The 121896-nt window shown below is 44.6% G+C and overlaps 2 protein-coding genes and 2 long non-coding RNA genes across 5 annotated transcripts; 2 read left to right on the forward strand and 2 right to left on the reverse strand.

Annotated features, from left to right (window-relative positions):
- Window positions 1-27093: 27093 nt before the first annotated feature.
- LOC148686871 (uncharacterized) lies at window positions 27094-31671 on the reverse strand. The gene is made up of 2 exons (XR_015948152.1): window positions 31547-31671; window positions 27094-27264 (listed from the first exon to the last, which is right to left on the reverse strand). It is a non-coding gene; the product is annotated as an uncharacterized LOC148686871 (long non-coding RNA).
- Window positions 31672-57194: 25523 nt separating this feature from the next.
- VDAC1 (voltage dependent anion channel 1) lies at window positions 57195-78400 on the reverse strand. 2 transcript variants are annotated; one of them, XM_035105434.3, is made up of 9 exons: window positions 78263-78400; window positions 68537-68606; window positions 67091-67140; window positions 66765-66917; window positions 66616-66668; window positions 62500-62727; window positions 61752-61902; window positions 59167-59224; window positions 57195-58156 (listed from the first exon to the last, which is right to left on the reverse strand). In XM_035105434.3, the coding sequence occupies exons 1-9, from the start codon at window positions 78368-78370 to the stop codon at window positions 58065-58067; spliced, it is 963 nt and encodes a 320-aa protein (XP_034961325.1). In that variant the 5' UTR covers window positions 78371-78400; the 3' UTR covers window positions 57195-58064. The 2 variants fall into 2 exon arrangements, with proteins under 2 accessions (XP_034961325.1, XP_060127660.1); XM_060271677.2 differs by lacking the exon at window positions 78263-78400 and adding an exon at window positions 75692-75823.
- Window positions 78401-78459: 59 nt separating this feature from the next.
- On the forward strand, window positions 78460-94000 carry LOC148686872 (uncharacterized). The gene is made up of 2 exons (XR_015948153.1): window positions 78460-79011; window positions 93812-94000. It is a non-coding gene; the product is annotated as an uncharacterized LOC148686872 (long non-coding RNA).
- A 4521-nt stretch (window positions 94001-98521) lies between these two features.
- On the forward strand, window positions 98522-103711 carry LOC148686873 (uncharacterized). Its single transcript, XM_088661185.1, has 2 exons — window positions 98522-98734; window positions 102648-103711. The coding sequence occupies exons 1-2, from the start codon at window positions 98522-98524 to the stop codon at window positions 103689-103691; spliced, it is 1257 nt and encodes a 418-aa protein (XP_088517311.1). The 3' UTR covers window positions 103692-103711.
- The last annotated feature ends 18185 nt before the right edge of the window (window positions 103712-121896 follow it).

Consider the following 121896-nt stretch of genomic DNA (forward strand, 5'->3'; position numbering starts at 1 on the left):
TAATGTGTTTTTAATCTTTTGTTGGAAGCTGCCCAGAGTGGCTGGGGAAACCTAGCCAGATGGGTGGGGTATAAAATATTATATTATTATTATTATTATTATTATTATTATTATTATTATTATTATTATGCAGTCTACTCAAACTGCTTTGAAATCACAAAGCAAGTTTACCCAAATAAAACCAGCTTCATTGCATTCTATTCCATAAGCAGAATTTGGTTGTAGGTCTTCTTTGATGAGAGAAAAATAGTGGAGCTGTGGAGGCTATGAATTATTCTTGCTTAGATGGTGGTCATGTCCTTATATGCAAAAGCAGCTGGATGTCAAGTTCTTTGGACTGATTTATTACCTTTCTTAGCAGTAAAGCCAGTTTTCCTACCAGCTAGAAAATTGCATTTAGCTCATCGGAATCGTTCTAACTTTTTTTGGCCTGTGTGCCAAGCCAAGCCCCTTGTAGCTGGAAGAGACTGGAAGTTGGTTGCATGCACAAGTCCCATATTTCCTGCAGGAATAATTGTACTCTGACAATCCCTGCTACATGGCAGAGGTTTTGACACATACTGGACTCTTTCACCGGAAGCAAGACCTGTTTCTTGTGAGGGCAAGGAATGCGGCAGCTAGACTGGTGACTGGGAGCGACCGCCGAGACCACATAACACCAGTCCTGAAAGACCTTCATTGGCTCCCAGTACGTTTCCGAGCACAATTCAAAGTGTTGGTGCTGACCTTTAAAGCCCTAAACGGCCTCGGTCCAGTATACCTGAAGGAGCGTCTCCTCCCCCATCGTTCTGCCCGGACACTGAGGTCCTTCTGGCGGTTCCCTCGCTATGAGAAGCCAAGTTACAGGGAACCAGGCAGAGGGCCTTCTCGGTAGTGGCGCCCACCCTGTGGAATGCCCTCCCACCAGATGTCAAAGAGAATAACAATTACCAGACCTTTAGAAGGCATCTTAAGGCAGCCCTGTTTAGGGAAGCTTTTAATGTTTGATGGACTTCTGTATTTTAATGTTTTGTTGGAAGCCGCCCAGAGTGGCTGGGGGAACCCGGCCAGATGGGCGGGGTATAAATAATAAATTATTATTATTATTATTATTATTATTATTATTATTATTATTATTTGCAGCAGAGAAAGCAACTGAACACTTTCCTGCACAGCAGATGAAGACTGAACTGGCCCTGGAGTTGTGACTCACCACCATGCGCTAGTCAACCACAATGATGCAATGGTGCAGCAGTGCCCATTGGGGTGACAACAGGAAGGCAGGAGGACAATAGTAGGTGGAGCCAGAGCCACCCATTGACTGGTTTTAAGTAAGACAACAGGTGGGTGGAGGCAAGACCAAGGTTGGTGGGGCGGTGCCCCATCCACCCTGATGGACCAGCCCCCCACTGGTCAATGGATCTGAGAAAACCATTGCTAGTCAGTGGAGCAATGGGTGGCAGTTTCTGATGCAGAAGATGGGGAACAACTCCAAAAGGCAGAGCCGGACAATGACAAAAGCAAAACACTTGATTTTATTATAACAAGGCTGTCACAAATCCCTAAAGGCCATCTTCTTCCAGGCATTGTGCACACACAAGAGCCTCGACTCTCATACGCAATGGTTGCCACTCGAAGAATATTCATCAAACAGAAAATTCCGCATTTGTATGCTGGGAACCAAGCCACCTGCTCTCCCAGCACCCTTCCCCGACTCTATGCATTATTAATGAGCAACATTAATTTCCAGTTTTCAGTTAGCTAATTTGTCCCCACAATCATAATTTCAAATACCACATGAATAATTCAGCAAGTTATTTTAACTGCCGTTAGATAAGTCTGTTAGCCCTCATACATTTCAATAAATTATCGAACGGTGAAAGATGCCAGAGCTGAACACCTTGGCAGGTGGGATTTTTCTCTCACATGATGTATGTCACATGAATAGGAAAAGATGCCCAGGAAATCCCCAGGAAGGAAAATGTAGAGGGTTGTTTTTTTCACTTGCAAAAATAAAAAAAATGTTATGACCCAGATGTGATTGTGGGGCAATGAGTTGTACCCAACTAAATTTTACACGGAGGAGTGAAATTAATGGGCTTAAGTTAGCCATGTCTATTCATTTCAATGGGGCTACTCAGGGTAGAACCAACATTGGACACAACCCTATATGTCAGGCATGGGGGACCTTTGGCCCTGCAGATGTTGCTGAACTAAGCTCCCATCAGCCCCAGCAAGAATAGCCAATAGCCAGGGATTTGGCGCATTGCAGTGCAGCAACATCTGGAGGGCCAAAGGCTCCCCACACCTGATAGAATGATACCCAGTATGCAGAGAGGGCATGTATGTACATAAGTTATTTGGCAATATTTATATGCTGCTGAATAATAATTTTAAAAACCCTCTAAACAGTCCACATAAAAAATATAAAATATTTGTTAAAATTGCAACAAAATAGACTTTAAAAACAGCAGATGGGAAAATTATCAAAATATAGATAAAACCAACAGTTTTAAAAATTATATTTGTGCATTTTTCTAGGCGAAAGCTCCACTGAACTCTGTTGGGTTCTGTTCTCTTGTTTTTCCATGTAAGCATGCACAGACTTTCTGGCTTGAGTCCAGATCTGTCACTCACACCCTATCGAGAACCTAACCAACGATCAAATTACAAATCTAAATTATGATACTGTGGAGATTAACTTGAACCAGCAGAATTCGCCCTTTGTCATACTCACTCCCCTAGATTCATGCAGCAAGTAAAATGAAATGAATCAGGAAAATCACATCTTGGCTTCTCTTTAATTTGTTTGTTTACTGCTTTTCTGCTGAAGTACCCAAAGCAGTTTTTAGTAGGGAAAAGAACAGGAAAAGAAGTAATGGCTTACCATGTACCAGATGGGAATAGAAAATGGGGGACAGGGAAGAGGACAGGGAAATAAAATAAGCAAATTCAAGTACAGACTTTCCTCCGTGACATGAACTTATATAATGACTAAGTGAAATGAATGGTCCCTGCAAGAGACCCTTCTGAGAGAGAAGAAGCCAAAAGACAACTGGTTCCCACCAAGCTGGTGGAGAGGACCTCCTTGTCTCCACTACCACCACAAAAACTCCACATTAAACTGCCATATTTTAAGTTTCTAAGTTAATTTGGTTTATTCAGAGTTGTGGAGGATCTGATCCATTAAAAACAGCTTCAGTTTGGCCTAGAAACCGTACAGGTTGCCTATCCCTTACACCCCAGAGTAGATTAAAACATTCAGGGGGAAAGTACATGGCACAATTTTCACTGGACTGTCCTTCATCAGGCTATATAGGTCAGTGAGCACAAGTGCAGGGATAATTTAACATGTGGCACTTTAAGTCCTGACATCCTTTCCTCACCCATGGACGAAATAAATATGTGAGATTCAGTTAGGAATTAGTCAATGTACTTCTTCTGAAATTTGAAACAGCTCCGTATAGGTTCTATTGTTCACGCATTAAGTATGTTAGGTATTTTTATAGCTTTGTGGAAAGATCTTTTAATTATCTGCAAGGCTGGTTTTTGCTTTGGCTGCAATAATTGTGCGTAGGAAAAGCTCAGTAAAGACACTGACCTAAGGTATCTTAACTGTTGGAGATGCAATAGAGGTAATGCTTCTCTAAAACATATGTTTTTTTCATTGTCCTATATTGAAATATTTTTGGCAGAAGGTAACTGAAACTATCAACAGAACTGTGCGGAATAACCTTACACTTACAGAACAAAATATCCCTTTGAATTATATACCCAGCACATAAAGGTAAAGTAAAGTAAAGTGACCCCTGACCATTAGGTCCAGTCGTGACCGACTCTGGGGTTGCGCGCTCATCTCGCATTATTGGCCGAGGGAGCCAGCGTATAGCTTCCAGGTCATGTGGCCAGCATGACAAAGCCGCTTCTGGCAAACCAGAGCAGCACATGGAAACGCCGTTTACCTTCCCGCTGTAGCGGTTCCTATTTATCTACTTGCACTTTGACGTGCTTTCGAACTGCTAGGTTGGCAGGAGCTGGGACCAAGCAACGGAAGCTCACCCCGTCACAGGGATTCGAACCGCCGACCTTCTGATCAGCAAGCCCTAGGCTCAGTGGTTTAACCACAGCGCCACCTGGGTCCCCATACCCAGCACATGAAACCTTACAAAAGGACAATATGAGCGGACCCTCTGCACCCTTACCACGGCAAAAACACTGATACTGATGAATTGGGGGGGGGATGCGGCTCCCTTCTACGATTGGATTGAAAACTTATACAAACTTGCAACATATGAACAAGTTGCATATCAATGCAGACTTGCCATGGACAAATTCAATGATATTCTTACAAATACTGTAATAGGTTAAGATCTGGTGAATTACAATAACAACTTTGTAAAGTATACAGTTTTGGGAGGGTTTTCCCCTCCCCCCTTTACTTTCCCTTCTACATGGGTGCAGTTTCTCTTTTTCTCTTTCTCTCTTTTAGGTATTTACATCTCACATATAATTATGTACGTTTTGACATTCAATAAAGATGTCGGGGGGGGGGGGATAAAGACACTGGCCACTTATGCCCAAAACCAAAAGGAAAACTTGAATCAACATATTCAGTTCAAAAGGAGATAGTAGAGTGATGGATCTACTAATATTGGTCTAATATGCATGGTTAGAATTCCTAGAGCAAGGGTGTCAAACTCAATACTGAAGTATCAAAGATCCTAACAAATTATACTACTTAGCTTACTGTGCATCAGATGAAATTTTATTCTTGCAACCACTCACAGAGGCATCTTCCTACAGGTGAAACTCGAAAAATTAGAATATCGTTGAAAAGTGCATTTATTTCAGTAATGCAACTTTTTAATTTTTAATTTTTCTTTTAATTTTTACAAATGCTTTCTTTTGGAAATTCCACAGTAATAAAACAAATAGTTACAATAATACAATAATAAACATCGCTATTACATTTCATTAATTACATTCCATTTATAATTGACCCGCCTAACAACAAATAATTACAATTACAACAAATAAAGGCTTGACATATCTTGCTTTGCATGTCATGCATCTATCTCATATATTGGTTTCACCTTTTAAGTTGCGTTACTGAAGTAAATGTACTTTTCGACGATATTCTAATTTTCCGAGTTTCACCTGTATATAGTGAGATACAGGAACCGTGGGGCTGAATTACAGCGGTATTTTCAAACAAATATCTAACATGCAGTTTATAGTCCTAATTTTTTGTTGTGTACTTCAAAAACAGAGTTCTGCAAGACTGCCCCTATCCTTCCCTTCCAGTCTTGCCACGGGAAGAAGAGGCAGTTAATGCAAGGCAGAAGAGGGCAATCCTTCCATTTTCCTATGCTCATGCCAGGCAAAAAGAATCAGGAGTTCATCCTAGACATGGAACAACTCCATCTCTCTGTTGCCATAGTTGCAGCCATTTCTTGATCATAGTAGATCAGCGGTCTCCAACCTGGTGCCGTCCAGAAGTTTTGAACTACAACTGCCAGCTGCCCCTGCAAGCATGGTGAGAGTTTCCTGCAGATAGCATCTTATCAGGTATTCAATCCCAATGTAAAAAAAAATGGGCTTTTGCATAGCTGCCAAGTTATCCCTTTTTTAAAGGGATTTTCCCTTATGCTGAATAGGCTTCCTCGCGAGAAAAGGGAAAACTTGGCAGCTATGGCTTTTGGTGTTGTAGCACCTACCTCTTGGAACTCCCTCCCCTTGAATATTAAACAGGCACTGTCTCTGCTGTCTTTTTGACACCACCTTCCTCTTTTAACAAGCCTTGTTTGGTAGCTATGTTTGGTAGCATGAGCCCTATCAGCGATGGGCAAGGGGGCTGTGTGGGCTGCCATTGGTTCCTCATGTTCCTCTTCCTTAAAACAAGCAAGACCTTTTTTTAAAAAAAGTCTTCTACATGCTTAAATTCCTGGATCCTGTTATGCATGCTGTGTGTGATGGTCTGTAGTTGAGAGGCCTGGCTCACTTTCTTGAGGTATCTGCTCTCTCTATAGGTAACTTCCTACTTTTCTGATTGTAACATAATTGTATTTTTAATTGTATTGATCTGTGGAGGTCTGAAATTATGTGCAAGTAGCATTGCTTGGGGCCAGGGGACTTGTAAGCACATGAAGTAGCTGTACTCTTTAAATCAAGAGTGCTATCCGTGCCTACAGGCTCCATTTCCTGATGCAGCTGTATATACCAAACTCCACCTTCTGTTTGCCAGGCTCTGCCAGGCTTATCATCATCTACCAGACTTCTCTGCTTGACACACCAGACTCCCCTAGTGGGGATGACTTCACAGGATGGATGGAACTTGTAACAGCCCCTCTATTTAGAGGAATCCGCCACCATTCCCTGTTTGCAGCATCTCCATTGACGTTTGACTCCTTCCTTCTGTGATGTTCTTTTCTGCTTTGCCTTTCATGTTGTACTTTCCACAGCTGTATTGATTAGCTTCCTTCCAGCCACAGGAGGCTGGGAGGGTATGGGGGGGGGGACCGATGAGCATCATTTGACCTTGTCATCTCACAGCATCCCCTTGTTGTTCTTTACCCCTGACTTGAGTGTGTATATTTTCATGCATGACTTGTATACTACCAGGACCCAAGGAGAGTGATCTAAGTGCTCTTTTATTTTCAGCTTTGCTTAGTGTACTGGAGCATCAAAAGACCTACCACTTGAACTGACAATTTTAACAAATTCCACTGTGACCCAGGTTTAGCTAAATCGAAATGATGTAAGCACACTAGCAGCGTAAGCACACTAGCAGCCTAAGCACAAGCAACTTGGGAGGGTTCTATCACAAGCTTATTCCTGGGTAAAAGAGGAAGAGAAGCCGCTGCTGCTTGCTCACATGTCTGAGCTTTCCCTCTGAAGACTAAGCCCAGAGGGAATGCAAGTTGTGATGGAGAAGGAGAGGGGGCACTGGAGGCACACACACACCCCAAGATCCTGGTGCCAGGACTGGCATTGTTCTGCCATTGTAGTAGGAAAACAATGTGTTACAGTAATGCCCCAGCACAAATTGCGGGTGGCAACAGTGGAATGTTGAGAGAGAATGTGGGCACCAGTCACAAAATGGCTGCCATGGTGACGTGACATGACACAAAATGACTGCTGTGAGGACATGGCATAACACAAGACAGCTGCCACATCCAAAAGAGCAGGAAAAGAGAGAAGATAACAAAATGGCGCAGGCATGCCCCCATCCGCTGACCCATTAATAGGAAAAAACCACCTACATCAGCCACTTCACTGCCACAGTCACTCACGGAAAGAAGCTCTTTTCACCTTCCTCTGTTCAGAATCAATTAAATGCAACTTGGGCTTATTAGTTCTGATAAAAGAAATGCAACGTCTGACATTTCTCTTTACAGTGGTACCTCGACTTACGAACGACTCGACAACTGAATTTTTCGACTTACGAATGGGGCAAATGGCCGCACGCTTACGAATTTCTCGACATCCGAACGGAAACCGCAGCAGTTTTAGATAGGTATTTTTCGACTTACAAATTTTTAGATGGGGTTGCTTCGACTTACGATTTTTTCCGTTTCCAATGCATTCCTATGGGAAATCGCGTTTCCAATGGCGCTTTTCGTCTTACGAAGGTGCCTTCAGAACGGATTAAATTCGTAAGTCAAGGCACCACTGTACTTCCATGCATGAAAATCTGCAAATAGATGGCAATTGCCTCTACCATTTTGGATTTTGAGTAGCCAGCTATTCCATTTATGCCTACTGAAAGCAGATATTGCTTTCTTGGAAGAATATAGCCCTCTTTACCGTGTTTCTCCTAAAATAAGACACGTCTTATATTTATTTTTCTGCCAAAAAAACACAACATGGCTTATTTTCAGGGGATGTCTTTTTTTTTAAGCTACTACCCTGGGAGGCTCGGCCCGCCGCTGCCGCAGCCGCCGTCCTCCCAGGCGGAACGCTCCGCAGCGCTTTGCCCCACAGCGAGCTCTTCAAGGCGCCGCCACCGCCGCCACCGCCATTGGCCACCAGGTGCTGCTGCGGATGCGACGTCGGCTCCTCCTTCTGATGGCCGCCGATCATTGTCCTTTTCGGCTGCCGCCGCCTCCCTCCCTCCCCGCCGGGCCGCTGCTGGGTCGGGGCTCGAGCGGGCGCCGGCAAAGACAGGCGTGCCGCCGCCGCCTCCCTCCCTCCCCGCCGGGCCGCTGCTGGGTCGGGGCACGAGCGGGAGCCGGCAATGACAGACGCGCCGCCGCCGCCTCCCTCCCTCCCCGCCGGGCCGCTGCTGGGTCGGAGCTCGAGCGGGAGCCGGCAAAGACAGGCGCACCGCCGCCGCCTCCCTCCCCGCCGGGCCGCTGCTGGATCGGGGCTCGAGTGGGAGCCGGCAAACAGGCTCCCACTCGAGCCGCGACCCAGCAGCGGCCCGGCGGGGAGGGAGGGAGGCGGCGGCGGCGCGCCTGTCATTGCCGGCTCCTGCTCGAGCTCTGACCCAGCAGCGGCCCGGCGGGGAGGGAGGGAAGCGGCAGCGGCGCGCCTGTCTTTGCCGGCTCCCGCTCGAGCTCCAACCCAGCAGCGGCCTGGCGGGGAGGGAGGGAGGCGGCGGCGGCGCGCCTGTCATTGCCGGCTCCCGCTCGAGCCCCGACCGAGCAGCGGCCCGGCGGGGAGGGAGGGAGGCGGCGGCGGAAGAGGATAATGAGCGGTGGCCGGCGGAAGGAGGAGCCGACGTCGCATCCGCAGCAGCACCTGGTGGCCAGCGGCGGCGGCGCCTTGAAGGGCTCGCTGTGGGGCAAAGCGCTGCGGAGCGACTCAGCGAGACCCAGCGGGACCCGGGAGAGACAATACCCCAACACGTCTTATTTTTGGGGGATGTCTTATTTTTTTTTCTTTCGAAAATTGTGCCATGGCTTATTTTAGAGGCACGTCTTATTTTAGGAGAAACACGGTAGTGTCAATGTATCATATAGTTCTCATTGGGAGAGCCTAGGAGTATACAGCTTGTACACACACAATCTCTGTAAAGGGAATCTAACAAATGCATGGAGATTGGAGACAGTAAATACAAGTTCACTTCTCCTTACACATCTGACTATCCCCAGATTTCACTTAACAAAGCTTTGGGGCTCAATTTCCCCAATATTTGGATACAAGATCCACAGATGCTACTAACTTTGGGTGGGAGATTAATATCTGCTGGGCACCTGCAATACACTTGCAAAGACTGAGAAAGGCCTTCTCCTTCACTTTCCATAAGAGAAATAATTCCCAAACAACCTGGATTAAAGAATGGAGACTTTAATGGAAATAACAGAATTTCCTGCTAAAATCCATCTCACAGAGATTTGAAAGAATTGTAATAAACTTGATGCCATCATAAATGTAATGCTAAACATCCCAGGCTACCTTTCCAAGTCAATGCAAGCTGACTTTAATTTGCTTAAAAGCATACAGCTACAAAGGAAAATTACACATACTTTGTTTAGCTCAATGGCTGAAATTTCACAAAGAAGGTGTTTCTTTTCACCGTGACTAAACTGTGACAAGTATCTGAAATGAGCCATTTTAATTATAACAAGCATTTATTTCATCGGCCTTATAGTACTGTTGCCAATGTCAGTTTATTTGCTTGAAACAAGTATCACTGAGACAGACCAGCTGAGAATTTTAGCAGGCTAGACTAGTCGGTTTAATAGTGTACACACACACACACACACACACACAACCAAGACTACAAATGATTCAGTGAGATGCTAAAGTTTCTACTTTAAACAGAGATTGACTAAGATATCCAACAAATAACTTTTTAAACACAACCAAAGAAGCATTAAGACCTGATTTTATAGTCGCTGGCATAGGAGGTCTAAACATTACAAATGACAAAATCTGCAAACTGACCATAAGCCCCAATGTGCTAAGTGTAATTAAACACATTGTCTGAAAAGAAATTCATTTTATCACCAAAAAGAACAGAATCCTACTTCTTTGGACTCTGGGTTAAGCGAGAAGCAACATATTCTTTAAAAAGTGTATGAAAACAGTGGCTTCCACAGAGGCTGAATGAAATAACTTCCTAGCCACATGCACTCAGGTCTGCCACCACAATAGATATGAATGCATTCATTTTCTATCAATGCATCGTGATTACTCATAAATGCCCTGGACTTAACTGTCCAGGGGTCCTTTACCTTACCTTTCTTACCTTACACAGAAATGAACCTTCCCGTATCATTTGTCCCATACCCTGCACTCTCAGTGCTGTCTGGTCGTGATGAAATACCAAATACATGTACAGTGGTACCTCTACTTACGAATTTAATGCGTTCTTGAACACACATTTGTAAGTTGAAAAAAATTGTAAGTCAAATCCCATAGGAATGCATTGGGAGAAAAAAATTGTAACCCTATCTAAAAATTCGTAAGTAGAAAAAATCCTATCTAAACCGCATCCAAGATGGCGGACGGAGCTCCATTCGTAAGTAGAAACATTCATAAGTAGAGTTATTTGTAAGTAGAGGTACCACTGTATTTTGCACCGTCAATTTCCTTTTGTCTAAGAGCTAAGTTAAGGGTGTCTTAATTGTTAACGTACAAGTATGCAGGCTGAGCAGATTGATCAAACAAGTGTGCTTGCTGGCAATACTAGGGTCTTAAAAGCTGCTTCCGCCAGCCATGATTCTCACAAGCAGCTTTTCCAAGCTGTGTTCTCCTTCTCTCAACAAATTCAAATTGCTTTTTTCAAAACTCTCCTAGCAGCCGTACATTTTAATAACAATGAACAAATTAGTTTCACAGCCTTACACACAGGTCTGGCTTCTGCAAGCCCAGGGTGCAGGGGGTTGAGGTCAGCCAGGAGCACCTCAGCTGCAGGCACATAGTCCAGTATCAGGCAGCATGACTACACTGGCATTTGGGGGAGGCTTGGGGGCTAACAGAAAACTGGCTGCCAGAGGAGGCAGGGCACATGAGTGGGCCAGAGAGAAGCCTATTTTGTCTCTGAGCTACTTATGGGCTATAAAAACTTAACCACCTACCCTTTCTGTGTTCAATAAACTGGATTTAATTCCGCTCTTAAATATTTCATTCTAATCTGTGCCCCACATTGTCACCTTGCACAGGGCTGGGAATGAATTTTGCCTGCAGGTGGATTGGCTAGGTTCTGCAGAGTTGTTGCCTTCCTGTGCTATTTAAGGTTTGCTGTATAGGTATAAAACCACTTCTCTGGCTCTTGAGTACTACCTCAGATACCTTGAAATTAAGGTGTATTTTGAAATTAAATTGGAGCAGCTCCTGAGTTATTCCACATCCTCCAATGTAACCTTACCAAGTACAACTCAAATTGTCTGAAATGCTGTGCCCATAACCTCTCCACTCTCACTGAGACCATCATTACATCTGTTTTAGCCCACTAAAACACTGAAAACCAGCTTTACCACAGCCTCACAATTCTAAGATGTGAGAGGGTATTTTTGCTGAATCGAAAAGACCAGAGATTTTAACTTCACTTGTGACAAAAAATACCCTTTGATGGGAACAAGAGATTACTTCTAATTCCCTTTTCTTTTTAATGTGTTCTTTTCTTACAGCTTTTGTATCCCTTTCATAATGGCTGTTGTTCACTTTCGTGGAGGCTTTTAAGAGATTCCTCCTTCCAATTTCACACAAAAAGCACTGTAGCTTTCATTGTGAAGGAAAGGTCAACTCTTGATTCCAAAGACTGTTTCCTTCTACTGGTTCTCAATTAACTTAACCCCTTCTTCTCAAACAAATACTGTAGAAGAATGGCTACTTCTCGTTGCTTTTCTTGGTCAGTTTAATCGATTATTCTGAGGACATGTACACATTCCTGAATTTATTTTACATATCTATTTATTTATTAAACACACTTATAGACAGCTTCACAGCATAAAGCCATCAAAACAGTGTGCATGGTGAAAACAGAATAAAACACAAAAACACAAGCTCTAAGAACAATAAAATTAATTCAACACACTTCAAAACAATAAAAACCATCTATACAAACTCATAACATAATTAAACCATTATATCAGATACCGTGGGAGGAGAGGTGAGGAGTTCACAAGTTCTATCTTTTGAACATCCCACATTTTAGACAATTCATACCTCCTATCCTTAAAACAGTGTTTTAGTTTCCAGAAAAACATCTACTTCTACTTCATTGACTATGCAAAAGCATTTGACTGTGTCGACCACAGCAAACTATGGCAAGTTCTTAAAGAAATGGGAGTGCCTGATCACCTCATCTGTCTCCTGAGAAATCTCTATGTGGGACAAGAAGCTACAGTTAGAACTGGATATGGAACAACTGATTGGTTCAAAATTGGGAAAGGAGTACGACAAGGTTGTATATTGTCTCCCTGCTTATTTAACTTATATGCAGAATTTATCATGCGAAAGGCTGGACTAAATGAATCCCAAGCCGGAATTAAGATTGCCGGAAAAAATATCAACAACCTCAGGTATGCAGATGATACAACCTTGATGGCAGAAAGTGAGGAGGAATTAAAGAACCATTTAATGAGGGTGAAAGAGGAGAGCGCAAAATATGGTCTGAAGCTCAACATCAAAAAAACCAAGATCATGGCCACTGGTCCCATCACCTCCTGGCAAATAGAAGGTGAAGAAATGGAGGCAGTGAGAGATTTTACTTTCTTGGGCTCCATGATCACAGAAGATAGTGACAGCAGTCCTGAAATTAAAAGACGCCTGCTTCTTGGGAGAAAAGCAATGACAAACCTAGACAGCATCTTAAAAAGCAGAGACATCACCTTGCTGACAAAGGTCCGTATAGTCAAAGCTATGGTTTTCCCAGCAGTGATGTATGGAAGTGAGAGCTGGACCATAAAGAAGGCTGATCACCAAAGAATTGATGCTTTTGAATTATGGTGCTGGTGGAGACTCTTGAGAATCCCATGGATTGCAAGAAGATCAAACCTATTCTGAAGGAAATCAGCCCTGAGTGCTCACTGGAAGAACAGATCCTGAAGCTGAGGCTCCAATACTTTGGCCACGTCATGAGAAGAGACGACTCCCCGGAAAAGACCCTGATGTTGGGAAAGATTGATGGCCACAAGGAGAAGGGGACAACAGAGGACGAGATGGTTGGACCAAGGACGTATCGTGGGGTGGCAAATTGCCATGCCCCCGGGGGGCGTGGCGTCACTCCGTAACGACGCAGTGGGATGCTGCACATGCATGCTACATAGAGGGGGATCACGCCCCCCGCGACTTCTAAACGATCCAGGCTCAGGCACCAATCGCGGTGCGGGGGTGTGACCCTGAGTGCCACCCCCCCTCCAGCAGGTACCCGCACAGCGATTTCGGCAGTCGCGTCTGCAGCTTTTTTTTTCAGGGTGCCGTGCAGAGGCGAGGGGGGTGCGGCCCCAAGTGACACCCCCTCCAGGGTGGTACCCGGGGCAGGCCACCCCCCACTTGCTCCGCCCCTGGGTTGGACAGTGTTCTTGAAGCTACGAACATGAGTTTGACCAAGCTGCGGGAGGCAGTGGAAGACAGGAGTGCCTGGCGTGTTCTGGTCCATGGGGTCACGAAGAGTCGGACACGACTAAACGACTAAACAACAACAATCCTTAATAACCATTGCTTGTCCATATGTGAAGGACTTAGCCCCCTCTGGCCTTTTGTCACTCAAAGTCTGACCTCTGTACTAGGTGGAATAAGCTGCTACATTCTGCCCTTCACCAAGCAAACAGCATTCAGGATTCATTCAAGAGCTAAAACTAATTTACTCCCAAAAATGATGATCAAAACTTTTCCTTTGTGAATGTAGATGTAAAAAATTAAGAGTCTCTCACTTCTGACAGTGTTTATAGCTGATATGTAACAGTGCATCGTGGTATTTTTCACATTATCTGCTTCCAGAGTTCACATAAACAGCAGAAGTCAAAGAACCTGTTGTGTCTTGCAAAGAATTCATTGCCAAGGATTCTAGGCAAATCCTAGAGAGAATACTTTGCATTCAGCTTTACCACTGAGAGCTTTGACTTGAGACTGTGTGTTCCACAATATTCCCCATTGCAAAGGAAGCAGGAGTGTACCTAGGGGTTGGTTAGGTTGGCCCCAACCAAGTACTCAGCCCCAGAGGGGTGCAAAAATCACACCTCTCCACACTCATACATCTCCTTGCCTAAGGCACAAGGGATGGGGCAGGGGCATGCCAAGGGTACAAGGAAGCCTAGGTACACCTCTGAAAGGAAGATGAGGTAAGTAAGTGTCATTGACAAACTTCTGAGAAGATTGTCAAAATTCTGCAGATTAAAAAATCGAAAACCACTTATTTATTTATTTAGCACTACATGCTAGGCACTGGTGTCTAAAGTATTTCATAGTTGATAAATAACTGAATTTTAAAATGCTCTAGCATTTGATAGCATCCAGCGGGAGAAGAATGCTCCCTTACATGAGCTGTAGGCAGTCTTTATTTTTATGCCTAATTTGTCCTCTGGAAAACAAAGTTTTACTTTAGTGAAAACTAGCACTCGTTTGTTCTCATAATCAGGGTGGTCATATATCAATAGAAGGTTAGGTTTTACCTCTCTTTCCAAATAGCATTTAGAGTCTAGTGAGTCTAGTCTCTATTTCTGACAATCAAGAATAACTATAACTGTTCTTAATCATCACCATTTTTTTGCTACTACAATACGAAGAATGGTGGGAACACTCTTGCAATCAGATCACAGGAGAAATATTTGCCAGATTCCTGGCCAGGAGAGCAAAAAGAGAGTGGGGCCGGGGGTGGGGGGGGAGGATGGAGTAACTAAACCATGTTAACTGGTAAAAGTTGCCCGAGGCTCTCCAGGAACCATCCATCAGCTTTCTACCCATGGAGCAAGTGATATCTGCCATCACCCAGTTGGACTTCTATGTGCAATCTTACTGTAGTGATTTCACATCAGTTTAGAGGGATGGAGTTTGGGGTGGGGGGGTGTGGAGTGGAGTGGCTAAGCAATGATCAAGAGTCCTATATACACGAGCTGCCCCCTCATGATACTAAATTGGCTACTTGCAATAATATCTCTACTGATGTGTGAGGTTTTTTGATAAAAAGAAACTCAAAGAAATATTGCTTTGCAGCATTCACTCTGTGCAGGCCAGAATGCAATTTGCAGTTTATTTGCAAACTGAACCTCTCCTCCCAGAGGAAATCCATCTCTCATTATGATTTCACTGTATTTTCCATATTCAATATCAACAATAGGTTATTTCCTTTCCTCTACTACAAAGAAGGATTTTTTTTTACATCTCCTTGCTTTGATTTCCATTTCCTGTTCAGCTATTAGAAGGAAACCTCATTCATCAAAACTATGGCTTCTGTGCCTGAAAACCTTCACTGTTTAAAGACTTCTGACTGAAATATAACACATTAATAGGAGCAATGATTGCAAAGCCCTCTGCTGACCTTCCCTGGGAAGAAATTGCTTATTTTGCTAACTTTATTAGCCATCCATTCATCAGTCAAAATCTAAGGTGGTTCTAAAGGTCATAAACCAAACAGCAAGTAAAATATGATGCAGAGAATATGGAAATGAATTATCAACTCATAATGTTATTCCTTGCTGTGACTTAGCAGCAGAAGCTTGGGTGAAATGCAGGAATTTGATTAACATCTTCTGTACTTGGGGACATATTGAACACCAGATGGACTCTTCATTGACTATGCAAGGTGAACTATGGGTCATAACAGGATTAAAGAAAAGCTGTGCCCTTTGTCCTTGATGACCAGTCCCCATTTACAAAGGAGACTTGGAGTGATGCCATCAACCTATAACTACCTGCTCTTTTAATTCAAAGTGATGCAGTCTCTGTGTTATAAAGACATATTACTCTTACAATGCACATTTTCCAAACTATCTTGTACTACAGGACCCAAACATGATGAATGGTGTGCTAAGCTGCTATAACTTGGCCTGAGAAATGACCAACAGGAGGCTGCTTTGTTCCTGAAGAGTTCCACCATACAAGACTGATACTAGGATTGCTCAAATTTTGTATTGTCCTTAAAACAGGTGTTTTGAATATTGAGAGTGTCTACCTCTGTCCTTATCCAGGAGATTAAACATTTGGGCTGGGCTTAGCTAACCTTGGAAACCTTTGGAGCTCATTGGATCCCAGAGTGCAGATAACTTTTGTCTTGTGCTCTGGGGGTGGTGCGATTACACAAAAATTTGAACCACCCCCGTGAGCAATCTTACCTTCTAGAGGGGATGCCAAATGGGTCTTACCCATCCCCAAGCTCTTAATGGACCATCTTGTGAAGCCTATCAGAGCACAGCAAGCAAGTCTGAGAGGTCCGCTTACCTTTTGACGGTCAGGCGGTGTTGTGGCTTGGCCCCATCCTTTGTTGAGATCTGGCACTGGTGCTGGGGTAGGAGGTGTGACTGGCGTGGCCTGGCCTGTTGGCTTTGCTTGGAAGGAATAAGCTGTTACTGTACTGGTGTTTGGCAAAAAGTGTTTTTCGTATCTGTTTTTGATTATGTGTATTCTAATATCTTTGCTAACTTATCTGTTATTTTTGTACAACAAAGCTGTGTTTTGTTGTTTGTACATCTGGGGGCAGATGTCATGTTTTTGGGTGCATAGTGTTGTGACCTAGAAGAAAAAGCAGCAAGCTGGAGAGAGAGTCAAAGAGCAATGCTTGATGTCTGAATACAAGGCTGTGGCTGTGGGAGTGTTGATGCTGTGAGTCCCTCCATTGCAGGCTCAGGTTGTATATATGGGTAAATAAACCATAGATCATAAAGACACCACAGTCTCTGCTGTCCCTCATTCCAAAGGAAACATGAACCCTAGGTAAGTGCCTGGAACTCCTGGAATCTTGCCCCGCTTGGATATTGGGGTGGCATTTAGCAATATGTATGTACAGTATGTATTCCTAAATGTAAAAGATGGCTCCTCACAAGTTCAATAGGAGAGCACAATAGTGCAATGGACAAAACAGGAGAAATTTAACAGATTAGCATATGCCTTTGCTTTAACACCAGTAAGTAAGTTATAATGCATTTGGCTCCCAGATGTATCCATCTCAGTTGCCTCATTAAAGATTTTGTACAAACTTTGGAGAATCAGCTTTAGTGCATGTTAGTGGTAATTGCCTCCCCCTTCAGATGCGCAACACTTAAGTGCATCTTCCCTTGAGTGCAACCAGGGATGACCTGGTTAGTAAGAAAAAGACTTTCTTGAAAGTCTGTTGAACAGCTAGAATTAAAATGAAGGGTTGCCAAAGACCTTTTAATTGCCATTTACAGTCAGCCTCTGTGCATTGCTTATTGAAAGGGTCACGTGGATTTTGTCTATGTCCATTTTGACTTGAGCATGGCAAAACACTTATAAAATCTGAGACAAATCCATTTATGTATGAGGGCTTGCTAGTAAAGAGCTGCTAGACTAGCCACCTATGGTGATTAAGAAATGGAACTAAGGGCCACAATCTTTACTATGGTGTCTTAAGAAGCTGCACAAAGATTTATTGACTAGCTAGCATATTTGGTTTCAGCAATGCTCAAATTTTAGAGAAGGAGAAAACTAAGGTGGTCCTTAATGAAATCCATAAGCTCAATTCCCTGATTCCTGTGAATTTTAGCCACAATATGGCCCCTGTAGCCTTCCTAAATAGCAGGATACCATTATTAAAAGGTAAGCAAGGTGAGCCACTCTCTGACAGACTGTAATTCAAGCAATGTGTTTTGGCCAGTAAGAATGTAGTGTGTAAAATGAGTAAAGAGAAACATAAGGTTGAAAATTCAACAGCATTTTTCCCAATACATGCCAGGGACATGCCCATAGGACACTAACAGTGAAAGAGAGAAAAGAAAGACAGATGGAAGGAAACAGTAAAAAGAGGCGGATGGAAAAAGCCAGCACAGAACCAGCCTCTGAGGCTACCATTTTACAAGCCCATGAATTTTCCATGGCTGTTGGGCAGTTCTGTTAATAGATATTTCTATAGCAACAAACTGCACTGGCCTGTAGTGAAGACCTGTCTTTTACAAGCATAATACCGTGTTTCCCCTTTTTTAAGCCGTAGTCATAAAGTAAGCCATGGCAGGATTTTTGAGATTTTTAAAATATAAGACATACCCCGAAAATAAGACATGCAGGCACCCAGCAGCGAAAGTGGGAACGGGGCCGAGGATGCCTTTGGCGAAAAGTTGGGGGGGGGGTCGGGAAGTTCCATTTGGTGTGGGGGGGAGTTGGAGGGAGGGAGACACCGCTGACCGGGCTCGTTGCCTCTTTTTTCTATTCACGTTGTTTGTTCCTGTAAAATGCCCGCAAGCCGGCTAAGCAGGAAAGAAAGGGGAGAGGACTTGCGCGTTTTCCCTCCCCGCCGACACCTTTTTCCTCTTTCTCTCCCCCCCCCCCGGAAGCTTCCTCAACCCGTGCTGGGCGCCGACCCGGCAGGCTGCTTCTTTGATCCGGCGGCCTGCCGGGTCGGCGCTGATCAGTGCTGCGCGGAGCACTGGATCGAGGAGCCGGTCTGCAGAGTCAGCGCCCAGCAACGCCGTGGGAGGCGATGCTCTGTGCGGCGCTGCTGGGCGCTGACTCTGCAGACCGGCTCCTCGATCTGGTGCTCCGCGCAGCACTGATCAGTGCCGACCCGGCAGGCCACTTCCTTGATCCGGTGGCCTGCCGAGTCGGCGCCCAGCTGCCGATCCGAGGAAGCCCCGCTGTCGACGCCAGTCTCCAAGCTGCGCTTCGGCTCGGGGGACTGGCGGGGAAGGCAGGCAGGCAGGCGGCAAGCAGCGCCCGCTGAGCTTCGGCTCCGGGACTGTTGTTGCCTGCCTGCCTGCCTTCCCCGAGGAAGCCCCGCTGCTGCCGCCAGTCCCCCGAGCTGCGCTTCAGCTCAGGGGACTGCCACACGCCTGACATCAGCGGGGCCGGAATCCGCTCCCCGCTGCCTCTGGTTTCAGCCCCCGCGCGCCTTCTCCCGGGGAGTCTCGGTGCGGCGCTTCGCAGGCGGCCCCCGCGGGAAGCCTGCAGCTACGGCAGGGACCTGACCTAGCAGCAGAGGTGGCGGAGGTGGCCCTCCCGGGCCATTTTCACGTGCCGCAGATGGGAGTGCATTGATTCCTGCAGGTTGCACGCACACGCCCTGCCTGCTCTCCCTGCAGCCCAGAACTGGCGGCTGCTGCAGCGCAGAGCGCTCGGAGAGCCCAGCAGCGCCGCGGAAGCAGAGAGCCTGCAAGGAGGGAGGAGGAGGAGGACTCCTCTGTGCTGCTTGGCGGTGGCACTTTAGCAGCATGATCATGGACACCCCGGGGTAGGGGCCCTTCCTGGCAGGGTGGCTGCGGCCCCTCAGCACAAGCCGAGACCCAGCGCTGACGGGATGCCCCCTCCTCAGCCCAGCCTGCTCCATCTGAACGCGGGGAGGGAAGGAAGGCATGGGCGTATGTGTGTGTGTGTGTGCACGCGCGCACGGTCTAGCCCGCCACAAATTCTGAGGGACAGTGAACTGGCCCCCCACATTAAAAGTTTGCTGACCCCTGTCCTGGACAGTGTTGCATGCTCTCCACCTGCTCTGGCTTCCCATATATTACCAAGAACAGCTGTAAGGTACTGTAATAAGAATAATAAAAAAGACATCCCCTGAAAATAAGACACCGTGTGTTTTTTTGAGGAAAAAAAGTTATAAGACGGTGTCTTAAAAAAGGGGAAACACGGTAGTGGCTTCATTCAGTTCCTGTTCCAACAAAGACTTTACTTTTCCTGTGATGGCAGAGTTGCATTTGAAAAGAAGCAGCTTCACTGCAACCTGCAATTGCAAAATATTTTCTTTAAATCGAAGCCATCCCCTCCCCCCCATGGTATTTATCCTAATCAGAAATGAAAGCACAAGTAATGATGAGCCATAGAAGTGCAAAAAGTATGAGGCTGTACAAAGAAGAAAAAATGTCATTAGGCAAAATAAAAACACCTGAGAAAGAAAGCTTGTGATGCACACATGTGTATTTTTTATTTTATTTTTTAAAAAACAGCCTTACATGGGTGTAGTATTTGCATTTCTAGAGCAAGATCCTTTCCTGTGCAAAGACACAAGGAGGAATTCCTCAATGGGACTCACTCAATACAGCATTGTTTCTCCACACACACACACCTTGGTGCAGATATATACCACTTGCAGATAGAGCACTTTAGAGCATTATGGGGAATGAGAGGTCTGTGGTGCTTCCCATAACTCCAGCCACTCCTCTCTCCACACTGTAAGTTAGAAAAGATCCATATCTTAAGTAAAATAAAAAAATTCAGGGGGAACCCACAGAAACTCAGTTCCGGCACCTCTCAGGTGGGCACCATTGCCCATGGGGGAGGTGTTCATGGTGAGTTCCAGCAGCTCTTTTACTAGAAAAATAGCGCTGTCTGTAAGCCTGTTGATCCTACTGATTTTTAAAGAGTTAAAATGAATTGACCTAGAGTGCCAATCACAACCAGAGGAAGAGAAAAGCTACACTCTAACCAGTTGCCAGGCAGCCTAGTGAGGCACACCCTTTCTCCCTTCCCACCAATGCTCAGGCCACAGTAGAGCTCTGTTTTGATGTAGGGCTTCTTAACAAATGGTTCCCCAAGCGTTGGGAAAAGGCAGGAGACAATGGATCTCCACTACATCATCCATAGCTGTCAACCCTCCCGTTTTCCCAAACTGTTATCCCAAATTGCAAAATATCCCGTAAATCCCCTGGATTTATAAGAAAGCAGCTCCTGCCGGCCAGGGAGGCTCCTCAGCTGCATAAATGTCCCAGCTCCCGTCTGGCTGCTCGCTCACTTGGCTTGCCGAGTGCTGCCAGAAATCACCTCTGTGCATGCCCAGGCATGCACAGAAGCAATTTCTGGTGCCCAGACATGCAGACACGGGCACCGGAAGTTGCTTTTGCACATGTCTGGACACGCACATGTCTGGACATGCGCAGAACTGATTTCCGGTGCCGCTCTGCCCATGTCTGGGCACTGGAAATCAGGCAGAGCCGGCACCAGAATTCGCTTCTGCGCATGTCTGGGCATGCGCAGAAGCGACTTCCGGTGCCGCGCCGCTGCTGATCCCTTATTTTCCAATCCGGAAGTTGACAGCTATGCATCATCTCCTTCTTTCCTTGACTGCAACTATTTCGCTAATTTACATTCTCTGGTAGGCTCGACCAACATCTTAGTAGAACATTACAAAGAGGTAAGAGTTTGAGCACTATGCTACTTTAAATCTTGCCACAACTTGTATCAGGAAAAGGCAATGTCTTCAGCCTGAGAAGCCAGACCCACTTCCAGGCCCATGTGTTTGAGTGCCAGACTCTCCTCCACAATGATATTACCATTGCCCCCCTGTGCCTTAGGAAGCTCTGCTTACGGTACCTACAGGCTGAAGAATCTGACAAGTACAAAGAGACTTGACACTGCAAAGGCCTCTGCAACAATACAGAAGTCTCCAGAGTATCCTTTCATTTAGTCCTTGAGGGGCACAGACAGCTGGGAGGAATGCCATGGCTGCCTTTGGCTGAGCCCAAGCAACCAGGAAGAGATGCTGGCCATAACTTGTATGGGGGGAAAGTTTGTCCAATAACAATGTTGTTTTTTTTAATGCAAATCTCTCACACAGAAGGAAGAAACATTCAGCATGCCCTTCAAGTTCTGCACTGGCACCATACCCTTCTAATGTTTCCTGGTGATTCGGATAGTTTTAACAGAAACAGGGGATGTGTGCTGAAACAAATGGAATGGGAGAACTTTTTATTTCAGCTGTGAGCTCTATAACCAATCAGCTCTATTATGTCCCAGGGCTTTCTTTTTGTTTCCCTGATCTCATTGTCATTAAGTAACCTCCTGCTAGCTTTAAATCTACTAACAGCTGCCATTTCCCTGTTTAAAATCTCATGACTTTTTATCGATTTCACTTCTCTGAAAACCCTGTATAACTAAATTGCCATTGGTGCTAATATGATAGCTAAGGTGAATCGTTCTCACATTCTCTCAATGACAGTAAGAGGGAAATCCCAAACTTTTAATTTTCTTCACACTCCCTGGGCTTAAGTGCCAAAAGAAATTGCAAGGCAGAAACAAGCAAGACTTTCAGAATAATGTCTAATGAAAGCTTTGAGGGACACAGGCAAAACATTTACGGGGGGGGGGGTGTTGTGCTAGGGTGACAGTATGCTCTAATCCACTTCAACTGTGAAAAGCTAATTGTCTGGTATGTGCTTGAATCCTCCCCACAAAATACTGACAGTTTCTGGAGATGCCCACAGAGGGTATGACACCTCTTGCATATGTGTAGGGACTGAGATATGAACCAGCTGAGCCCTCCTGTAGGCAATCCGTTCCTACACCCCGACTGACATTGCATTGAATCATGAAGCTGGGACCAGATCCAAGGGTTTTGAACTTGGAATTCCATTATTGTTCCATTAGCTCAACTCCAGGAACTTGAAAAAGACTACTGCAAACTGAGTAAATGGGAAGCACAATGGCAAATGAGATTCATTGGGCAGTATTCAAGTAAATTGTTGCACTAGAACAAGGATTCATGCCAGTGCAACAGGATTCTCTCCCCCAACCACACACCCCAGCCCCACGCTAGACATGTCTTATACCATCCCATGTCTTATACCATACCAAATGCATTCTGGAGGGTTGGGGGGGAAACCGAGAACAGATTTAGGGGGCACAGTGTGGGGGGAGAGGAGGTGAACATTCCATTTTACAGTGAGAAATCCTCGTGGAATGTTTTGGTTAGTGCTACCCTGATGCATCCCAATGTAAGTAACTTTAAAGGGATGTACATTAAGGCAAATCTATTTATCGCAAACAAAATTTTAAAAATTCCTTCCAGTAGCACCTTAGATACCAACTAAGTTTGTCATTGGTATGAGCTTTCGTGTGCATGCACGCTTCTTCAGATACTATTCATCCCAGTTTCACATACATGCTCAAGGGATCTATAGTGGCTGTTGTGTCATCATGGCAGTGAAAGTATGGCAGAAGGGAAGTTTTTTTTTAAAAAAAATGGGAATATGGGAAAACTAGGAAATAAAAATGCCAGCCAGAACGGCTAGCATGGAGGAGGAGTGGAACTATGCAAGTGGCCTCTCAGCAGCAGAGTTACTGCCTCTTAACCAGGAGGAAGAGAGGTAACAGGCAGGTTGGCACTGTGTGACTGGCTGCATCAAAAAAGCCATTCTAGTGTCCCTGATGGTGTGCCTGCAAAGCAGCAACCCCCACCACCACCACCACCACCTCTCCCTCCTGGCTGCCAGTATTGTAATGTTCTTATGTGAATACTGTGTGTAGCTCTGTTCATCTCATCTCAAAAGGAATGTTGTAAACTTGAAAAAAGCACAGGAAAGGATAATCAAAATGATCAAGGGGGGGGGAGGCTGAAAAACACCCCTGAGTACAGAGGAAAACATGATAGAGGTTTGTGGCAAGTTTTAAATTTATGGAGGACTTGGGTGTTTCAAATTTCAGCTGCGCCCTGTGCAAGGCCAAATTTCAGTGCCCCCCCCATACACACACCTCTCACTTTCCTTTCCTTTCTGTGCGTGCACTATGTCAGATTTGTGGTGGCACTCCCCCTTCCCCTTGGCTCAGTGCCCAACACAAGGAAGCCAGTTATGCTGTCCTAAATCTACCTCTGATGGATCTGTCAATGGTTATTAGCCATGACAATTAAATGGAACCACGGGGTTCAAAGGCAATGTACCTCTGAATACTCATATATGGGCATAAAAAAGACCCAACGGAAGTGTGGGCTGATGCTTTCACACCTTGTTTGTGGGCATCTGGTTAGCCAACTGTGGAAGCCTGGACACGGGGGAACTTTCAATCCAATCCAGTTGAACTCATTTTTAAAATATGTAGAAGCAAGGAAGCCCATATACTACCTGTTGCTGTTTGGACCAGCAGCATCCCTGGCACTTTTTCCCACACAGAGCCCCTCCATTTCTCCTAGTGCATCTTTCCTGCTGTGAATTATCACACAGTATCAATTTGCATTGGGCAATGTAAGAATCAGATCAGTCTCCTAGCATGACAGCTTCACTGTACTGTCTTAGCAGAGATGACAGTCTGCCAGTACACAAAATGGGTGGGGAGGAGCCTAGAGCTATAAAAAATGCAAAGAGTTACACACAAAAAAGGCAGCTGCTGCTGCAAATGCATCTCTTTGGAGCAAGAAAGAGAAATGCTAACTTAATGTTGTTTTAATGAGATGTTTTACACTCTCGCTTTGTATTTTTAGCCACACAGAGTATTTTCCTAAACAGGTTATAAATATGAAGAAATAAATATATACAAACGGTCTGAACATGAAGAACATAATCCAGAATAGTTTATTATGTAACGTCCTCTCTCTTCAGCATTTAAATTATTTCCCAATGTGTTCCTAAACTAACTACTATTCAGAGTAATTTCATTACTTTTAGAAAGAAACTTTACTTGTTCCTCTATATGTTCCTCTATGTTCCATCCTTCATCCTGCAAAACTATGCTACTGAGTCATCTCTTCCTTTGCAACGGCACGTTAATCTCTGCCCTGGCCATCCAATGGTGTACTTTGATTGTGGCTGGTGGTGAGCCACTTATAAATGCTAAGGCCATAAGAAGAGTCTGCTGGATCAGGCCATTGGCCTATGTAGTCCATTATCCTATTCTCCCAGTGGACAATCAGATGCCTGTGGGACACCCACAAGCCAGACACAGAGAGAAGAGAATTTGTCCCTCTTATGGTTTCTAGCAACTGGTATTCCGAAACGTTCTACCTCTAAACATGAAAGCAGAACATAACTATAATGGTTAGGAAAATGTATATGAACATAGAGGTTTTCCTAACCAGGCTTTTGGGGAGAGGCTCATAGGAGAAATGGCATGGAGGGAAGTTGATGCCATTCATACTGTGGGCCTGATCCAAAGTATGAGGGCTCATATACCGGTGTGTGGGGTGTGTGTGTGTGTGTGTGTGTGTGTGTGTATGAGCCCTCCTCCTTCGGATCATATATATTTGTTGTTTAGTCATTTAATCGTTTAGTCGTGTCTGACTCTTTGTGACCCCATGGACCATAGCACGCCAGGCACTCCTGTCTTCCACTGCCTCCTGCAGTTTTATATGGTATATATATATATATATATAGAGAGAGAGAGAGAGAGAGAGAGAGAGAGAGAGAGAGAGTAAAGAGATGGGAAATCCAGCCAGGGATCTTTGTTGTGGGATCAGCACAGCAATTATACTCAGTTTCTACACTAAACTATCAAGGATAAATACTACAGGCTAAGTTACAACGCAACCCTATCTACCACTTACCCGCAAGGATTCATTTCCTCGAGAGATTTAATAACATTCCTTATCTTTATATAAAAAATGTTAATTTGAAAAGAAAAGAAGCATATGCAGTAAATGCAGTAAAAAGCAATTAAGCTAGTAACAAAAACCACTTCCACTCATTTTTTATTTCACGATTCTGTACAATTGTCCAATTTGTTTGTTAGCAATAGCAGTTACACTTGTCATTCAGGCAGCATCTAATCTCATTAAATAACAAATAATAACAAATAATAATAATAATAATAATAATAATAATAATAATAATAATAGTCAGAAGAATGCAGTTATACAAGTCACCACACCATGTACACCTGGCATAGCCACAAGGGAGAAGTAGTATCTCATATTAACCAAATTTGGCTGGTTCATGGTTCAGGTGGGGATACCTACCCATGATTCATGGGCGTTCACACCACAGGTGCATGTGGAGTAGTCCCATGTTGGTCATGTAAACTGTTATGTACTGAGCTGAATCATAGAACAATAGGATCCAGAATCAGCAGTCTGATTGGTCCGCAGGAGCCACCCAATCCAACTCCAGGTGGAAGTGAATCCACAACCTGATTGGCCTGCAGGAGCAGCCAATCAGGCTGCTGGCAGAAGTCAATCCACAAACTGATTGGCCCACAGGTGTAGCCCTGAAGTAGCCAATCATGCAAAGCCCATTGTGTAAATAATGTATATAAGCAGATGGTTTGGGGAAAAGGGCATTCTTCTTCTCTTCTCTCCTTGATGACTATGAGCTGAATAAAGAGCATGAAATTCACTCTTGACTCCGAGTATATTTCATAAACACTTGCCATTCATGCTGTTCTTTCACCATTTGCAGCACATGGTATCATTTTTTGGACTTAGAAATGCTGGATCAGGCCAAAGCCTTATGATAGCCCAGCATCCTGTTCTCACAATTGCTAGCCAGATGCCTGTGGGAAGCCCCAAGCAGTAGCTGAATGCAACAGCACTCCCCTCTTGTGAATCTCAGCAACTGGCATTCAGAGGCTCCTGCCTCCAACACTGGGAGTGGAGCACTTCTCATGCATCACAACCATCATTTGCTTCTGTTTATAACTGCAGGGGAGCCTGGTTTTTAAAAGCCTGCAATATGTATGTCCATCGATACTCTGCTAATCATCTTTCCAAACTCATTATATTTTTGCAGCCCCCAAGTGGCTCCTAGGTGCTCCGAGCTCCAACCTGCCATTAATACTTTCCCTCATAGGCCCTAACACACCATCTGGATGGGGGTCAAAGGGCACATCTGACTCTGGTATCTTTTCTTCAGGCGGGAACTCTATATCAAAATGGAGAAAAACTACCCATGTGTGCCATCTGAGCAGGACAAAAGAGAGGTTCGAATTTAACTCTGTATTAGTTCTTCTTGAAGAGCAACAAGCAGATCTTCTTTGGTGGGTACCTTTGTGGCCAGGCCACGGGCCAATGTTTCCCAGTTATCAGTGCATTTTTTTTTTAGACTTGCCTTGAGAGCGTCTTGAAACCTCTTTTCTTGTCCACCGGCATTACACTTACTATAACATATGGGCTAAGAAACCATTACAGTTAGTATCTGTTAAAATTAGAGGAAATACAGTTGAACTGATACACAGGTGGTACCTAACGCCTCTGCAATGCAATCATATCAATCCATCAATCTGCTGGAGATGAAGCAACAGTATAAGTACTACCGTATGTATTATATGTGATGGACTTGTAACAGAATAGAGGAACTTTTGGACCACAATGTTTAAAGAAGTACTGTAAGTCTCATAATGCAATAAATGAAACAAAACTTGACATAATTGGCTTTATTGAACATTTTCCATGAGGACCAGAAGGACTTACACCATAAGGAACTGTTAACATTCCTGCTTGTAGCAGCCAGATAATTTATTGCACAGAGCTTGAAGAATCTGGACCATCTTCATCTCACACAGTGAAGCCAAAGAGTCTGGTTGCTGGGCCTGACAGAGAAATTGATTAAATACGTCAAGACGTTAAATAATACACAGGATTCTGACAATTTCATTGAAAAATGGCCTCCATTTCTATCCTTTTGCGTGGACAGGCGGAGTCCGCCAAACCCCAGGTGACCCCTGAGCAGAATAATGACTCAAGACAACTTGCTATGGCCTGGGATTAAAATTGGCCACAACTTTATTAAGATTCAGATGTAGGGAGACCTTGGCTCAGGCATTGAGCGTTTATCCTTCCCAGTCCCCAGCTGGGGATCTGGGAGACTTCAGGGTTATCCAGAATGTGTGGGGTTTGGGCTGGCTCTGGAGAACATATGTTCAAGCAGAGAGCCCACCCCCCGTTCGCCACTGCTGGAGGGGAGAGCAATGACAACCTCTCGGCATATGGCAAATGCCTCCCCTCAAGACCCCTTTAACAGGGAACCCTGGGATCACCGCCACAAAGTGGGCATGGGTCACCACTTCATGCCCCCCATTTAGGAAGATAGGCTAAAGGATTCCACCCAAGGCTTGAAACTGCCAAAGTTGTGACGTTTTGCTATGGGAAAGGCAAAACCTGCCAATGCAGGAAAATTCCTTTCCGGCCCTTCAACAGCAACCTTGACGTAGCAGCGCCTGCATACCTGTGGAGAAGAGGTTAACCTGCAAAAGAAGACTTAATTGAGGGAGTGGAGGGTGGGAGAAGCTCTGGAGCCGACAGCTGCTTCCCAGGTAAGTTATACCTTCTGTTGTGTGGGCAGGGCAGTCCCTCCCCTTACCTGGCCGATCCCCTGGCAATGCCTCCCCAGGATTGGGCGGTTGACTGAGGTAGGCGGAGACCTGAAGTATCCAGCCTGGGGAGGATGAAGCCAGTCCGAACTACCAGGAGCCGCACTGGGATCCAGGGGGCTGCATGCAACCATGCAAAAGTTGCCCCCCCCCATTTGATGTGGGGAGCGGTCATTCTACTGATAGCACAGAAACCTAGCATCTATCGGCTACCTCTGGAAAAATGTTTTTCCTTAACAATGAGTGGGAGAGGTGGGAGGAGAAGGGAAAGGGGTAACTTCTTCTGTTTATTCTTATTTATTATTAAACTCAATAAAAATATCTTTTTTAAAAAGAAGAAATTAACTTGAAACATTGAGGTTAATTTGCTATCCCAACAGCAGGTACAATTTAGCTGGAAGAGGGCAGTACCCTTATGTTTGGTTACACTTCAGAGATGTTTGCTCAGATGAAGGCTTTTTGAACATGGCAACCATTCTGTGCTTGTCAAATGCACAGATGTAGCAGCATAAATCCAAGTGTGTGAACCTCTGGCTAGGAATTACTGCAGTAATTACAAAGTAGGGAGAATAAGTACAGTGGAGAGCCGAGAGCAATCATCTGGAGCACTGCCAGCAGGCCACCCTCTTGCATTTGGCAGCAAAAAGAAAGTATAACACAGATAAAGCTTTTTATGATACTCCTTTCTTTTACTCTCAAGCAGGCAACGATGCGGAGGTTTGCAAAACCATACTCTTATTCTAGATCACTTAATCCAGAACAAATTGGGAGGGGTGGCTAATACCCCAGAGGACAGGATCACACTTCAAAATGACCTTAACAGATTAGACAACTGGGCCAAAGCAAACAAGATGAATTTTAACAAGGAGAAATGTAAAGTACTACACTTGGGCAAAAAAATTGAAAGGCACAAATACAGGATGGGAGACACCTGGCTTGAGAGCAGTACGTGTGAAAAGGATCTAGGAGTCCTGGTAGACCACAAACTTGACATGAGTCAACAGTGTGATGCAGCAGCTAAAAAAGCCAATGCAATTCTGGGCTGCATCAATAGGAGTATAGCGTCTAGATCAAGGGAAGTAATAGTACCACTGTATTCTGCTCTGGTCAGACCTCACCTGGAGTACTGTGTCCAGTTCTGGGCACCACAGTTCAAAAAGGATACTGACAAGCTGGAACGTGTCTAGATGAGGGCAACCAAAATGGTCAAAGGCCTGGAAACAATGCCTTATGAGGAACGGCTGAGAGAGCTGGGTATGTTTAGCCTGGAGAAGAGAAGGTTAAGGAGTGATATGATAGCCATGTTCAAATATATAAAAGGATGTCATGTAGAAGAGGGTGAAAGGTTGTTTTCTGCAGCTCCAGAGAAGCGGACATGGAGCAATGGATTCAAACTACAAGAAAGAAGATTCCACCTAAACATTAGGAAGAACTTCCTGACAGTAAGAGCTGTTCGGCAGTGGAATTTGCTGCCAAGGAGTGTGGCGGAGTCTCCTTCTTTGGAGGTCTTTAAGCAGAGGCTTGACAGCCATATGTCAAGAATGCTTTGATGGTGTTTCCTGCTTGGCAGGGGGTTGGACGGGATGGCCCTTTTGGTCTCTTCCAACTCTATGATTCTATGAAATATAATCTTCTAGTTCAGGGCCCACATCTCACTGACTCAAATGAGAACTCTGACATACTGTCAAGTGCATTCTAACACAAGCCGGTTCAGCTTTTAAATTGTGGGAAGCCTTTATTTCCACACAATCTAATGTACATTTTCTCATTCATTCTATACATGTGCAAGGAAATGCATTTAATGCATGACACTGTGTCCTTTAAAAAAAAAAAATAACTCGAACTTCTGTGACTAACCATCACTGTAATGGGTTAAAATCTCTGCTCTGCTCTTTGGAAAGATGTGAGAGGTGGGTGCGAGGAATCTACCTTTTTTCCCATGCTGAATCCTTTCGTCCAGTAGCACTTACACCCATAATTATGAAGTGCTTTGAAAAGCTGGTAAGAAATTATGTCATTGCCTGCCTACCAGAGGGATTGGACACATTCCAATTTGCCTACAAAACGAAAAGATCAACAGAGGATGCCGTGGCGATTGCCCTCCAAGCTGTCCTTGCACATTTGGAGCAGCGGGGGAGCTACGCCAGACTGCTTTTTGTAGATTTCAGCTCAGCATTCAATACCATTCTACCGCGACGTCTGATAACTTAATTTGGGAAATCTCGGGCTCCCGCTATCACTCTGTGGGTGGATACTGGACTTTCTTTCAGATCGCTCCCAGAGGGTCCGGTTGGGCCCTTATATGTCTAACATGCTTAGGACTAACACAGGAACACCACAATGATGTGTGCTTAGTCCGCTCCTTTATACTCTTTATACGTATGATTGTGTCGCTGCCCACCCTAGAAATAGGGTTGTCAAATTTGCAGATGACACAACCGTGATCGGGCTCATCTCTGATAAGGAGGGTGAAACGGACTATAGAGATGAGGTGGAGCAGCTGACAGAGTGGTGCAGAGTTAACAACTTGCTCATAAATACAAAGAAAACAAAGGAGCTTGTGGTGGACTTTAGGAGACAGAAGAACGAGGTCCAGCCACTCTTGATTGACGGAATTTGTGTGGAGAGGGTAACAACGTTTAGATTTCTAGGCATTGAGTTACAGGAGGATCTGTCCTGGAGTGTTAACACAAAGGGGCTTGTGAAGAGAAGGCGCAGCAGAGACTGTATTTTTTGAGAATTTTAAGGAAAAACCATTTTCCACAAAAGCTGCTGCTTGCCTTCTATCATTGTGCCATACAGAGCATGCTCACGTACGGTTTGTGTGTGTGGTACGGAAGCTGTACTTCTCAGGATAGAGCAGGGCTGTGTAGAATTATTAAAACAGCAGAGAGCATTATTGGCTGCTCACTCACCACCTTAGAACAAATCTACACCACCAGGTGCCATAGAAAAGCACTAGACATATCAAGAGATCCAACGCACCCTGGTCACCATTTCTTTCAGCTCCTGCCATTGGGACAGAGATATAGAACTATGCAGGCAAGAACGAGCCGTCTCAGGAACAGTTTCTTCTCTAGAGCGATTTTGGCCTTAAATGGAAAGCCTGGACTTTGAAGTCATTTTATTTTATTTGTTATTTGTATTATATTTACTGTTTTTAATTAGGTTTTTGGAATTTTGGATTATGCGGAATGCTTTATCTGAGTGGATGTAGCAACCGAGTAATTTCGTTGTTCCCGCAAGGGGACAATGACAATAAAGATATCTTATCTTATCTCTTATATTGGACTGGTGAGCAAAAAGGGTGGTTCAGCTGCATTGAGAGTCTGTAAAAATTATAAAGCATCCTTTAGTACCAAGGATTACCTTGTTATACAGCATCCCACTGTATTATGTCTTATGCTGTGGAGGACGAGCACAGGGAATGCAACACTCACTAACCATCATGCTCTGGGGGGGGGAACACAAAAGAGTAAATATTGGCAGCACTTAATCATACCTTTGCCTATAGGTAGCCTCTCTTCACAGCAGCTCAGCCCAGCATTTGGCAGCCTTGTGCATTTCTCTCAATCCCTTGCAGATAGACTGAGGCCTTAACTTGTCACTGCTCATCACTGTAGGAATATGAAAACAACAACAAAATCTGGGATTCCAGTTAGTAGAGCAAATCCCAGGGAAAGCCAGCCAGATACTGCATCTCCAAACTAAAATTTCTATAATCCTTCACAACAGGAAGACTACTGAAACATTCCCCCTTCTCACCCTTAAAAGCAAAAAAAAGTTGTTCCTCTACAGGGCTTCAGAGTCATCCAGGTCATGACCTCCAAGCACACTCCTGCTCATGCGAATAAGCTTTCCCAAACAGCGTTAAGCACTTGCAAGCCCAAAATAGCCACACATTGTTTGTGCAGGAGCTAACTGGCCAAGGCATGACTAGAATACTGATGGTGCCAATGCCCTAAAGATACATTCCCCGTTTGAAAGCCAAATGCAGCCAGCCTCTCCCTTAAGCTCATTGGCCATAGAGCAGGTGTTTTTGTACCCAAGAGCGAGCAGTAGCCACAAAGAGTCACTGGCATATTTCCCCTCCGTTTCTTTCATAGGGCTACAAAACTGAGCATTAGGGAGATCAATGGAGCCCACTAAAACCCTCATTTGTATTCTCTTCAAAAACCATTTCCAGAGCATTAAGAAGCCCCCAAAGAGTTGAGGAAATGGCGGAATAAATAAGCTGGAGCAAGGGGGAAGAAATAGAGCCAGAATGGCTACTTTAAAAAAAAAAATCACTGAATATTCAGTCATGATTTACATACAGACTATTTTCTACAGCCATGGCTTCTCTCCTCTCCTCTATCTCCTTAGGAACGGAGACCTTTGTCCTGACACAGCCCTTTCTTTGCTTCATTTTGCTACAGTTTGCTTCACAAAACTTGGGAAGAGTCCAACCAATGGAAGGCCTTCTTTATGGCTTTGTTATAATGGCAAGGAAGCATGTGTCAGCAATCGCCAGCCCAGGGTATCAAGCAGCCCGATGAGGAGCCCCACCTCCCCTTATTCCACTAACTGGCCAGCCTTGCATCTCTGTTTGCTTCCCCAAACTGAGTGGGCTGAGTGGGGAGAGACACTCAGAATTATTATTGACGTGTCTTTGGCCTGGCTCCTGTTTACCTTCCCCGGCGGGAAAGTGGAATGGAAGCCTGGCAGATTGCAGCATGCCAGTAACAGGTTGATTTCTTCTCTGCTCATCCTGCTGTCCTCCCTTTCTGTCTCCTTCTGCCTCCCTTTCACTTCAACTGAATCTATTCCTTTCACTGCGATATCTGGCTTTATAAACTGAACAACACTGGAGGGTTTTCCTCTTCTGGGATGCTGTGTTCTTTCCCTCTGTTCCTGTTCTGACCATTGTTCCAAAGAAAAAGATTCAGGTAGACCTGGAGGGAATAAAGGAACTTCAGTCTCCGCTAAGAATCCTTGAGGAATCCTGTGGTTGCAAATTCTGATATCAATGGATGTGATCAGTGCCTCCTAGACTAATGTGCATGTCTGAACTTAGTTATGCACCAGCTTTTACATTTCCCAAATGCTCTGACAGAGTTATTGGTGTGGAGGGGGGAGGGCTGTTTAACAAAATCAGTCCTCCTGGAGTTTAGGACATTCCACACCTTTCATCAGCAGTTTCTTTTTCTTTGGGGAAAATAAGTGGCTCACGTAAATGTAAACTAAGCTTTAATAGTAAAGAAAACTGCAACAAAATAGCATAATGAGAAAAACTGAATACAACATGAGGCAAGTCTGAGGCAAGAAAAAGAAGAGACAGTGTGTCCCTCAACAGAAACTTTGTGGAATACACTGAATGGAAGGGCTAATTCTGGAGCATACCATGCAAGCCAGGTGCCAATTATTCTACAGATCACATTAGGCCCCCAGTGTTTTTCTTACAGTTTTTGGCTCAAAGAACATATCAAAATATATTTTTGAAAAACTATTCTGATAAAAAGTCATTTAGAAATTTTTCTGGGGGGTACGCAGGGGTATGTATACCCTTAAACATTTTGTGAATATAAGTTTGGCCTCATTGAGAGACAGTATTTTAATATGAGTAGGGAAATGAGAGTACCCCCTAAACATATTTTTTTTTAGAAAAGAAAGCACTGGAAATGTGCAATAAATGGGTATTTGTGTGCAATCCTCATACAGATTTGTTGTGTGGTTGTTTTTATTAATTTGCAGATCAATGTGGAAATAGGACAGAATGGAACTATCAAGGGACACATGCAAAAGCAGTACAGACCAGAAATTCATCTATAGCTGGTCCTCACTTTTCATTCAATTTAGCCACAAAAACATTGTAAGAAGGGCCATTATTTATTTAAGGGGTCTAGAGATTTAGATTTAGTGTATCTAGCTTCATAGACCCTAGATTTAGAAATCGTCCAGCATATCACTCTTCCAGCTCTTTGCCATGAGAAAGGGTGCTCTATAACTGAAGCATCCATGATAAGTTATCATTCCAGGTCATCTTAATTATTATGCCACGTGGATGTTTTTCAATTTCAGCCAATACTTGGTTCCACCATTTTGGATTATATTTGGCTTCCTTGGAGATCACTGCAGCAATAAATCTTAAAGCAGCTGTTCTGGAAAGCCTGCTTATTCCACTGCTGAACCGCTCTGGTTAGAAAACGTTCCCATCCTAATGTTTAATTTACTTTACTGTTATTTAAACCCTTTACAATTCTCAGCAGAGATATGACAAGCACTTCTTATCTCTTTTCTTTTAGATATCTTATTCTCCCGAGCGTTTGCAGTCCTTCTCATTTTCTCATTATTACATACCAATCTGATAAATTTAGTGTCTAGCCTGTTCCAGCCACTGATAGAGGATGCCTGAGCAATGCTTTCTCCCATTGCATATGTTATGTACTGAGCTGAATCCTAGAACAATAGGATTCAGAATCAGCAGTCTGATTGGTCCGCAGGAGCAGCCAATCAGGTGGCTGGCAGAAGTGAATCTGCAACCTGATTGGCCTGTAGGAGCAGCCAATCAGACTGCAGGCAGAAGTCAATCCACAACCTGATTGGCCCACAGGTGTAGCCCTGAAGTAGCCAATCACGCAAGGCCCATTGTGTTAATAATGTATATAAGCAGATGGTTTGGGGCAAAGAGCCATTCTTCTCTTCTTCTCCTTGATGACTATGAGCTGAATAAAGAGCATGAAATTCACTCTCGACTCCAAGTATATTTCAGCATAGGAGACATTACAAGTCAGTTAAATCAGCTTACAGCAAATGAAGCCCATGTGATTAAGCTGCCTTTTAAGTTGGTTGCATTCACCAATCAAGTGAGCATGAGCCATTATATTAATCAGGCTCCCGTTCTGGAAACATAAGGCCACCAGCAACACACCTTACTTAGCAAATAAGGAACTTGGTCCCTTTCTAGAAAAATGTCTAAGGGTTTCTCCACACTTAGCTTTTGCCCCACACTTTCCAGGCACACTTTAAAGCTTTTTGTGCAAGTGCTCTTTTTCCCCCACGCCTGAGCTATAAAACACAGAGCATGCCCGGAAATTGTGGAGGGAAGATAAGTGTGGATAAGCCCTAAGGCAGCTCAGCTATGTGGGAGAGTTATGCAGCAGTTTCCTTCTCCAGCTGATCCACCCAGAACTTGCAATGGCTGGACTGGAAGGCACGGAGTTGCAACAATGGGTGGAGCCATCAAAAGCCTTAGGAAAGAGGTAGAGCTACAGAGGCAGACTGGTGGAAGAGAGACCTGGCCAAGCAGAAGCAATCTGAAGACAAGAGCAGCACCAACCACAGCAGCTGGGCATGCTTGGCATGTCAACAGCATTGGAAACGACCAGAAGTGGAAAGAAACCCGTGATTTCTCCTTCCTCTGGGGGTGAAACCTCCCTTGCCTGAAGGGCAGCTGTGTGAGAGAAGTGGTCTTTCATGCTCCTTCCTTCATTGTATGGCAAGAGGAAGTGAAGAGCTGAAACTTTGCCAGTCCTAGATTGACATCTAGCGGCCAGCCATGAGAAGGATGCATCTCATTGAAAGAATTGCTCTGAGAACCCAGGATGCTGAGCCTAAATCCCCCACATGCACAAGGAAGGTGTTTGAATACACTCCAGAACTTAGCCAATGGTTGCCTCCTTGAGATGTGAAGGCAAAGGGCTTCCCATTAACCCACAGCTGCCCGCAGCAGGGCCCAAGACTTGCATAGCTTTCCCTCGCACACACTTTGCAAGCTGTGACATCTAGACCATGTGCAGTCAACTCGCGTGCTGGAGAAGAAACCACCCAGATGGGTCAGTGGGTACCTGTTGCAGTCCCCGCCCCCAAGTGAACTGAAATAGGTGGTGAAATTGGGGGAGGGGGCCAAGGTCAACAGAAGAGCACATGTAGCTATGCAAAAAGTCCCGAGTTCATGTCTACCATTTCCACTTTTTTAAAAATCCAGATAAAACTTCTACCTGAGGCCATGGAGAGTTTTTGCAGGTCAGGGAGCCTAGCGGTCTGACTCAGCCTAACAGCAGTGAGTGAGCATCCTGGCTGCCTGCTTGACTCCCCCATGGGCACATCTACAGTTTGTAAGATAGGGAACATCTTACATGAAGATGCCTAGGAGTACAGTTTTGCCTCAAAACCCACCTTTCCTTCAGGACCAGCCTTAGGGGACCAAGCAGAAGGGAGAGCCTAGCTGAGCTTAGTACTGTCTGCAGTTAGCGAGGCCAAAATTGTTGAGAGGTAGTTCTGTTCATTGAGATAACTAGGAAAGACAGAGAGCAGTAGGGCCTGTAGAGCGAAGTTTTGCAGTTCTGCACAAGCCATTCAGTGCAGCAACACTGCAAACTGGGTGGGTGGCATTGAAGGCGCTCTTCAAGCTGAGCACTATTTATCATAGCTGCCAAGTTTTCCCTTTTCTCGCGAGGAAGCCTATTCAGCATAAGGGAAAATCCCTTAAAAAAAGGGATAACTTGGCAGCTATGCTATTTATCCTAGGGCCAACCCTGCTTCTCTTCTTATGACACACATTAGCTCAGTTTCACTGTGGAGCCTGTTTAATGAATGCCAGGGACCGCAGAATTTTAATGTAACTCCTTGTCCTGGAATAGCTACACAATAGCCCTTAAAAAGAGAAACCTCTCTAATGCAGGCTTTCTTGTGCTTCAGTTTCACTTTCTATACCATACAATAAGGCAGGGGTAGGCAACCTAAGGCCCGTGGGCCACAAGCGGCCCATGGGGGTCATTTAACCAGCCCACGAGCCACCCCCGAACAGTGCCACCTGTTTGGCGAGTCCCCACGCACTGCGCTAAACCGGTACAGCGCGGCGCATGGACTTGCTTCCGCGGTGCCGAAAATTGCGTCTGTGCATGCTCAGGTGCTGGAAATCATGTCTGCGCAGATGCTGGAAATTGTGTTCGCACAGACACAGTCACCGGGTGCAATGCAGCCCATGGAAGCGAGGTAAAACTTGCCGACCCCTGCAATAAGGACTTCAGGATCACATTTCACTACAGAGCCATCATACCCTCTAGTGATGGACACAGAGAGAGATGCCCTGGTGGCAGGCATTGAGTCGTCAAAAGAAGGATCAGACACCCTACAGGTCAAGAACTTTGAGGAGCAGGTAGGGGGCCCCTCAATCCAACCCTTCAAAGATCCCCTTGAAGGACCCTCTGAATTGGTACCTGGTGAGAACCCCATGGAATTCTAAGAGGAGGAGTTGGGGCGGCTCAACAGTCCTCAGCAGTGAGGCTGCCAAAAGCTTTGGGTCAAGGCTGGAGTGCGGCATCACGATGTGCACCTACAGACCCAGGCCATTGGTATACTTGTGAGTAAGGGGCCTCATGAGTAAGTTGGGCCTCATGAGTAAGGCATTCCTGATACCCCTTCACTGCCAGCAGGTGTTGTTGAGGAAACCATATTCTTCCAGCTTCTGGAAACAACACAGATCTCTGCCTTCTTGGTCCAAATTCTAGTCTTGCTGCCTGCCTCCATTGTACCTTGTCTGACCTCCTTGTTTTGTTGACTGTTTCCTAACCTTGTTTCTGGGTCACATTTGGACCTAGACTGATTCTCTGTGCTTGTCCTTGTTTTGTTTGAACTATACTGGTGAGTACTTTGGTAGAGGCTTATATTGTCTGTAAGTGAGATCCTAGCTCCATCCATGAGAGCATGGCAGGAGAATGCAATGCAACATTCTGTAGCCTCTAATCCTGAACAGTTATGATTCTGCATAATCCATCTATTACTGCCATGCTCCGAGGCAAGTCTGGGGGCAACCTGCTGATTTTTTTGCCCCATTGCTTCCATGGATTGTAGTCATAGATATCACAGGGGCACCCCTCGATTTTGCTGTAAGTGTTTTACAAGCGACATGGGGGTGAACAGCCAAGACCTGACTGCCCGCCAGCATGAATTTACAGTGGCTCCATAATTGAAAAGATCTGTTGTGTTAGCCCAGCAAATACTTTACAAACAAAAACTAACCCATTTTCAAGCAGTGGTTCAATAAAGCAGGGCAAAATAATTGATCAGTCAGTAGCTGAACAAATTAATTAGCCAGAGTAATATTAGCAAAGTCTCCCGAAATCTATATTTGCTACAGGACCCAGCAATTATTTGTACATTGCTTTGGAAAATGTTGACTGTCACCGGGCAAGATTCATCGTACTATAATCTCATTACGAGCAACATTCAATCATCCTCTGATTTGTATTCTATCATATGAGATAATAAAGACTGGTGAGAGAGAACGTCACAAGAGGCTGATTGAAATCATGTTGCTTCGATAGCAAATACAAATATGGATAGTTCAGACTAGCTTAGAGAACAGCTGGCCCTTTGTATAAAAAAGGGGGGGACAATTAAACACAAAAATATATATGAAGAGATTAATCAATTTAAGGTTGTAAAAGAAATGTGTCCAAGTCAATAAATGGTGCTGAATCACCGAAGAGAATCAAACCTGCCAATTCCAAGGCAATGGACAAACCAGGCTGCTAATTGTGTACATGGGTCACACAGATCTGATTTATTTATCTGTGTGCACTTTTGTGTATGTTTATCCCACGAGTGATTTTAATTGAACTCTATTTTAGTGTTATCTGTCCACACTAGTGGGCAGAGCTTGATGGGGTGAATTTGTACTGTTGTCCCCACCCCTTGATAAGCAATTCCCCACCCTCCCTGAGTCCTGGAATTCTGAGGTCCATTGTGGGCATGTGCACACAGGGGTGCAAACTTTAATAAAATATTGGGGGGGGTGCCAGGTAAGCCCCACCCTGCATAATCATTTGCATGATGCATGCACACCATTTGAATGGCAATACCCATCGACTTTGGGGGGAAGGCCCCCCTCAAATATTTTATTGGCTGAGGACCCCTCGGCCCCTAGGAGTTGGCTCCTATGTGCACAGTTATCAGTTTAATTGTGTGCAATGCTTTTTTTCTTATTAAAAAAAATTCCAGTGTATCAGGCTTACCTAAAAGAGCAGCTTAAGAAAAAAATGGCTGTGTCACAGCCCTCCTACCCCAAATCTGAGGTTTGTTGTGAGCCAGTATATGTTTACCCATGCAGGTGTCCAGGTTTTTGTTTTTTGTTTTTACTTTACAAAGTTTCCGGTATACGAGATTTGCACAAAACAGTGGGTTAAAAAATAAAATTTAATCATGTGCATGTTGCAAGTGGCTCCACCACCAGCCCACTGAGGAGTGCCTTGCTATTGGCAGTAGGGGGTGCAGTGATAAAATAATGCCAAACGAAACATCAACCACACACATAATGCACTTCAGAACATCCACAGTTGGATAACATGCAATCTTATGCTGGGTTTTCCCCTCCCCCTTACTGCATTATCCACAGATCATTTTTAAAAAATCCAAATTAAATGGGAGGGAATGTGTGCTTGGATGAGAAAAAAATTGTGTGGGTGGCACAAAAAACATGCCCACATGGGATGCTTAGAGTCCATTGTAAACTATCATGTATACACAGCCAAACTAGAGCTTTGCATAGGCACAGAACCCAAAACTATAGCTATGCTTGTTGTTGGCTAGTTTTGAGATGGGGTGATTCAATATTTAAGAACACACAAAATTATGCAAATATGTAGTTTCATTTGAGTCAGTTCTCTCCTATTGTTCCCTAATCTGCTGCTGCTTTTGTGCCTTTAAAAAAACAAAAACAAAACCCTGGGCTCTCTTCTTCCTCAAAAGAGTCAAATGAGTTATCCCAGCCAGTGCGCAGTGTATTATATCACAACAATGCATAGCCAATAAGAGTTGATTCTGATTTGAGATCACCAAGCACAAGTGTGGCAGCCTCCAGGATAGCTGACAGGTTTCATTTTCTTTTGATGTAATGCCTGGGGAGTGGTTGAAAGGGGAATGCTTCCCAGCGGCCAAAGATATTCACACAAAGCACCTTTTCTTTGGCTCAGCTCTAAGTTAAACACTAGTGTTTAAGTGCCTGTTACACATCTGCATAAGGAAGCTGGTCACTGCATTCTGCACTCACTTTTACCTGCAAAGAATCACCAAGGGTAATTCCACAAGGAATGCATTGGAGCAATCATTCCACAAATGCAAGAGCTGTGTGCAGGATGCTAGTGACTCTCCCAATGGCCTTGGACTCCAGCTCCCATCAGGACCAACCAACATGGCCAATGGCTAGGAAGGATGGAAGTTACAGTCCCAACAACATCTGGAAAGCCACAGGTTTCTCACCTCGTGTTAGAGGGTCTGTGGAACAGAGAAAAAAGAAGAAAAGAAATTATGGCTTAATAATCAAAAGAGGGATGGTACATGCTATTATATTCAATCATAAGCATCATCCTACAACAAGAAGGAGAACGTACATGATTTTCTGTGAACTGCCCTGAGACCTCCAGGTATAAAGCAGTATATAAATTCAATAAATAAATAAATAATATTAACTTTAAGGCAATCTATAGGTCAGTGCCTGCCATCAACACCTTCTTTTTGTGGGGTGCAACCAACCACCCTTCTTTTCATTTTGCTTACACAATGTAAGTTCCACTTCAAACAACTAGTGAACTGCACAGAAAAGTGCCCGTGTGGTTTGGTTACTGATGGCAATGTATCTATAGACACACCATCTCCAAATGGTCATTTATCATATCTCCGTAAACTACCGTGTTTCCCACATTTTAAGACACCGTCTTATATTTATTTTACTCAAGAAAATAAGCCATCCATCCGTCTTCCCCAGGATCTTGTCTGTCTTAGCACCAAATCTAGATGTTTGAACAACTCCCCAATGGCCATTAGAAGGATAGTCTTACTGCCTTAACACTTTGCACGTGCTATTGTATATCTTCACTAACTGGCACACATTGATCTCGGCATTGACAAACGCAAATCACACATTCAACGAGCCAGGGCTATTGCAGTCATAATCAATGCCTTGTAAAGGACATCTGAAACTTTGTGTTCACTTTGCCAGAACTACTCCTCGGTTACCTGGGCAAACAACCTAGAACAAAAGGGTGTGCTTTATGTTAGCACACAGACTACCGTACAATGTCAGCTTTTGTCTGAAGGGCTTTCAGTGTTTGTTTAGAAACATCCCTCTCTTTTTTCCCAGGTTCTTAAAATAGCTGTGTGCCGTGCAGTCACAGCGCCCCCTGCTGCATATTCAATGGAAATTGGACGATAACACTCCAGAAAACATTTCCAGGTGGGTGCTTACTTTAACACAGAGAGACACACCTCTCTTTCTTCTCAATAGGTATAGACGTTTCATAAGAGCAGTAAGTCATATTCTGTCACACTCTCCCAAGAAGCTGCCCAATGAATGTTACACAACTCAGATCTTTCCAAAGACTGTGGTCTTTTAAAAAGAAAGAGAGAAAGCAATAAACTTCCTGTGGTGATGGGGTAATTAATGAAGTGGACATACTGCAAGAAGAGGAAGGCTGGAAACATCTCTACACTCAGGGCCACCACAACCATTGGGCACAACTGCCTCAAGTGACAGGTACTGGTTATACGGTACCTCCTGAGTCCACAAGCTGTTTCCCTCACTTGGAATACAGAGCTGTTATTTATTAGATTTCTCTTCTGCCCCCTAAGATCATAGGGTAGGTTACAATAATGGAATACACCATTATAAAAACAGGCAAGGCCATTACAATTATAAAGCAAATATGGGTGCCACTTGGTCTATCTTGGGTTGCTTAACTAGCCTGATGCCTCAGGTGTGGTGAAGGATGCTATCCTGTTGCCAGGGTGGCAAAATGTCTTCCACTGGTCCTTACTACACTAGACTCTGCTACAACCTTAAGAAGAGTACACAGTTAACACATCCATAAGTCTCATCTAGGAACTGAGACAGATACAGTTAGAAAGGTAGTATTTATATCTTTACAATCAAATCCCAGGCCTTTTTTTTCCTGCAGAAGGATGTGTTCAGAGAACTGCTGGGGCCATGCCAAAATGGGTAGAATTAGAACAGTTTTCTGCCAACGCTTCCTTAGACGAGGTCTACGGCCACTTGGGCTTCACCCAGCTCTTTCACTAGGCAATACAAAATAGACACTTCTGCCTCAGCAGAAGGCACTTTGGCAGGAGGGTCCTTCTAAAGGTCCTGAATCAGTAAACAGAGTCCTTTTCCCCACCCTCATTGAATAAGATTTAGCACGGGTGCCTTTTCTGCAGTGACCCCAGAAAACAGTGCTGGTGCCAGACTATTTTGTACCCTAGGAACACACACCCAAAATGGCTAACCTCGATTTTCCAAAACAGATGTCTTGTAGAAATGATAAAATTATTTGAAATATAAAATAAAAGTAAAATGTTATCAGAAGGGATAAAATATGGCAAAAACTAATCTGTATAAAACTGTGCCCCTCAAAGGTCAGCACTGCACTGCTTGGGCCCTAGATGGCTGCCTAATTGGCCCAATGATAGCACCGGCCCTGCCCAGAAAGAACCATTGGTTCCTGCCTAAATCAGTATTCCTGGGGTATTCCTGCAGCAAAGGCATCAAGCCTTCGACCACACAGTGGCCCCAAACCCTTTCACAGCAACCCTTTTACAGTGGTACCTCGGTTTACAAACACAATTGGTTCTGGAAGTCTGTACTTAACCTGAAGTGTACTTAACCTGAAGCGAACTTTCCCATTGAAAGTAATGGAAAGTGGATTAATCCATTCCAGACAGCTCCGCAGAGTACTTAAACTGAAAATACTCAAACTGAGGCGTACTTAAACCGAGATATGACTGTAGTCATGTCCCTTTACATACCTCACAATAATAGCAGTCACAAGCTATAAAGGTATATTGAGATTGAGAAGTAAACTCTACTGAGTTGGGTGGGACGTACTCCCATGTAATTATGACATTTATAATATTGCAGCCTAACCAGCAAGGAGCTCAAGTCTTGTCCAAATGAGCCATGTAACCTCAGAAGCCAGCCCTGTCTGCTACTAATTGGCCCATTGCTTTCAATAAATGAAATAAAGTTCAAATTTCCTTTTTTTAAAAGCATGTTACTTTTTAAAAAAACTTTTGACTTCAAAACAATTTCTGAACATCAACACTATTGTGATTTTGTATGAAGAATCATGTCCAAATCTAGCTTCTGTTTAATCTAATAAATAAAACTCTGAGGACTCCTCAGCTTGAACAAGGGGTCTTAATCTTCCCATTTTAACAAAAGACAAAACATTGCTACTGAAGTACATTTCAGTGGTTTATAATTCAATAGGCAATAGACCTTGTAATTAAAAATAAATGTGAAGAACTGTCTATGCAAATTCAATAACTGGACCAATTATGGGGGAAATTCTTTGCTAACCAAATACAGAAAACACTGCCATTGTAAGGGCCTGAGTTTGAATACTTCTATACTACACAGAGTGATTTACAGACCATGAAACTTGTGGATCACTTGGGGGGTTGTTGTTGTTTTTTACTGCTGGTGGGTTTTTTAGGAAATATAAAATTTTGCTGTACAGGAAAATATGGTGAATTGGATCCTGTGGACGTATTTGAGTAGAACAGAACTTTACAGCTCCCTCTCTACCCTCAGTCTCTCAAAGGCACTTCTGAGAGTCAGGGACCCTTTGGAATTATGTGGGTGTGGCCCATGGGCTGCAGTTGGATGAGGAATCCATTGCCATCAGAAGAAAACACACTCCTTGCCAGAGCAGAATCAAAGCAGTCCTTTTGGACTCAAGACCTTGTTTTTCTGTAACTGGAACTGCTCCGTCATCTAATCATCTTGCAACACCATTACAATTGTGTCTCAAAGCACTTCCCTTTGCTTTTCCTCATAAGAGTGACTGTCAACCATGGGTGAAAGAGGTGCATTTGGGGACATAACCACCATGGGGACAAAACCTTCTTGCAGTTCCAACAGCTGCAGACGTTGACAGCTTCTTCTTCTTCTTCTTCTTTGGCAATCACTTGTAGCCAAGTAAGATTGTCTTCCATAAACACGGCTTTAACAATGGGTCCGTAAGGGACTGTGGAGGCCCATTCTGGATCCACAGTGGGGACATTGGTTTCCAGACGGGAGTTGATCACGGTGTGGATTTGCCAAGCGTGCCTTCCTCTTGGCACGTTTCTCCCTTGCATCCTGAGATCGAGTTTCTTCAAAGCCCATGATACCTTTGGTAAAGGCTGTTCTCCAACTGGAGCTGAGCCTACTCATATGGACACATTTCCCAGCCCCCTCTTCTCTTTAGCTACATCCAGTATTATATTGCTGAGTCGTGGAGAGACAGAACTGTTGTGCACTTTATGTGGGGCTTCTCCCAAAGACTGTCCTAAATATTCAACTGGTCCAGAATAAGACTGCTCCCTTTTTTTGGGGGGGGGGGACACAGGCCATCACGATTCTATGAACATATTTGTTTTGAAACAACTTCATTGGGTACCAGTTTGTTTTCAGACCCAGTTCAAGGTGCTGAACACTTTGGGTTCTTTTTGGGTCTTTAAGAGTGCTTCTATGTATACCATCACTGACACACCAATCAAAGGCCAATCAATCAATCAATCAATCAATCAATCAAAGAAGTGTTGGTCCCTGTACCATCACTTTTAGGCAATGAGTGAATCCAATGATATACGTGCGCAAGCAGAATGGAGTTCTGCTCATACCACACGACTTCACCTTCTTTTCCTTTACTTGCAAGCCCTCTGCATGCCCCCAAGATCTACTCTGGGGGATTAGCGGACCCTCTGAAGCAATGTAGGAGGGAGGGAGGAAAGTCCCATTGCATGAGCAGATGTGCACTTCTCTGACTTCGGATTACATTATCCACCAGGAGGCCTTATTCTTTGTGAACCCTTGAATTATGGAATTGCCCCTTTGCAGGAGGCATAAGTTGTAATTTATTTGCCTCTTTTTGGAAACAAGCTCTTTCACCATATTTGTTGAAACTGAGACTGAGACTGAAGGGTTTGAGACTGCCTTCATCTATTGTGCTGTTGGTTCTTAGTAATAATAGTAGTAATAATAATGATGATGATTTATTATTTATACCCCACCCATCTGGCTGGGTTTTCCCAGACACTCTGCTTGGTTCCCGAAAGAATAATAATAATAATAATAATAATAATAATAATAATAATAAACGAGAAAACATCAAACATTAAAAACTGCCCTAAACAGGGCTGCATTCAGATGTCTTCTAAAAGTCAGATAGTTGTTTAATTCCTTGACATATGATGGGAGGGCGTTCCACAGGACGGGTGCCACTACCGAGAAGACCCTCTGCCTGGTTCCCTATAGCTTCACTTCTCACAGTGAGGGAACCGCCAGAAGGCCCTTGATACTGGACCTCAGTGTCCGGGCAGAACGATGGGGGTGGAGACGCTCCTTCAGGTATACTGGACCGAGGCCGTTTAGGGCTTTAAAGGTCAGCACCAACACTTTGAATTGTGTTCAGAAACGTACTGGGAGCCAATGTAGGTCTTTCAGGACCGGTGTTATATGGTCTCGGCGGCCATCTCGATTTGTTTTGGTTTAATTTCTGAATTCTGAAATATTCTGTTGTACTCTTATTTTTGTCATTTACATCAACTGTTCTACTCCTGATGAAAATATTACATAATGTAAGGAAAGAAATTGACCTTTGTATGTATACCTTGCTTATATACATAACGTGTATGCTTTGCTTGGAGTTGGCTTACCTGTGGACACCTGTGTCCACTTTCAAGGTCAGTACCTGGAAGTTATATCTTAAGGACCAAAGAATGTCAAGTTCAAGCAACTTTTACTTTGATTCTCCATAACTGTAAGCTTCCAAGCACTATTTTAAAAAAAATATTGTTGCTCTACAAACAGTTACTTTTTAAATCAGGCCAGCTGCTATTTGAACCCTTCCTTCTCAGGATCTGTAAAGAGGCATGATCACTCTAAAGAAAGTTTCCTTGCAGAGCTATGCTAACTAGACATGTTCAATGACAAGTGACAGAAAAGAGACAACATTTTGCTGTTTCCACAGAATCCATCAGTCTGAGAATTTCAGCTTTCAGTTTTAAAAGGCACTTTTTAAGCTTTTAAACTACAAAGTATTCAATATTCGAGACTAGCAATGACATTCATGTGAAGGAATATGAGTCCTTTGCAGGGCTATCGTGGCACCTTAAAGACCAACACATTTATTATGCTTTAAGGTTTCATAGAGTACGGTCTACTTCATCAGCTGCAATAAGTGCAATTCTTGAATAACAGATATTTGTGCACATGGGTTTTTGTGGGGGGTGAGAATAAAAAGTGATATCAGAGGGAAATAAAATGCAGAAAACAACAGACAGTGTTAATTACATACTTTCCTATGATGAGGGACTTGAAGCCATCCTGCAACCTTGAATCTTAAACTGTACTGAGCATCATTTGCTTGCACTGTTTCATTCCTACTTTTTATATCCCACAAAAATCAAGAAAGCTTATATCAATAGTTCTCAACTTTCATCTACTGAAAACCTTGGAGAATATTTTATTCCTTTCACCAGAACACTGATGAAAGGCATACTTCACTTTCATAGGAGAAAGTTCCTCACTTCAAGAGATGAATTCATTGTTGCCTCTGGTAAGCTAAGAGATTTTTGATATTAAATTGATTTTTTTTTCCTGTTTATCGTTTCTCTCTCTCAATTTGACACATGTGATGACCTCTTACTAAAGTTTCTGCTTAAAAGGTATAATTAAGCAGAACGAAACAAAATCTTAAAATTCAATTCGGCTTACCTGGTCCCATTATGCCACATTAAAGAAAACAACCATTTTTAAAATGCAGTAAAGGCACAATCCTGTTCCGAAGATCTACTACTGCTAGCTGAGCAGCCTTAAGAATAAAGGATTGGTGAATATGTCAATCTTGGTTTCTCATGGTTCCAATCTTAAATCCAGTTCTTCACATTTCCAGCTCAGTTTTGGGAAGGAGGAATAAGTCCTCATTCTCCTAATATATGCCTTCCTGTATACATTTGATGCCTAATACACACATTTTTGCAAAGCAATTTCCCCTAATATAATGCATTCTGCATTATTTTCATTTATATATGCATTCATATCACCCTGGCATGTGCATTTTTGTACACATTACTTAGCTAGAGAACTGTACTGAAAATGTCTGTTTTGTTTCACGTATTGCTTTGAAATTAGGTGGGCTCACCTATAAATATGAACTAAGTCAAATTTCTCACCCCTTCCTACTTAGGAAGCAGCTTAAGTGTCAAACACCAGTGGAATGATAGATATAGAAATGTGGGCATATTATGAGTGTGTTGTGCTTATTCCATAGCTAACGCCCTTTAATTTCTACAGCACGGCCACAATGATGATGCAACTCTACACCACATCAAGGGCTGGTGTGTTTTCCCTCCCAGGAAAATCAACAGTTTTAAAAAGCAGTACAGTGGTACCTCGGTTTATGAACACAATTGGTTCCGGAAGTCTGTTCATAAACTGAAGCGTTCATAAACTGAAGCGAACTTTCCCATTGAAAGTAATGGAAAGTGGATTAATCCGTTCCAGACGGGTCCACGGAGTACTCAACCTGAAGCGTACTTAACCCGAAGCATGGGTGTAATTGGTTCCGGAGGTCTGTTCATAAACTGAAGCGTTCATAAACTGAAGCGAACTTTCCCATTGAAAGTAATGGAAAGTGAATTGATTCGTTCCAGATGGGTCCATGGCGTTCGTAAACCGAAAATTTGTAAACCAAGGTGTGAGGGACAGGGGATATCGCGAAGTCCCTCCCCTCCTGAGTTCAAGCCAATCCCCGAGCACAGGGGGAAGCAGAGAGAGTTCCGATTCCAGTGGGGAAGCAGGAAGTCGTGTCCGAGGCTCAGGCAAGGTAGAGGAGCCAGGGTCCCAGGTGGGACAGGAAGGGGCGAATAAGGGCGGGAGACCCATCCCCCCAACTCCGGAATTACGCAGAAAGAGGAGGGGAAAGAGGATGGGTCTGCCAAAGCTTTTGTGTTGGAGAAAGACGCGCCAAAAGCCATTAGGAGGTTCTGAAACCGACTGACCACATCACTCCGTGTAAATAGCAATGACTTAAGCACTGTAAATACGCAGCACCAATAAAAGAATAAGATGCAGAGCTGCGTAGCGTCGTTACTCTGAAGTAGTCCACTCCGGCCACTGTGACAGCAACCTCCTAATGCTTTTTGGGCTACTTTGGAGTTGCCGGGATGAGCGTGTCAGAGGCGGAGAGATGGCGGCAGATCGCGGAGCAAGCCCAGCAAGAACTGCAGCAGCTGTCGCTGCAGGCGCAGGGGGAATTGAAGGCAGCTAAAGAAGAGACTAAGAAGGTCCAGGACGACCGGCTACAACTTGCGGAACAGGTGAGAGCGCTACAGGAAAGAGAGCAGGAATTAAGGGCGGTGGCGGTAGACCTCCAAAACAAGCTGGATGCAGAGAAAAACAAGGCGGGAGGGGCACCCCAAGTCCAAGTGCTGCCAGGAAGGAGAGCCGGGACCCTAGTAAGCAAGTTCAATGGAGACCCGAGGGAATATCAGGGCTTTGAGACTGAGATTGTGTATGCTCTTGAGCTGCACCACGATGAGTTCCCTGATGATGAGCACAGGGTAGCGTTTATTGTGGAGCACCTTACCGGGGCAGCCAGGGAGTGGCTAAGACCGTTAATCGCAACAAAGAATCCTTGCATGAAGAATGTCAAACTATTTCTAGAAGGTTTGAAAATGATGTATTCGTCCGATAGTCATATGGACCAGACTAAGGAGGAACTTCACAATTTACGCCAAGGAAATATGACAGTTCGCGCGTATTGGGCGAAATTCACCATGGCGCTGGGAAGCGGAGTTTGAGGAACCAGAGGATGAGGTATGGGTGTCACCGAGATCCACCCAGTCAGAGGAAGGAGCAGATTGGCAGAACATTTTTACCCCCACCAGCTCTGACGCCACAGACTTTTTGGGATTCCCGTCCTCCCAGGCGGAAGGGGGGGGCTTGCAGGACTGGGGGGAGGTGTTCACACCAACGGGCTCGGAAAGCACTGAGTTCTTAGGCTTCCAGTCGTCACCGACACCTGGAGGGGACCTGGGGAGGGGTGAAGGAGAGCTTGGGAGGGGGGTGGATGTGAGGGACAGGGGATATCGCGAAGTCCCTCCCCTCCTGAGTTCAAGCCAATCCCCGAGCACAGGGGGAAGCAGAGAGAGTTCCGATTCCAGTGGGGAAGCAGGAAGTCGTGTCCGAGGCTCAGGCAAGGTAGAGGAGCCAGGGTCCCAGGTGGGACAGGAAGGGGCGAATAAGGGCGGGAGACCCATCCCCCCAACTCTGGAATTACGCAGAAAGAGGAGGGGAAAGAGGATGGGTCTGCCAAAGCTTTTGTGTTGGAGAAAGACGCGCCAAAAGCCATTAGGAGGTTCTGAAACCGACTGACCACATCACTCCGTGTAAATAGCAATGACTTAAGCACTGTAAATACGCAGCACCAATAAAAGAATAAGATGCAGAGCTGCGTAGCGTCGTTACTCTGAAGTAGTCCACTCCGGCCACTGTGACACAAGGTGTTCATAAACCGAGGTTCCACTGTACCAACAAAAGCAACAGAAGATTAAGAAGTTCCACAAGGTGTGGAGCTGGATTTGGCAGCATGTACCACAGCAGAGTGTTCTCGAAGCCAGGCAGTGGAAGACAGGAGTGCCTGGCGTGCTCTGGTCCATGAGGTCACGAAGAGTCAGACACGACTAAACGACTAAACAACCACCACCACCACAGCAGACACTGTGCATGAACTGTATGAAAAGGTTCTTCCAAACATTGTGGATGTTGTTCCATATTCTGGATGTTGCTCAGTAAAGGTTTGGACATTGCCAGAAGTATTCACTTAGTTGCTAGAGATTTCTCATCCACATCCTAGTTTAATTGACTCCAGGATGGGACTCCCAAGGGGAATGGGCAGGCAGCTTGATAGACTGCAGGTCAGTGTCTTTCTGCTTGATATCCTCTGCAAAGGCCTCTCAATGTGCCCATGTGGCATGGGTGCTGCCTCTGGGGTGAACGATGCAATCAGAGGAGGAGGGAGAAGGAGTTTTTGCTTGCATACTGCCTGCTAGGGGTGGCCTATGTGGCACCATGTGAACAGCGACTTGATTGCACGGGTTGCAATGGAAGGTGCTAAAACAGGCACCCCCAACCTTCAGCCCTCCAGATGTTTTGGCCTACAACTCCCATGATCCCTAGCTAACAGGACCAGTGGTCAGGGTTGATGGGAATTGTAGTCCAACAACATCTGGAGGGCCGAAGGTTGGGGATGCCTGTTAGTCCATTGTAACAGCCAGGGGTCCTTGCAGCTTGGAGCAGCTAGGAGTGCAGCATCCAGGCTTGTTACAAAGTAACAGCCAGGTACTGACAGCCAGAAGTAGCAGTAAAGGATAGCACCGAGGCTTTTACAAACGGTGGGCTTTCGTGAAGGACGACAGGCAGCTGATAGAGTCAACCAGTTGTGGGACGAGAGCCCCGAGCTCTCTCGTGACCACATATTTATTAGGTATGATAAATGCATATTCACAAGCCTCAAACCAATCATTACAATACACCTATATAGCAATAGCCAATAATATCAGCAGAACACTCTTATGCCCATATATGCTCAGATCCTATTGTTCTCCATAGTATGCATGTTTCTCATGGGAAATTGTACTCCTGGGAAATGAATAACTAAAGATGGATGAAGATGTTCTCCATGACCAACATGACCTCAATAACTAAAGATGGATGGAGATGTTCATTATGGCTAACTCATGATGAATGTGCAGATGTTCCCCATGACCAGCATGACCTTTAATAACATGTGATAAATGGAAGATTTTCCTCCTGACCAGCTTCGCCTCTGGAGGTCACACATCATATGTGGTATGTGGGGAGTACAAGCTCTATGTCCCTGGCTCGTTACGCCTAGCCGATCATGTAATGGTGCCCGCATACCACTTGGAGAGTGGAGCACGGACGCACCATTTCATGGCTTTGGGAAATGGCTGTATCATTCCCACATGTCCACTGTTTTTGTTTTTTCAAGGCTAAAGGAACTGGTCTGAGAGGTACCTTCCCATGGATCGAGAGCCAGAAGGTCCCCCACTGGGGAGGGGGGTGGAGCGATGGGGGCAATGTGTTGCTGAGCAAGGAGAAGCATTACTTGGGCAGCTGCTTTGCGTTCCGCAATCAATGACAGGCTGTTGGTAATAGTTCTCATTATGATAGGTAACAAACAGGGAAGCAAAATACATCCAATGGCTATAAAACCAATGAGGGTCACAATGGCCTGTAAACCTGGGAGCTTTGGGAACCAGGATCCAAAAACATCATGCAAACTAAACCCTTTCCAAACTTGGTCTGGGTTATGTGTCAATTGGCGAAGCTCTGTAGTGAGTGTCTGTACCACCTTACCGACCGGATTGATTTGGAGACAACAATTGGTAAGGTTAAATTTTCCACATACCCCGCCCTCTTTTGCCAATAAATAATCCAAAGCAAGAAGATTCTGATAAACTGCAGTGCGGATCTGATCGGTGGCTTTTGCTATGGTATTGAGGGCCTTATCAATGCGTTGACCGGCCAGGTCGAGGACGGCTTGCAAGCGGATAATGCGATTAAGCATATAAATGGGTGTGAGATACCCCCAAGAGCCATCCTCAGCCCATGTGGCCAAACCATATGAACACACAATGCGTTCTGATGACCAGACATCCCCTTCATATTCATCAGGGTTTTTACAGGGGAAATTCGAGAAAGCGGTATCCAATGATCAGCGGCGGCGAGGGCCTAATTGATCATAGACAGGGATGCCGAGGACCTGGCGGGTCCGCAGAGGGAGAAGGAAAAATGAGGGTTTTATCCATCCAAGGGTGCAGGAACCGGACCAATTGGCCGGGAGAATTTCATAAGCGAATTTACCACATATCCAATACATGTGTTGAGGGGCAGGCCAGGGGATGGAGGCAGAGGAATTTAGGAAGGGGAGAAGGGACACATTGTAATGGGGAGGGGCACTCAAATTACCGGGGGAGGTCCATGAGGTATAAGTATCGTCCCATATGCCTAAACAAATGAGGTCACCAACAGGGGTTGAGCCATTGCGGGTGAAGCAATTATGGCCGACCAGATTTGTTGTGAGGGACCAAATCATGTCCTGATTGGATGTGCGGGCTGTGATGTTACCCGCTATGGACATATTGTTGAAGGTCTCTGGGGAGGCTTCAAGAGCTTCCCATGGCCACTGCTCACCCATATTGGTCCCTCCACATACAAAACAATTTTTAATGCTGAGTTCTTTCGCAATGTCCTCCGCCAGTTCCAAAAACAAATTAGTAGCCTTTTGGCTAAGCTGCAATGGGTTGGAGGACAATTGTTCTAGAGAGTCATAAACGGACCAATGAAATGAGCGCTGGGAGCCTTCAAACAGTTCGGAGACCGTGACAGTGATGTATGTGATGGGGTCGGAGCCGGGGCCATCAATACCGAACCCATAGCTGGCAACTGCTGGATGGTTGCGGCTGAAAGTCAGGGAGACAATATTGGCGGGGTCCCGGCGAAAAGAAGTAACATAGGGGCAACCGGTGTAGCCACCCCCCGTATAATCACAGACACACTGCCAGCCGGTGCAGCGGGTGGAGCCAGCACAAGGGAGCCAGGCCTCGGGGGAGCCATATTGCCACTGTGGATTGTCGGCACACAGGTACTTATGATGGAATTATGCAGACAGGTGCGATGTAGGGGGCGACAGGCGCGGGGTTGCTGAGTATGGTAGACCAGCGTTGAGGTGACTGCTCCCCCTTTCCATGCCTTAGTGATGCACTGATGACAATCATCGGCACCTGCAGAGGAATCAAGAGGGGGGAGGGGTAGAAGGAGGAGGAGGAGAAGGGGAAGGTGGGGGATGATAGGGCCGGACGGCCCGAGCAGGAACCCAGATGACTTCATCTTGGAACTGGACGGCGGCATAACCTCTGGCGTGCGTGATGAGTTCCCCAGGACCTTTCCACGTTGGATCCGGTAGATGACGGAAGAGAACCAACGGTTTGACAGGGCGGGCTGCTGGGGAAGTAGAGAAATGACGGGTGGCCGCAGAGGTCGGTGGCGAACCCGTGAGATTCAAAAAATTCAAAGTGAACAGACACAGGTTGAGGCAATTTGGGAATTCTGGCAGGGTAGGGGCGCCCTTATGGGGCTCAAGGCGATCGATGGCCGTTTTAAGGGTGCGATTTGCACGTTCCACAACGGCCTGGCCTTGAGAATTGTATGGAATGCCAAATTTATGGATTATGTTCCATTGATGACAAAATTGCGCAAAGGCCGAGCTAGCATAAGCAGGGCCATTATCGGTCTTCAGTTCTTTTGGGCGGCCGAGGACCGAAAAAGAGCGAATGCAATGATTGATAACATGTTTTACAGCCTCACCTCGCTGGGGGGAGGCAACAATAAAACCAGAGAAGGTATCAACTGAGACATGGAGAAATTTCCAAGGGGAAAAGGATGGGTATTGGGTAACATCCATCTGCCAAATTTGACAGGCGGATGTGCCCTTTGGGTTCACCCCAATGGGGACAGAGGCAGCTTGGCGGCTGCAAGTGGGGCACTGTTGAATAATAGTCGCTGCCTCTGCCCCTGTGATGGCAAACTCCTTCATGAGGGCCTTTTTATTCTGATGATAGAAGGAATGGCTTTCCCACGGAGTCATGGCATGCAGCGGGAACAGGGAAGGGCCCTGAGCTGCAGCATGATCTACGCGGTCATTGCCCTCCTGCAGTGGGCCCGGAAAGGGCTGATGGCTTCTGATATGCGTAGCGAAAAAGGGAACAGGACGGCTCATTATAGACTGCTGGAGGGCAATGAAGAGGGACAGAAGATCGGGTTCAATTGAGGGGGGAAAGGTAGGCAGCATAGATGGTAAGCAGGATCTGAGTAACATACAAACTATCCAAGATAAGATTGATGGGTTGCTTTGGGAACCGCTGGAAGGCAAGGAGTTGGAACCCAGTTGGCAAAAGCCAAGCCACACAGCAACAAATCCTGGCCAGGTCTGAGTCCAGATGTGGGCATCAGCTCACAAACTCGTACAGATCTGATATTTCTGCACACTCTATGAAGTCCCTTTTTTCGAGTCACCCTATTGATCCCTGTTCTGCTGCTTGTTGCCTGTCCCGGAATTGGGCAGAAAATATTCAAAGTACAATCTCATATGTAACTTTTGTTCCTCTCCTCACTCTTCCCTCAGATAGCTTAGATGGTTAGACAGCCACCAGTTTGTTCTTTTTAATAATAATAATAATAATAATAATAATAATAATAATAATAATAATAATAGTGCAGTTCAGATTTAACAGACTTGTGCAAGATATGTAATAATAAGAACAATTGTGTGTGCCAATGATTCTGCCTTCTCCAACCATTAAACTTCAGCTTCAAGCATCCAAGGATCTGGTCACGTTGCTGAAGCAGGAGGTAAATCAATTCAGTCCTGAGCCTCCCGATGATGTTTTTTTTCCAAACCTCTCCACTACTGAAGGATTTGGGAGGTGGGGAAACAGGAGGATGCAGCAAGCAGGGTTGCTCTCTTGCCTCTTCTTTGTTTCCCCCCCCCAAACCTTTCCAAAAACCTCTTGCAGCAAACTCAGGGCTGATTTGATTCCCTTTCATCGGTCTCAGCACCACAGTTCGATTCATGCGTGCTTTATGCTGAAGTTGAAAACTAGTCTGAGAAGTCCAGAAGGTGAGGAATTACCTTAATTTGCAAGGGAAACAGCACATAAAGCAGCCCCAAACTTATTATTATTATTATTACTACTACTACTACTACACAGGTGGAAGGAGGCATGGAGCAACAGAAATGTCACCACACGTATGACAAACTGACCGCTCACCCAAAAAATGCATTAAGCAGCTTTCACATCAGCAGTAATGGCAGATGGATATGGGGTTTACTTACTGGATTTTTGAGGGAGTGTAAGGGGAAATCCAGATTAAAGGAAAATGAAATATGGGCTGAAATTTTGATGATGTTGTCATGGAGATGTCACAAAAACTTCTGAGCATGAGTGGTACAGAGTCTGAAATAAACAGCCATGTGGAAACACCTCAGCTCAGGTAGTTTGACGTGTCCCACTCCTTTTACTAGTGCCAGGTTGGCGCATGCGCGCGCACACACACACACACACACACACACAATTCAAACTAGGGTCTTCAGTAGGGGTAGGGCTTGCTGCCCATCTGTGCTTGGTTAGTGCTTGTGCTTCTCATCACATCAGCTTGGTTCATGTTGATGCTTAGATGACGTTAGCAGTTCGCACTCAGCGCATAGCAGGTAGATCAAATGTGAATTTCTCTCTGCTGTCAAACTTTAGCCTGTTGAGCTGAAAGTATCAAGCTCTGGCTCGGCCAAGATTTGGACAGAGAGAACGTGTTAATCAGATTGGCAAATGCAAAACATCGAAAAGAACAGGAACACCGTAATAAACCATAGGATCAAGAACCAATGACAGACATCTGTCAAGGTTATTCATTTGCTGATAAGGATATAAACAGACTCCAAGGAATGTACTTTTTTTTCCATCGTGTGCATTGCTTGTGATGAAAGCAACTATAATCGTAGTGCAAGGGAAAGGGTAGATCTCTCAAACAGACGTGTAATACCACAGTGCATCACTTGTGTCATCCAGGCTCTCGTTCCTTCCATTCCTTCATCTTCCACAATGCCTACCCCATACCAAAGGGTCCTCAGGAGACAAAGCTACATTTTTTGTGTATGTTAACTCCATGTACACTGGGGGAGATATCGGCATGCTTTGGGGAATCCCAAGGTTTGCATAATTCTTTTAAACAACTTAACAAGGAAAAAATACACACACACACACCCAAAAAACCTGAATCCAAATGAGGGTAGATTATCCCATGAAATGTTGAGGGTCAAACTGGAAAAGAAAACATGGAAACAGTAAGGAGTCATGAAGTGTCCTAGAGGAGAATATGACTAGTTAGCATACCTATTAGAAGGTGACTGCAACATTGGGGGGGGGGTCCTCATTTGTTTCTATAATAACCAAAAGCTTTCATACTGAGGACTTCACTGGGATAGTGACTCATCTGTTTGTTCTGTCTTTCAACAGATGGGGGGGGACACCTATAAGTTGTCAAGAGAATCATAGAATCATAGAGTTGGAAGAGTCCACAAGGACCATCCAGTTCAACCCCCTGCCAAGCAGGAAACACCATCAAAGCATTCTTGACATATGCCTGTCAAGCCTCTGCTTAAAGACCTCCAAAGAAGGAGACTCCACCACACTCCTTGGTAGCAAATTCCACTGCCGAACAGCTCTTACTGTAGGGAAGTTCTTCCTAATGTTTAGGTGGAATCTTCTTTCTTGTAGTTTGAATCCATTGCTCCGTGTCCGCTTCCCTGGAGCAGCAGAAAACAACCTTTCTCCCTCCTCTATATGACAACCTTTTATATATTGAACATGGCTATCATATCACCCCTTAACCTTCTCTTCTCCAGGCTAAACATACCCAGCTCCCTAAGCCATTCCTCATAAGGCATCGTTTCCAGGCCTTTGACCATTTTTGTTGCCCTCTTCTGGACACGTTCCAGCTTGTAAGTATCCTTCTTGAACTGTGGTGGCCAGAACTAGACACAGTACTCCAGGTGAGGTCTGACCAGAGCAGAATACAGTGGTACTATTACTTCCCTTGATCTAGATGCTATACTCCTATTGATGCAGCCCAGTATTGCATTGGCTTTTTAAGCTGCTGCATCACACTGCTGACTCATGTCAAGTTTGTGGTCTACCAAGACTCCTAGATCCTTTTCACATGTACTGCTCTCAAGCCAGGTGTCTCCCATCCTGTATTTGTGCCTTTCAATTTTTTTGCCCAAGTGTAGTACTTTACATTTCTCCTTGTTAAAATTCATCTTGTTTGCTTTGGCCCAGTTGTCTAATCTGTTAAGGTTATTTTGAAGTGTGATCCTGTCCTCTGGGGTATTAGCCACCCCTCCCAATTTGGTGTCATCTGCAAACTTGCTCAGGGTGCCCTCAAGCCCATCATCCAAGTCACTGATAAAGAGAAATGCAGCCATTGCATTTTGTAAGAACACAGATGGGGATGCTAAACTATTTAGGAAAACAGACACAATTAGAGATGAAGTTTCAATGTTTTATTCAAGTTGGGTTTGCTTGTTTGTTTCATTTTAAGTGGTGTCCAGTACAGCATTTTGGGGTCTAATGCCACACACAAAAAAAGATGGAAGACTGAAGATGTAACCATTAAACTTCTAAAAAGAGAGAGAAGAAGAGATAAAAACAAAGTCCATCTTGTTTAATGCAACGTCACTAGGTGATTACAGTTACAAAAGACTTCCCTGCTTATGGCTCTTCTTGTACAAGCTTTTCCAGAATGAGTGCAATGGAAAGAACCACAACACAGGATGTGATTTTTAAGTGGTATTGGCTGAGTCACATCAAACTTTCTACACGCCAAAGTTATACGAAGTGAACACTCTAAAGCACTCCAAGGACAAGCTGTTGGTGTAGGAAGAGAGCTGAAGGTGTAGGAGGGAGAACTAAGTAAGACTTAAACATGTATGATGCCATCTGCCTGAGCAGCCCCTTATCAGACAAATTTGAACACTCCATCACAGAATGAAAGCCGGCTAATTCAAGTGACAGGAAAAGGAGCTTCCCAAGCACTTGGATAGATTGGCATTCTCATAGCATGAATTCCAAACAAATCAGACCTTCGTATTAATAGCTGGTAAGTATGGCGTTCTAATAAGCAACATCCCCCCCCCCAAAAGCCCTGGAACTGGAGGGGGGAAAGCATCACCGGCCTTCTCTGAACACACGCACTTTGAAGCTTAGCCTTCTTTAACCAGGTTCAACATGACTGACACATGGCAATAATTGCATCCCAGACATAAAACATTGAAAAGTACACTAAATTCGGAAGGTAGCTATGCTGTATAGTATTTCAGAATTAATCACCAGAAATAATGGTGGTACAATTCCTTCTTTTATGCTTCGAATTCCAGTCCTAGACCTAGTTTGTGGCCACCTGCGTTGACATTCTTCCCATCCAACAAAGCCGACAGTGTCAATTTAATACCTGCACGGCAAAACAGTGAGAGAGAGAAGATATGAGCATTCATACTTAGGAACGTAAGGGCAATGCATACAAACTGACAGCGATTTCCTCCCGGACACAGTTTCTGACTACCGTGTTCTGGCTATGTCCGGGAAATTCTGGACATATGGGAACCCTATTTGAGAGATGTATAAGAACTAGACATACAATGGATATAAGGGGGTTAATTAATACTTTCCTAATATAGAACAGTGGTTCCATAACTTCAGTACAACTACAAAAAAAAACCTCACTTAGCTATTTGCTCGCCACTCCTTGTGATATCAGCATTAGCAACACTGTCCTTTGACTCACCCTCTTTCAGTATTTTAGATTTGATCCAAGCAAATGACTACAACAAAGCATGATCAATTACAGTGGTGCCTCGCAAGACGAATTTAATTCGTTGCACGAGTCAATTCATTTTGCGAAACATTCGTCTCGTGAATCGCGGTTTCCCATAGGAATGCATTGAAATTTCTTTTCTTTTCTTTTTTGCCCATAGGAACGCATTAAATTTCAATGCATTCCTATGGGAAACCGCGATTCGCAAGACGAATGTTTCGCAAAACGAATTCGTCTTGCGAGTCACCATCAGATCGCAAGAATCATTCGTCTTGCGAAAAATTCGTCTTGCAGGGCATTCGTCTTGCGAGGTACCACTGTATCCATAATTCTTACATAGATTGATCAGCTTGAACTGTCAATTTAGATTTAATGTTATTGGCACTGTAGTGGCAATTTATCTGAGGAAGTACAGCAAAAAATATAAAAACCAGATGGAGTAGTGTTCAGTCGCCTTCACAAGAGGCTAGGAGAATTCAAATTTAGATAAAAAATAAAGCCTGAAAGAACTGATCATTAGGGTTGAAGAATAATCAGGCTTTCCAGACGGCACAGGCATACAACAAAAGCACACATGTCATTTTCTACCATAACCATTTGGACAGAAAAGGTCAGCAGAATTGAATACAATCCTATTCCATGCGTACCTGGCTTCAGAGTCTGAGTATATCCTAAACCAATCAGACTGGAATTATTCACTTTAGCCTGAAAAACAGAAGTGAAGATATCGTTCAAACTTCTTGTTGCAGGTCATAAAAAGAATTGTGGAAAACAGAAATGACAGTTTATTTGCTCAGGGGAAGGAAATTGGGAATTAGGAAAGCATGTGGATATTTATTTGAAAATGCAGGTCTTGTTGAGTTCAATAGGTCTCCCCGCCCCCCGCCCCCACCGCCCACCCCCATCAGCTAAGTGTGCAAAAGACTACTAATGCATTTCCTAACTCTTTACTTTTGCTGAACAAAAGTTTTCTCCAGCTGCTCAGTACAACATTGTGGCTTGCAGCTCAAATGGCACAAGTAGAATGAACTTAGGGTGTTGGCTTGCTGCCAGTGTAAAAGGAAAGCAAATGGAAACTTACACCCCCACCCTCCCACCCATTGATAAATTTGAACCTAAGGCTGAGCATGATGTTTTGCTGCCAGGAATCATTTTAAAAGCTCTCTGCAAGTCGTCCAGTTACCATCCAGCCTCTATACTGCAGCCAAAATATGAAAGGCTGGTCTTGAACAAGAGAGCCCTCGCTTTCCACTCTCCAGAACAGCTACTGCAGGTGCACCATGCGGTATTCCAACCAAGGAAATAATTAATGAAAGGGGTCGTCAACTTCTACCACAGCTCTGATTGTGTATTTGATCCTGCTTTTCGCGCTGCCCTCGTGCCTCTACTGCCAACCCCCGTTGCCCTCCCCAGTGGGGCCATGTCAGGCACCTGTCCACAAGTGGAACGAGCAGCCACAGCCACCATAGTAAAGACCAGTGTTTTAGAGCATCAGTGCTACTGAGGCTACATGCAGGGCTAAAATAAACAAACAAACAAACCCCGCCCATCTGGCTGGGTTTCCCCAGCCACTCTGGGTGGCTTCCAACAGAATATTAAAAACATAATAAAACATCCCCAGGAAGGAAAAAATCCCCGGGAAGGAAAATGTAGAGGTTTCTTTTTTTCCAGGTGCAGAGATTTAAAATAAAAATTAAAAAATGTTATGACTAAGATGTGATTGTGGGGCAACGAGTTGTACCCAACAAAATTTTACATGGAGTAGTGAAATTAATGGGTTTATGTTAGCCATGTCTATTCATTTCAATGGGCTACTCAGAGTAGAACTAACATTGGACACAAGCCTATATATCAGACACGGGAGACCTTTGGCCCTATAAATAATAATAACAAGAACAAGAACAAGAACAACAACAACAACAACAACAACAACAACATATTTATTATTCATACTCCGCCCATCTGGCTGGGTTTCCCCAGCCACTCTGGGCAGCTTCCAACAAAAGATTAAAAATACATTAGAACATCAGTCATTAAAAACTTCCCTAAACAGGACTGCCTTCAGATGTCTTCTAAATGTCATATAGTTGTTTATTTCTTTGACATCTGATGGGAGGGCATTCCACAGGACAGACACTACTACCAAGAAGGCCCTCTCCTCCTCCTCCTTGCCCAGTGGCAGATTTTGGGCTTTCAGATATCAGCAGCGCCCTGTGCGACACCAAAATTCAGCGCCCCCCTTGCCTTCCATTCTAAGTCATTGTTGCGGCAACCTCTCAGCTCGGTGCCCAGTGCGGGCTAACCAGACACACTCCCCTAAATCTGCCTCTGCCTAGCCTCAGAACTTGAGTCAGCAGATGGAAGAGAGAGAGAGCCAGCAACAGCTACAGCAGCTCTTGCAGTACTGCCAGTTCAAAACACACATACGTTAGGTTTGTTAAACCTCTTGGCTCATTCTCCCTTCTATTCTTTAGCCAGTAGTTTCATGAGTCAAAGGAAACGATGAGGAAATTGTCTGTGCAACTGCCATAGCACAGCACTGAGTGAAGCTACGGCAGCTGCATACACATCTCTGCCCAGCAGCTGTGAGAAGACCTGTGGTGGTGATAGTTACTCGCTATGAGCAACTAGGCAAAGTGCTAAATCTACAAAGCCGTTTTGCTCAGATACAATCTGTTTTCTTATCAACGTCTCCACATTGTTAACACCCAATGTATATGAATACAGCTGAATAACTAGGGGAAATAAATGTAGAAAGGTGACATCAAGGGGAAAGCAAATGGAAACCATTTTTTTTAAAAAAAAAAAAATAGTGTTTATAAGAGGTGCTGGTGTCTCTTTTCTCTCAGGGCTGCTTTCCTTGCCTGGACCTAGCTTGAGAAGTGAAGCAAGAGGAAGCAGTGATTACCAGTGAGGTAGGTGACCCAGCAGATGGGTTGCTGTTGATCTCCAGGAGGGGAGGGGAGGGCAGCAGGAAGGTATGTACATTGGCAGAAGTGCAGGACTGGCTCTGCTGATGCTTTTGCACTGCACCAACCTCCCCACCACCTTGCCCTTTGCAGGGAGCAACAGAAACCCACCTGCTGGGAAGCCGGCATAGCTGTTCCACCCCACCTGCTGAGCTGCTTCTGGTGATTTCAGCTAAATGGCCTTGGAATTCCAGGAGAATTAAGCAGTCAACTTCTGTAACGGAATAAATCTCAAGGAAAATGAGTGTCTACATGTTACTCACAGAGAAAGACGCATCTGGGTCAATTTGATATTTGGCAGCTATTCCAAAGCGGGTGTTGCTATTTCCAGCTGTCCAAGCAAGATTGACGGCAGTTTCCAGTTTATTATTCACCTTCTGATAAATGGAACCTCCAAATTCTGTGCCATCATTCCTGTAAGAACATTTTTCATACCTTATTGTACAGTCATTTGTGGGAAGAGTGCAAGCCTAGGCATGGCTATGTTTATAATTTGCTGCTGAATTGTTTTAATGGTTGGATGCTGTGCTTTTACTCTTTTTTAATGTTTATATTGCATAGCTTTTACTCTTTTTTAATGTTTATATTGTTTAGCTTTTCATCATTTTTACACTGCTGTGAGATCCTGTAGGATGAAGGGCAGTCTAAATGACAATCAATTATACATAGTGCTTAATAAAACACATGAAGGAAATACATTAACAGCATCCTTTCACACTTTTTATTTCTTCTATAAATTAGTGTGAACATCAGTCCGTCATCCATTCCAGATCATTTCTAAACCCAGATCTCCAAAACCCTTCATCTGGAATTAGAAATGATCTGGAAGGTCCTATATATTTGTATAAATATAAATTTGGATAAGTGAAAATGCAATCTTCCTCTGACCAAAGCACATAGTGATGTTTAAAGCATCCAAGTTATTGATAAAGAAACAGTATCACCTTCCTTTCCATCACTTCTTCCTTTTCTTACAATACTTTCCCAGTAGGCAATCTTGCCAGTACTTACACATTGGTGTGAAGCTGAAATTCATCGGTCTTGTAACCAACAGCAAAATTGCTCTGAGTTATTCTGGACTTAGCAGTCTCAAAAGTCATTTGGTAACCAGCCAGCCAACCTTCATAGCCAAAGACAAAGGCACCACGTATTGAAGGACCAGCAATGTCAAAATCCATGTCACAGCCCAAGTTGATATGTTCCCGCTTGTATCCAGACTTGACTTTAGCATTCTTCTTCCTAAAAGGAAAACCATGCTTTATATTACTTTTTTAAAAATCATGCATTCGAAAGCTATTTCCCCCTCACTGCTATGTACCAGTTCCACGCATTTTCCACAGCTGGAGGCAGAAACGTTTCTCAATATCAGCTGCTGGAGACTACAGGAGGGAGGTGCTGATCCTGCTTGTGGTTTTTCCAGAGGCATTTTGGTTGGCCACTTTCAGAACAGACCGCTGAACTAGAGTCAGTGACATGGTCCAGCCGGCTTCTCTTATGTTCTTGCCACCACCAGAAACCTTGGTGGAGACGGCCAACACAAATTAACCTCTTTCTTTGTATGCTGAGTCGCCCTTCATGCTATAGTCACCATGCATAAGCTATCTTAAGATACTACCTCATCATGCACCATGCACCTGGTGGCTGAAACAAGTGGGCCAATTTTTTCAGCCTCTCCATTATTAGAGCTTATAAAGCAAAAACTGGATGGCCACCTATCATGCAGGCTACAGCAACAAATTTATTGCATCAGCAGGGGACTGAGCTGGATGCTTTTGAGGTCCCAATTCTATGATTCTAACCAGCAGTCAGTCCTGTTTTGAGCTGTTGAAATAGGCACTGCACTATTTCAATACAGCGGACTAATGATCAATGCAGTAAGTTAGGGAAAAAATTTGGAACATTATCTGAATATATTGACTCAAACTGATGGTTGGCAAACATTTTACTTGCAATGCCTTTATTACCAGGCACCCTTCCACATGCTGGTTAAATTAAGGACCTACTTTTTTATCTGTTATCAATCAACCACAGTCTTCCCTCTTAACTCATTCAGCGTTATTTTAACCTGGATATTCACACTGAAGCCAAATGGAACACTTAGATGACCCAAGACCGAAACCCAGGTGTAGCAGCTTGTGGTTCGACATGACATGCACCCCAGGAGGGTGACTGCTACACTAATCGGCAGACATATCCCTCTTTCACGTACCGGCGCCTCCATCTCAAGTTTGGAGAAGAGGCAAACCTCAGAGCCACCTCAAGAGATCACAGTTCAAGGCTCACTGAAGGCAGGTGCTATCAGTGAAAGCAACACTTTCACTACTTCATTTATATCAGGCATGTCCAACAGGTCTACCGATAGATCACTGGACGTCTGTGGTAGATCACCAGTAGATCAGTGGCTCCCCCCAAAGATGCTAAAAAACTTTGTCTCCCCTAAGAAAAGCTCAACATCTTAGCCCTGCACCCCTAAAATGACCTGAACCACCAAAAACAGGGCTTTCCTTCCTAAAAAAAGCTCACCGTCACTTTCCTCTTTCCTAAAGAAGCTCAACAACTTTGACCTGAACCCCCCAAATGGTGGTAGATCACTACCAGTTTTTAACTCTGTGAGTAGATCGCAGTCTCTTGGAAGTTGGCCACCACTGATTTATATAAATGGTGTCACTTAACCACATAATTAATTCAAAGGATGCTGGCCTGCCTCCATTTTCCCTGGGATTAATTGAAAGCACGTGTGTTTCTGACATTTGTGACTCCTGAACAGTGTGGTGGTTTTTTAAGGAGCCTTATATGGGCAGGAACCTGCCTAATATTAGGCTAGAATATTTGTCCATCTAACCCAGAACTGATTAGACTGACTGGCAGTGGCCCATCAGAGTCTCAGGTAGCACTTTCCTATTACCTGTTATCTGATCTAGCTGGAGATGCTGTGCATGCAAGGAACATTGGAAACTGCCTTATACTCAGACCCTTGGGCCATTAGGTTTGCGCTGGGCATTCAACTGGGTCCTTCTGCATGTGAAGCACAGGCTGTACCTCTGAACTATATTCCCTCCCTAAAGGATGCTCGTGTGGCACTGATGGAGAAAGGGACAGTCGGGAACAGTCCCAACTAGCATCTCAAGAAAGCAGCCACCTTCCATCTTCTCTTCCCATCCGCCCTGCGGTCTTGCTTGGAAGCCACAAGGGAAACTTCCTTAGCCATTCCCTATCTTTCTTTGCCAGGCATGTCACACACCCTCTCTTTCAACTCCCAAACTCCATCAGGGGACCCAGTTATAAAAGGAGAGCGGGGTCTTTCCCCACTGAAGCCCATGGATACGCTGGGGCGTTATCCCAACATGCAGAAAGCCAGTCTCCTCTGTGCAGCTTTCCATAGCTCCTCTGTGGAAATCAGGGGCAGGTTATCCCATCCCAATGTGAAAGATGGATGGGGGAGGGTCTCCTTTGACCTCATACAGGGCTTCAGGGGTGCTCCAAGGTACCAGGTCAGGGGAGAGGTGTGGCTGGTGGTGACATTTTGATTGGTTATGAACGTCAGTCAAAGTCTGCAGACACCTGCACCAAGGGAATGACAAGGCTGAGGTTCATCGCTCACTTGTGTGGTTTCTGCTGTGCCGCCAATGAGGCAGTAGGACAGCATCCACCAAAGACAGCATGGAGGACTGTGAAAAGGATTACCTGTCACTGGAGTCCAGTCCACAGAAGCATTCCTCTCAATACCCACTCACTTGGAAAGGAGATTTATGGCTCTGTGTCTTACCCACCTTTAAGATCTAGCGCTCAGTAGATCAGTAATTCAGCTGTTTTGAAAATGCAACTTCTGAAACTGGGTTGCGAAGGGCCACACTTCATGCAACACTAAGCACACAACATGCTGTGGCAACTTTTGTCCTTTCATTGCTAATGGCAAGTACAGGGAGACCAGTTTTCATCAGGACTGTGATGCTGGAGTGGGGAGGCGATTCTTTTATTTGCCACTGTGGTTCTGATGAAAATCAGTGTTCCCTGTGTCTTGGGTGAATAGCAGCTCTGCAGAGAGCAGTTTTATTTAGCACAATGGTTGAGGAAGAAGGAGTGAAACCACTCCTATCCTACATTCCGCAGTCCCCAAAGCGAATCAATACACACCCCAATTTGAAACCAAAAATATGCAACAACCAAGAGGTGCATTTAACACCATGTCTAAATTGGGCCTTAAAATGGCTAGTTCCCAAATGGACATTTTAAAATCACACCAGTAATTAAAAGGATCTATTTAATTTAATAATTTTAGTGGATCTCTTATTTAGAGCTTTGTGTCAATGCTAAGGTGGATGCCACATTAACCCCTGGTGCTTTTAGCAAAGGTGCTCTGTCATTTTACATTTTTTTATTCCCATCCAGGTAAGAACTGCTAGTAAAACCTGTGTTTGTAATGATGCTCCAAAGCCAAATGTGAAGTCTATGGAGCAGATATTCAGTTATCATTCTGAGACTGAACATCCACAACTCAGGAAAGGGACACCATGCATAATGAATGCAGCCCTGATTACTGGAAATGCAATGCACTACTTTTAGCTGTGCTACATTCTGACATCAGGAGCATTTAGAAAGGATGCTAAAAATGAAGACGCACACACACAAATATTAAGTACGTATAATCTCCCAGCTGCTTAATCCTCCTGGCCCACATAATATGCAGGAAACAGCCACAGCATCGAAACCGTTCAACCCACCAAAGGCATCTAGCATTACAGCCTGCAAGAATGGAGACCAGAATTCCAGCTGGGGCAGGGGAAGAGGAGGCATCCCAAATAGCACAACTTAGTGGTAAAGAGTGAGACAGTTATTGTTAAGTAGCACTAGACAGACCTTGCACTACAGGCTGTTGGAAGATGTATTTTGCCTTTATCTTAGGCTAAAATTAGTAGCAGTTATGACAACTGGCCCAAGCGATAACTATTTTAAATAGCACCACACTGAAGTTTGCAAAAAGAAAAGACCTTCGTGAAAAGGGAAGAGATGGTCGCACACAAAGGATAATCACTAATGCAGCCCAGATTGGAAAGATAAAGCAAATTAAGCAGGCAACTAAGAACAACAAAAAGGTTATTCTACTGTATGAATGTACCCACTCCTTACCCAGTGTTAGGAGAGAATGAGGAGTCAAAGGTCAGCTTCAGTCCATGTGCAAGCTGAACAGAAAAAGAAATTCACCAATTGCATTTATAGTTTGAAAGGATAACAGCTTAAAGAGATGAAAAACTGCCATCTTTCAATGTAACACTCACCTGATCTTCTAAAGTTATCTCGGTGCCTAGTGTGTTGTCTGTGTTCCACTTCTCTGTGAATGTCAAGCCATATTCTGTCCACCTGTACTTGGTTTCCAAACTTCCAGAAACTTTGGTTGTTTCTGTATTTGCTGAACCTGAGCTTGTAAATTCCTAAGGACAAAATGCAGGGTTTTCACAAAGCCACCTTAGAGTTACAAAAATATACAGGCCCCTGTCCCAAGTAGACAGGTGGCAGCTTGCTGTATTGGAAGTCAATCTTGCTTTATTGGAAATGTCAATTAAAATGACATGAAAAAAATCATGTTTGGACTTTCTCTACTCACCAGTCCATTTTCAGATTTTGTTTTCAAATCCAACTTTACTAAGCCAAATCCTAAGAAAATATAAATAAGCCAGAATGAAGTCAGTAACCATCTGGGGCAGAGGGAAGCAGTGTTTCTGATTGAACTTTCATAAAATGTAAGTCTTCTATGCAGGAAGAAAAGCATTTAAGAAGCTACACTAATTTCTACAGCTTGCAAGAAGGTGGAATATGATTATATTCACATAATATATTATCTAGCCACAGGACAATCAGCATAAACATGTTAAACTTTTGCTGCTGCTCTTGCAAGAAGTAAACTGAGCTAGATGTGACTATTTGCAGCATTTTTATATATTTCTATTGATTAGTGTTTTCAGTTGTATCTGTTTTAATTCATGTTGTGAGGCAGTACTGGAAGACGGGATATAAATAAAATGAATAATGGGGGAACACATGATGAGATCCATGATTCTATGATATATTTAACAGTTTTCTTCAAAGGATCAGAAGGCGAACTGCTGAAATAAATACCCCAAAAGAAAACCCCCAAATGCACAACACCATCTTTAGTACACAAATTCTGGGACTTGGCCCCAATTTATTCCCTTCCACAGGTTACAGAGTGAAGTGACAAGACTGATTACTCAGGCTGGCAGCAGCTGGATAAAATTGTTAATTCAGTCTGGTCAAAAAAGGGACATGTCTCCAGTTGTCTCTACCACTGAAAAACAATTCAAAAATACACAGTTGCCAACACTGCCTCCAGATATACAGTTAGATGGGCTTAGATAGGCTTTTTACAAAGTGGGGGCTACATCTGAGAACAATTCTTTGCATCCCTCTGCTGCAATTTACACCTTGAAGGACATGAGCTACACTCATAAATACCGTGTTTCTCATATTATAAGACACGTCTTATATTTATTTTTTTCTCAAAAATACACACTATGGCTTATTTTCAAGGGATGTCTTATTTTTTTCCTCCTCCTCCTGCCGCGGCCGGCATTGCTGCTGCGCCTATCACTATGTCTTATTTTCGGGGTATGGCTTATATTCCTTGAATGCTTAAAAATCCTGCTATGGCTTATTTTATGGGTATGTCTTAAAATATGAGAAACAGGGTACAGACAGAGAGGTCCTGTGCATCTTTAGTCAGAAGGTTTACTAAGTGACATAGCTGTCAAGTTCTCCCTTTTTTAAAGGGAAATTCCCTGATGCTGAATAGGCTTCCTCGGGAGAAAAGGGAAAACTTGACAGCTATGCTAAGTGAGCTAAATGATGCCCAGAAGCTAGTGCATACTGGGAAAGACCTGTTCTGAGGGCACAGTTTGATCTACGTATATTGACTGTGATCTATAACACACACAACTGGCCAGAAACTGCAATTATAGTTGTGTGAAATCCTAGAAATCAACAACCCAGATAACCAGTGAAAGACCACCCATTTCCTTGCGGCAATATTTACCATATCCCTTGGTGAAGATGTCCCTAGCAGATTTTCCTAGGTCAGCATAAGCAGGGGGGACAGCCATTTTCTGCCAAAAAAAGAGAGAAGACACTTGAGTTATAGTTTTGTGGATAATCCAAACACCACGGTGCTTTTGTCATTCCAGGTCCAGTCACCAATTAACCAAAAAGCGGACTACTAATTAAAGCCTTTTTCATGTTACCCACTGGTCAATGTAAAAACAATCCCCACAATCAAGAACAGAGCTGACTTTGCTAGCCTTGAAGCCCAAAGCATCTAGCAGAAACAGTCAACAAAATCAAACAAAGTCATCAAAGTTATGCAATATTAGGATCTGGATCTAAGGACAGATCGTGAAGCTGAGGCTCCAATACTTTGGTCACCTCATGAGAAAAGAAGACTCCCTGGAAAAGACCCTGATGTTGGGAAAGATGGAGGGCACAAGGAGAAGGGGACAACAGAGGACGAGATGGTTGGACAGTGTTCTCGAAGCTACGAACATGAGTTTGACCCAACTGCGGGAGGCAGTGCAAGACAGGAGTGCCTGGCGTGCTCTGGTCCATGGGGTCACGAAGAGTCAGACACGACTAAACAACTAAACAACAGCAACAACATAAAAGTTATTCTAAAAACAATCATTCTTTAGGAACAGGAACCATAGAGATACATTTCATAGCAATCAAGCCTATAACCACATGAGGTTAACAAATCTTATAATTGAGCTCAATGAAATGACATTTTAAAGCATCTTTGCTCTCCTCCTGCAAGGCCAGTATGTTACACGTAAGTAGACTTGCCTTGCAATAACCAAGACAGGCCCAACTCATGAGCCCTTAAATCTTTTACCCTTCACCCAGATGAATATGCAACAGTGCCTTAAGGCTTATCTGACTCATTACACATTGTTTATTGTAGAAACTGAAGATTCCACCCTCATTTCGTAAATGGATTAGAAGATCCATTAGTATACTACTAGCTGCACACCATAGGTTAGAAGCTTTACACAGAATAATTTATTTTGCCAGTAAGCAACAGACATTGAGGATCTATTTCATATTTCAGGGGCTTTGTCACAGACAGAATCATTTACCATAGGAGAACGCAAAGTAAGGATATGCTGAACACCAAATGGTGCGTGTCCCTAAACCTTTTTGGAGCAAACACCACTAAGTCGTTGCTTATTTTGGCTCCAGACCAGGAGCAATTTGCTTTTACAAGAGAAATACCAGAGCACATATGTCAGATAGGTACTTTAGCAGTTATTCACAGCCTGAAGCGCTAAGTGCAACAAGCTGTTGCATGCCAGAGTTGGATACCACTCTTAGATAAGTCAAGAGTCTCAAGAGTCTCTTCTGGCTCAAATTGAACTGCTACATCAAGCAAACCAAGAAAACAAGCTACAAAGCATCTTTCTGACCTGGTAACATAGTCAACATTCTTGAGGGTACACTGATTGAGAGATACAAACCCGATATTAACTTAACTATTCTGTGACCGTCTCCAGGGTGCTCCAAGCCTGCCATCCAACTCAGTAAACTTAAAAGAGATGCTCCTCAACTAATCAGATCTTTAGCAAAATGAAAGACCCGAAGGCCGAGAATCAGTGTAACTAGCCACCTGGTGTGGCATGTGTGCTGCAGCCGGGGGACACAGAATTGGCCTGTGCCTCCATGGACAGATCTCAAAAGCAGTTGACCTGAATGTGAGCACTAGGTCAGAGAAGGGACCTCTCAAGATTCTACAGGTGTCTGGAGTGACTAGATCTGCATGCATCTTTCCATGCGGCAAGCACTGTCTTCCTAGGCCTCCTTCTCCAGTGCTGTACTTGTCCACTGCTATACTAGTGTGAGCTGGAGTAAACAATACCTGGAACAGCTCCTTTAAGGATGTTTTCGTGGTGCTCAGATGTGACAGCTATCAGTCAGGACAGCTTCTATTCCAACTGGCTACAAATCCATTCTAAAACACCAGTAGGTAGAACTGAAGAAAGCCACGTCACCAGGATCAGCTCCAGGGTTTTTCAAGCAAGCCACCACAGCACAGGAAACGTCAGTGATGGCTGTGTGATGAATCGATCATGACACGCCAGCTTAATGCAGCAATCTAAACTATAACTACGAAGCAGTGGGAGGTGTCCAAACCCCATCTTATGCAATTACTGAAATTAAGGAATATTAAAAGATAATCCTGCATCTAATGAGAATTGAGTTCTAAGCAACTATTAACTTCACAGGGGATCAGGTGTCTGAAATAGACAATATCAGTGTTTTTTCCTGTGGTTAACCCCGATTGAGATATGAATCATCAAGGGGAGGAAAAGTTACTTGCTTCCTCTGTGCAAGAGCTGATCAATCGTTTTAGGCCTGCTATAGCTCAAAGACAACTGTCAGCCTCCACAAGTTGAAAGTTCAATGAGCTTAATGAGTGGGGCTGCAGGGTCTTAACAGGGCAGCCTGTAAGTGCCCCTATATATCAGTCCTGGGATCTCAGAATGTGAACTCTGAGCGGGTCATAAGTGAAACTGCATGTCAGTGTCTGATCCCAGCCTTGAAGGTGATAAAGCTATCACATGACTCAATCCCTAGGGGTTCAAGGATATCACCAAGACTGAAATAGCAGGGACAAAATGCAAGTCAGTGTTAAGCGCTCCTGACTTAGCAACACTAAACTCTGGCATCTGTTGTCCCACCTCATGATTCTGCAATTTATAGGATTATTACATTTTTAAAAGATGTTGTGGAAGCAAAGTCAGGTAGCAAGCTTTAGAAGCTAATTGTTTTAGGAAACAGCACCTGGCAGGAATAGGTTGGAGTTCCTTCATACTCGGGTTAAGAAGCCTCCCTCTAAAAGAAAAGTAAGTTTGTTCTTGTATATTCCTCTCACTGAAAATAATAATATTATTATTTACACCCCGCCCATCTGGCTGGTTTTCCCTAACCACTCTGGGTGGCTTCCAACAAAATATTAAATATACAATAAAACATCAAACATTAAAAACTTCCCTAAACAGAGCTGCCTTCAGACGTCTTCTAAAAGTCAGATAGTTGTTTATTTCCTTGACATCTAATGGGAGGGCGTTCCACAGGGCGGGCGCCACCACCAAGAAGGCCCTCTGCCTGGTTCCATGTAACTTGGCTTCTCGCAATGAGGGAACCGCCAGAAGGCCCTTGGAGCTGGACTTCCGTGTCCGGGCAGAACAATGGGGGGGACGCTCCTTCAGGTATACTGGACCGAGGCCATTTAGGGCTTTAAAGGTCAGCACCAACACTTTGAACTGTGCTCGGAAACGTACTGGGAGCCAACGTAGATCTTTCAAGACCGGTGTTATGTGGTCTCGGCAATTCCCATCATCCCTAGCTAACAGGACCAGTGGTCAAGGATGATGGGAATTGTAATATCTGGAGGGCCGGAGTTTGCCTATGCCTGGCATAGCCACAACAGGATGACAAGTTGAAATTGTTCTGGACCCTTGAGCATGGAACAGTTCATTTTTTAAACCAAAAGGAATTATTTGCTGTTTTAAAAAAACCCACTTATCTTATTTTAAGGGCACAAGAAAAGCCCTGCAGGATCAGGCCAAAAGCCTACCAAGTCCAGCATCCTGTTCTCACAACTCAGAAAGGTAAACAGTAACAAGTAATGTGTCATTTTCAGGAGTCTGGAGACTGTGGCAGAATCCTAAAGTGCCAGCAGCTACAGAATGTCAGGGCTGATCTTGACACAGTGTTTAAACTAAGGCAATCAATCCCAATAGGAGGAGCTTTGTACAAAGAAGTTTTCAGGTTTGGTCTTCATCACATAATATTGTGTTTTTCTCCAAGTAATTCAGCTTTCCTTGCTGCATTTGAGTACCTTCTTGATGCTGGTTAGCAGTAACCCCCCCAGAACAAGATGTACGGTAGCACACAGTGTTAGAAACTCAGATATGTAAGCTAGGTGCCAAATGGCTCCTTAAACCAAGATTGCCGTCGCCAAAACGGAATGTCTAGTTGCTATTTTGGGGTAAGACAGCTCTAAAGTTTTATTTTTCAAACAATGGACTGACTGTGGTTGATTCTCAGGTAAACATCTGGCTAGTTCAGATGACAACCTTGAGCAAGGTTAAGAACTCTGAGAACTTAAATAAGAAAACTGATTGGATCCAGGGACAGTCCACAGGGACAGTCCATTCTGTTCCCTTTTTTGGCCGGATGGGCGGGGTATAAATAATATATTATCATTATCATTATTATTATTATTATTATTATTATTATTATTATTATTATTTCCCCTTAATGGTGACTGCTGCTGCTCAGGCTGCACAGAGAAAGCGTTTTGGTTCCAGAAATTCATTCCAATTGTGCAGATAAAATATAACTGATAGAATTCTACAGGATGGGGTATTAGTGTGTGAAGACAGTCCATCTTCACTTGGTTGCAAGTGGTCAAAAGTCAGCTGGAAAATTTGGCTGGAGCTTGGCCAATTTCAAACACTGGTAGCACACCTTGCCACAAAGCTACTGTAAGCAAAGAATTGCTACATACCTTGAATCCTGCCTTATTCTCCCTGACTTACTGTGTGAACAGGTGCAGAAAGCAATCAAACCTAAGCCCTTCAGCCCACAGAACACATTCATATTACTAAAGACAAAGGCGATTCAAGAGACTAATATTTGTTCTGACTTCCTGCTCCACAGTCAAACCTCCATAAAAATTCCAGCTCTAACCCACATGCAGACTTCACGGTCATATTGACTGATGTGACATTTTGCATGGGACTTGACCTGACCACACAGAAGTGGTAGGAAAATGCCTTGCTACTCATTTGCTGATACTGTAATATTTTTACATGAGAACATAAGAGCCTGCTTGGTTAGGCCAAGGGTCATCTAGTCTTGCATTCTGTTCTCACACTGGCCAACCACATGCTTATGGGAAACCAACAAGCAGGATTCAAGCACAAGAACACTCTCCCCTCCTGTGGCTCGAAGCAACTGGTTTTCAGAAGCATTACTGCCTCCAGCCACTGGGGCAGAGCTTAGCCATGATGGCTAGCAGCCACTTTAGTGACTCTCAGACTACATACATAACCCGCTGAGGAAGAAATCCTACATCTGCTAACTTGGTCCACATACTCCAGTAGTGCCCAAGCAATTGTTCACACTATATGTATGAGGTTCTGTTCAGTCACCTGTAAATGTTTCCTATTACAGAGGAATAATTTCTCCTGGCTATTATAGGCTGGAATCCATACCTTTTACATAGGGAATGTCTAAAGCACAGAGATGTGGCCACCACAGAAGTCAGAGCCAAACATATCAGACTGCAGAAGTAGAAAGTTGCCAAGTCTCCTGATGAAAGACCTCTTAGATCTTGCAGCTCACAAGCAATTAAAAGAAAGGTGGAATATACATTTCAAAATATCCCACAGAATTTCTTGGAACCTTTTGCAGACTGAAAAGATGGATTTTGCCCCCTCTGCATCACCTACACTGATTTGTTTTTTTTCCTCTTTCTCTCTTAATCTTTTTTCCATTGTAAAAAATTGATTACCAGAATAGTCAAATCAATATATGTAGTAACTGTAAATTGTGCCTTATTTAAGGCACAGAACTTGGCACATCAATGACATGAAAGGCATGGGGCAGGGAGAAAAATGGGACATTGGAGACTTAATGCTACCTGTCCGTTATCACTAACTGCATTGCTGAGAATTGGCGGGGGGGTTTCTTTCATTGTATCTTTTTTGAAACATTTCAATAAACAACAAACAAAATGGACCCAATTTCTTCTCCATATACCAAGCCTCCCTCCCATACATCTATATAAACACACACACACACACACACACACACACACACACACACACGACCCATTCCTAACAGTGCTAGCCTTATCTTATCTCCACTGTCACCTAGGTCATGTCTATCTCATATTTGCTACCCACAGTCAGTATTTGACTTCTACCAATCCTCGCCTTTTGCATCTAATGTTCCTTGGTGAGAAACAGTTTGCACTCAGCTCCTGCTTTCCATAGGTGGTAAAAGGACAGTGAGTGCACAGTTCTCTGGCTCTGTGCTTTTATGTTGTGCATTTGAGGATTTTCTTTGCCTTCTCTCTAGTGATATCCATCCTGCAATCTTGATGTACATTTCATTTAAAGGTAAAGGTAAAGGGACCCCTGACCATTAGGTCCAGTCGTGACAGACTCTGGGGTTGTGGTACTCATCTCGCTCTATTGGCCAAGGGAGCCGGCGTACAGCTTCCAAGTCATGTGGCCAGCATGACAAAGCCGCTTCTGGTGAACCAGAGCAGCACACAGTACCTATTTATCTACTTGCACTTTGATGTGCTTTCGAACTGCTAGGTTGGCAGGAGCTGGGACCGAGCAACGGGAGCTCACCCCATCGCGGGGATTCGAACCTCCGACCTTCTGATTGGCAAGTCCTAGGCTCTGTGGTTTAACCCACATCACCACCTGCGTCCCTTACCTTTCATATACTCATTATCAAAATCTGAATACAGCATTGTGAGCACTCAGTTCTGACTCCACCCCCCTAGCTGGACGAGGATACGGGAGGAGGACAGGAATGAAAAATGTGCCCAAGTGTATCATTTCTCAAATAAAGAAAGCATGGGCAGAGCTTTGTGTTTAAAATATATGTTCCTTCAAAGCAACAGTATGACATGCCACTGAAATGATAGGGAACTTGTTTACAGATTCACCGTGGATTTTTATTCAGAAAACAATTTTAGCTCCACATATTAAGTACTACAACTCCCATTATGCCTGAACATTGGCCATGATGACCAGAGCTGCTGGGAATTGGAGTCCAACAACATCTGGAAGGCCACAGGTTTTGCTGCCCTGATGAAAGCAGGTTTTATTATTTTTATTAGCATAGCTAATTCACTAAATAATAATGTATAAAATTTAGGCTGACAGCCTAGACAAGCGTACTAGTAAGTGGCATTGAACTCTATTATTATTCTTAAATCTGCATATATAGCTGAGAATCTAACTGTAGCTTCATCATATACCGTGTTTCTCCGAAAATAAGACACTGTCTTATATTTATTTTTCCTCAAAAAAAAAAAACACTGTGGCTTATTTTCAGGGGATGTCTTAATACCTTCTTCCTTTGTGTTTTAAGAATTAGATTTTGTTCTTACTTTGCCTCTAGGTGTCTTTTTTAAAATGTGTTGCTTTATTTCTGCTACAGACTTTATGAAAACTGCTGGGAAGCCTTTTAGCAAGGCACCTTGGAGAAGATTTCACCAATGTTGCCCACACATGAACAGTTCTGTTGAAAGAATTAAAGGAAAGCACATCACTAGTATATGCCTTGCTAAAAGACCAGAGGCATATGCAAATGGAGCAACTGAAAAACAATAGCCTCAGTGTAACTTCCCACTGAGATCAGTATCTGCTAAATGTAATATGTGAGTCTGTTTTGCTCCTTGGACACTTGTCTGGAAGACAACACCTGTACTGGCAGCCAGAATATTTACATATGACAGTGTACATGCTTCTTTCATACAGTAGCCTTCAATCCCTTGGATTTCCTGAACCAGCTGAGGACATCTGACTTCTGCACCTGCCAAATCAGGAACCTGTGGACATATGTCTCATATGTATCTGAAAGTGGGTGCTATCTCTCTGCATTGCTTTTGACAAAATGTGCATTTGAACCTTCATCCTTATTCTGGCATATCTAGGCTGCATTCCCACAGCAGTTTATTCCTTTTCCTTTTGTTAATTTCTGCATTATATTTGAGCTTTCACCATAGCTGCCAAGTTTTCCCTTTTCTTGCGAGGAAGCCTATTCAGCATAAGGGAATTTCCCTTTAAAAAAGGGAGAACTTGGCAGCTATGGCTTTCACACAAGGTAAAGGATAGTTCTAGTAAAATACAGTAGAAGTTTAGTACTGGGGGGGGGGAGAGAATCTGTTTGCCACCCCACTAAACGAAACAAAAATAATAGCAGGAGCAAAATGACGAAATTAGAGGTGGTAATTAGCATACAGATTTTTCCTGCCATTTTCACGGGGGAATCAAGTTGGAATCAAGTTGGAACAGAAGCACACATGTGCAGAAAGGATGAGGGAGTAGCAACATTGTCCAATGAACACTGTAGCCACTGGTGTGATGAAATTTAGCATGTCATGTAAAAAAAAAAGTCACAGTTCCATACTGAAGTGTGAAAGAAACATTAGTCTCACATGTACTTTTAAAAGCATGCTTAGAATTGGATGTCATGTGTCAGTTTTGCTCAATGCCAAAGCACATTTTCAAAACACACATTTATGTTTTATCCCCATACCTTTGGTTGCCAACGGCTTTGAATTTGTGCTAGTAGTTAATATTGGGTTTAATTCTATTACAAACAAAAAGGATTGTGACACTATACACGGAAAGTTAGAAATATCCCACATATAATTAACTGTCTATTTGCTAGATATATGTAATGTAATAGGCACTGTAGAACTCTATCTACTTATGAATGCCTAGGCTTCTGCCTAGAGCAACAAATACAATCTGCATCCAGCCATAATGGTTGCAAAAATCAGTTGCAAAAACAGGTCACATTCAGATAGCCCCAAAATCAATCTGAGAATTAAGGTATTTCCCATTGCAGACAGTGCAATTTGATGTAGCCATGCTCTTGAATATTGAAAAAACCCTTGCTATTTGTTTTTTAAATGACATTCCTTTAGAATTATCTACATCCATTTGAAGACATTCAAATACACCCAGCCAATTGGGGCAAAACCTCATGACTTCATGTTCTCCACCCATTGAACTTTTGCCTTCATCCAGCAGATATAAGAACAAGCAAGGACATTGAGGGCATTTAGAGGTCAAGGGGAAGAACCTGAAAAGAGGAAACTGGAGGGAAGCAGCACCCACTAACAGGTAGCCAGAAAAGGCTTCGACGCTGTTACCTGTGCGCTGCATCTAGACCTTGCCAAACCCACGTTACCGTGTCTGTGGCCTACCCCGGGGTTACACCATCTGGCCTGGCTATTACTTGGGTATGTGCTGCCCAGGAGCGCAAGGAGCATTCAGCTGGAGGCCTTTCCAGCGAGGAAGAAGAGTACATGGAGTCGGCGCGAAGCACGCTTCGCGCACAGAGAAGGTCACCTACAGCTCGGTGCTGCTGAGCGCGGGGAGAAAGGGAGCGGCAGACACCACCACCACCCTCGTCCCCGTCTTCCAGGAGCCCCCGGCGGGGATGGGCTGGCACGCAGATGGCGCTGGCTTGGAAGAAGAGGTGCCCAAGGGCCAGCCAGTCACCTCTGGGAGGGAAGGATGGAGAGACGGGAAGAGGTTTGATGGGAAGCAGATGCGCACGAGGGAGGCCCCCGAGAGGGCTTCTGGCTGCGGCGGCGGCGAAGCGAGGCGGCCTCGTCTAGGGCTTTCCGGGGCCTGCGGCGGCGTGCCGATCAGGCAGCCTTCGCGGCCTTGAAATAGAAAGGGCAAGGCGCCAGGGGTCGCGCTGGAGGGCAAGGCGATTTCTCCTCGCCATCCTCGTGACGGCCACCTCCCAAGGCCTGCAGTGGCGCAAAGCTTTCTCCTCCCCCCAGCATCCCTCTCTCCAGCTGCGGCGGGCAGGGTAGCAGTAGCCACGCCAAGGCCGCCTGCCCCGGCTCGCCTTCCCTCCCGATCCCTGCAGCGGCCCGGAGAGAGGCTGCCTTGCAGCCCCGGCGCCAGCAGCGGCCGATCTGGCTCGTCCTCCTTACCGTGTCTTTGCCGTGGCCGCAGCAAGGCTTCTGGTGAGCAGCAGCGGCGGGAGGGGCGACGGAGGCGGCGTGGAACGGGGCGGATCTTGCAGGCGCCGAGGCCAGCATCGCGGGAGAGCCACGGGCAGCAGGCAGGAAGGCAGGCAGACGGACGGACCCTCCCAGCCGAGCAGAGGGACGTGACTGCGCCGCCGTCGGACGCTCGCCGGCCGCGGATAGGCTGAGCGCCGGGGACGAGAGGGGGGGATGGCAGAAGAAGCGGGGCTGGGCTTTCCGGGCGAAGGGAGCGGCTCGGCCAATGAGTCAACGGCGGCGTCTCTCGCGTCTTAAGCCGCACGGTGGTTGCCAAGCGCGACACTGGAGGCGGGCGCCTGCGGAGTCGCCGGATCGTTCAGGTTTAGCGCATCGCCTTTTCTTCCCCGGGCCGCTGCTGCAGTTTGAGACGAGGTGGCGAGGAGGTGGTGTTAAATGCCTCGTTCCCAACCGAAATCGGTGGCCCTCGCTTCCAAGCGGAGCTCCCGCTTAGAAATGGTGGCCTTTATTAGCATTTATTCCTCGCTTTACACACACAAGTCTCCAAGCGAATAGAACACCCAAAACAGCTAGAAATCCGTTAAAAGCCAGAGAGCAAAGATCGCTTCACCAGATAATCAGTGAGGATCGTTCGCACGTAGGCAGCGGGAGGCTGGCGTTAATTCTGGATATACATGGCAAGAATGCCCGGTGGAAACGGGGAGCTGTCCAAAAACGTAAGCAGCGTCTGCGGGATCAGGCCAGTGAAGCCTCAGTCTCTAGACCAGCGTCCGGCTCTCGCAGTGGGCAGCCCGCGAGCAAGACTAGCACAAGGGTATCCGAAGGTCTTGCAGACAATGCAGACAAGAAGACGGAGTGGCACAGGAACCCACCACATTAGTTGTTGTTTAGTCGTTTAGTCGTGTCCGACTCTTCGTGACCCCATGGACCATAGCCATAGCTGCCAAGTTATCCCTTTTTTTAAGGGATTTTCCCTTATGCTGAATAGGCTTCCTCACGAGAAAAGGGAAAACTTGGCAGCTATGGTCCATAGCACGCCAGGCACTCCTGTCTTCCACTGCCTCCCGCAGTTTGGTCAGACTCATGTTGGTGGCTTCGAGAGCACTGTCCAACCACATTAGTACTGGCCATCAAATGATAGGGAGCAGCCCTTAAGGACATAAAACATAGACATTCCGACTAAACACCAGGAGGAACTTCCTGACATTAAGAGCTGTTCCACAGTGAAAAGGACTCCCTCGGAAGGTGATGGAGGTTTTTAAGCAGAGGTTGAACGGCCATCTGTCATGGATGCTTTAGCATTGCGGGGGTTGCAGCAGTAGATTAATCAGGCCATTGTTCCATTCAGCTCTGTATTATGCACACTGACAGTATACAGTTACAGATAGGTAGCCGTGTTGGTCTGCCGTAGTCGAAACAAAAATAATAATAATAAATCCTTTCAGTAGCACCTTAGAGACCAACTAAGTTTGTCATTGGTATGAGCTTTTGTGTGCATGCATGGTATCTGAAGAAGTGTGCATGCACACGAAAGCTCATACTAATGACAAACTTAGTGGATAATACAGTGTCTCTCCAGCATTTCAGGCAGGGAGTCTCTCTCCCAGTCCCAGCCCTACCTAGAGATGTTGTGGATTGAACCTGGGACCTTCTGCATACAAAACAGATTCTCTACTACTAAACTGCAGCTCTTCCCCTTGGGACTGAAATAGGGGGAAGAAAATGGTGACAATTGCTCAGGTGGTAGATGACTAGAGCATGGGAGAGGGAAGGAAGGGCCATATTTTCGCCATGTTGTATAGAGGAAGTCAACGTAGAAAGAAACACAAACTCAGGGCGAAAGGGAGAAAGCAAGCTAAGAGGAAGGAACATTTGGCAAACCCTCACTATGATCAACTCCTGCCCGGAAACCTATGTCCCCACTGTGGAAGGACGTGTGGATCTAGAATTGGCCTCCACAGTCACTTAAGGACACACCTCTAAGACTGTGTTCATGGAAGACAATCTTACTTGGCTACAAGTGATCGCCAAAGAATAAAGGGAAGTTGCATAATGGTGATGGAATGAATATTCAGGGGAAGCAGGAGAGAGAAGCTTCATGCCTGGTTGACAGGGTGGGTGGTAACAGGGATGGATCTGGAGAGGAAGGGAGAATGAGAAGCTTTGATCATTGAGTTTGATGCTTTTGTGATCCGAGTAAAAAATCTCCAGACAGGCAAGTTAGATATGTGAGGTTGTTATAGGGAAGTTACTATATCAGTTGCAAATCGCTTTGGGTTGCCCTGAACAAGATAAATTGATTAATGAATTCAAATAATAATAATAATAATAATAATAATTAGGAAAGGGAAAGCTGAGAAGTAGAGCACAATCTGGTGGCCTGCAGAACCATGAAGAGGTGGTTTTGTAAGCCATGAAATTCACTGAGGTCACTCGGGGACAGTGTGGAGAGAGAGGGGGAAATAGCAGAGGGATGAGAACAGATTCATTCCTAAGGGACCCTGGCAGAGAGGAGAGAAAGCAGAGAAAGAGCTTCCTGCTGTGGGGGCAGGGGGATGGACCTGAATGAGCAGTGAAGTAGAAAGAGGAATTTAGGTCCTTCCTTCCCAGCCACCTTTTCTGACCCCCTGCCCCATGACTTTTGAGTTCTGCTGCTGCTCTTAGTAAATTATTGTTATTATTATTCCACCCTTTTCACCCTATAGTCCCTGGCTGAGTTCTAACAATGAAATGCAACATTAAAAACATTTAAAAACAATTGGTTGTTTATTTGTTTTTCATTTGATTTTTATTGTTGAAGTGATGGGTTGTTGTAGTTTTTTTATATTAAAAAAAAGTTTCCCATTCACTCAGACCCATTGTTAAAACTGTGTTTATGGAAGACAATCTTACTCGGCTATGAGTGATCTCCAAAGAAGAAGAACCTTTTGCTTACTGGGTTGCCGGTTGTTCAGGAGTCTGGACCACTGAGACAACTCTTTCTATTCCCCTCTTCGTTTTTCCCTTTTTGCAGAATAGGGAAGAAGATGCAGTGTTGTGTTTTCTGGCCTCTTGTTCATGCATTTGCAGGATGCTTTGAACTACAGAGGCCATTTTTTGCTTCCACTCTTTGTTCTTTTTCTCTTTCTTTCTTTCAAGGCAAAGGGATTGGGAACTGCCTGCTTGGCCTCTCATGCATCACTGGCAGTAAAACTCTCTCTCTCTCTCTCTCTCTCTCTCTCTCTCTCTCTCTCTCTCTCTCTGTGTGTGTGTGTGTGTGTGTGTGTGAGAGAGAGAGAGAGAGAGAGAGAGAGAGAGAGAGAGAGAGAGAGAGAGAGCCTGAGCCAGGTTCCTCAGGGAACTTTGTGGCCGTGTGTGTGTTTGTGTGTTCCTGTGTTTTGAACCTGCTGTTAATTATGTGTTTGTGTTGAGGTGGGAGTTCATCCCTGCAGGGCTGTTTTTAGCTTTGTTGAGTGACTGACATTCCCCTGGACTTGAAACAACAGCCTGCACATTGCAGATGACATTCTGCTTCGTCCACCTACTAGTCTAGGGGCATTGTCACTACCCTGGTGACATGTCTCCGGTGGGCTCTTCTTTTCTATTCTCTGTTCCTTATTTTTGTAATTAAAAACTTGTACAGGCAATTGCTTACTATCTCCTGGGGTCAGGGCCTGTCGTTTTTGTTTTTAGTAACCTGGATGGCCACTCTGAGAAAATGGGATAAAGCATTTTAAAAATATATATTATCAAGACGATAACCTTTAGCCTCAAACTCTTTCTTTCAAAGCATCTTTTGTTTAGCAGATTCAGAGATGTCTACATTCTGATTCTTTATGTGGCCTAGGGAGCAATCCACTTAGGCACATACCATGTACAAGACACTTTCGGGACATTCACATTAAGGAACTTATAGAAAACAGACTTCTGATGGCCCAGAAATAAGACAGAAAAGGGGGAAAATACAGTATACACAATGCTCTGACTCGGTGTAAGACTAGTGCAAGTGCTTCTTATGGTTACAAAAGTTGGAAGCCACCCCCAATCTCTAACAAGCTATGGAAAGATTCCAGGGAGGTTCCAGATGCTTACCGAGGGTCTGTGTTCCTGTGAGAATTCGGACACAGTGGAGACTGCCGTGCCTTTAGAAATATGGTTTAATTACACATATTTACACCTTTATAAAGTAAAAAAGAAAGAAAAGAAATGAAAAACATATTTCCACCTTTAGTCTACACATAGAGCAGGTGTAGGCAACCTAAGGCCTGGGGGCCGGATCCGGCCCAATCGCCTTCTCAATCCGGCCCTCGGACAGTCTGGGAATCTGCATGTTTTTACATGAGTAGAATGTGTCCTTTTATTTAAAATGCATTTCTGGGTTATTTGTGGGGACTGCCTGGTGTTTTTACATGAGTTGAATGTGTGCTTTTATTTAAAATGCATCTCTGGGTTATTTGTGGGGCCTGCCTGGTGTTTTTACATGAGTAGAATGTGTCCTTTTATTTAAAATGCCCCTCTGGGTTATTTGTGGGGCCTGCCTGTCATGTAAAGAGTAGAATGTGTCCTTTTATTTAAAATGCATCTCTGGGTTATTTGTGGGGCATAGGAATTCATTCATTCCCCACCCCCAAATATAGTCCAGCCCACCACATGGTCTGAGGGATGGTGGACCGGCCCACAGCTGAAAAAGGTTGCTGCCCCCTGACATAGAGGGAGTCCAGATCTTACAGCATGCTCATCTCAAGAGGGGCTTGTTCCCCACAGCAGTGCAGCACCTGACTTTCTGGGGCATCTTTCCCAGCCAGCCTTCAACCAGCCAACCAAGATCATTCTGTCCTTTTTTTTCAGCTATTGCAAGCCAGAGGCCCCAAACCCTTCCAATGACATCATACCCCATTACCCTAGCAGCCTTCCAAATCTCCTGTCTCTGTTCACACCTCAGGGCAGGGAAGGAAGGAGAGTTTTCTTGCATTGCCAATGGCTCTTGATGGCCCTCTATTGTTTCTTAACGGTAGGTGGGTGGGTCGCAGCTCATCCAGGTCTTTTTGCATAGGTTAGACCAGGAATTCCTCTGCTGTACCGTGTTTCCCCCTTTTTAAGACACCGTCTTATTCTTATTTTTACTCAAAAAAACCCACGGTGTCTTATTTTCAGGGGATGTCTTGTACCTTAAGGCCTCCTCGGAGGGGCCAGGCAGCTGGCTCGGGATGCTGCTGGGCGCTCTGTGCGGTGCTGCTGCAGCAGCCGGTTCCAAGCACCAAGGCAGCAGGCTGCTGGCTCAGTGCTCCGCCTGGTGCTGCTGGGCGCTCCGCTCTGCAGCTGCCGGTTCCGGTGGCGAGGTGGCAGGCAAAAAAAAGGAAGAAGAAGAGGCCAGGCCGCTCCGCTCCCTCCAGCGCTGCAGGGTGCTCCGAGCGATCGGCGCTGCGGAGCGCTCTGCTGTGCAGCTGCCGTTTCCGGTGGCGGGGCGGCAGGCAAAAAAGGGGGGAAAAGAGGCCAGACCGCTGCGCTCCGCCCGGCGCTGCAGGGCGTTTCGAGCGCTCGGCGCTGCGGAGCGCTCCGCTCTGCAGCCGCCGGTTCCGGTGGCGGGGCGGCCGGCAAAAAAAAAATTAAAGAGGCCAGGCCGCTGTGCTCCGCCTGGCGCTGCAGGGCGTTCCGAGCGCTCGGCGCTGCGGAGCGCTCCGCTCTGCAGCCGCCGGTTCCGGTGGTGGGGCGGCCGGCAAAAAATAATAATTAAAGAGGCCAGGCCGCTGCGCTCCGCCTGGTGCGGCAGGGCGTTCCGAGCGCTCGGCGCTGCGGAGCGCTCCGCTCTGCAGCTGCCGGTTTCGGTGGCGGGGCGGCAGGCAAAAAAGGAAAAAAAAGAGGCCAAGCCGCTGCGCTCTGCCTGGCGCTGCGGAGCGCTCTGCTCTGCAGCCGCCAGTTCCGGTGGCGGGGCGGCAGGCTGCCTCAGGCAGGCAAAAAAAAGAGAGGCCAGGCTGCGGGCGCTCCAGGCGCTCGCTGCTGCAGCAGCAGCCGGTTCCAGGCCCCTCTGGCTGGCTGGGTCCCGCTGGCTGGCTGGGGCGCTCGACGGTCTCGTTCTACACGGCATGGAGGTATGCCTTATTTTTTGGGGGTGTCTTATGTTTCACTAATGCTAAAAAATGCTGCCATGGCTTACTTTCTGACTACGTATTTTAAAAGGGGAAACACGGTATTTTCCCTTCTTACAACAAATAATCAGAATCCTACCATTTATTAATTTCTGCTGTTCACTGATACTCTGTTACCTCATATCTGTGACAATACATTCTTATGATGCGGCAGGAATATCCCTATAATGGCTAACCTGCTCCAGCAATCTTGTTTCTTTTGTGATGACAGCACTCAATGCTTGTATGGGAAATACGGTAAGTCATCTTCTTCTTTGGCGATCACTCATAGCCAAGTAAGATTGTCTTCCATGAACACAGTCTTCACAGTGACTGTGGAGTGACTGTGGAGGCCAGTTCTGGATTCACACGTCCTTCCACAGTGGGGACAAGTTTCTGGGCAGGAGTTTATCATATCCACTGAGTATGCTTGCTTTATTTTTTATATACTGTACATCTGCCAGAAGATGGCAGTAAATGTCTTATCAATTTAGCTATATACTATTTATGCCTTTCATCTGCTGTGATAAACAGATGGTGCTATAAAATAGTCTGTTGAGTTGATAACTGAGTCTGATATTGTCCAATGAGTGGAATGGTGTGGGGAGTCACCTGCCCCCTACACCCCTCTCCTTTGCAAAAAGCTCTTTAGCCACTCATAAGTAGCAAAATGTTGTGTGCTACATTATGGAAATGGTGTGTGTTATGGGGGGGAAACTATTCCTTTTCCCTTATGGGGTACCCAAGAGCCCATATAGAGTCCTTTTGTAGGTTCTCTATTGGTAGGAGAAAATGACAGAGACCAACCAGAGAATATTGAGAAGCAAAGAAGCTAGTAAGCCTGATATTTACTAAAGCTGTTGCAACAGGGTGCTCCCCTCCACACACAGGGGGGGGGGAGACCCAGAACAAAGGTGTGCCTGCCCTTATATAGACTTTTTAAATTGCCCACCCTCAAACTCCAGACCACTCCCAGAAACATCATACATACATCACAGAAGGGGTGTATCCCAGGACCACCTCCCCCAATACATCATACAGTACATACATCACAGGAGGGGGGGGGGACTACAACAGAAATCTGAGTCCCTTGTTTTTTCCTCTTGTCTCCTGTTGTTGTTGTTTAGTCGTTTAGTCGTGTCCGACTCTTCGTGACCCCATGGATCATAGCACGCCAGGCACTCCTATCTTCCACTGCCTCCCACAGCTTGGTCAGACTCATGTTCATAGCTTCGAGAACACTGTCCAACCATCTCATCCTCTGTCGCCCCCTTCTCCTTGTGCCCTCCATCTTTCCCAATATCAGGGTCTTTTCCAGGGAGTCTTCTCTCTTGTCTCCTAGGTTGCTTCATTGGATTACCTGGGCATCCTGGCCACTCTTTTGTTATTCAGTTCAGTTATTCAGTTCCTGAATCCAGGTCACAGGCTCACACCCTATTCATATGTAGTTTACATATTTGTATGTGTTTGCTTGGTACATCTATGAACATCTATTTTTTATATATAAGACCTTAAAATTCTTATAACAGTGTGCTACATCATGGAAAGGGACGCAGGTGGCGCCTAGGGCTTGCCGATCAGAAGGTCGGCAGTTTGAATCCCCGCGACAGGGTGAGCTCCCATTGTTCGGTCCCAGCTCCTGCCAACCTAGCAGTTTGAAAGCACGTCAAAGTGCAAGTAGATAAATAGGTACCGCTCCAAATGGGAAGGTAAACAGCGTTTCCGTGTGCTGCTCTGGTTTGCCAGAAGCAGCTTTGTCATGCTAGCCACATGACCTGGAAGCTGTACGCCGGCTCTCTCGGCCAATAACGCGAGATGAGCGCCGCAACCCCAGAGCCAGTCACGACTGGACCTAATGGTCAGGGGACCCTTTACCTTTACCTTTTACATCATGGAAGCACAGTTTCCATAGGAAAACTCAGACCCTTCCCTTGGGAAGCCTATGGGTTCTCCGTCAACCTACAGCATTAAGAAGCACATGCAAAAGGGTCTCTTTCTTGGGCTACAAGTTTAGGTGATGCGCTATACATTGCATCGGGTGACATCATGGAGCCAGCTTGGCCAATGCCATGCATTTGTTGGTGACTTCCATGTGCTGCTATTTTGGATGGTTATGCAGTAACATGTTGATTGCTGAATGGTGACAGAGTTACCAGGGATGTCACTGTTGCTATATTTTGTTACAAGATTACTGATGGTGGCTATGTTAAACTGGTGTCAGCTCTGGAGTCATGGCTGCCTAACAGAGTAGGACTATTGGATCACCCTGCTTGGCAGACAGATGTACTACAGCAAGGAAAACAAATTACTGTAACTGTGAATCTACAAAATGTCATCCTCTGTTGTCTTTTTTTAAAAAAGTAAAGGTAAAGGTAAAGGGACCATTAGATCCAGTCGTGACCGACTCTGGGGTTGCGGCGCTCATCTTGCGTTATTGGCCAAGGGAGCTGGCATACAGCTTCCAGGTCATGTGGCCAGCATGACCATAGCTGCCAAGTATCCCGTATCCGCCGGGAAAACCCCTTTTTTCTTACCATTTCCCGGCGGTCTCCCGTTTGGCAGAAAATCCCGGCATTGTCCCTTTAATTTGCTTCTTCCCGGCGGCCATTTTTCTGGTGCCGCTTTGCCCTTCTATGGGCACCAGAAAATGGCGGCGCCGGCGCCGGAAGTCGCTTCCGCGCATGACCGGAAGTTGCATGACGCGACTTCCGGTTGCGGTTTGCCCTTCTATGGGCATCAGAAAATGCCGGCGCCGGCGTCGGAAGTCGCTTTTACGTGTTTCCGGTTATGCGCGGAAGCGACTTCCGGCGCTGGCGCCGCCATTTTCTGGTGCCCATAGAAGGGCGAAGCGCCACCGGAAGTTGCGTCACGCAACTTCCGGTCATGCGCGCGCTGCCGATCCCGGATCTTTACGATCCGAACTTGGCAGCTATGAGCATGACAAAGCTGCTTCTGGCGAACCAGAGCAGCACACGGAAACGCCATTTACCTTCCCGTCAGAGCGGTACCTATTTATCTACTTGCACTTTGACATGCTTTCGAACTGCTAGGTTGGCAGGAGCAGGGACTGAGCAACAGGAGCTCACCCTGTCACAGGGATTCGAACCACCGACCTTCTGATTGGCAAGCCCTAGGCTCTGTGGTTTAACCCACAGCGCCACCCGCGTCCCTTTTTTAAAAAAAGTACTTACATTGAATTTATTATTCAATCATGTGAATATCCCATCCTTCCCTCCAAAGGAGCCCAAGGCAGCAAGTGATAACACAGTAAAAAAATATTAAAAACAATTCCAATGCAGATGTGCAGATTGGGAGTTTTCAACTTAAATGGCCTGTTGAATGAACAAGGTATTCAGTAGGTGTTTAGTATTCTTGGGGGAAGGGGAATTCCAAAGGGTAGGTGTCATTGGGAGATTGCAGTCTCCGTATCATATATACAACATGTTTACAAACTGCAGGTCTAACACAACCCACCCCACTAAAATAGGCCACCAGTATGCCCAATGCCCTCTAAGTGACAGGCAGAAAATCAGGGTCAAAAGGAACGTTTTGTCTGGTACCTAAAAATAGAGAATGTAACCATAGAGAAAATGTAACTTAAATTTTCAAATTCAGTAACTTCCCCCCAATGCATGCAATGTTTAAAAAAAAATAATGGGGGGAAAAGTATTGCCATGGGGAGGGGGATAAATTGTATTTTAGTTAAAAGAACACATTCAGTGGCAGACAAAATTTAGAAAAGTCAAATAACTGAATATTATCTCCTTTTTACCCGTCATCTGGAAAAAAGCTAAAATAAGAAATGCATCTTTTGATCATGCTAGATGAGAAAGAAAGTCAGCTGACATCATTGTTTCCCCTCTCACCCTTGCTTTGGGATGTGTGTGTGGACTTTGCGTGACAGGCAGTGATCAAAGTCAAAGCAGTTTTTCCGTCACTTTATATTTTCCTCTTTACTCTGAGCGCAAGTTGTTAAGTTTGCAACATTTTCCCTCTTGGGAGCACTGGACCAGTAGTCTACTTCAAACAGGACTGTTTAGAAAAGAGAAGACTCCTGTGGATTCTGTAACCCCATCCCCATGCCTCAAAGGTAAATGTATGCAGCTCGGAGACACAACTGGGAAATGAATGTGGAACAACCCCTGTAGCTTTGGAGACAGGTTTCCAGCACACAAATACAAGCTTAAGACTTCATACCCCTCGAGAGATCCAAAGAGGGATACGTGGATCTGTTGTCTTACTTTATTTACCTACGTTGATATTTTTATGCTGTTTTTTCAAGGCAACAACCCCCTCTAAAGCAACTTACAAACCATTATCTTACATTTGTTAATGTTTTTTTAATAAAAAAAACATATAATGTTATTAACTAGAACAGCCTTCTTTAGAAACAGGTGGGGGGTGTCTCAATAAGACAGGAATGATGTGGGTATGATACCCACCCAAATGTGACCGTCCTCAATAAATCTCTAAATTAGAGAACACAAAATTAAATACTATGGGGAAGGAAATAAATATACTCCAATTATCAGGTAGGTTGGATCATTTTCTGGTTTGGGTTTAAAAAAACAAAACAGTTTAAGATAGAAATGATGGATGCTGCTGCTCACTAGGTGCCATTTATATCAGGGATGAGGAAGCTCCAGCCAAAAAGGCAAGATGTGGTACCCACTCATCATCATCATCCCACCACCACCAGTCCCCTGGCTCTAAGCCTTCTTCCCTTGGGGGCTGCTCAGCTGGTGCAGGGCCGTCTTAAGCACCTTTGGCGCCCTGGCGCTGTGATGCGACGGATCCCTCCGCCGCCCCTGCCACCCCGTTTTCCAGCGCGGCGGGCAGGCGGGCGGGCTCAGCACACAGCGCAGTCGCCGAGGGCGCTGCTGCGCAACGGGCGGGCGAGCGGGCTTGCTGCACGGCGGAGCGGCCGGCGGGCGGGCAGGCACGGCTGCGTGGCGCCCCCCCCCTGATGGGCCGGCTCCATGGTGCCCTGTGCCACCCAGCCTGGCCGTAGAGCCAGCCCTGAGCTGGTGCCTCCCAGCACTCCTCAGCATCTAGCCAGTCAATGACACCCTAGTGGCATATCACACATTTAAACATCATCCTTTTCAGTGATTCCACATTTTAAGCATAAAGGACAAATAAATGATCCCAAGAAAAAGATTAGAAAACCAAGGAAGAAATCAATCTTTGAATGTTAGCTGAAAAGTTATTGACCTGGGTAGATTTTTTTTAGATTCGGACTTAAGCTATGGTTACCAGACACCCCCGTTTTCCGGGGACAGTCCCCGTATTTACAGATCTGTCCCCGGACAAAATCCATCCCCAGAATGTCCCTGGATTTCATTTAATGTCCCTGGATTTATATTTTAAGTGTTGTAGATTTATTAGTAGGGGATGAATGTTGCGCGATTGGTTCAATGGCACAAGACACATCATATGGGGACTTCCGGCAAGGCAAAATGGTGGGTGCCATGGCAGCGAGCAGCTCCTGAAGCCAGCCAGAGCCAACTGTGCTACCAGGCTGGCTCCGGGCTGCTGAGACTGCCACTGCCAAGAGGGAATTGGGGATGCCTGGCGTGTCAACTGGAGGAACTGCTTCCCTCTCCCCCCCCCCCCCCACGCAACCCAAATCAAGCCGGGAGTGAGAGCGCCCAGCCACCCGCCCAGCAACGCTCCGGGGTTAGTAAAAACCCCAGAGCTGATGCAGGCAGAAGGAGAAGAGGAGAAGGAGAAGGGAGAGAGAAAGAGGAAGGAGCAAAAGGGGGGGAGCCCCGACCTCGCCGTGCCACTGCCACTGCTGAAGAAGAGAGGTAGGAGAGCACTGGGAGGGCAAGGACATGTGGCCAAGCCCAGGCCCAACCCGAGCCTACTCCATGGCGGCTAGTGCTCCAAGAGAGCAGGCCAGGGCCCAGAGGAAGGCCACACGACAGAGGAAACCACAGAAGAGAAGATATTACTTTTTTTAAAAAAAAACTTTTTTTTCTCTTTTCAAAAAAAAAAAGTGTCCCCGGATTCTTTGAAAAAAAAATCTGGTAACCTTAACTTAAGCTGAAAACATCTCAGCTCTCCCATGTATCTAAGCAGGAGGTTACAATGGATGTGCAACAAGAGGAAATTCATAGAACTATTCAGTGTAATTTCTTAGGTTTGTAGATGAGTGCATACGTGGTTTGAAGACGCAGATATGTGCCCAGAATTAGTATCTAGATTTCCCCCTGTTATGCCATGAAATAACTGCTTTTTAAGTTCCCACAAAGAACACATCAAGGTTTTCACAGTAACTTCATCACATTAAGTCTGAGGTCAGTGTCCAGGGGCAGAACATATGAGCAGATCAAAGCCTCAGAACAGCATAGAACTTGTAGGGCAAAGTCACTCACTGGAAACAATAAAGGCTTTCATTCTGATTACCATTTTAATTACTGAAAGCTGCATCTGAAAGCAGAGAATGTGAGGCAATCCCTGGGCACAGTTTAAAGACAGATGTGTTAATTAGCATTAAAGGGACATGAAAATATTTCATGCTGGCATTATCTTTCTTGTTGCAATTTGAGTGAATAACTAGGACATATGGTGCATCCCATCTGAGCTTTGTGGTACGGGGTGAGTTCCTTTCTGCAGCGATTCCTAGAGTGTTTGGAGCAGATGTGTTTTCCTACAGCAGGCACTCTTTATATCATTCTCACTGTTTGCAAAGCAATGGAGAAACCAGCCGCAATGGAGCTGTTACTAAGTAAGGCCAAAAAATACTTCATAGTTCATGGTTGCAATCCTAACCACACTTACCTGGGGATGAATTCAACGGGACTTACTTCTGAGCAGATATTGTTGAGATTGCACAACAAGGCATCTTTTCATAATACTTTTTGCCATTGATAGTGTTGTCTGCTGTCAGGTGGGTGATGACTGTCAAAAAGGCCTTTTTTGTTGATGTGGCCAGCAAACCCTGATAACTTCCTGGCGCCACATTCATACATTTTTCTTGATATTGTGTTGCTGCTTTTAAATAGTTTTCAAGGTTTCAAGTGAGCGTGATAGGCCACCTTCCAATCACGTGACCCATTTTTGTCCAGCAGCACTTTGAAGCCTTGACAATCAGCTGACTGTTGCGGCTTCATAGCATCATGCAGGGATCTGTGCAATAGCCACTAGGGTACTAAGCACAGGGCCTAGCGGGTACCACCAATCGGTTGATTAATGCCTGCCAACCCCTTACTGTGCCAGCTACAACTTTAGCTACAACCCACCTGTTTTGGGTATGGCTTGGCCAAATGGACTTGTGGACCAAACGGGGAGTCTGATGAGCCTAATTAAGCCTGTGGGTCAGATGTTTCTCCACCCCATGTCTTGTTCTACACACCTTGCGTTTGGAATGGAGGAGAGCTCCAGAGGTTTTACATACACTCCCCAGTGAAAGTAGACGGGCTGAAAAGGGACGAAGTGCTCTGGTTTCTACATGATAGCTCTTACATCTTCCTTGGGGAGTTTATGTTTCCTCCTCCATTTTGGAGTGCAATCAGAAACATATTTTTATGGGACTGGGCAGGGTTTTTGTTATTGTGTTATGTAATTTCTGTTTTATACTGTAAACCACCCTGTGATCTGCAGGTGAAGGGTGGTACATAGTTCTATAGTTGTAAAAGATGAAACAGTGGGTGTGCCTCTCCCAGTCCTATATGTTTGCCTTCAGCCTGCTGAACAGTTGGAATTTAAAGATGGTTGAATGCAACACATCCTTGGGTACCATTGGACAAGGAAGCTAATGTGCCCTATCCACATCCACTGGATGGCTTGAATTGCAGAACATTGTTCTTTTGAGCTGAGAGCTCAGTATGCTCAAGCTGCTTTCTCCATTGACCAAGGGTAAAGCCTTATCTACAGGGCATTCAAAGCACCACTCACTTAGTGTAATTACACTACGGGTCATATAAATCTGGCATTGATGCAAAATTTTGGATATAGCCATGTAAGTGGAATAAGATTTCTTATTAACATTTTACAGCGTTTCTAATTTGTAGCAAAGAGAGTTATTGGGATTTAATTGAAAGATTCCTCTGTTGGGACTATAATAATTTTCCACGAAAGTAGTTAAAAATTTTGTTATGCTCTTTCAAAGAGTGGCAAATATTATGCAGTTGCTGGGGCAGACAGCTTGGCATCTTCCTGATGCACTTGACCTATATCCTCCTTCCTTCCACAAACCCTTTCATTTCCCTGTATTCAAATTAAAGGGGCAATCAGTTTTATCTGTGCTGAGCTGTAAAAGCAACATTCTCTAATGAGCTGTCAGCCTGGATGAAAATTTACATACAGGCTGATCCCCCCCTTTTATGACCTGTAAATGTCTACTGTGTGATTTATGTATAGCAGCACATTTAATTATTCTTTCAGAATTATTCCTTCACCTGGTCTATGCGAGAATAAGTTAAACGGAGTCTAAGAAGAACATTATTCCACCATGGAAATTCCTGTGTAGGGAAAATTTAATCACAAACACAGTGTAAAATACAAGGAAAATGTAGTCTGATCCTATAGTCCTATTAAAGGTAAAGGACCCCTGGACAGTTAAGTCCAGTTAAAGGCGACTATGGGGAGCGGTGCTCATCTTGCTTCAGGCTGAGGGAGCCGGCGTTTGTCCACCGACAGCTTTCCGGGTCATGTGGCCATCATGACTAAACTGCTTCTGGCACAACGAAGCACCATGATGGAAGCCAGAGCACACGGAAACACTGTTTACCTTCCCACTACAGCGGTACCTATTTATCTACTCACACTGGCATACTCTCAAACTGCTAGGTTGGTAGGAGCTGGGACAGAGCAACAGGAGCTCACCCCATCACAGGGATTGAACCGCTGACCTTCCGATCAGCAAGCCCAAGAGGCTCAGTGGTTTAGACCGCAGCGTCATCCCCTCACATATAGTCCTCGTAAGATGGTGGCCACTATGCTGCTCTTGTGTCAGTACCAACTCTCCTCTTCATACATTTTCCAGTAGCACATCAACAATGCTCAAAAGACATTCAGCATAGCAGGTGAGAAAAGCACCATCCACAGAGTCAAAAGGCTCTCCTGACCTGCCTAGATGCCAGTGTAGCCCTACACAGACATTACAGTGACCCCATTGGGGAAGAGGTGGTATAGGAGCCTCTGTGTTCTCTGCTTTGAACTTCTATGCATTTAGCTATCTGGAACCCTTCTTGGGAAATATCTTTGGGAATAGAAAGTATAGTTTAGTTCAGGGATGGGCCACATTCTTTTCTGGGCAACATTCTGGGGGCCACATGCCATTGTAGGGCAGGGCCATCGGCAAAAGTGGGCAAAGCAAGCCATTGTTTCTCTCATTGAACAATATGAAGTGACCTCCACCATTCTGTCTGCATTGCTGGTATTTGTATGGTTTTTATCTTTGCAGATTTTAATCAGTAAAGAGAGCCAGATGCAACTCAGTCCTTTCTGATGCTCTGCAACCAGAACTCCCTCATTGAGATCCAAATCACAGCAGAACTTTGCCTCTTCTTGATCCTCCAATGGGACTCAGAAGCTGATATGCAGAAGCAGGAGGATGTTAAGATATGTGTAATAAATGTGGGTGTCAAATATCCACCTGAGTAGTATAAGACCCTCACAATGTTCCTCTATGGAAGATGTTCTTTGCCATGTTCATCTTCAGTAGATTTTCCTCTCCACTCAGCAAACGGGGTGCTGCTAAGCATGCCATCTCTCCAACTGCTTTCTCCACACACACCCCATTCCTTATATTAGAGGTGCTATCTGGTCCTTTGAAATGTCCAAAGTCACAAGTTTTCTGCTGGTAGCTTCTGCACCAATACAGGTGAGCATTGTGTCTCCACAGGCTCTTAGTGGACAAGAGAGGCCTGTTGTCTTGTTAAGGGGCTTATTATTATTATTCAGGTAGGCAATAAAAGAGACACCAACTTGATACTTGCAGTCAAACAAGACTGCAAGAGCAAAGCATTAAAAAAAAACCTCCAAAGTTCCTCCAGAGCAGCAGCACACCCTCTCACTCCTCCAGTCTATGGCTGGCATTGGGATCTCCAACTAAGCAGGGGGCACTGCTGAGTTTATTTACTTCTGATGTCTCAAGAGGAAGTCACCAAAATATTTCCACTCTCCTGGTTGTTGACTGCAATGTCGGCTGGTGACTTCAAAGGACTGGCCGGTGGCCAAATGTGATGGCTCATTACTCCTGTGCTAACCTCCTGCATTAGTGATGCCTGGGCAGCTGTCCAGGGCCTTATCTTGATGGCCTTCAAGGGAAGCCCACCACCCTTACATCTGTACTTTCCCACGCTGTGGTCTTAGCGTAAGACCACAGCCCTTTCTCATGACGTCATACATTTCTACACAATTGACTCCTCATGTAAGATGCAGGCTAGAAGAATTCTGTTATTAGGTAAGCATTTTCAGGTTCATGGGACCCAGGTGGCACTGTGGTTAAACCACTGAGCCTAGGGCTTGCTGATCAGAAGGTCGGTGGTTCGAATCCCTGTGATGGGGTGAGCTCCCGTCGCTTGGTCCCAGCTCCTGCCAACCTAGCAGTTCGAAAGCACGTCAAAATGCAAGTAGATAAATAGGAACCGCTACAGCGGGAAGGTAAACGGCGTTTCCATGTGCTGCTCTGGTTTGCCAGAAGCAGCTTTGTCATGCTGGCCACATGAACTGGAAGCTATACACCGGCTACCTCGGCCAATAATGCGAGATGAGCGCGCAACCCCAGAGTCGGTCACGACTGGACCTAATGGTCAGGGGTCCCTTTACCTTTACCTTTTCAGGTTCATAAGCCTAAGATAGCCTGTTGAAATGCCACTCTTTCCTCATGATCATCATATGTATTCTGCCATATCTCCCATACACCCATATTCTGGAATCCCTCTGAATCATAGTCCTACATTCACAGACATAGGTGGACCGGCCTGCTTGGAAATGAACCCTGTCTCCATCTGTTGTGGTATAGAAACCGTGGTCATTCTGCTCTATGGACAGAAACAACAACATCCAGGAATTAAAAGGAACTCAGGCATACAGACTCACCCCACCCCCAAAACAAACAAAAAAATCTCCTCAGAGAGCTATGTAGTTAATTCTCTTTAATGCAGTCTCAATCCATATAAAGGCCTGGAGGGGAAGTTAAGATACAAATGTGGATTCCCACAGTTGTGGACTCTCAGAAGTACCTGAGTTTTATTAGAAGCTATTCTCGCAAACAACGCTAGAGGGTGACTGCAACTTTCACTGGAAAGAAACAACAGTTTTTAAGAAAACAAATCTTCCTTCACCACAATACTTAACAAATACTTAAATTAAAGCTAAATAGTTTATGGCAGGAGGACTGGGCAATTCTTACTATTTGTTTTACTATTTTACATATGAATATGTATTCTGTTTCAAGTAATGAGCTGACACTGAGCAACCATGTATTTTATCTAATTTCAAGTCATCGCATGATATTAATCTGGTAACTTGATTTTGACATTTACGAGGATTTAATAAAAAATAGGGGTCCTTGGTGTGTAAGGTTTATTGTGGAGCATTTTAAGATTTATATTAAACAAGCTAAATCACACAAGATAATAAAATTAAATTCATCATTGCCGGGGTGGGGGGATAATTTCACTTCAACCTTCTTAAATTTTACTCATTGCACTCATAGTGCCCCAAACAGCTTCCTGAAATAGATGTTGACATCTTTAAATAAGTCCTATTTCCTATTTCTACATTCCTTTTTGAGTCTTTGGTAAGATCACTTGAAGCTCTTTCAGTAGAGTGATTGACCATCCCTAAATTCAACTTCTTTCTGATCTTCCCATGGGTATAATAGCACTGAGCAATAATTAGATATTTACATTTAAACCAATGGTCATTGCTGTTTTTCACATCCCTCTCTAGAGTTGTTGTTGTTGTTTAGTCGTTTAGTTGTGTCCGACTCTTCGTGACCCCATGGACCCCATGGACCATAGCATGCCAGGCACTCCTGTCTTGCACTGCCTCCCGCAGTTTGGTCAAACTCATGTTGGTAGCTTCGAGAACACTGTCCAACCATCTCGCCCTCTGTCGTCCCCTTCTCCTAGTGCCCTCAGTCTTTCCCAACATCAGGGTCTTTTCCAGGGAGTCTTCTCTTCTCATGAGGTGGCCAAAGTATTGGAGCCTTAGCTTCACGATCTGTCCTTCTAGTGAGCACTCAGGGTTGATTTCCTGAAGAATGGTATTATATTATAATAAAGTTTTGTTTCCGCTGAGGGCAAAACCAATTTTTTTCTTCACTTCAAAGCAGCTGGGGAGGACTGCTAATTTTATTGGGGAAGAAGTGGAGGGAAGGATGTTAAATCCCTTTCTCCAATCACTTTTCCCATTCCACATTTATTTGCTATTTTAGTAATTTATACGCTGCATAATAACATAGTTTTTAAGCAGTGTGCCTTTAAAGCACATTCAACGCACGTTCTTGCCCTCAAAGAATTTTGGACACTGTAGTTCAGGGGTGGCCAACTCCAGAGAGACTGCGATCTACTTTCAAGTTTAAAATCTGCTAGTGATCTACCCCATTTTTTTATGAGTTCAGCTCAAACTTGTTGACCTTTTTTTAGGGAGGGAAAATGCCCCCCTTTTTAGGGGTTCAGCTCAAATTTTGATTGGGGTTTGGCATAAAGTTGTTGAGCGCTTTTTTGTGAACAGAGGAAATGCATTCACAGCTCAGCTCTTCCTAGGGGGCGAGGCCCAGACGCACCAGCTCTAGAAAGAGGGTCCTCATGAGGCCAGAGGAACATCGCCCGGCTGTGGGGCATGAAGGCTGCTCCCTGCAAGGCCCTTTCCACCTGGCCTAGGGGGCGAGGCCCAGACTCACCAGCCCTAGAAAGAGGGTCCTCATGAGGCCAGAGGAACATCGCCCGGCTGTGGGGTGTGAAGGCCGCTCCCTGCATGCAATTTAATTCACAAGAAAAGGCAGTGAGCTCATTCAAGGTATTTTGTTTTTATGTAACAGTTCAGATCTTGCAACACTTATTCTGATTGCTAATGTCAGTTTGTCCATTTAAGCAGAATTAAAGCACTCTGGTGCAACAAATCCACTTTTTTAAAGGACTTATTTGCGGTTAGGGCAGTGACAAGGCAATGCACCAAAAAGTGTAAGGTAAATTACTGATGGCAGAACCCAGAAGCAAATCAGGATGAATGCTAAATATTGGCATTATCTAACCTCCATGTAAATTTTGTGCAAGCAAATCAGGTTGAATGCTTAATTTTATTCTTTTTTTAAAAGGATCTGCATGAGCCCCTTTTTCAAAAATATGTTTTTCCACGGGTTAAGGCACTGAGGGATGATTCCCCCCCCCCTATGATAAAACATGCCTTTTGCACCACCAAACCTTGCAGGGGAGAATTTGCAACTGTTTGACACCATTTTTGAGTGAATTGGATAACGTCAGATTTTTGGTGAAATTGTGACCCCGCGAGTTAGTCATTTTTTTATTTTGTGTTTTTGTCCTCTATAAAAGATAAAAACACAAAAAACCCAGAGTTGAAGCAAGAAGGCATCTTAAAATAGTAAATAAATGCAAGCAGTGAACTCCCAGGACTTGGAAGCCCCCTGGTGATGAATTCACTGTTTCCACCCCACCCCACCCCCCTTTCACAAATGTGCATGGAATGAGTGAGCTGGCATTCAAACCTATTCTTTTAAAAGCATATTGTTATTGTGTTTTGCTATGTCCTCATTGGTAGCCAGTGGGTGGACTGGCACCTGTAGCAATTTCTCAAAAATGGTCTGGTACTGTATAAGGCAGTAAACGCAAGCATAAAAGAAACAATTCAATTAAAATGCAGATTAATACAATGTTAAAATTCATGTTTAAAATTAAAAAAATCTACAAGTAAGATAAAACCATTGTGAGATAAAACCTATGGGGAGGGTTTATCTTATCCATAAGGGGGGGGAATCTCATGAGCGATATGTTCAAATGTGTTTTTACGCTTTGGGGGCTGCTGCATCGCTTGTTCCTGAACCTTTTCTTCCTTCCAAATGCCCTGAAGATCCATTGCACATCTTGACTTGCATGAAACCTCCTCTCTCTTATTTTCCCAGTGAACTAGACCTGGAGAAGGAGGAATGGCCAAGATCTCCTCAGGTGAAGATGAAACAGGAAGCAGGGAAAAGCAAACAGCCCCTGAAAACATCCCCACACTCTGGGCTCTTCCGGTTCGTCGCGGCGGTGAGAAGGACGCAGGGACTTCGCGTGCCGAGGTCCCTGGCTTCTCGGAGGGGGGGGAAGTCCGCAGAGCGAGCGGACTCCCCGTAAAAGCATCGGATCGAGAGTTCCGATGACTTAGGCGTCCAGCGGCTGCTCCATTTGGCGGATCCCCCGCCGCCCAAGAGCTCAATAGAGCGATCGTGAGCCGGTGGGGTTGAACCGCGGGAGCCATTTTGGGCCACATCTTACCTCTGGGAAGCGAAGCTCCGAGTCCTGACCCGGCAAGCGGCGGATTCTTCCGATTTGATACTAAAGATTCCTAAAGAAGTAAGTGGAACTTTGATCGGGATCCTAAATTTGCTGATTGGAAAATAGGAGAGACTTAAAGAAACGGAAGCCGGTCTCTTCCTAATGGGAAACTGGGAGGCGTTTGGAAAAAAAAATCCAAAGCTGAATAACGAAAGAATTTGAAACTGTGGTCCCGAGAGGGAAAAAAGACTTTTTGGAACCATCTCAGCCCCCGAGTCCGGCACCCCTTGAGGTACAGCGGCATTAAGGGGAAGAGTGTTTTGACAGCTGTCAAAAGCTGTCAAACTGTCAAAAGACCGGGTGGATTGATTGTATTGCTGTGAACAGGAAAAATTGTTGGTAAAAGTGAAAGAACTATTTAAATTGGAAGTAAGAATGGATTTGGGACTGAGTTAAGAATCAAGAAAAAGAACAGCCAAAATGGAGTCGATCGTCTGAGAGAGGAATTTTCCAGTACCCATTGTTCCCTACCCCCTGTTTATCTGCGGTTACGAGAGGTATGAAAACAAAGCTGTCTCGAGCCTTCCAGGAGACTGTACTGAACTACTTGCTGTCATGGGAAGATTTCTACAAGGAATGGCATCATCCCAACTTACCACCAGTTGAGATTGAAGTCCAAGTCCAGGACTTAGAGGATAATTTAAATTTAAATTTGGAGACTGCTGATTCTGAGATTGTGTGTGAGGAGAAACAATCGGAAGAGGACTTGGACTGTGACAATTTTGTTTGGGATGAAGCAAAATATGACTTCCAAAAGGAAGAAAAACAACCAGAACAAGAAGATGAGAGACTAAGGGACTTAAAGTTTAATGGATTTGAAGATCCTGGAGGGGTTAAAATGTGGAGTGGGGTGTTTGAGGGATGGGAAGGACAGGGGCAGGGGGGGGCAAAGGCCTGGAGATGGACTTGGGAAAGAATGGGTGTGGGGTAAAAACTTTAGTTAAAAGGTATTGTTTTGGTTTCTGAAAGACGGTCTTCGAAATCTTGGCATGACAATGGAAATGCTGAACCAATTGGGGGAAAAAAGACTTAGGGAGAGGAGATGGAATGTAAAAAAGAAAGGGAAAAAAGTGTTATGTTTCCTTAAGGGAGTATAAGAATGGCTTGGAAAGAAGTTTTAAGTTACTGTAAATTATTGCAGGTTAAGTGAGGTGTTTAGGCAGAAAGCTGCCTGCCCCCCTCTCCTTACTCTGAGGCACTCAGTGGCAGGGGGTGCCCAGAGGGGTGAGGAGGAAATGGAACCTTGGAAGTGCTGTACCCTGCAGGCACCTCTTGTGGCAGGAGGGGACCTGTGGGAGGGCAGCATGAAAAAGGAGGAGGATTGAGTTAATATTATAAGATTAAGATTTGAAGCTGAGTTGGAAAATTCGCCACAAGTAATTAGAATTTGCAAGGAAAACCATGAGGAAGACAACCGAGGGAGTCGCAATTAAGATGTCAAAATAATAAGAACTGGGAAGTTTGAACTCTTCCCAATTTTCTTTTTCTTTTTGTTTTTTTTCCCCCTTCTTTCCTTTCTTTCTTTCTCTTTTTTTCTAGGTTTATTAATATGATTATGAAAGAGTTGGGGGATGCAGATCCCCATAACTCCTTCCTCCCTGTTCTCTCAGTGGCAGGGGGGGGATATGGAGGGAGGAGGGAGGGGGGAAGCAGAACTCAACTCACAATTGGACCCCTTTGTTTCCTAAAGCACACGGGCCCTACTGGTGGCAGAAGTGGACCGGTGGGTGGAGGGAAAATGAAGGGACAGTGTTATATTATATGTCTTGTTTGTGTATTTCTTGTTTGAAAAATTAATAAAAATCTCTTTAAAAAAAAAAACATCCCCACACTCTGGAAGACCCCTGCACAGAACTGTATCTGCATGAAGACGGTTAGCACTTTTCTATTGGATGGCTGTCATTGAGCCGAGTTTTCAATGGAGATGGTGTATCCTGATTAAGTGGGGGAAACAGAATGGGAGAGCATTTGGGTGTGGATGATGTCATGCAAATAGAGAACTGGAGTTGCGTATATGAGCAATGGAAAAAGCACTGCAGATTGCCATGTGGATGTGAGAGTGCTTCACCTTATCAATGGTCACAACTCCTGAGATGAATGGATGGCTCCAATGCTCCATTTTCTGCCTTCTTTCAAACATTAGCATTTATGTATGTTCTAAGATGTTTAAAATAGTCAAAAAGACAACAGCTTTTAATTCCTCTGAATTTTATATCTACTTTCCATTTTTCAAAGCTGGATCCCAAAGTTATTTCAGGCGGAATAGTTGGATTTAGGCCAGGGGTCAGCAAACTTTTTCAGCAGGGGGCCAGTCCACTGTCCCTCAGACCTTGTGGGGGGCCAGACTATATTCTTAAAAAAAAGATGAACGAATTACTAAGCCCCACAAATAACCCAGAGATGCATTTTAAATAAAAGGACACATTCTACTCATGTAAAAACATGCTGATTCCCGGACCGTCTGCGGGCCAGATTTAGAAGGCGATTGGGCCACATCCGCCCCCCCCGGGCCTTAGTTTGGGGGCCCCTAATTTAGGCCCATTGCTTTGCCGAATGTTAATCACACACACACACACACACACACACACACACACACACACACACACTGCAGTGGAAACTGCATGCAGCTAAGCAGCTCACATTCGGAGCATCAACACAGAAAGGAACAGAAAGAAAGCAACACAAATATTTTGATTGAAGTATCTTAGAAAACGATTTTAAATCATGGACACCTTGGTTCTGAAAATGGTGTTGCCTGTATTGGTGTGAGTGATGGGGTCCCATGGCACAAAATTTCATGTGGTCGCAGTGCAAAGGAAAAGAGCAAAGATCTTCTCCCTTACTATAATGTCCGAACAAGATGTGATGGAGAAGAAGAATGATAGGTTTGTAAGGAGTCTTCAATAATTTTGCCAAGGAAATTCTTATTGTTCAAGGCCTAATTCTATTAGCCTCTCTTGTAAATGGCGATCCTTTATGAAATGCATTCAGGACCATCAAACAAATCTGTACTGAGATACACCTATCACCATTTTTACTATTGGAACTGCTCTGAATCTGACTTCAGGAAGAACGTGTTTTAACTGCAGAGTGTCCTGGAAAAGACACTCTGCATTAGGAAAGAAGGGAACTGAGTTCCCTCCCATTTTCCACTTTCCAGATGGTCCAAATGACCAGTACCTGGAGTTATGATTTGTATTGTTGTCAAGATTCAAACTGGCCTAACTGACCTAAGAATTCTAACTGGCCTAACTGACCTAACTGCAGAGCAGTTGCTGCTGTGGCCGGCTGCTCAGGTGAACGTCAGCTCAGTGGCCAGCAGCTCAGTCTACTTGAGGCTCAGGAGCACCTAGCAAATGCTGATCTATTCCTGGTACACTAGACTCTAGCTGAAGAACGCATTTCACGTAAGTTTATGGATTAAACATGCCATCAGGTGTGTTTATGCTCTGTGGAAAGGGATAGCTGCAGTAGCAGATAGCAAAACAGCAAAATGATGAGCAGATTCCCATCCACAACAGGTTGCTGAGGTTATGACCATTTTCACAGGAACGATGCAACAGTATATTAAATCAGTAGCAGTGTGTTGGAAGGAAGTATGTGTGTCGGCTTCTCTGGATCAGATGTCTATACCTAACCAGGGGGTGGGAGGGAGCAGGGGAACTCTTTCTTTTGCTGCTTCTTTCTGACCATGGAAGGAAGAATGCAGGAGGGAGGATGTCCTTCAATGACTAGACATGCTTGTTATTCCCTTTCTCATTGCATGTTGTCTTCTCTTTTGTTTCCGGGATGCCTCCCAATGTCTCCCTGAGTCTTCTCTCCAAACCCCGCCTGCGGTTGAGAGAAGGCTCTCTGTTGGTGAGGTGGCTGAGCTTAGTTTCTCGCCTCCAGTTATGTGCGTTCTTGATGGGGATTTTGGGCTGGATGGTGTGCATTGCAACAACAGCCGGTGTGAACTGGAGAGTGTGGCGTGTAGAAAACATCGATGGAATCGCCTCTGGAAACGTCTGGATTGGAATCTGGGCTGTCTGTTTTTGGAGAGACCCTTCTAACGATGGCAACTCTTTTTGGCATTGTGAAGTGCTCCATGAGAAATATCCAAGCCTCCCAAGGGAAATTTTTATTGCTCAGGATTTAATGGCATTAGCTTCCATTATGAATTCAGCGGCCCTAGTGTTAATATCATTTGCCTTGTACAATGTTTTTGAGCCCAGAAAACATAAGGATTTTGTGTTAACCTTTTTTAGGATTGGAGCTTTCCTGAACTTATTTGCAGGGATACTTGTCCTGATTTCTGTGATATGGAACATGTCTGCTGTCTTGCAAAATGGGGAAATCAACTTCCCAGATGAATTTGAATTGCCTCCAATTCCCAGCGAGCAGCATATAGGACCTTCTATTTACCTAGGCTATATCGCTGCGGGTTTCCAGCTGCTGAGTGCAGCATTTGTTGGGATTGAGATATTTTGCGTCAAGTCCCCCGCAATAGAGACACGTGAAATAGAAACTGTAATGGTGATTACCCCAGGAAGTGCGGTAAAAACCGAGAGTCTAACTACTTGTTCGAAGTGTGGTTCTCTGCTGGATCTGGTCATTCGAGAGGAAACATGCTTAGTGATGGAGGAAAGCGATGTAGAAAATATTGTAATTCAAGAGGAATCCTCCTCAGTGGATATAGACGAAAGTCATGAATCCCAAAGGTCACCTGAAGGACATCTAAGCCCACCTGAAGTCCCAAAACATACCATTATACATGTGATTCCCTGCAACAGGGAATAATAAACATCTCTTTCATTTCCCTGGAGGAGTGTTTATTGGTAGTACCTTGAATAAATAGACAAATTTGGGATTTTTATTCCTTTTAATGCTATAGGATATAATCTTTTAATGTTATAGGACAGGGGTTGCCAACTTCCAAGAGACCGCGATCTACTCACAGAGTTAAAAAAACGCAGTGATCTACCACCTTTTGGGGGGTTCAGGTTGAGATTGAGCTTTTTTTAGGAAGGAAAGCCCCGTTTTGGGGGATTCAAGGCAAACATGTAGAGCTTTTTTAGGGGAGCCAAAGTTGCTGAGCTTCTTTGGGGGGAGCCAGTGATCTACCACAGACGTCCAGTGATCTACCAGTAGATCACGATCTACCTGTTGGACATGCCTGCTGTAGTTTGTTAAGGGCTGCTGGGAACTGTAACTCTGTGAGGGGTAAACTACAGTGCCCAGAATTCTTTGAGGGGAAGAATGTGCTTTAAAGGTATAGTAGTGTGTACACAGCCATCATCATCACATATCACCTGTAACACGTTTGTTTTAGTCGTCAGTACATTTTGGAAAATAACACCCTTTTCCTCCGAAAACTAAAAAGCTGTTCAAATTCTCTCTCATGGAAAATATTTGACATATTTGAAAATACTTTAAAAGTTGTATCAATGTGGTAAATTGTTCACCTGCAGAGATTACCTTACCTAGCCAAATCTGATCAGCTATGTGTGGGGCACTGAGACAGTCATGTTACCTGGTTTTCTGGTATCACACTGGCAGGAGGAGATAAGTTTTGCTAAAAACTGAAGGCACCAAAACAGTTGCCAGGAGAAGCAGTAAACTTGGGGAAAACATTAAAGCCAGGATAGGTAAGGGAAATCCAACAGATTGCTTGGCATGGGGACATAACCACACAGAGTCCAGGGAAGACAAGCAAGCTAGAGAGTTGTTTACCGAGAACCCAAAACAAGACCACTCTTCCTGCCTCTAGCACTAGACATGCAGCACTCTGCTAAAGAAGCTCCTGCAGAGGTGGATTGAGGGAAGCACGGCTGGTTCAGCTACACTGGACACAGAGCCTTGGGGACGCTGCAGGGGTCGATGCAACTATGATGTTGAATGGAAGGCAATATTATAATGTAATAAATAATTTATTATTTATACCCCGCCCATCTGGCTGGGCTTCCCCTGCCATTCTGGGCGGCTTCCAACAAACATTAAAATACATCAAATATCACAGATTAAAAACTTCCCTAAACAGGGCTGCCTTTAGGTATTTTCTAAATGTCAGGTAGTTGTTTATCTCTCTGACCTCTAATGGGAGGGTGTTCCACAGGGCGGGTGCCACCACCGAGAAGGCCCTCTGCCTGGTTCCCTGTAGCTTTGCTTCTCGCAGTGAGAGAACCGCCAGAAGGCCCTCGGCGCTGGACCTCAGTGTCCGGGCAGAACGATGGGGGTGGAGACGCTCCTTCAGGTATACTGGGCCGAGGCCGTTTAGGGCTTTAAAGGTCAGCACCAACACTTTGAATTGTGCACGGAAATGTACTGGGAGTCAATGTAGGTCTTTCAAGATTGGTGTTATGTGGTCTCGGCGGTCGCTCCCAGTCTAGCTGCTGCATTCTGGATTAGTTGTAGTTTCCGGGTCACCTTCAAAGGTAGCCCCACATAGAGCACATTGCAGTAATCCAAGCGGGAGATAACCAGAGCATGCACCACTCTGGTGAGGCAGTCCGCAGGCAGGTAGAGTCTCAGCCTGCGTACCAGATGGAGCTGATAAACAGCTGCCCTGGACACAAAATTGACCTGCACCTCCATGGACAGCTGTGAGTCCAAAATGGCTTCCAGGCTGCGCACCTGGTCTTTCAGGAGCACATTTACCCCATTTAGGACCAGGGAGTCCCCCACACCTGCCCGCCTCCTGTCCCCCACAAACAGTACTTCTGTCTTGTCAGAATTCAGTCTCAATCTGTTAGCTGCCATCCAGCCTCCAACCGCCTCCAGGCACTCACACAAGGCAAGAGGTGGGACATGGTCCACAAGTGGCTCCTTGGTTAAAGCCCCACTGATTCATACAAGGAGTGCCACAGAAGACAACATGGACTCAGCCCTAATGTTTACCTTTTTTCTCTTTCTACTATGAGCAAAGCTCCCAACTGCAGAATGCTGTAAAATTTTTGGACTTGATATTTGTGATGTCATTACAAAGCACATTTAAGATCTTGAGATTAATAACCCAGGTTCTTTTCCAGAACCATGTTGTGATTTATGGACATATTACTGTGGCTTGCCCAGACAGGAACAAAACAGGTCCTCAGTTAAAGTTTAATGAGCTTTCCTGCTGTGACCACCACAGAATAAAGATGGAAGCAATTGTCTCTTCATGATTTGATTGGAATGGTGAGCAGGCACGGTTTCCTCCATATGTACACAGACAAACTCATGTTTTGTTCTTCCTCTCCATTTTATGGATGGAGACGGAATTTTTTTGCTGAAACAGACACAGAAAACAGAATTGGCAGGTAGATTATTCAGAGATCTTCCATTTCCTGCAGTGTCTATGTGTATGGTCATGCAACTAAACTCATTCTCACCTGCCTCTTCATTAAAGCCTGTAAATACAATTGTAGCCCAAATGGGGTCCCCCCCCCCCGTAGTTAACAGCTAAATGAAAAACAAATTGAGAGCAGAACATGAGAGCAATCCATAGAACTTCCCCATCAGAATGACAGCTCCAAGTTGTTGCACTAGCAGAAGCCAGCACAAGAAGTCCTATTAGTGCAATAGGATTCCCCCCTTCCTTCTCCCTGCCCTCCCTTGCACCTTTTCCAAATCACCTTGGGATGGTGTGGTGGACCCAGAACAGCACAAGAGGAGAGGCGAGGGGAGATCATTCCATCCGCCAAGCAGAAATTCTGGCATTGTTTGAACCATCATCTGAGCAGAATGCTGAATTCCACCCAGACTGATTCGTCCCTCCTTAGTTAAGAAATTTTTGTTTCTGTTTTGCTAACTTATGTTCCACTACTACTACTATTTTACCTTTTTGCCTTTTTTTTGTTTCCTTTGGGTTGTTTTATGCTCATTTTGATATTACTGTATCAGATACCAGAGGTTTTCAACCTTTTTGAGTCCACGGCGCCCTCAACCAATTACCTTCCTTCTGCGGCACGTCTTTGAGGCTCAGGAGCCCAGTTATGTCACCCCTTGCCTGCAGAGCTGGCAGCCTCTCACCCTCCTTCGAACCCCCTCCCTAGTGGAGTGTTCCCTCAGCCTCCTCTCCTCTCCCCTCTCCTTGTGAGTCCTCCGGGCAGTTGCTGTTGCCACCCCAAAGAGAGGTGCCTCCTCATGCCACCCCATAGGGGCCTGGGCAGAGGGTGCCCCCAGCCTTAGTCTCCCAACAGAGACTGGCCAAAGGTGAATGTGAGGCCAGCATCTTACCTTGGGAGGCAGCAATGGCGGCAGCAGGGCTGTGCAAGACAGCTGTGCAAGCCTTTGGGAAGCAGAGATGTGAAAGGGCATTAGAGGAGGGAGGGAAGGAAAGAGGACAGAGGCCAGTGTTGCCTGCTGCACCCCTGACCATCATTCAAGGTACCCCAGGCTGCCACAGCACACTGGTTGAAACCCACTGTCAAAAACCACCATGAAACCAATAGTCATAGCTACCAACTGGGTCTTATGAGGCAGAAAGGCCACGAGAGCATAGGACAGATGGGGCCAACTTATTGTAATTTTCCCCCCTCTTCCTCCCTACAAGGGGCAATACTGAGGCAAATCAGGAGGAAGTTGACAGCTGGAGTCACCCCTTTGGCTGGTTATAAGTATGAAGGCAGGTGGGGACTGGCTGATGGCAAAGTGAAGTTGGTGGGGCAGTGCCCCATTTGCTCTAATGAACCAGACTCCACTGCATGAAACACTTTTTGGGGGGTTGTTTGTTTGTTTGTTTGTTTGTACCCTTACAAACTTAGTAAAATACATACATTTATACATGGTGGTGTTTAGTTCTTTCCATTATGCTTCCATTGTCAGTTATGCTCATTAATAAATCTTGCTCGGTAAGAAAACAATTGTCTTTTCTGATGATGTAGCTTTGTTGTACTAATATCATTGCCACATGCTTGACAAAACAGCAGAATGTGTTTCTGGGTCTGCAACTCATCAATTCCAGCCTAAAGTTAAGAGAAACAGAACTTTGAAATCAAAATATGACATCCTTCAGGGTTCATAGGATTTATCAATATTTGGCCATAGTATGTGAAAAAATATGAACAAACCACGTATTTAGGGCCTGATCCAGCCAAAGTTAAGCACTCAAATTCTACTTTATTTCCATGGAAGAGTTAAGCAAGCCTGCTTCCCCCAAAATATTAAACTTTTTTGTAATAAGGAAAATGTAGTGGAAAGTGTGGGCTCAACACTTGCTTCAATGCAACATCTCCGTTTAACAACTCGGGAGGAAAACTCAAAGGGTAGATAGTCTGGAAGCACCAAAAGAGTAATTGGCCCAAGGTCACCCCTTGAAAGGAATGCAGATTTAAGGCTGGGACTTCTTGTTCCTTGGTCCTCTATCCTCTACACCAGTGGTCCTCAACCTTGGGCCTCCAGATGTTTTTGGCCTACAACTTCCATGATCCCTAGCTAGCAGGACCAGTGGTCAGGGATGATGGGAATTGTAGTCTCAAAACATCTGGAGGCCCAAGGTTGAGGACCACTGCTCTACACCACACAGGTTCAGCATAACTGACCTGTATAATAGATGTACTGAGCTACTTAGTGCCATGGAACTAACAGGCCTTCCCTTCTATTCACTAGTGGCTGAAGAAAGGGCCTCCTTAGAAATACCTCTCCAGCATCTGGTGGTTCAGAATCTTTGTGAGGAAAATATCCTAGGAAGTATTCCTCGTTCTTGCTCCTGGACAGTATTGTGCTCAGTATGTCACAAGTAACAACAGAACCTACTGAAGCTCAGTTAGTGATGTTAACTAACCCATGCCTGCTAGACATTTCCAGGAAATAGAAATCCTATCTTACAATCGATTTCTCCTTTATGACAAGCTCTTAATAAGCCTCTTATACATTGCATAGCAATACACACACAAAAAAACTGTGTCAAGGAAGCAATTTGTTTTCTACCTCAATATGAGCTACAACCAAGAACTAATTGGCTTGAAACTGTTTTGTTGCTTCCCCCGCCCGCCATCTGGGTGACACTTGTGTTCTTCAGATGTGGTTGCCTTTGTTTTTCTAGATGTTCTCCTGGCTCCACCCTTGCGTTCACTTTCTTCCTCCTCTTTGCCGATCTTTTAACGAGACAGCTGATTAAGACAACTCAGGTAATGTATTTGAATTTTTTATAAAAAAAAGAATTAAACTGTAAGCCACAGAAAATCATCATTGCTATCTGGAGTGGAATTACGCATCCTTTAGTATTTAAAGTTAAAACATTAATCAATAGGCAGATGTCTCTGATGGAGCTGACCGTTGCTTATGAAGTCCCATGCTGTAGTCCACCAGTTAATCATCAACGATTCTCAAGACTCTTTGTTATTCTGATAGCACAGACAAACATAGCGACTCTTCTGGAGTTCATCACCAGCGAGAGATGGTCACAGTCACTGAAGGAGATAGGAACACATGAAGTTCCATCAATACAGGACTCTTTCTATGAAGTTTTTAAGCATCTGCAAAATGGAGGGTGAAACTGAGGGCGTCAGGAAGGGGCCTGCACTTTCCCCTGTAACAATTCGCACTGCTGTCTTTGGAAGTCATGTCCCACGCTTCCTTAGCAGATGTTCCACATGAGTTCTGCACAACCCATGAAGCACCAAACATTACATAACATAATATTGAAATGTGGGTGAGAGTTTTACCAGGATTCCAAGTTCCACAGGTTGTATTTGCAACCATCTGCATGCAAAACATTTATTCAGCCACCGAACTTTGATCCCTTCTTTATATAGTGTAAGACCCAGTGAAACCTCCATGCATTGGGTCTAGTCTAGTTGCTTTAAGCCAGGCATCCCCAAACTGCGGCCCTCCAGATGTTTTGGCCTACAACTCCCATGATCCCTAGCTAACAGGACCAGTGGTTGGGGAAGATGGGAATTGTAGTCCAAAACATCTGGAGGGCCAAAGTTTGGGGATGCCTGCTTTAAGCTTCCATATTCTCATTTTCAACTTTGCACAGCACCTAGAATTGCAGGCACCTTATAAAACGAAAGGAGAATAACAATTTGATATTTCTACTTGCCATTTGAATTTCTGTTGCCACTGATAGTTTTATTTATAACTGAATTCTGTGTTTTGTTTTACGCCATTTTAATCTTATCATTTAGCTTTGGGTTTGGACTGTGCAAAGGGCCACCCTGGGACCTTCAGGTGAAGGATGGATTACAAACACTTTTAAATAAAATTTTAAAAAAGCAATAAACTAGAGCTGCACTTGCATGTTGACATTTGGGAATATTATGATCTCCCAAGCCAAGCAGACTTTGATACACATATCTAACAAACTGGTCCTACTAGGCAAAAACCACTGGTTTTCGATGGAACTTTCTCCTTGGTATGTATGCATAGTATTGGAAATGAGTCCTGTGCTAGGAGTGGGACTTACTTTTGAGTAAATGCAACGTTTGAGCTCCTTCTATAGTAGGACGGTAGCCATATACATATTGCACAAATAGACATTCATACAAGATTTGTTCAGGATTTTGTAGCAGCAAACCTTTTTTTCTTCTCTGGACATTTGGCACTGCAGATCAAGTAACAATGGATAAAAGGGGTAATTTACATTGGGCTGTCTGTCTTGCTACCCTAGTTTTCTTATCTAAACATGAGTATGAGCTCAGTTTGAAAGGCAACTACAATATTCAGATTCTTGAATAATCCATATGCATGATGTGACCTGCTGTTTATAACGTTCTGAAGCTGCAGATTAGAGATGTACTAACTCACAGCTTGTCCTGATATAACACTGAACTACATTGAAGTGATGAATCATAATTACTGCAGGATAGACAGATAATCCTCATTTCTGGTGATGGGATTGAACAAAGCTTCAGCATGTCTGTATACAGGCAGGAAAGAAGGAGCTGTTTAAAAGTTCATGTACACACAGAATCAAGCCAAATTGGATTGTAACTAGAACTCAACCAAAACTATTAGACTTTGTGTGAGAGAGAGAAAGTATTTTTAACAGCATAGAAAAATGGCTTTCATTTTCTTAGAGCCTTTTGGCGTTTTTTGCTGAAACGTTTGTACTTGCCAATTATTCACTCTCACCCTGCTCAACCCACTCTCAGTGGCATCATCATATAGTTATGGTGTATGGCCATCTCTGACTGCATGGTATTACCCATAGAATGACTCTAGAAAGGGGGAAGTAGCAGATAGAACTATTTATTTTTATTTTGTAACATTTATATACCGCTTGATTGTTAAAAGAAACATAAAACCACAAAGCAGTTTGCCGGGGGGGGGGAACACAATAGAATTATTAGTAGAGACAGTTAAATCATTCAAAAAATTAGAATCAGCAAAAAACTAAATCATAGAATTCTGGAGTTGGAAGGAGCCTTGAGGGTCACCAAGCCCAGCCTCCTCAGCAGTCTAGATATCTGCTTAAAGGTAAAGGTAAAGGGACCCTGACCATTAGGTCCAGTCGTGACCGACTCTGGGGTTGCAGCGCTCATCTCACTTTATTGGCCGAGGGAGCCGGCATACAGCTTCCAGGTCATGTGGCCAGCATGACAAACCCGCTTCTGGCAAACCAGAGCAGCACATGGAAACGTAGTTTACCTTCCCACCGGAGCGGTACCTATTTATCTACTTAAACTTTGACATGCTTTCGAATTGCTAGGTTGGCAGGAGCAGGGACCAAGCAACGGGAGCTCACCCCATTGCGGGGATTTGAACTGCCAACCTTCTGATCGGCAAGCCCTAGGCTCTGTGGTTTAACCCACAGCGCAACCTGCGTCCCAGATATCTGCTTAGGCTTGTCTAAACAAGAATGTTTTTAGCAGGCACCAAGCAGTGAGATCACCTGCCTGATATCAATAGGCTATGACTATGAAGGCTGCCTTGTATATCTCTCTCCCCCCCCCCCCAATACTACATCCCTGGTTGGGATAGTGCACCACCGTGGACACAATTACCAGTCCCATTTTTAATATGGGTGGCAGGAACAGACCTTTGCAACTGCTCCACAGAACAAATTATTTTCTCAAAGAAAAATGTATACAGTCAGTTGTCAGATATTGGGCTGTATGTCAAGCTTCAGGGAATCCGATCCCCCTCCCTCATGGCTGGCAGCTAGAAATGGGAAACAAGACGTTCTTACCATGGTATTTTATTCCATATTCACAGAGAGAGAGATGATGTTGCCTCTCAGGTAATGGCATTGCTCCAACTAAAGTTCCACCCCTCTGTCTTTCCTATTCTACTGTGCCAGCTGATCTGTGTATTCTGCCTCTGAGCTTTCTGTTCTACTCCTCTCAATGCATCCTGGTTCCTGGGAGGGGGTGGGGTAGGAATGCTGTCTAAAGACACTGAGTCTGTCAGCTGTCTCTCCCCTGGTGCTTCTTCTTCCTGCTCCTCTCCCAATATTTCCCAGCTTCTCCCTTCTGCTGCCTCTGAACTATGACCTTCTGCAAACCACTGTTCTAAATCTATACTGTCCTCCTTTTCTAGGGAAGGTTCAGGAATAGGGGGGGCGGTCCCCACCATTCCTCCTCAGTCCAGTCCCTGACACCGTATCCAGTACACTTGCTCTGTCGGTGAAAATATTTATGCTAGCACAACAGACCTTTCCTTCTTCTCCACCCTCCTGCACCTTCCCCAGATCTGCTCCAGTGGCTTTTGAGAGGAGAACAGAGAACAGATTTAGGGAGCACATGGGGGTGGGGTGGAGAGATATGGGTGTTCTGTTGCACAAACATAAATCCTTGCAGTAAGAGGAAAAAACCCATTGTATCTGATATTGTGTATGCATACTAAATCCATGCAGAGTTTATTTGGAGGAGGGGTGGGAAATCAATAAGGAATCAGAACAGAGCAGATGTATGGGCATATATGGAAGGAGCATGACTGATCCATTCATCCCTCGTCTGCTCAATCCTTGCCTTCCATAGCTGAGAAAAATGACCGATAGAGTCCAAAAAAGCCTCTTGAGGAGAGGGATGGAGGGAGGGAACCTGCAACATGAACATGGACAGGAACGATGGAACCCTATCAATTCTCCCAAACCAGTCAGAGGCTTCTGTTACCACAACTGCACTACCTTACTGAGTGTCTATTTAGGTTGTGTGCAGTTTGTTAAGGGCACTGGAAATTGCAGCTCTGTGAGGGGTAAAGCTACACTTCCCAGGATTTTTTGGGAGAATAGCTATGTGCTTTCAATGCATGGTGTGGATGTGAGCTATGCCAGGGGCACATGGTTTACAAAGCAGCACATGGCTTGGGCACACTGAATGAATGTAATCATAGAGAGTTACGTATGTTCATCCAATTTTGTCTACTCTGACTGGTAGGGGTTCTCCACTCAGAGCTCTTCTTAAGCAGGGGGAGCTAGGTATCAAAACTGGATTCTTCTGCATGAAAAACATGTGCTGTGCCACTGAGCCTTGACATATAGTGGTTTTTTTAAATAAAAAAATGTTAGATAGGGGGTTGTGGGGGAGGGTTTGAAGTTATTATAAACTCTTGGCAAAAAGGCAAGATAGCTTGGAAGGTGACAAAATAAATAAGGTATCCTACACAAATAAATAAGGATTTCTTGGTACCCAAATGTTCCCGTCTGGAGCAGCATTTCCCTGCATTGTTTCACTCAGCCTAGCACTTTGTGATGTCTTCCTCAAAGAGTTCTGTTGCAAAGTTGGCACAGTGTTTTTGAGAGCTCTGCTGTTGAAAAGCTGACGTCTCTGTCCAGGCTGGAACAACTTCAGCTCTTTGTCGTGGTAAAGCTGAATTACATGGGCAGGCATTTCCCCTAGTCCTAACACAGCTTCATAATGCTTTCATATACAAAAAACAGAATTATTCAGCAATGACATCACAAATATGATTTGGTTCCTAGCCACTTGTACACTTAATTATGCTTCAAAACAGATGTTCAACGAGAGCTGACAAAACAAAGAAAAAGGACCACCAACCGAATGTTTCCACAAGTAGAGCTTTTAACTTGGCTTCACAATAATTCACCCACCCAGTCCCAACAGGGGATTCTCTTTCAAATAGATTCAATTGCTGAAATTGTAGTCTAATTGAATGAAAGCCCACTTGCTTCAAGTCATATTCGTCCATAGTCCACACCACACCATTGCCTTCACTTATTTAATATGAGACCTACCGTGTCCTAATATTTCATTTTCATTTCATTTTAATGTTTGTTTCTTGCAGGTTATCACCATAATTCAGCTGCTGTGGTTGATTCCCTGTATCTGATCATTTTGTACTTTCTAGACACATGAGGGGCTCTGACATGTATTTCCTCCTCACAGAACAGCCTTTGTTGGGAATACAGCTACACAGGGAAATGATCTAATACAGTGCATGTAACCTCAAAGCTGCATTTCTGTAACGCACCCTATGTAGAGCTGTCCTGAAGGTTGGTCCAAAAGCTATAGCTGGTGCAGAATACCAGGGTTAGGCTGCTGTTAGGAGTGACCTACTGTCAGCATGTAACACTGCTGTTAAGAGGTCTGTACTGGCTGTCAATTTAGCTACTGTGACAAGTTGGTGTATAAATTCTTCATCTGTCTAGGACAGGGGTCGGCAAGGTTTATCTTGCCTGAGACGGATTGGTCCCGCAGAGATCCCTCCGTGGGCTGGATTTCTCACGCGCATGAGCCCCTTCAATTTTCGGCGTCTGCACGTGCGCAGATGTGATTTCTGGCATCTGCCTGTGCACAGGTGCGATTTTCCGGTGCCGTGGAAGCAAGTCCCTGCACCACGCTGCGCCGGTTTAGTGCAGCGTGCAAGCGGCCACCTCAGTTCAGGGGCGGCTCGTGGGCCGGTCAAACGATCTCCGCTGGCCGCTTCCAGCCCATGGGCCTTAGGTTGGTGCCCCTGGTCTAGGACCTATTTACCTGTCTTTTCTCATGTCCTCCTGCTTGAACCCTTAGGCCATTATGTGAGACCTTGAACCCTTGGGTCATTAAGTGAGTTTACCCTCAAGACCACATCTTCTCTCTCTGCCTCAGTTTTCTTCCCTCAGAGAGCACCTCTTTAGGACCACAATATCTCCTCTCTGCCATCTGTTTCTGTTTCCCCTCAGGACCAAACAATCTCCCCTCTTCATATCTCGGTTTCCCTCCCAAAGACCACAATGCTTCTTCCTTCCTCAGCTTCTGAACCTAGAAAAGAGTCACATATTAAAAAATAATACGTCATAATAACATATACAATCCATAAAGCCTTAGTCTAAAAATGTTATAACAATATTACAGTAGCAGTCAAAAAATCCCAGCAGAATAAAGCAGCATAAATATTTTAAAAACATTTTTTATTAAAGGATAGTTATACAGAGAGCAACAAAGCAACGAACATGAGTTTGACCAAACTGCAGGAGGCAGTGGAAGACAGGAGAGCCTGGCGTGCTATGGTCCATGGGGTCACGAAAAGTCGGACACGACTAAACGACTAAACAACAAATACAGAGAGCATTAAAATATCAATTAAAAGCAATTTGAAGGGGGGGAGTCATCCATGGCAATCTAAAAGTCATAAGAATAAACTCTAATTATCTTGGAGGTTTTCTGGGCCTGTAGCTTAGTGTCTGAGACTATGCTATGTGTACACATCGTATAAAACACCCCATTTTCAATCCCTGGAATTTCTATTCTAAACAAGGAAGCATAACAAGAGAGCTTTATATGACCAGATTGCTTTACCAGCTCAAACCATTGAAGAACAAAAATCAGTACATAATAATTCCAACTGGAGCTTTTGCTATCAGGCCTCATCCCACATTTTCTGATATAGAATTCACTGTTTCCCTGCAGGCTGACCAGTGAGGGTTCCTCTGAGTATTAGCCGAGTCATTACCTCTCCCTTACTACTTTGTAAATATGACATATAATCATTCTGTGACTGGGGCCTTCTATGCAGACATGAGCTCCTCTCTTTCAAGCAGTAGATTAATTGATATTAGACTGTGCTTAGCTCTAATTTCATGTGAAACATTCCCACCAGCATGGATCAAAATTTACATCAGGAGTTGATTTCCCAACAGCAAAGGCATTTCTTAGTGATGAGGTAGTTGTTCATTTCCTACAGAGCCATCAAATTAATTGGGCTGAATGAGAAACTGAATGGATTTTGGACTGAATCTTGCAGTTTTTCTTACTCTTTTAAAACTAAATGAAATGCTTGTAGTCTGAGACAGACACCAGGTAATATGAAATTAATCTCATTTCTTCCAGTAATCTGGAAAGCCCAGTATAGAGTTAGAAGCAGAGAGTGGCCTAATGCCGATGGATTCCCATTACAAAAATGAACTTACATGGCTCCCATCAGTGGCTCATTTAGATCATTCTAGACTCTGGATTTCATTGCCTTGTGAGTGGTGGTCTTTAGATTGCCATGTGCATTTCTTCACTGTCTTCAAAACATACTAATCCAGCCCTGTTGTGTTTGCCTCTCTTCTAAGTGTTGTTGTGAGGAACCATAGACTTATGCCCCCCTGGATCTAGCTCTCATGGTCTACCTCCCACCCCCACTGATCCATCTCCCACCACAATTCCTCCCTATGTGCAAGGAGAAGATGAAAGGCTTTCACTTTTCAACAAACTACGGTTCCCTATTACAACTGAAGTCAGGGAGCTATGGTTTATCCTAACTAGCTAATAATTAAACCAGGATCCCAAACTGCAGTTTGATGCTGGTTTGCTAACCAGAATTAGAAGAAACCACAGTTCCTTGAGTTCAGGCAAAGAACAAAGAACTATACCTTGTTGCAAAGTGGCAGCCTTTGATCCCTGCACCATCATAGATCCAGCCATGGCAGCAGAAGTCTGCATGCTTCCTATATCCGACTATAAGGTTTGTAAGCAGGATTGCAACTGACATGCAGCACAACAATATGTGCCTCTCCCTAAGCACAGCATGCAACTGTAGCTGTGTCAATTAATGCACTCTATGCCTTGTTGCAACTCTCAAAGTTTGAGGTAGCAGAAACAAGTCAAATGTGTTATTCATACAAGTAACGAAGCTAGTCTGTTATGCATTTCTGCTCACAAAAAAGAAACCCTCCTTGATCTCTGCAGAAATCAGCTGATGTGTGTGGACCATTTGGTCTCATTCCTGCTGCCTCCACATGTAGTTCTCCCTATGAGCATTATTAGTATTCTTAATGCCAACCAGCTGTTCTTAAACAAGCCAGCTGTACAGCTGAGCTCAATGGATTTGATGTGATTTTCTTTTTCAGAATGACAAGGTTTTGCCATATGGTCTGCCTCTTGATTATGCACACTATAAAAATGTATTTCGGAATGACATGTATAAAGTAAGATGATAGTAATGGAACTGCCTGTGTGTCCTTTTTCACAATGCATTTTTTCATCTGTCATTCATAAATCATCAAGGAAAGTTTTCCCAATCAAGCAGTTTCCCCATAGGCTAATTTCCCCCCTTTATTCATTTTCAGTCAGTGTCAAAAATGGTCAGCTGTTCTTCATTCTCTCACCACCCAGTAGCACTCTAGGAATTAATTCCTTCAGCCAGCCCAGTTCAATGACACAATGACTGGAAGGACAGGTGGGTGGACACCAAGGGTTTCCAAACACTACGTGACATGGAGTCCAAAAAGTATCTGGGAACAGCAGGTAAAAGCCACCCATAAGTAGAAGCACTAGGGCTTTTTATCAGCAGGAACTAATGGAACTCAATTCCAGCACCTCTCAGGTGGGCACCACTGGCATTCTATGAGAACAAGGGAGGTGTGAGTCCCAGCACCTCTTTTTCTAGAAAAGTAAAACTGAGAAGCACATTTGGAATTACTAGTCAGAGTGGGACTCCTGCCATGTAGGTTGAAAATGGAATTGCCAATGCCCTGAACTGAGGGCATCTCACATGGGTGTACCCAGCGAGGGGCAGGGGGGCAGCTGCCCCCCCAGAAGCAAAAAAAAATTTAATAGTTATAAAGTGATGAAATGAAACAAAATTAGGTAGGGCGATGGCGAATAATCAGTTGTTTACCACACTGAAATGGTGTAAAAACCAAGAAACCTAGAGCCACCTAGCGACTGGTAGAGGAATCTATGTCAGTCAGCCATTGGGATTCAAGGGAGGGAGAGGTCTCTAGCGAACTCTAGCAGAGAGAAGAGGGAATCTTCTAGAGGGGTCTAGTGAGTTCCGCGTCATAAACTGAGCCACCCGCCGCTATTAGTTTACCTTCTTATTTACATTTAGAAGACATTGAGGCTGCCTAAATGGATATAAGAAACTGGTTCCAAAAAGGTAAGTTAAGAAATTTCTGTAGAAAATTAAATTTTAAAGGGTAAAGACCTGGCTCAGAAGTACAATGGGAGAGGACAGACTGACTGGGTTGTGTTTGATGAGCGTACATCGGAAATTCTTCAAGGAAAATCAGGACTGGATTGAAACGTAAGTTTTGAACAAGTTTTCTTCAAACCCAAGAAAAATGATATTAGTATAAGACATGTAACTAGAATAAAATAAAAAAATTCAAGCAAATAATTGTAATAACTACCATAATAAAGCACCGCTATAATTATACATAATTTTCTTAAAATTTTGGTTTCATTCGCCTTTTCCATGCTGAAATGTCACAACCTGAACGACCATGGGTTGTTTCCCCCCCCCCCAGTTTTGATCCTGGGTACGCCCCTGGCATCTCATGATGTGTCATTGCTTTCAGAGAGACACTTTGGGCTAAAACATGGCAGCCAGAGTATTTGTTTTTAAAAGGGTGGGAAGTTTAAAATGCATCTCCTGGGCCAACTCATTGAATAAACCATAAGTAACACTTTAAAAATAATTTTATGCCATTTTTTTAAAAAAACACGCATCTCACTGTACTCATCCACCTATCCCTGCCCTCCTAGCAAATGAACAGCATGGATTTTATGATGACTCATGGGCTAACTCCAAATGAAGGCCTCCAGCACACGACCTGGGAAAGCATTTATAGATTGTTGCCTTGTGAGATGGATGCAGTAGCCTAATCTGCTTCAGGATGTTGGCAAGAGTGAAGCAACAGGCAACCCTGATTGCCCACTCAGGAAGGAAGGAAGGAACATTGGGGTCTTGGTGTTACAAAAGATTAAAATAGGTCTGAAAATAATCTAAAATTCCTCACTTTTAACCCTTGGTGCCACAGCTGTTTGTGACGGAGATTTGTTCTGTTTTCCTGACTGGAAATAGTGATTGTAGTGCCATCATCACCTGTCCAGCAAAGCCAGCAAAAGGTATTAGCAGATATCATCCTCTAAAAGCTACACGCCCTCAAAGAATCCTGGGAACTGTAGTTTGTTAAGAGTGTTGGGATTTGTAGCTCTATGAGGGGTAAATTACAGGCCCCATGATACTTGAGGGGAATCTATGACTGTTAAAGCCAGGCATCCCCAAACTGCGGCCCTCCAGATGTTTTGGCCTACAACTCCCATGATCCCTAGCTAACAGGACCAGTGGCCAGGGATGATGGGGATTGTAGTCCAAAACATCTGGAGGGCCGAAGTTTGGGGATGCCTGGTTAAAGTGGTATAAATGTGCTTTACATGTATGCTGGGATTGTTAATGAAATATTTCTATCTTTCAGAATGCTGCTGTGTTTTGTGAGCTCAGGGCGAAAATGTCCATTTCTGCTGAAGCGCCCAAGAGTGCCCTTAATATTGTGTCAAGAATGATACAAAAATAGCACCTCACACAGGCCCTGAAAAGCTGCAAGACAGTTGGCCCCTTATATTGTGACTTTTACCTCAGAGCAACTCATAAAAAATAATGTTGTTGACATTTGAGGAAAAAGCAGGTTTCCTGTTTGAACTCTGACAGGTATCGGAAGATGTGAGTAATGTCAAATCTTGGGTTTGCTTTAAAGGCAGTCTGTGGTCATGGGTTTCTCACATTTGTTGTGTGCCAAGCAGCTTTGAACTGCCTGCAGTAGTTTGTCAAAAAAAAAAAAAAACCCCAACACAACACAAACAACAAAAAAACCTCTCAGAGATTCTTATCGAGAAGAGAGACAGGATCCGTTATGACATATGTGCAGTTGTGAACAGGTTACTGGAGATCAAAACCGTTCTATATTACAGGCATCGCTCGCTGTAAAATGTGGTAGATGTACCTGATACCCCCAAGCAAACATTGTATTTCACTGTGTTTGGCCGGAAATGGGTGCTTTTTTTGAGACCGAGCTTTTATGTTTATTTTCATTTAATATTATTTTTCTGAATCAGAGGTTAACACTTTTGACAAAAAAAACAGTCCAGGAGGTTCCTTGTGAATTGTTTTTTTTTAAAAAAAAAACATTATAAGAACAGTTTAAACATGTGTTTACTTTTCTTTTTTCTGAGCAAGTCTGAGCCCTCAATGCTCAGTCGAGGGCACAGTTAGGCAGGCACAATATTTAAGTTTCAGGCAACGGGTTAAAATGGTTTTATTTCAAGAGGCCTTTGAATAATAAAATAATAGGGGGGGATTAATATGCTGCCACCCATCTTGCTGGGTTTCCCCAGCCACTCTGGGTGGCTTACACTTACAACATATATAAAACATATATAAAAACACAACAAAGCATCAAATATTAAATTACAAAATATCCTATAAGAGCAACAAACCAAAAACAAATCAATAGAAACCAACAACAACAACAAATAAGCAGTTTACAGTTATACCAAAATTAAAATAATTGCCAACCACAACTAAACATTTAACTAACATCAACCCAACAAAAACAGAACCAAAATTAGAACCGTTTAAAACATTTAAAAACATTTTAAAACATTTAAAAACATTTTAGCCAGTTGCTCCAGCACTATGAATGTTGTTCTAGTGTTCTACTGTGAAATGTTTTAATCTATGTAAGCAGATATGTAAACCACTTTGAGACATATGATGAACATAGCTGTCAACCCTCCCTTTTTTTGCAGGAAACTCCCTTATTCCAGCACTGTTTCCAGCTGCTATCCTGGATTGTTAGATATACCGTAGACTGTCCCCAGGACAGGTGAGGCTGCTGCTGATCCCTTATTTTCAAATCCGAAAGGTGACAGCCATGATGATGAAAAGGAGGGTGTACTTTTCTTAAATAAATACATAAAAACATCTCTGGTGGTATTTGGTACTGCTACCTAATGTTAGAATAAGGGCTGGCCCTGAGGAGAAAGACTAGCTAGTGTTTCCCATTCCTTGTATAGAAACTGATGAGACTTCCAGTAGAATCTTACTTCAATAATGGGAAAGGGACAGCATCTTCCAACACAACTGAGTAGTTATTATTTAATTTATTAAACGCCTTTTACACGATCGTCCCAAGCTGATGTAGAATAAAAAAATAAAAAAAAACAGTTTAAAACCCAGTGGATACACTTAAAACAAAACTGAAACAATACAAAGACCCATTTACCCAGCAGAGAAAGACTGTCAGAATAAAAATGTTCAATTGTTTCCAGAAAGTTAAGATTAGGGTTGCCAGACTCAACAGAGGACAGGACTTTTGTGCCTTTAATTGCCCTGCTCTCTTTTGAGTCTGGAAACCTTAAAGGGAAACCAGCAGACCCTTTGCTTGGAAATTAAACAAAGGGTCTGCTGGTTTCTCTTTAAGGTTTCCAGACTCAAAAGAGAGCAGGGCAATTAAAGGCACAGAAGTCCTGTCCTCTATTGAGTCTGGCAACCCTAGTTAAGATACTGGGCACCTTACAACAGTGATACTGTTTTACAGAAGGGGCAGCCATATTGAAATCCCTGATCTGAGTTACTGCAGAAAAGACTTCTGAGATCTTTGGAACTTGCAGTAAAAACTCTCGCTGACCACAGTGATCTTCCACATACATAAGTGATAAGCTCGTCTCTCAAGTAACCTGGTTCTCAGGTGTATTAATTGGCGGAGGAAGAGGAGTATGGAGAGAGCCCACGCACCCCCCGGCAGCGTGATTCCAGTGGGGTGCCATCGCAGCTCCCCCCCCCCTGCTGGGCACCACGCCCCCGCAGGCAGCATGCCACGTCCCCAGGATGCACACCACGCCTCTGCGGGCGGCACACCACAGCCCAGGGA

This window comes from Zootoca vivipara, chromosome 2 (genome assembly GCF_965207765.1).
Source record: "Zootoca vivipara chromosome 2, rZooViv2.hap1.1, whole genome shotgun sequence".
NCBI classification, from domain to species: domain Eukaryota; kingdom Metazoa; phylum Chordata; class Lepidosauria; order Squamata; family Lacertidae; genus Zootoca; species Zootoca vivipara.

Excerpts from the sequence above, each read along its gene's own strand:
- LOC148686873 (XM_088661185.1), top strand. The coding sequence starts at position 98,522 with ATGGCCAAGATCTCCTCAGGTGAAGATGAAACAGGAAGCAGGGAAAAG. Across the intron at positions 98,735-102,647 it reads CATCGGATCGAGAGTTCCGA|ACATGCTTGTTATTCCCTTT; the intron begins TGACTTAGGCGT and ends TTCAATGACTAG.
- VDAC1 (XM_035105434.3), bottom strand. The coding sequence starts at position 78,370 with ATGCTGGCCTCGGCGCCTGCAAGATCCGCCCCGTTCCACGCCGCCTCC. Across the intron at positions 62,728-66,615 it reads TCATTCTCTCCTAACACTGG|GAAGAAGAATGCTAAAGTCA; the intron begins GTAAGGAGTGGG and ends TTTTCCTTTTAG. Across the intron at positions 59,225-61,751 it reads ACCCAGATGCGTCTTTCTCT|GCTAAAGTGAATAATTCCAG; the intron begins GTGAGTAACATG and ends TCTGTTTTTCAG.